This window comes from Rhinolophus hipposideros, assembly GCF_964194185.1.
Source record: "Rhinolophus hipposideros genome assembly, chromosome: 9".
NCBI lineage: Eukaryota > Metazoa > Chordata > Mammalia > Chiroptera > Rhinolophidae > Rhinolophus > Rhinolophus hipposideros.
The window spans coordinates 4873853-5006190 of NC_138055.1; the positions used below are offsets into that span (position 1 = coordinate 4873853).

General features: G+C 52.4%; 2 protein-coding genes across 5 annotated transcripts in view; one reads left to right on the forward strand and one right to left on the reverse strand.

Annotated features, from left to right (window-relative positions):
• The window catches only part of EFCAB6 (EF-hand calcium binding domain 6), a 225564-nt gene extending 185937 nt beyond the window's left edge, over nt 1-39627 (forward strand). The window contains exons 27-32 of one of the 2 annotated variants that reach the window (XM_081061342.1): nt 17866-18093; nt 26115-26345; nt 28678-28846; nt 30986-31170; nt 35469-35618; nt 38256-39627. In XM_081061342.1, the coding sequence (XP_080917468.1) occupies nt 17866-18093; nt 26115-26345; nt 28678-28846; nt 30986-31170; nt 35469-35618; nt 38256-38378 (1086 nt within the window). In that variant the 3' untranslated portion in view covers nt 38379-39627. Of the gene's footprint in view, nt 1-17865; nt 18094-26114; nt 26346-28677; nt 28847-30985; nt 31404-35468; nt 35619-38255 lie in introns of both variants that reach the window. The other variant, XM_081061341.1, reaches the window with a different exon arrangement.
• Nucleotides 39628-49407: 9780 nt separating this feature from the next.
• On the reverse strand, nt 49408-121450 carry MPPED1 (metallophosphoesterase domain containing 1). 3 transcript variants are annotated; one of them, XM_081060481.1, is made up of 7 exons: nt 121306-121450; nt 109694-110016; nt 102128-102309; nt 72582-72807; nt 54799-54914; nt 53461-53574; nt 49408-51752 (listed from the first exon to the last, which is right to left on the reverse strand). In XM_081060481.1, exons 2-7 carry the CDS (start codon nt 109915-109917, stop codon nt 51634-51636), a joined length of 981 nt encoding a protein of 326 aa, XP_080916607.1. In that variant the 5' UTR covers nt 109918-110016; nt 121306-121450; the 3' UTR covers nt 49408-51633. The 3 variants fall into 3 exon arrangements, with proteins under 3 accessions (XP_080916607.1, XP_080916608.1, XP_080916609.1); XM_081060482.1 differs by lacking the exon at nt 121306-121450 and adding an exon at nt 116577-116934; XM_081060483.1 differs by lacking the exons at nt 109694-110016; nt 121306-121450 and adding an exon at nt 103535-103632.
• Between the last annotated feature and the right edge of the window lie 10888 nt (nt 121451-132338).

Genomic DNA, 132338 nt, shown 5'->3' on the forward strand with positions numbered 1-132338 from the left:
CCTCAGCCGCCTGATGGAGAGTAGCAGAGCTGCTTTATGACCCCAGGCCCCTGAACACTGTGCCATGTCCCCTGGGGACTGTGGGCTTTCCATCTTTGTCATTTAGATGGAGATGCCTAAACAACATGTACTATTGTGTATTGCGTGTTTTAAAATTTTATAGGTACAGAGGGTGCCGAAAACATGTATACACATTTTAAGAAAGGAAAAAACTGTATTAAAATTACGCTCATGGGAACCACTTTGAGCACCTCTTGTAATTGCCGAAGTCAAACGTGACTTGTGTTCATCTTTTGTTATCGGTTATATTGAGTAGTACAATTTTAATACAGTTTCCCTTTTTAAAAATATGTATACATTTTTTGGCACCCTCTGTATATGGTAGTATATTGAATTTTGTCTTCTGTGCTTACTTTTCTCGCTTAGTGTCATGGGTTTAAGATTTATCCACGTTCTTACATTGGCTTTAGTTCATTCATTTAAGCTGCCATAAAAAGCTTCTATTACATGAATATCTTCTATTGAATGGACATAGCCCTGTTCAGACAGTTACCATCATCCTGTTAATGTACATTCTTTGCAGTCTCCTCCGTTATGACAAAGTACCGGTCACTCTCTGTGGCTGGCTCCTTGTGCACACATGGGGCTACTCTGAGTGGAACTGCTGGGCAGGAGGGCTGGCGTGCACCCCACTTCCCAGATGCTGCCACCGTGGGTGCCCCAGGCAGTGTGCACGCCCAGCAGCCTTGGGTGACACTTCCTGACTCTCCACACCCCTGCTGACACTTGGTATGTATTACCAGGCCTTTGCATTTCTGCCAGTTCGAAGTTCGTAAGGCCCAACACTTTCGAATGTTATCAGCCATTCAGGCTTCCTTGTCTGTGAATTACCTGAAAGGGTTGCAGTCCTTTGTCCATACGTGAGTTGCAAATACCTTTTCCTGGTCTGTGACTTGCCTTTTCCCTCTGTTTATGGTGACACTCACTGTTTTTAATGTGAATTATGCGTTATTCTGATTTTAAAAGAAGTACATATTCACTAAGGATGTTTTGCAAAATACAGGAAAGTATACAAAAGAAAACAGTAACCTAAACCCCATGATGATGACAGTAACAACCTCTCCACTGATGTGTAGTGACACCTCCCGAGCTCTGGGCCCGTCCCAGACATTTTCTCGCCTAGTTGTTGTCCCCGCCGAGCAAGGGGATGGTGTCCACTTCACAGGTGAAACAGACAGGCTCCGGAAGTCAGGTACCCACCTGGCCGCCTCAGCCGGGACTAGACACCAGGCAGGGCCGGCCTCGGAGCTGAAGTTCTTCCCATGTGCTACACTGCCTTAGGGATGGTTCTACTTTTAATGCATTTTCTCCAGCTTCTTACTGTGGTAAAATATACATAACAGAAACTTTACCATCTTAACCCTTTTTAAGTGCACAGTTCAGTGGTCGTAAGTGCATTCACTGTGCTGTATGACCACCACCATCATCCATCTCCAGCTCTTTTCATCTTGCAAAACTGAAACTCGACCCATTAAACACTGACTCCCCCACTTTTCTCCCTCAGCCTCTGGCAACCTCCTTTCTACTTTGTCTCTGTAAATGTGACTACTCCAGGGACCTCTTATCAGTGAAATTAAGCAGTATTTGGCCTTTTGTGACTGGCTCATTTCACTGAGCATGATGTCTTCAAGGTTCATCCCTGTTGGAGCAGGTGCCAAATGTCCTTCCTTTTTAAGTCTAATAGTGCATTGTATATATAGACCATATTTTGCTTATCTACTCATCCACTGGTGGGTAGATCCTTGGGTTGCTTCCAGGTTTTAGCTGTTGTGAATAATATTGCCCGAATGTGGGTGTGCAAACATCATGCTTTCTTTTTACATAGTGGAGGTAACACTGTATATACCGGGGGTGCCAAAAAATGGATACAAGTGGACACTGGTCAGCGTTGCTCAAGCAGCAGTTTGCTGTAATCAGAAGTGTTTAGATGCTGATGGTCACCACTTTGAGCACCTCTTGTAATTGCAGAAGTCAAACGTGACTTGTGTTCATCGTTTGTTATCGGTATATATTGAGTATGACAACTTTAATAGTTTTTTCTTTCTTAAAATGTGTATACATTTTTTTTGGCACCCTCGGTAGAATCATGCGTCTTTCTTTTTTTCCCCTTAACATTAAATCGCACCATGTCTTCCAAACATCATTTAAAATGTCTGTATGACATTCCTTCGAGTCCCTTATTTTTAAGTATTTACAGGTTTTTCCAGCTTTTGCCATTGTAATTTACTCTGCTGTGAACACTTCGTGTATAAATCTATATCCACATTTTGGATTATTTCCTAAAGAAGAAAGTCCAAGAAGTAAAAGAACTGGGGTCTAAGGATAGAAATACTTTTATTGACCTTGAAAGCAGCCCCATGTTTTTAAAGTATTTTTTCTACTGGGTTCCTCATACGAAATTGCCATTTTTAGAGTCATAAATGATTGAATATTGACAGTTTCATGTGGTTTAAGGTAATATTTGTAGAAGTCATTTATGTCCATTATACACAACTTAGAAGATACCAATAATTTTAAAGAGAATTAAAGTCACACCTAAGGACAGCCAGTGTTCACATTTTTGTACATTTACTGCCAATCCTCTTTACTGTACACACATCCTTTGGGGTGGGGTCAAGGGCAGACCGTATGGGCTGTTGAATTTGGGGGTTGTGGGGAGATTTCCCGACCCTTAAAAGATTCTTTTTTTTAACAAATATTTCTTGTTTGTCTCAAAGTGATATATGCCCACGTAGAAATACAATTGAATTGTGGCCAAGCCGAGACCACTTGACCAACTGCTCAGCGCATCCCCCACGCCCCCCCACCCCAGCCCTGCAGCCCTGCCCCCCACAGCACCCACAGCACCCACAGCACCCACCGCCATCTGTTGCTCTCCCCCTGGGAGCCTCCTGATGCTCAGCGTTCACCCCCCTTCCACCTCTTACATGATCGCTCTTAGGCACTGTCGCCTGACTGGCTGAGATGACAGGCGGATTGGCTTCCTTATTCCAGCTTCCCGGCCTCTCTTCCAGGCTCCCCTGGCACGGCCTCTGCTGTCGCCGCCTTCTCACTTACTCAGATGTCGGTGCCATTTTCCATGTTGTCTCCAACGTGGATTCCGTTGGATGAGTACCATCCATCCTCATGTGCGGGTTCATTCACTCTTTCCATCAACCAGCGTCTCCTGCGGGGCCACTGTGCACCCGGCACTGAACCAAACCGAAGGGTCCCTGCCTTCCAGGGCCTTGTCTTCCAGTGAGGGAGAGGGAGGAGGAATGAGAACATACATGTCAGATTCCAGCCTGTGCTACAGAGAAAAATAAAGCGGAGCAGAAGGACTCCCTGTCTAAGCAGGTAGCATTTGAGCCGGGACCCGGGACCCAGAGGAGGGGAGGGTGTGAACCCAGTGACGCCTGGGGGCCTGTCAGGGGACACAGCTGCAGACTTGGGGCAGGAGGAGTAGAGTCAGTGGTGTGGCTGCCGCAGGGCCAGTCAGGGAAGGGAGGGCTGGGCGGCCGTGTCGCCTGTGGTCTTGGCAATGACTTTGGGATGGCTTGGACTGCGTCACATGGAGAGGCAAGGAATGGTTTCGGGCTGAGGAGCGTGACCTGACTTACATTTTCAAAACATCATGGTGGCTGCTGGATGGAGAAGAGACTGTGGGGGCCGAGGACCCCAGCGGGGAGGCCGGCCACACACCAGGGGCGGGTGCTGCCAGCGTGGCACAGGTCCAGCTACATTTGGAAAGCGGGCAGACCGGCCTTGCTCATGCCCTACCTGTGCTGAGAGAGGATAGGCAGGCATGGCCCCAGGCTTCTTGGCTTTGAAGGAGGAGCAGAGTGAGGAGAAGTCTGCTGGGACAGGGCGGCTCGAGGGGTGTAGCCCATCCTGTCGCCGCACTTCAGGCGTCGTCCAGTTTTCTGCATTCTGATGATCGCAACGCATCTTCATTGGGCAAGTACACATCTGTGCCCAGACCCTTTTATATGTCCGACCGCAGCAGCTCTGTGCCAGAGATCACGAGGCAGGGCTCAAGCCTCCGCATGGCCGCCACCGTCCCCGATAGCGGGTCACCATGAGTGTCTCCGCCAACTTGGAAATGACCAGACCTCAGAGAACATTTCAAAAGCTTCGAACGCGGCCAGCTTGCTTCCCCATGCCCTCCGCAGTGCCAGGGGGAGCGCTTTGCCGAACACTGTTGCCAGGAGATTTTAGGGTGAACTGCAGTGTGAGTGAGGTGAGAAGTGTGCTCAGTTAGAGAGAGGAGCAGGTGCTGGGCTGGGTGGGACTAGGGCTGAGGACCAGGGACGCAGCAGTGACACCGCTGGGACCCACTGCAAGGCTCCCCCTGCTTCGCCGGGTCCGTGTGCAGCCGGTGGTGGAATTACCTGGTATCAGCCCCCGGCCTTGGCCTGGGGTGTGGCAAGACCTGGCTGAGAAGCCAGAACTTGGAGCCAAGGTGCATCTACTGGGCGGCCAGGGTGAGCAAGGGGCTTCCGGGCTGAAAGGACGGCAGGAAGCTGAGGGGTGTGAGGCCTCGGTGTGGGGCGACCACCAGCAGTTCAGGGTATGCGGGGGTTTCTGTTGTCCTGCTGACCTGCCGAGGGTTGGGGTGCTGGCAGGGGCAGAGCCGGGGCCCTGCGTCCCTTGCTTCAGACTTCAAGAGCCTCTCCCTGAGCCAAAGGAGAATCGCTGAGCCTCGTGAGCAGGGCCTGGGTGAGCTTCCTCCAGGGGGCTGCAGTAAGGATGCTGTGTCATCCTGACGCTTTCTGAAGTGTAATGCTGGGCTGCTGGTCGTCACAGAAGGCACACAAGTAACAGATAATAGGAAGAGTACATGCATCACCCTCAAGCTCATTACACATGACACCAGTCATCCTTTCCCTCTGGGAATGCCCGGGCGGCAAGTAATTAAAAGGAGATTATCACCGGGTGATTAAGGCGCCCGGTGCCTCTCCCATTAAAGATAGTTCCCGCAGATCGTTCCTAACCACGGGGAATCTGGTCTCAGAAAAGGAGCAGCTGGAATTGTACGCAGCTCACACGTTTCGTGAGGCCTCGGGTAGACTGCAGGTACCCCGAGAGGAAAGCTGCACCTGTGCATGACCCACTCTAGAGTGGGCACACTGCTAAATGTGTCCTCCCAACTTTAGTCCCCATGTGATGCCTGAGCTCTTTTCAGAATAGATGCTGTATTGTTTTCCGAGCCTGCTCTCTTGTCTCCTCCTCATTCCTCGGCTTCATTGGGCAGCACTGAAGACCAGCAGCGTTTCTCAAAGTGCCGGCCAGGGCTCAGTCTGCGGGCACCACGTTATTCTCTAGACGCTGCTCTTGGGTTTGAGAACCAGGCCCATCGTCCCAGAGGCCTGAGAGCTAATGGAAGACAAACATGACTTCAGTCTCTTCAGATGGGAGCAAGGAATTTGTCTCAGTAGCTTGGTTAAAAAGTAAAATAAGGGGGGGGGGAGAAAAAGGGGGCATGTCCTAGATGGCAGCACCAGCACCTTTTTCATAAGACTCCCACAAACTGGGTGAAAATAGTATCTGAATTTCTGTCCTCAGCACATACCTCTTTTTTGCTTCTGAGAAAAACATTTTATATTCAAATGCTACGTGCAAAATATAGAGTATCACCTTGTTTTTAGAAAATCATTCCTGTTTAACATTTGTTCGAAATCTTAAAGAGCAATTTCACTGTCTTCCACGAATATAAAAATAACACTCAGAGCAGAAATAGAATTTTTAAAAGACATAGTAAAAACCCATATAAAATCTTTCTACTTTATTACCATGGAAATAATGAAACTTTTTTTTTAACAAAACATCCTTGTTCAATGCAAAGGGATTATTTTGTCACATCCTAGCCAGTGGAGAGCCAATGAAAGCTTTCCTCCTTTGGTGTTTATAATATATGGTCTTTAAAGTCATCCGTGAGATGTTAAATAACTTGAAGATGGTTTTTTTTTCTAAGAAACAATTTAAGATTGTAGTTTTCAGCCAAAGAGGAGACCATAAAGCACGTCAAAATGTTTGTAATCTTTTATGAGCCTCTCATTTATATTAGCTGCCAACGGTGTTACATCGATTTATCGTTCTTTTTATTGTAAATATAATGATGTCCATGTATTTTTAATGACTGTGATAAAGCATGGGGAAGTCTCCTTTTCAGGAAAGGGCTCTAAGATTATTGGAAATAAATTAAGCAAATTATTAAGATATATCATTACTGTTATTTACTCTTGCTCCTGATGGCAAGAAGGCTAAGTCCACTTGATATAATTGCAGTGATTTTTAAAAATGTTTCCCTTAAATTTCACTCCCTTTCCACTTGCCAACGAAACGTTTATTGCCTGTTGTCCTGGAGACCACTGAGGTTGTGGCAGGTTGTGAAGGAGGACTCAGGCCGACTTGGCACTTGGGGTGGCCTTGGTGACAGGTCAGGGTGAGGGGACGTTGGGCCCTCCGTGCCTAAGCTGAGGCAAAGGAGTAAACTGAGCCACAGCCTGAATGTCGGCAGCAGCCCACCCGACAGGCCTGCAAGCATCACATGGCAGCCCCGCGGGGCCAGTCAGACTTCATGCGTCCACCCTCCCCTCCGGGCCTGTGAGTGTGGTGAGCTGGCTGCCCTGCAGGGAAGTAAAATTTGAAAGAGTAAATTTTTTCAAACCAAAACATTCCGTGGCCTTGGAGGGCAGGGACTAGGTCCCCTCCACCATTATGTCCCAGCCATGGCGGGCCCTCCGCCAGTCCCTAGGAAGCTGCTTTGGGAGCCCTATACAGTTCCTCTGAAAGGCCGCCTGAATTTGTCACTCCCTCCAGCATCCTCCAAATACTTTCCTAAGCACTCCCTCTGGACCCGGGGTTGGCATTACTTCTGTGGGACACTGTCTGTATGTTCCTAATCCACAGGCGGTGGCACAGACAGGCCAGGCTGGCCCCATTCATTTGGTCCCCCCAGAGCCATGACAGTCTCATGGACGGTCTAATTTAATTGGAATTTTGGGGTCAGTTAAGCACTGGAGGTGAGCTGTACCATTGATTGTACAAGGTCGTGACCATGTCAGGAAGCCAAGCGTCAACCCAAGAAGTCATTGTCCCAGATGAGTCTTGCAGAGAAAATCCAAAATACAGCCGGCGCTAGTATCTTGATTGTACCATGTACCTATGAGTCTGACGTGTAGGTGAGCGCTTTGTGTTCTGGCTTTAGGTGCCCCATTTGACTGGGAGAACCTTAACTGTCACCATGCAGCCAGTGTGATGTGTGCCAGCCCAGGGCCAGCCTGGGGTCCAGGCCGTGGGAGGACAGACAGGTAAGCACACACGGTCCCCCTTGGGGTGATGGCTGCTCCCGCAGAAATGGCTATGACCCCTCCTGAACAAGCCAGGAAGTGCCATCTCTTGGCTTTTACCGGGGCCTGAATCTGAATGGTCCCCGCTGAGACATTAGAGGAAGGAGCAAGTCAGCTACCTAGTGATTGCGCCTGACCAGTTACTGTCATCTTGTTGTCACCGCTGTCAGACCCCAGCATCCAGAGGATGGTGGTTACGCTTTGCATAAATTAACGGGTAATCTTACTAACAGCCCTGCAGGGTGTGGGTGCTGTCACTCTCCATACTTTGCGGATGAGGAAACTGAGGAGCAGATGGGCTACAGCACCTGTTTCCGGTCCCCCAGGAAGTGCCAGAGCTGGGATTTGAATCCCGACCAGCGCCAGGCCCATGCTCTCAGCTTCCTTCCTGTCAGATGGGAACCGGCCTCCTGGCCTTCCTGTAGGATTGTGGCTTAGACGAAGTTACTATGGAAAGAGCTTTGCAAGGTCTCAAACACAGCAAACCCCGCATGGAGGCAGTCATTACTCCATCCTGCATCCGTGAGTGTGTCTGCTGTTAAATGTGTAGTCATGATGTGATTACATGGTGGAATTTATTTGGGTGGAAGAATGTATTTTAATAGTTTCATAAATGGCTTCAGCCATGAGTTTATTGAGTCATTAAAAGGTCGGAGGGTGGCTTAAGTGTTTCCCTTTTATTTCCGAGCATTTTATGGCAGTGTTATGCCACCGCAGGATTTGGGAATTGGGTGTCTCCGAGAATGTCCTGCTACAACCCGTATGCCTGTGGAGCTGTGTGGTGGAAGTGAGCTCGGGGAAGCAGAGAAGGAGGCCCTAACTCGGCATGGTCAGGCAAAGATGGGCCCCTACGGCTCCCTGGTGACCTAGCACCGAGTCTGGATATGGGGAGATGGGCTTCGTGAGCGTAAGGATCAGCGTGTGCGCAGGCCCAGGTTATGGAAAGCCCCACGCTTTGGGCATGGCTGGAGCCTGGGTGGAGGCGAGGGAGAGAGGGAGCGGATTTGGGGGGGTGCCGGATGGAAAAGGGCTCTGGGAGGCACACTGAGGGCTGGGGCTGGGGTGGGGGTGTCCTCTCTGCTTGTCTGGTTGGGCATCTCAAAGTGTCAGCTTCTCCCGGGCAGGGGTTGGTCTCTGCTGTCCACTGCTCTATGCCCAGTGCCTGGGGCAGCGCCTAGCACATAGTAGGCTCACAGTCAATATTTGTGAGTTACCTACCACATTCCTAGTTTTAGCAGGCTCTTGTGTTCTTGTGTGTGTGGTAGGCGGCTGGAATCCGATAGGATGGGAAGAGCGTAGCTTTGAAGTCAGAACACCTGGAGCTCCATCATCAGCTTGCAGGGGAATAGCCTGGGGGCCACGGATGAGACCTGACCTCTCCAGCCAAGTCCCACTTACTTTATCTAAAAAATAGGGAGAACCACAGCTACCTTGAAAGGTAATGGGAAGATTAGAGAAATTTCTGTAACACTCCACCCAGCAGCTGGGTGAAAGAGGTACAGTGTAGGCTGGCTGCCAGCACCGGGCCTCAGTGTCGCCAGCACCGGGCCTCAGTGTCGCCAGCACCGGGCCTCAGCGCCGCCAGCACCGGGCCTCAGTGTCGCCAGCACCGGGCCTCAGCGTCGCCAACACCGGGTCTCAATAAGCCCCTGTTTCAGTTGACTGGAAGCTTGACTTGATTCTAGCCTATCCAAAGGAAGCTCTGGAATCTTCAGATTCACTTCATTCATTGGCACAGAAAGGATCCTTGCCTGGTAAGCGATCCCAAGTCTGGCCAGTGGTCATGACTCCAGGAACTCTGGAATTGTGCCTGGAATTCTGGTGTCACTCCCTCACTTCTGCAAACAGCATACTAGACTATTGATGCTACTTCATCTGTCCCTGAGATCCTGAGCCCTCCTGACAGACAAATGTCTACCGTTGGTGCGTGTGCGGGGCTCTCGGAGTTGCAGAAGTCAGTGTCTTGGTCTGGGGTAGGGTCTGTCCCCGTACGCGTGCACAGAGAGCTTCCATTTCATTTTCATCTGGATTCTTAACGTTTTATCTTCTTTTTTTTTTTTTGACAGGCAGTTTTGCTGCTGTTGTTATTTTTAGCATTCATTTATCCACTGTAAATACAAATGATACAATACAATTAATTTCTTTGCTAATCAAAATATTTGATCAAATGGAGCAATTTTTCAATTCTTAGAAGTAATTACACTGTTCTTTCAAAGGAAATGCAGGAATTCTTTACTGAGTATTTCTAATTAGGAGTTTTTGCTACCTGCTGTGTTCTTATTCTGTATGAAGTTTCAGGATTCTTTTTTCCTCCTATAAAGGAATCATGGGAACTACATAATTATTTCCCTAAATATTCAGAACAAAACTTAGTAGAAGAATCATGCAATCTGATTAGCTAATTATAACCTTCATAATAGTTACAAGAATACACTGATATATTTCCCGTCTGTCAGCTGGAATGGACCTTGCTAAACCAGCCACGGTGTCTAACCTGTTGCTCTCAGGCAGGTGACACCCGCAGGGCGAAGGTCCCAAAGTCCCCTTGCAAAGTGCCCGTCATCAAGGAAAGCTGATGGCCAAAAAAGCCATCCATGCTGACTAGCCTGCCTCTTTCCTCTGTACTCTGAGCTCATCCCCCTTCATTTCCTGCTATGTAACTAGAAATTCAGAACTGTCTCAGTCAGCTATTGCTATGTAACAAACAGCCACAAAAGCTGCAAACAATAAGCCTTTCTTCCACTTTCGCGTCTGTCAGGTGGCTGAGTGAGGCTGGCTCAGCTCTGGATGGCCTGACGGGAACGTCTCTGCCCCATGTGTCTCTTCCCCTCCCCCTGAACCAGTGCTATGGCCAAAGCACCGTTACCCTCATGGCAGAGGGCTTGCCCAGCCGTGCGAGTGCTGCTTAATTCTCTGGTCACATGTGCTTGCTGACCTTCCCTCGGCCACAGCAAGTCCTGCGGCTGATGGGGAAATATTCTCCTTCCCCCCCGCCCCCCGCAGCAGGGGAGCCCCACAGTCACATGGCAACTGTGTGGCTGCAGGGACAGTGGAAGAAATGGAGCCCTGAAGGCGACACACAAGGAAACAAATACTCGTGTGTGTGTCTCCACTTCTAACCCTGCCTGATTATTTGGCAATTCAACCCACGCCTCCTTATGATGTTCTCTCTTCTCCGTTATGTAGAGAAGTTGTTTAGGATACGATTGAGTGGAAAGTTGATTTTATAAGTCAGCCAAGACTGTGACTGGACGTAACCTGCTGTCAGGGCACTAGGAGTCTCTGCCCTGGAACCAGTCCCTTAATACAGCTGTTGAAATAAGAGTGCAGTGAAACTTCGCTGGACCAGTCCAGCCTCAGCCGAGTTCTGCTCTGCGTGGGTCAGGCGGAATTGGAGTGACTGGTGCCACTGCCCCCGGCTGAGCCCCAGCGCCGGGCTCTGTGCCTTCTTCACAGGCTGGTGTGAGGTGCTGAATGATGGCAGGTCTGGCCTGAGCTGATGGGGGCAGAACATGGGCTGGGGACCCAGCACTGTGCCTGCAGGGCTCTCCCCAGTTGTCAGCCGGCAGCCGTGGGCGCTGGGAGAAGCCGAGTTAGACTCAAAGACGGTATCAGAGGCACCAGGCTACAGGAGGGAGAGGAGCCTTGGAACCGGGGCAGAAAGTGAGCGCTTGAAATGAATTCTGCACAGGCCTCCACCCGTCTGCCTCCCTCTGACTCCCACCCGGGCTGCCTCCCTCTGACCCACAACTGGGCCACCTCCCTCTGACCCCCACACCCCGGCCGCCTCCCTCTGACCCCCACCCATTGGGGCAGCCACTGATGATTTACGCAATGGCAGGATTTGGAATCACAAGTGCCCACAGTAAAGCTGTGACTCGCTTTTTGGTAAATGAGATATGTGGATACATTTAAAACTGAGAAACACTCCATAAAAGTGAGGTGTGATTAGTCGGCTCTTTGATGGTTGTATACTTCATATATTGTGACATTGTTCCTTTTATATATTTTCCCAACCTGATGGTGGTGCAGTCACAAAGGGGACCGGGACTTTCCTTGTTGGCAGTGGTGCTCCATACTTCTCGGTGACCTTTAGAGGGACAATTGTTGGTAAAACAAGGTTCTATGACTACCCCTGAAAACAGAAGAGAAGATTCCTTCAAAACGTGTAAACAATTCTCTAATCGGGTCTGACCTATAGTACGTAAGATTCCTTTCTTTTCTTCTTTTTCTTTTTTTTTTTTTTTTAAGTAACCAGAACAGCCTTGCGTGCACACAGCTGTCAGAGGAGAGGATGCAGCCCCAGGGGAGTGGGCGAAGGGGCCTTGCCCCTGCCCCAAGTTCTTCTCTTCATGTTGGAGGGAGGGGTCACGCCTCTCCTGAGGGCACCTTTCCTGTAAAGTGTCATTAGCATTGGAAAGTGACATTTGCATCTGAAGACAGTGGTGTCTTTTCTGATTAGGAGAAACATTTCTTCTAGTTATAGAAAAAGCACTATTTTTCCCCATTCGGATATAATGATCACATGAGAAGTGCTGGGGACACAAAAGCGCCCGACCAAGAGCCATCTGTTCTTCCTGGCGTCTCCAGTCACTTGGAGCGAGGCTGGCGGTGGCTGAGTGGCTTTGCTAAAAAGCAGGATGGGACTCAGAATGTGGGCGCCTGGCAGACTCTGAGCCTGAATGCCCTTGATGGAAGCACCGCTGGGCCCTCTGGGCGGCGTGGGGTGGGAAGCAGTTGGGCCACGTCCTTTCTATGGGTCTGGGGACCTCAGGTCAGTGGCTCCTCCCTCGTGTACCTAGGTGATGGCAGTAGATGAGGCTGGGGTTATCGGTGGTCTTTGCTTTGTCTTTGTGCCCTTTTTGGAGCTTCTAAAAAGTGAACACGCCAAAATTTTGCAAGCAGCAAAGGAATGTCTCCAACTGGAGGCAAAACCACCTTCCTGAGAAGTCCTGCCACCCATGGTGCTGCCTCTGTTTCTCCTGGGAAAACACCTGCCTCAGTCTCCTGTCTCCCGCATTCCAGGCCAGGGGAGGGCGGGGAGGCCGGTGGCCTGGCCTCTGGCTGCCCTCTGGGTGTGGAGAGAAGCACTGAGTTTGCAGGCAGATGCCCTTCGTTGATTTCCTAACTCCCTGCATTTCTCAGACTCCGACCTGCAAGTCCATGGGCTGCTGAGTAAGGAGAGTCGCCTCTGGCCCTGGGTGCTGTGTCACTTTGCACATGCACGTCCTTTGCCTCCCAGGTCAGTCCGTTCCTCCTCCAGGAGGCCAGTGGTGCCCACAGCCCAGGTCCCTCTCCTCAGAGCACATGGCCCGTTGTAATCTCTGCTCACCTGTCAGGCTGGCCCTCGTCTCCCCCTTCCCTCGTGAGACTCCACCCGCCTGGGCAGAGACTTTGTTTAAGGATTACTTCTTCCCTCTGCCTTCCCAGTATCTAAAAAAGTGCCTGGCACATAGCGGGTGTTCCAGGGGGGTTTGTGAATGACACGGTAATAGGGGCGTGTATTGAGTGGTCATTCTCTGTGAGTGCACTATGTGTGTGTGTGTGTGTGTGTGTGTGTGTGTGTGTGTGTGTCACATGCCCACCACACGTGCTCCCCCACCCCCTCAGGGCTCTGGGATTCGGTGTGACCCAGGCGTCCCTCTGATCCCTACACAGATGGAAAGCGGGGCTAGAGTCACAGCCAGGACTGTCCAAGTCACATCTGTCAGGGTTCTGAGACCAGCCGCCCCTCAGCACCCCTCGCAGCCAGACTCTCCCTACCCTGAACCCCAGGACCTCTAACCCTCAGGGGAGCAAGGCTCCAGCTCAGGAGCCCCAGTCTTCTGCCTGCCTCTGCCCTCGCTTACCCCTCCATCCAGAGAACTAGTGTTGAGACTTGTGTGCATGTATAGAAGTGTGTGTGTGTACTTCAAAAAGATCATCCTCAGAGGAAAAGGATGGAGGGTGGAAGCAGAGAGACTGCTGCAGTAATCCGTACGCGACCGAGAGGTGACGATGGAGTGGTCATCTCCTGGATCCATACTGAAAGCATAGCCGTTAGGATTTGTGGGTAGTGTGCACGTGAGTGATAGAAGGCTATGGCACAGATGACCCCAGGCCCAAGCTACGGGAAGGAGTGTCCTTGCTGAGATGGAGACCTTGGGAGGCCTGTGTTTTGAAGTTGTTGAGTCAGGAGAGAAGGAAGCACCTTCCTTTGTGAAGTGTAAGTGTTCTGTCTTGCGTAGGAGGGACACCCTTACCCGGGGTGGTCTTTGAGTCAGCCCTACTGGTGTCTTCTCCTTCTGCAAAGCTGTCACCTGTAGGCCTCGGGATGTAACGGCCCAGCCACAGGACAGACCTGTTTAACTAACAGTTGGGTAGGCGTCCGCTGATTTGTTGGTGTGCTTCCAGACGTACGGTAGCTACACCATTCTGATTGTGTCACATTTGTGGCATTTTAATGTCTGGTGGGTCAGAAACTTCATTACTAGCCTTTTCCAAAAATTTTGTGGCAATTCTCCCATACTTATTTTTCTAATATCGACTTTAATATCAACATTATTCCCCCAAATATGCATTGAGATTTTTATCAGCATTTCATTAAATTGATAGTTTGAGAAAGATTTTGTCTTTTGAAAAGGAGTTGTCATATCCGGGAATATAGTACGTCTCTCCATTTATTCCAGTTTTGCTTTAATAACCTTCAATAGAATATGTAGATGTCTTTATCTTTACCTTTCCTATGAATTGTATCCCAAGGTACTCAATACCTTTGTATTTAATGTGAATGTGGATTTTTTTCACAATACAATATCTAACTAGTTATCATCACTATTTAAAAAATATTGCTTTGGTGTTGTGTTTTTTTTTTTTTGGCTTGAATACAGCCACTTTCTAATTGTATTGAGATTTTTCTAGTTGTAGACTCATATCCGCAAATAATGATAAATCTTGTTTTTCAACATTTATACTGTTTACTTCATCTTCTTATTTCAAAAGCTGGAGCCTCTAAAAACATAGAGCACGCCTATCTTGTTTCTGACTTTAATGGGAATGAGCTAATATTTTACCCACTTAATATGTTTGGAGACCACGTCTAACTCTCTCATTTAGGAAAAGAGTGTTATATCAGGTTGTTTACTTCTGTATTGTTTATGGATTTTAGTCTATTCTATGCCGTTTTATCAGGAATCGGTATTGAATTTTGGTAAATGCCTTTGTTGCCATCTGTTAACATGTGACTTTGGCTACTGTAAGGAATTGAGGGATTTGCTAATTCTTGAAGATTCTTCCCCTTAGAATTAACCTTAGTCGATCTTGGTGTGTCATTTTTTCAAGATGGTGCTAAATATTCCTAGTGGCTTTTCTTAAGTTTTTTCCTGCCTTTGCATTAATATCTATGAATTAGATTGGCTTATATTTTTATTTTCAGGTGTTTTCTTTATCATATTTTTATATTAGGTATTAGGGTAACCTACAATGAATTGGAGTACTACTGGATATCCCTTTCTGTGTTCTGTAATACCATATCTTGCCGTGTATGATGTGCTCTTTTTTGCCCAAATGTGTGAGGGAAAAATAAGGACGCGCCTTATACATGGGTAGTACTAATTCCATATCTATATAAATGTTTTTAATTCTTTTATTTATGCTTATAAGTTAAAAGGGTATCTAGAAATCAATAACGATACCCATATGCAAAATAATACCCTGGAATCTGATCATTGGTTTCGTTGAACTTACCACGAACTTGCACCGATGAAGACTTCTTGGCCTCCTATGAGGTGCAAAGATTGCAAATTTGTTACCGGTACATAAAATTTCTTGTACCTGGTATCTGTTCTTGTGTTTTGTAATTTGTTACATAAAATTTCTTGTACCATAATATGTTAAAAAATAAATGCTAAAATTCCTTTATAGTTCAAAAAAACAAGTAACTAAATATAAACAAATAAAAATTTGAATTAAAAAATTAAAATGAAAGATTTTTTTCCATGCAAGTTTGGGCCAAAAACCTGGGTGTGCATTATACATGGGAGTACATTATACACAGCAAAGTATAGTAACTTGGCTAATATAAAAATTATCTATTATTTAAAAGTTAGCTATAGCTTGCCCTTAAAATCATCTAGGCTTGACACCTTTTTAATGATCAATCTTTTAACAGCTTTTTCCATTTCTTTTATGTTACCTGTCTATTCAGACCTTTCTAGTACTTAAGTTAAATTTAGTAATCTATGTTTTACTAGAAAGCTATTAAATTTCCTCTAAATATATAGCATATTCGCCTAAGTTTGCATATACCACTTAGAATCCTCCCATTTCTGTTGCTAGAACAATAGTGTTTCCAGTTTGTTTTGTGTTTTAACACTTTCAAAGAACACTCACATGCGTCGCATCCTGCGTCTTATTCCTCCTGAATAGCTGAGGACACTGAGGGGAGGTGAGAAGTGGTTTCTGTGGGGCCACACAGCCAAGTAGCAGCAGAGTCTAGACTCAAACCCAGGACTCTCACTTCCCCGGCTGGATTCATCCACCCGTGTTCTTTCCAGTTTTGTTCACTTGGGGGCCGGCCCTCCTCAGACCTCAAGGGTGTGACAAGTGGAAGGACAGACTGAGCAGGACTTTACAACCGGCGGGTCCTCGGTAATCCGAAGCCTACATCCCTTAGAATGTTTATGAAAATGCCTGCGTAGTAGCTGTGGGAAGTGTATTCCAACTGTTTGGAAATGCATAAGATGCATCAGTAATGTCACTTTTAGTTTCTAGAATGAAAAAGAAAGCATTCGTTTACTTTGCAAATGGCCCCCAGTGGACATACTTAAAAGCTTCTGTTAGCCTCTGGGTGGCTGAGGGTGTGTTGGGCTGTGGTGTGAGTGTGTGTGTGTTCACATTTTTGTGGATATTCTCATCCTGTTTGACACACTTTCATAAAGCACTATTATGCTCTGTCCTGAAGGATGGTAGCATGTAATGCATATATTGCTGTGGAATTGCTGAAGATGAATCATGATCAAGTGTTAATACTAGTTGGGGGGATTAGAGTGGTAACCCTATAAAGTCTTAGCACGGTGCTGGCACAGCGTAAGCAAGCACTGTTAGAGCTGACAGTCACCAGGGGTTTGAGGTGAGGAAACCCAGCATATCTCGGAATACACCCAGGAACACCCAGGTCAGCTTTCACGCACTGTCCCCACTGGGTTCTCACGGCCCGGGCTCTCTTGCCCTCCCACAACCCCAGCCTTCCCTCACTTCAGGAGCTGACCTATTGACACAGTAAACATGGGTCTAGTTTGGAGGCTCCTTTTCTAATTGCGGCAAGTAGCTGGATGTCCGAGCTACTCCCCTGGCCTCTGTCTCCTTGCAGGAGGCTCAGGAATCAGCTGCCCCCCACTGGCTTCATCCTGTGAGCCCCAGTCTCCCCAACCTGACTTCATCACGTAGCCCATTCTTCCCAGTGCCCCCAGGACAGACACAGAGATGCTGTCACTTTCAGCTGATGATCGCTGAGTGACTTCCCCCTGCCCGTCTGTCCACCGCTGTGGTCACCAGGATGCTGAGTGTGGGCTGCTGTCCTCCTCGGGCCCCTCCTGGCTCACCTGGCCTCAGCCCTCCTGCCCGCGTATACACCTAAACCTACCGAAAAGATCCCTGTTGCCCCTCTTTCCTCACCCTCCCTCTTCTCCTCCCCCCCCACAAAGCCCAGCCGAGGCCGTCCCTCCTCCTGGCTGCCCAAAATCATGGACAGCGTCACGTCACGGAGGCCCTGACAGCCCCTCCCAGGGGTGTCCTGCCCCAGGAGAGGCCCAGCACTCGCCAGGATTAAGACCCCCTGGGTCTCAGAAAGTGTCAGACTTAAGGGATGAAACTTAAAAAGTGTCAGACTTAGCCAAGAGTGATGCCGCCGCATACTGCAGGAAGCCTTTCGGGGCCCCTGTGAGTCCCTGACGTCCCAAAATGAAAGCAGTCCCCATACGCATCCCTATTGATTCCTTACCACGCAGAGCGGGTGCTCACGGTGTGTTAAACGAACCGGCAGGCTGAATGAGCAAATGAAAGAGAGTAAAGAGGGCCCGGCTCGGGGGCACCTCCCGGGGCCCGGCTCGGGGACACCCCCCGGGGCCCGGCTCGGGGACACCTCCCGGGGCCCAGCTCGGGGACACCCCCCGGGGCCCAGCTCGGGGACACCTCCCGGGGCCCAGCTCGGGGACACCCCCCGGGGCCCAGCTCGGGGACACCTCCCGGGGCCCAGCTCAGCACGTCGCCCTGCCTGGCAGGCCTCTCGTCGTGGCTCCCTCTTTGTGGCCGGCACAGGCACATGGGAACCTGTGGCCACATCCTGTTCCGACCTGCATCTGGGCCAGGTTTGTCTCCCATCTCATCTTCCTTGCTCAGCTGGGCCTCGGGGGACCTGCCATAAGTGATGGGCCCAGAGCCAAGAGGTGAGCCATTACGTATTAAGTGGAACCATTTTCCACCCTCTTTTTCCCAGACTGCTGCTGAATGGGCCGAGAAAATGCCCCAAAAGCTGCCACCCAGGTCTCCCAAGGAGACGGCAGCCCGCGAGATGCTGGCCCAGCTGCACAAGGCAGTGCCTTCCCAGCACCACACCATCGCCCAGGAGCTGGAGAACTTCGACACCATGAAAACCAGCACAGTCTCCAGGGATGAGTTCAGGGCCACCTGTAATCGTCATGTGCAGGTCCTGACAGACGCGCAGGTAAGGACACATTTGGTTTGGCGTCCTAAGCAATGTGGTATGAGCAGGAGGCGGCCATGCCCAGCGAGTAGAGTTTACGACTGTTCTTTAGTTAAAAATACTTGAAGGTTTTGGGGGGAAGGGGTTTGTCGTTTTGTTTTGTTTTGTTTTAAAACTTACTGGAGACTCATGCAGCCTTCCGTTTACGTAGCAGGTGTGAATTGCACCATTTCAATGAGGGTGCAAATAATATCACTTTTATTTTTAAATCAAGTTAAACTTGGCTCCAGCTGCCACTATCCTTCACCCTCCTTCCCTGGAGCCTCCCTGGGCTTCTGTGATCCGAGGTGCCGGCCAACCCCTCTCCTCACCTGGGCGCAGACAGGAACCTTACATGGCTCTCTCCCTCCCCCCACCCCACCTCCAGACTCCCTGGTGCTGCGGCTGGTGCTTTCAGATGCCCTGGGGCTACTGCCCCAACCCTGCTGGTGACGCCCCGCCCCCAGTGGGCCCCTCCACTGTCCATGGGCTGGACCCAAGTTGCCCTTTCTGAGATCCTCCTGCCCATCACAGGACCCCCAGAAGACGTTCTCTGCAGCCTTCTCCCCAGTGATTGAGCTGGGCTCTTTTTAGCTCAAAGCTCTGGCTACCTGCTGCCCTGGGCCCCTTTGGCCCTTCATGGCCTTCCAGGGCCAACAGCACCTCCCAGCGGGATGGTGTCCCAGCCCGAGGGCCTGCCTTATTTACTGACCTCAGCTGATAACCACACTAAACAGCACAGGGGAGGGGTGCCCAGGTTGCTTGTTCCTCACTGTGCCCCAAACACCAAAACAGAACTGGCACAGAGCTGAGGCTCAACACATTCCGGTGAATGGAGTGTGTCCAGGGGCTACTCAGTGTGGGTACTGTCCACACCCCCACCCCCACCCCCCAAGAGCCCAACTACTGAAAAGCCCGGTAACACAGCACCAGACATCCAACCACGGAAGCGGACTTTCTTGCACCCTGGAAAATGTGCTGTTCCAGGCCCTCTTCAGTTCTCAAACGCTTCCCTGCCCCATTCCCAGAGGATAACTCAGGTGAAAAATGAAACCCAAAATACTTCGAGAAGCAACTCCGCCCCCTCCTTCCTCCTGGTTCTGTCCAGGCTTCCAGCAGATCCCAGGCGGGAACGTGGCTCTTTCCCACCAGTGCTGGGTCACTCCAACCTCAAGTCTTAGGGGAAGGAGGAAAGTATTCACGGGAAGGAGATGATCATGCGCCTGCTCCATCCCTGTTCAGGCCTCTGAACTCACTACACAAACGCACGACGTCGTTAAAGACACTAATGAGAGGCACATCAGACTTAACTTTCCTAAGGCGGCACCGTTTTCAGGCAGTAGGATCATTTTTGCCAAGTACAAAACTTCTGCTTCCAAATGATTCCGTCCCGTAGAGCATCAAAGTGGGCTCTCTCTTTGCAAATACCGCTGTTACTATAAATAGATAGAAGCCTTTGAAATTAATACAGTTTCATTTATTAGTCTATGGGGCCACCTAATAAAGGTTTTACTAATAAAGGTTTTACTAATAAAGGTTTTTCATTTTATCTAAATGAGTACAAATTCACTCTAATTATAGATATAAATTAATGGCATGCTGGCATAGCTAGCTGGCATTTAGAACAGACAATTTGATCTTAATTGTCCACTCAGAAAGCTCCGCCATCCCCAGCATACCAAGCTCCCCTCCCCCCCCACAACAAAATCAAACACTTATTTTTAAATGCTGCTTTCTAAAAATACGCGGACACTTCTCAGATACCGTCTGCAGCACCGAGAGCAGCAGAGTCTGGCGTCAGTACCCTGGTTTAAGTTGGGTGGTGATTAGCGAAAATTGTGCTATATTTGGGAGGGATGCTTTTGAACACAGGCTGGAAAACGAAAGCCCAAGCCGCAGAGGTCCTTCTGCTTCTCCTCGCATGAGTTCCTTGGCCAGCGCCCTTCCTGGGTGAGTGGCACAGTGTCTGCTGCGGGAAGGCACAGAAGTTGCTCTCTTCACATGCCTCGACCCGCCCATGTCATTATTCAAGAGATCACCAGAGCTGCTGGGACAGCCCCACCCATGTTAAATAGCATTCAGGTACAGTCATTTTCTGATTGTTTATTCACATTATAAAAACTTGTCTCATCCTAAAAAAAAAATCCAACAGTCATGCATCTGAGGGCAGCTTTCTTGGCTTTCAGCGCTCCATAAGTAAGTAAAGTGCCCCATCTTTAGAAACCTTTTGACACAATCAACCTTTCAGAAAAGGAGAGGGGCTCTCCGAGCAGGTGGAGGGGGAAGCTAACGGGTCTTCGGGGTCTGCACAAAGCGTGTTATGAAAGGTTGTCGGAACTGGGTCCGCTGCATATTGAATAAGAAGGTGGAGACCCATGGGTGAGCCTCTCCCTGCGGCGAGGAGGTTTAGTGACTGCTAAAGGACATAGTGACTGCTAGAAGACTTTGAATATGCAGCTATAATAGGGAGAGGAACCATTCAACATTCCTGGACACTTCAGATGTGGCATTTCTAAAACAGATACCTCTAGGAAGTGAGAAAAATGCTGGCAGAGAACAAAACAAACTTTCAGGCAGGAAGACTTGGGTTTCAACCCTGCTTCTGCGCTTGTCTAGCTGTGTGACCCGGGACAAGTTACTCAACCTCTCTGAGCTCCGGTGCCCTCCACTCTGAAATGTGGACCCCCAGCACTCCCCAGGCTTCTCTAGGTACCCTTTCCTCTGCAGTTCCTTCTCCATGTTTGCTTGCTGCTGCCTCTGCCTGCCTCTGCCCATGCTGACTCCTCTTTCCCGACTCACTTCCAGCCCAGGGAAGCCTTTTCTGGCCACACCTTTACCTGCAGGAGCTGGCCACACCCACTCTGCCCTCCCCCCTCCACCTTGAGCTCTCCGTCATCTAGCCAAGCCCTTGGGACACTCTGGTGTGTTCACTGGCACAGAGTTGTCTGTCTTGGCTGCACAGTGAGTGCCCGAAGGCAGGGTGCCTTTTTCACTTTATTGGGGGCCCTCTGTGCACAGAGCGTGAAGTTAGGTCTCAGGGAACCAAGGTGAGCCTGCTCCCTGCCTCCTTCCAACTTGCATCCAGGGAGGGTAGAGAGTTTCAACGCCAGGTGTATGTCATTTATGTAATTACGACTCCCAGCTATGAAGGGGTGTGCAGTGCAGTGGCCTGGGCCAAGGGGTCAGGACGGTGTCCCTGAGCACACGATGCTGGTTCCAAGAGGCGACAGGAGAGAGAGAAAGCAATGCAGGCAGAGGGAACATCCCGGCAGGAGCAGCAGGCCAGGTGCGTTAGACAGAGCTGCTGCCAGCCTGCCAGCAGGCACAACAGACGCGCCCTGCCCTCATGGGGTCTGCGGGACCCCTTTAGGGACAGCAAACACAGTAAGTAAGGTGTGTGTATGTAGGACGGTGGTAAATGCTATAGAGGCAAAACCTGGTGGGAAAGAGGGCGGTGACAGGGGACTGGAGTGGAGCCCCGTGAGCCAAGCCGGTCAGGACAGGCTCCCTGAGAAAGTGACAGCCCAGTGAAGACCTGGGTCAGGTGGGTGGCTGGGGGCAGAGGAGGGTGGACCGTGGGTGTGTGTGAGAGTTGGGACCCACAGAATTTGCTAATGGTTGTGTGGGGGGGGAGAAGGGGGGAGTGTAGGATGAGGACCTGGGAGGGTAGAGGCTCCGTGGACAGAGGTGGGGTGCTGGGGGGGGTAAGGAAGGGGAGCCCAGGAGCTGGTGTTCACTGCTCTGTTTGCCCACTGTCACAGCTATTGCCCACTCCTCCCGTGCTTCCCCGAAAATGAGACCTAGCCAGACCATCAGCTCTAATGCGTTTGCTCTTTTTTGGAGCAAAAATTAATATAAGACCTGGTCTTACTTTACTATAAGACCAGGTCTTATAATATAACATAATGTAATATAATATAATATATGATATGATATGACATGATATGATATAATACCAGGTCTTATATTAATTTTTGCTCTAAAAGACGCGTTAGAGCTGATGGTCCAGATAGGTCTTCTTTTCAGAGAAACACAGTACTCGTGATTCACTTTTCTCTTTGCTGAAGTCCATGCTTCCTTGCTCTTCCAGGAAAGAGTAAACTGGAGAGCCGGTCTGTTTTGTCTTCATTCTTACAATATGGTTTGGATGGGGATACAATGGTAGGTCCAAAATTTTTCCCCCCGACGCTCTGAAGAGATTTCTCCATTGTCTTCTGGCATCTCTTGGTGCTGACCAGGCGTCTGCTACCTTCCGTGTGCTTTCTATAGGCGCCCTGGTCCCGGGAGGGCACCACCCCACTGTCTGTGTCATCGGCTGGCTCCTGCAGGTCACACTCCCACTGACCGCTCATGCCACGGGTTTCTTCACCATTTCAGTTCGACCTGATTTCCCTGCTGTTTTGAACAAGACAATACATTTTTGAAAAACAGTGTCCATCTCTGAGCTGAAATTCCTCATCTGTTCACTCATGTCACATACCTTTTCTACTAGATCCTTTAACATATTAGCCACAGTTGCTATGAAGTCCTTTAAGGAATTTCCACATTGGGGTCTTTTCTGAGTCCTTCTTCTTGATTGCTGTGTCTTTTGGAAATGGCTGTTTTTCTTTTGTTTGTATGTCTCAACTTTTTTTATTTTTTAATGGAATGCCAGACATGTGAAGAACAGTGGAGACCATGCTATAAAGAATATTTCTGCCTGAACATGGGCACACCTCTTCTTCTGTCTGGCTGTGAGTGTGAGCGGTGGTGGAGTCAGTCTGGTTGGTAATTGAGCGGAATTTGAGTTTTGTGGTTGCTCTCCTTACCCTGAGCGAGCCCAGGCATCTGATCCGTGAGCAGAAAATCTGTGCACTTGGTGAGGGTCTGCAGTTGCCAGCAGGTTTCTCAGCATCCTACTCCACCCTCACTTTTAAAGTCCCTACATATCTGTCACACAGGCCGCTGTCATGCCGTGGGTGCCAGGCTCATGCCAGGGTGGGGGCATGTCTTGGTGTTCCTGGTCCAGCCTCAGCTTTAGGCAGGGCCTGTGCCTCTGGGCTTCAGGTGACGCCTCAGTGTCCCCGCCCTCCATCCTGTCTGCCTTGTTCTGGGTGGGTCTTGAGCAGGAGGGTTTCCTGCTCCTCCTCGAAGGGCACACGGCTTTTGCTCATGCCCTTCCCCTGGGGCTGTGAATCTGAGCTGGGTTCTGGGGGCGGGGAAAGGGCCTTCCTACCCCGTCTAGAGGCAGAAGGGTTTGCTTTTCTCCCTCTGCCAGGGGCCCTGGCCTTGAGTGGGTTTGCTGTGCCTCTCCCAGTAGCTTAAGGCTTTTGCTTCCTTGAGAGGAGGGTCTGGAGAAGTGGTGTGTGGTGTCTACCCCCACCAGTCACCGTGGGTGCCTGCGGCGGGCCCATGGGGAAGTTTGTGAGTGTGGGCATTCCTTGTGTCTGGGCCTCCCGGTTACTCCAGCCTGGTACGCTGGCCCACACTGAGCCTCTAGGGATCTGTAAACATTTTAGCTGATTTCTTCATGCCCTCCCACCCTCTCCAGAGCTCTGCCAGGGGTGGGAGTGGGCACATCTGGCTGTCCCTGGAGACTTGGGGCTCTGCAACCTCAGCTCTCTGATGGGCTCAAGAAAAGTTCTGATTTTGTAGATATTTGGCTTTTTCTCCTTGTTAGGACAGGAGTGGTATTCTCTTGCAACTTGCCATGTCATAAGCAAAAGCAAACCCCAGGCTGTGTATTTTTAAATGTTCACAAGGCAGCTACTTCTCTGCACTTGAAGAGGATGTTTCAGCTTGTGATTCTGTCATGGTGATGTGGAAACACACTTCCTTTTGACTCACTCACAAAACACCAGAATTTTGCCTGGGTTTCATGTCCAGCTCACCAACCTGCAGCCTTTTGGAAACCCCTTTTGTGGTGCCCACAGCCCCCACCAGCTGCCATCCTGCGTCAGTATTTGGGGTGGAGCCTGTCAGTATTCGTGAGCCACGTGTGGGCTCCCCTTCCCCCCCCCCCCCCACACACACACACACGGTTCCTTGTCACCCTCGTGACGTTTGTTCTGCCTTCTTGGTTTGGCTCCATTAGTGAAAAGAGGATTGACTTCATTGGCATCACAAGATGTAACGAGGCAGGTGGTCCGGTCCCTGCCTCACCTGCCTGAAAAGAGGCCCTTTTGTTGCCCTGAGTTTTGTAAGCACCCTCATTTCTGTCCTTCAGTTTTTCACTGCATCCTAAGCATTCACGCCCATCCTGTGTATTTATCCTTAATTCATGACCTCCTCCCTACGTGTCCCCCCGGATCTCACTAAAAGGGATTTCAGGAGAGCCCCTGGGGCAGCCAACCTCACTCATACAGATTGCAGTTTGCTCTTCCTCCTTAATATGTTTAGCACCGTCTCTCCTTCTTCATTGTGAAGGGTCTTTCCTTTGTTCCATTGTCCGATGGGTCTTTGGGGAGTCTCCAGCAGTTGAACAAACATTTATTGAGCACCACCTATGTGCCATGCCAGCCCCTTTGCAAGGTGTTCAGCATTTAAGGATGACTCTCAGAGCTTCCAGGCCAGGTCGGAAGATGTCACCTGCAGAGGTGGCTTCAGTATGATGAGGGAAGGTAGAGAAGAACACCTGTCATCTTCCCAGTGGTACTGGGACTTTCCCAGAAGAGATAAGTGGCAGCACTGCCTCCTGTTGGGGGGGTGGGGGTTACTGCCCTTGGGGATTGTGAGGTCTGTGCGTGGTGTGGTCACTTTCTCAAGGTCCCTCACTTCCACTCCACTAAGCAGTTTTCCCTCGATGACCAGTATTAAAACAACATCAATCTACATACATGATAAATGAGATCAAACTATACACATCCTACACCAAAGTCAATTTCCTGGTTTAAGGTTGTTACATAAGGTGTGACCTTTGTAGGAAACTGGGTGGAGGGGACAAGGGACCCGGCTGTACTATCCTTGCAACTTCCTGCAAATCTATAATTATAAAAAGTTAAGAAAAGAAATCAAGAATATTGTCCCGAACGAAACCTCTTTCCCTTCTCAGGGCCTGGAGCTTTCTCCCTCCCTTCCTCACCCACCGCTAACTACTTCATTTCCAGAATTTCAAATTGAGCCAGATATAGTCCCTTTCCATTTGCTTCCGGGAAGGCCCAGTGGAGCCCAGAAGTGACTTCACTCCTGCCAAGGCCAGGTGTGTGGGGAAGGATGGGAACGGTCCCTGGCTTTGCTGTTCCAAGGCTGCTGCTCCCCAAGCAGGTGCTGGAGGCTGGGGCTCCACTGGGCTGTCGGGGCTATAAAATACCAAATTGGAAGTAAGCTGCCTTTCTTCCCGGCTCCCTGAGAGCCCTGAAGCCATGACAAGCAGCTCATTGAGGGAGTGTTGGTCATGTTGCTGTATCCATGCAGCGCGTGGTCCTGACACGCCCTGGGACATCAGACGGCACCAATACGAAGCCATAAACTTCTCTCCAGTTTTCCAAATGCCTGCCTTTTCATCTTGTGGGAAGGCATTGTTTGCCCTGGGGGTGAAATAAATCGTGGCTGCAAACACAGTGGCTGAGGGCTGCGTCACCTGGTGAGCTGTTTGCAGAACTCAGGTGTGCCCGGAGGATGAGAAATAAGTCTGGCTGCTGCCCTGGGACTCAGATGGGCCAGGGGTTTGATGTGCATTTTCTCCTAAAATGTCCGTCTCTGCTGCTGCTCAGTCACTGTGACTGATCACAAGATTTAATGGCCTTAAACTGCTCACTAAGGGCCCAATTCAATTAAAAAATGTCCTGCGGAAGCCATGAATAATCCTCTTGTCTTCTCTTTTTCGGGCTTCCAGAGGCTTCCACCGAGCGGAGGCCGAACGGTTTTTTTTTTTTTTTAATTTTTCTGGTTGGCGTGGGCCTTGGCCCCCCGCCCACGTGAGCGCTGCCTCCGCCAGCCTGCTCCCCCCTTCCCACCAGGGCTGGGGGAAATTCCGCTTGGGCTTGGCACTCACCCTAGGGAAATGCCTTCTGCTTCTTTGCCAGTTCGACAGGCTCTGGAAAGAGATGCCAGTGGACGCCGAGGGGAGGCTGAAGTACCTGGACTTCCTGAGCAGGTTCAGTTCGGAGAAAGTGGCAACGCCGCTGGCCACGGGCGATTGGGCCAAGGCCCACAGAGGGGGCCGTGTCCCCGAAGCCACGGAAGGAACCCGGGCTGCAGTACCGTCGCCCGCTCGAGACCTGAGAACAGGGACAAAAGTGCGGAGTCCCTCCTGTGTGAGTTCTCCATCCCGCAGAGTCACTCGTCACCTTGCACCTGGCCACACACCCCGTGTGTGGGGGCCCTTGTTTTCCCACAGGGTGCGGTGACTGAGAAGGTGGCACAGGGTGAGCGTGGGCGGGGGTCAGAGGAGAGGTGTCCCCTGTGGGTCCTTCGCCTTTGCCTGCCTGGATGGGGAGGTCAGTGTGAGGAAAAGGGGTGGGCGGGTGGAAGGGAAGAACGAGGAGGGTGCTGGCAGGAGACCATTGATGTCACCTGTGCTCCTGGCATCATCAGCAGGAAAGCAAACGCCCCATGTAGGTGCCACTGTGGGCAGAGCGCCCTGCTGCGTGTCACAGGTAGTCTTGTTACACCCACCCTGCAGGGGAAGATGCAGAGACTCTAAGAGGTGTCCTCACGTGCTCGGGATCCCTCAGTTAGACACGGAGAGGCCCGATTTCAAGCCAAGATCTGTGTGACTGCACAGCGCTGGCCCTGGGCTGAGCCACCGACCTGGGTCGGGGAGGGGCAGCCTGGCAGAGTCCTTGCCTCACCTACAAGGAGAACGCAGTGTCTCCAGGGAACGCTGGTTGAGAGGATCCCGGCCATTACATAACGTGCTTCCTGCGTGGTGAGCACTGAGGCTCGGCGTTGTTGCTCATTCAGCCAACACGTATTTATTGTGCACCTGCAATAGGCTGGGTCCTGTCTGTGATGTACTGAGACCTTGGTAGAGCTGAGCGTGAACACAGGTCCCTGCCCTTGTTGGGGGCGGAGGATGACGGGCAGGAAACGCAAGCGTAATGAGTAAAGGATTAGCAAGTTAAAGATGGTGAGTAGAGCAGAATGAAGGGGGCAGAAGAGGTCCACGTCCCACTCCAACTGTAACATGTCACCTTACGTGGCCGGGGGAGTCAAGGTCACAAATGGAATTAAAGTTTCTAATCAGCTGACCTAAAACAGGATAATCCTCGTGCATCTGGGGGGCCCAAGGCAATCATGGGGGGCCATAGAGTGGGAAACACGGAGACAGCAGGGTCATGTCATGTCAGAGAGATGCAGTGTGAGAAAGATTTGATCCGGCATTGCTGGCTTTGAAGGTGGAGGAAGGGGCCACAGCCAAGGAACATGGGAGCCTCTAGAAGCTGGAAGAGGGCGAGAAACGGGTTCTCCCCTGGAGTCTCCAGGAGGAAGCCGTCCTCCCACACCGTGACTTTATTCAGCTTAGTAGGACCCACTGCAGGCTTCTGACCTCCAGGACTGTAAGAGAATACATGGGTATCGTTTGAAGCCACCAGTTTGTAGGCCTGTTACAGCCATCGCAGAAATCTCAGGCCTGGGGGGCCACGATAAGGACCTTGGCTTTCACTCCGAGCGTAATGGAGCCTTGCAAGGTTTTAAGCAGAGAAGTGACACTGTCTTGGGACTCTGGAAAGAGTGCTGGGGATGGCATGTGTTGAGAAGAGGCCGTGGGTGGAGTGGATGCCGGCGAGGTTGGGCGAACTCAGGGAGCTGGGGAGGAGGCCGCGGCAGTGAGCCAGGGGGTGGCACAGGTGGCTCAGAGTGGATTGGGGTGGACCTGGTGACGGGCGCCCAGACACAGGGTGCATCTTCCGGGCAGAGCGCCCAGGACTTCCCTACAGATTAGACGTGGGGCTGGACAGAAGGAGGAGAGTCCAGGAAGCCGTGTTTTGGGCCTGAGCAGCGGGAAGAGGGCATTACCATCAACTGAGATGGTAGAGGCCCAGGAGATGCAGGGCTTGGCAGTGAGGCCAGGAATGCAATTGAGTTCAGCACCGTATGAGGTCACCACGTGTTGAGGAGGCGGTCAGGGGGATATCTGGGCTAGATTCAGTGCATTCCCCATTTTTAAATGGAAAATACAGTAAAAGAAAACAAGAACAGCCTCGTACTTGGTCTGCAGCATTTCAAAGGATCAGCTGTTCTGGGGTGAGCATGGTAATGGACGTCCCATGCAAATGACACGTGAATTCCTCTCTCTGATAAGACTCTTCCTCTGGTGAAAAGTATGTCATTGTCACCACACACACACACACACACCAGGCATATGTTTAGTTAACATCTCTCTATATTTGAATCTTGGCTACATATTTATTTCCAAGACCATTTTAGTCATTATGATGTGGCCGCAATATAGCCCATCGCTGGAAGTAAAAATTAAAGAGCAAAACTGTAATACCATCTATGTTTTGCTTTAGATGTTATTTCTGAGCTAATACTGCCTGTGAAATTGTGCATCTCGAAACCTCAGACACAGCTGTAAACTTTTCTCATGACTTCCAGTTTCAATCTCCGACTACAGGACAATTTTCTCTTCTGTCCTGCTAGACCCTCGCCAGTTCAACCCCAGTGCCAGGTACCCCACTCCTGCAGAACTGCGAACCCCTGGAGAGCAAGCTCCGGAAGAAACTTCAGGGCTGTTGGCGACAGTTCCTGAAGGAATGCAAAGAGAAGGACACACGCAAGCAGGCGGAGATCACCTCGTCCGAATTTCTGGGTTCGTTCTGGTTCTGTTCCCCTGGTAATACGGGGCGCGTCCTGTCATCTCCACCCTGGGGTGGAGACCAGGGAGTAACCCAATGGGGAGCCGGCAGGGAGCATGGCAGGCTGGTACCTCGATAAACAGCAGCAGGGGGACAAGGGCCCTAACACATCCTGCCCTGCGCTGAGCCGTGCCCACCCACGTGATTGGGTCAGCACGCCACGACTTTCAATGTTAGAAAGCACAGACTTGCTTGTGACCTCTGGACAGAATGTAAATGGTAACCGACTGACAGCTGAGGGAGGTGGGGCCCGTGGAGAGCTGGGAGGGCTGGGAACACGCAGGCTCCGCTCACCACACAGCTCACTCAACGTCCCCTCTCACTGTTGACTCATTTTTCACCACGTAGCACTTTGATCAACTTTTCAAATGAAATCAGTTTGATTTATACTTCCAGTAATTGTTGCATATCGTTTATGCAACATTTTAATTACAGGAAGTAAATCTGACCAGGTCACGCCTCTGCTTAGCGCCCCCTCCGCTCCCCCGCTTCTTGACTAATACGTAGACCTGGAAAATGTTTTTCTTGAGGACCTCCATTATTAATATAAGTTACTTTTATGATAACCATGGCTCAAACATGCAACAATGAAAGCAAGTAGAAACTACTTAAGTGGAGTTCCTACCAAGAAAACACATAAATTAAGTATAAAAATAAGAAATCAGAAATAATCAAGTGTCGTTACATTTATTTAACGTAACATGTTTTGCTGAAGCCAAATCACCAATGTTGCTTTTAATGTGTATTGGAATGCCACTTGTTTTTTAGTTAATGCTTTTGATTTTGAGCAGGATGAACCTTACCTTGTCATTATCATTATTGCTGTTTTTTTCTTTTTAACCATGAACTCAGGTAAGCCACCAATCCAGTATTCTGGTAGGCTTATCTGATTTTAGCGGCACCTCCGAAATTCAATACTGTAAAACAAAACTTAACTTTCAAAAGTCATTCTGTATTCTCTGTGCATTCCTGAGGTCAAGTCGGAGCAGCAAGACACTTTGACGGACAGTTGCCTTAGGTCCCACAGCACCCGCCCCCGCAGGGGCCGAGGAACCCTTGTACTCGCCACATCTGTCAGTCAGCCTGCGCTTGGGCCATTGTATACAGTCCACTCGCATTAGCCCCACTCGGTTTTCCGCATTAGCCCCAATAAGTAACATAATATTCCCCTGCTCGACATTTTGTTGCTCCCATCATGTCCACTAGAAGTCTATTTATCCAACCTTAAGGCTAAAATCTTATCCTACCTAAGTCTCTTTTGATCATGAGTTGTCACTCCAAAAGCAGCTCGGGCTTTATAATGGGTCAAGGACGTGAGCACGCATGCTAGTGCAGACTGGGGGTGATTGTTGACCCTGACGTGTGCCAACTTCAGGGCAGCTGGGAGGACACACCAACTTGGCATCCACATGGCCCCCGTCAGAGAGCCAAACTCCAGCCCTGACATTGCTTGGCAGCTATCTCTTAAGGGTGGTCCATGTATGTCAGAATAGGTTTTATACATTTTAGATCGTCACTGGCACGAAAATTCAAAATATGTAAATTTGTGCCACCTAACAGACTCTCAAGAGTACATCTCCAAAGGCCACTTGAAAACTGCTTGTTCAGAAGGCCAAGTCTGAATTCCTGCCCCACAGTCTGGCCCCTGCCAGCCCACCCCCAGCATGTGGAGCTCCCCTTCTCCCCTGTCCCGACCTCTGCCCTGACTCAGAGCCTGTGCTCTGGCAGCTCCTGTCCCCTGGGGATACCCTTCCCTGACTGCTCCCACTCCCCCCCCACCTGCTCTGTGGTGGCAGCTCCCGCAGCACCCAGCTGTGGTGCTGTGACCACAGAGCTGGTGTTCCTGCAAAACTGGGACAGCAGGCAAACCTCCAGATGGTGGGGCCCAGCCGGCTGCGGGGTCCCCCTCCCTCCTCACTGCACTGTTTGTCGTGTGCCTGTCTGTTTCCATATCTGTCCAGCCACCGACCATGAGCCCATGAAGCGAGGGCCCAAAGCAGAGAAAGCGTCTCAGCAAGTGAAGGGTGGATGGATAGAAGGACAGACAGATGGACGAATGAATGAATTGCTACCAATGGAATTTTTGTTTTTAGCTCTTGTGGAAAAATTCAACCTGGACATAAATGAAGAGGAGAGTCAGCAGCTCATCGTGAAGTATGACTTAAATGACAACGGGAAATTTGCTTATCGCAACTTCATTCAGAACTGTGTCCTCCTGTTAAAAGCAAAGGAGACCTCGCTGATGCAGAGAATGAAAATCCAGAACGCACATAAAATGGTAGGAAACTCCCTCCTAGAACATGTGTGGGTCTGGGCTTACAAGGATCTCTTAGGTTCTTCTCAGGTGATCGCAAATTTGGATCCCCTCGCTTCACACCAAAGGTGGACACAGTGGCTGTGGAGACCTCAGGAGGGGCCACCGGCCAGTGAGGACCCGCCTGTCAAATGTCTCCAGCCTCACCCCCGCCTCCTCATGGGCCCCCACTCAGATTTTCTCTATGCACGTATACGGTACGTGCATATCTCACTTGTATGATATATGCATGTACACACGGTACAAGCATGTCACACATCTGTGATACATATCCATGTATACTCTGTGTGCATATTTGTATATGTGTTATACATATAAAATATGTGTATATCACACTGGCATGATATGCATATATACACACACAAATTATGTGTATGCACACTAGTATGATATGTGTGTGTGCACATATATTACATGTGTATGTAACTTGTCAAGCAATCCTTTGCTGCCCGATGTCCTCCATTACATACAGGTCTGCCCACTGCCAGGCAGTTTTCAGGTGAGCATATGACGACTGGGGTCTGCCCAAAGGGCCCAGAGCCGGCCACCCAGTATGTCAGGGAGCTCGTGTCTGGGAGGCGAAAGCTGTGGGTAAAGGTGAAGTCACCATCAGGCTTTGGGAACATTGCAAACAGCTCAAAATTTACTTTCTTGGAAATGCTTCAGAGATTTCTTTCTGGAGCCCCATAAGGGTCTGGAGACCCCAGACTGGGGCCCAGTAGCCTGGGTCCCCTATTCTTAAACTCGTTCGGGTGGCAGACAGCTGACTATCCTGGCTCTTCCCAGAGCACCTGGACACATCTGTATGGCAAACAGGCTCATATGATGCACGGGGAGCAGTAATAGGTCAGTTAACTGAAAAGACACAGCTGGGGGAGAGTCATAGCAAAGTGAAACATAATGTGTATTCACTCATCAACCGTCTGAGATGGGCCAGGCCCTGTTCTCTGCGTGTGGGGGGGAGGTTGGAGACTCCTTATCTTTGGTGCGTAAACGACATTCACCATTTTCTCTGTTTCTTTGAAGAGGAAAGAAAACCTAGACATGGTTAATTAGCAACGGAAGGGCACTGTTCTGCATTTTTACCTTTTTTCTCAATCATTTGTGATTTTTTTTAATTTTTTTTATTTTATTGGGGAATATTGGGGGACAGTGTTTCTCTCCAGGGCCCATCAGCTCCAAGTAGTTGTCCTTCAATCTAGTTGTGGAGTGTATAGCTCGCTCCAAGTCCAGTTGCTGTTTACAACCTTAGTGCAGGTGGCGCAGCCCACCATCCCATGCAGGAATTACCTGCAACCTTATGGTTGAGAGCTCACGCTGTAACCAGCTGAGCCATCCAGCCGCCCCTCCAGCAGCTCAGCAGCAGGTTGTGGAGGGTGCAGATCAATGGCCCATGTGGGAATTGAAACGGCAGCACTGTTGTTCAGAGCTTGCGCTCTAACCAACTGAACCATCCGGCTGCCCCTCATTTGTGATTTTTTTGATTCTCACCCAGTTCAACTGCAGTGTTTTCACTGACTCTCCTTTCTCGAGTCTTTTTAAAACATGAAGCAAAAAAAGCTTTGTCATGCCCATACTCCATCATCTGTCACCCTGAATTAAGTTACATTGAATTAAATAACAAGCCAGTCCCCACCAGCAGCAGAGTGAGGGTGGGTTAACCAAGCAAACAGCTTATTCCATACAGGAAGATTCTACACAGTGAAACTGGTCATTTTGTGCATAGTTTCTAGTAAGCAAGAGCTAGCATCAAAGGCGCAGACCAAGTTACGGCAGAAAAACTTAAAATTAAGACAGTTCTTTGTGCTCAGCTTTCTGTGAGCAGAGAAAAGGTCCTCATGACATCTGCATGGGACCCAGGAACATAGTTGGAGAACCATGGAGACGGCCTCTAAGGCCCCTGCCAGCTCTGGCCTTCCTCCACCTCTCTGGGCCTCAGTTTCCCCTCCTGTAAACGATGTGAGAGCTGTTGGTGTCTAAGAGCCTTCGAGAGGCGGCTGGTTAGGAGGAGCGCCCCAGTAGTCCCCTCGGAGTCCTCCCTTCCACAGAGGCCATCCTGATTCCAGACCCACCGTCCGTCCTCATGGAGGCACAGAACGTCTGGCCCGCGCTGCCTGGGGAGGACCCACTGAGACTGTGTTTCCGGGAAATTGATAGGTGCTCTGGGCCAGCCCTGTGGGGAGCCCCGGCCTCTTGGCAGAGGTCCCGGCACACTTCCCGTGGGCTCCTGCCTCATCCCCCAGCTCTTTTCACCCAAACCCCACTATAGCCTCACGCTGTGGTTCAGATTCCTGCCTGGGTGTGATTGACAGGCCGTGACCGTCTCCTCCCCCGGGAGCCTGTCCTAGGAGAGAGCCCCTGCCCCTGCTCTGTCCTTCTCCTTGCAGCCCCAGCCACTCTGTACAAGTGTGGAGCTCAGGCCAGCCATCCCCCAGAAGAGAAGCTAAAAGGGCCCTATCTTTGTCCAGTTCTTTGGTGCCTCCTCTGCAACCCTCAGAGACACTTTCTGGGGAAGTGGTGGGGCGACTTGCTTGGGCCATGGTGGGGCAAGGACCGTCTGGGAGGGGTGGTTGCATGTCCTGTGAGTCTCCCTGTGGGGTGTCTGGCGGGGTCTCTACTCCCGCTCCCCATATAAGAAGGCAGGATGTGGCTAGGCCAAAAAGGAACACCCACGGAGCCATAAGTAGGGAAGTCATACCACTATGGTCTCACTGGAGGCTGGGTTTACACGACGTGCAACCTGTTGTCCGCTTTGCTGCCAACCGACCGACTCTCCTCGACTCTCCTTCACTCTCCTCTCGACGTCTGTAAGCTGAGGCCATGTAGCACGTCCACCCCTAGAATATACTCCGGAACGGGGGAGACATAAACCTTGTAGGTACGAGGGGGGAGCCTTCCTATACCCAGTGGCAAGGAAACGGCTTTCACAGTCACAGTCTTTCCCCCGTAGCCATCAATGCAGATTGCTGGTCCGGGGAACAGTTCTGGGTTCCCATAAATGAGACTGCAGTCTGCGCCAGTGTCCACTAGGGCCAAAACCCTCTGCACATTAGAAGGGGACCAATGTATGGACAGTTCCACGTGGGGCCTCCGGTCCCTGCTGGTCCCCTCTGACCGGGTACCTTGGCCCCGCCCCTAATCAAGCTGAAAGGAGTCGGCCTCAAGCGGCTGCATGAAGTCCTGGAGGGACACGGGTCGTGCTTTCCCAGACTTCTCCTTTAGGCTTCGCTGGAATTTCTGTTCCGGACGCAACTGTTTCCAAAGTTCCAGCAGGAGTGCATTGGGTTTTCGGTCTATTTTCTCCCGACTGACACCCTGCACGACACTGCACCACACTGGGATGGGAAAACCCTTTCTCAAGCCAGGCTGGGTGTGGGAAGAGCAAGTGGGCACAGAATCCTTTCTCTTCTGTGCACGCAGACCAGCTGATTGGCTAAGTGGCAGCTAACGAAGCTGTAGGGTTATCTGGTGAATTTCCGTCGTACGTTCTAAATGGTGTACAACTGAAAGCACTTTAACTTCGTGCTAATTTGTTTTAGGTAGTGCCGTGTGAAAATTAAACTTCCCCAAAACGTGTTGCACATGATTGCCTACAGTTCACCTCTGTGATATTCAGACATGCGCTGGGGCTAAATCACACTAAAACACCTTGTTTTCAATCTTTTAGCACCTAAATGAAATAATCACAGTGCATTGTACTGTCTAATTGCTAGATATGATTACAACCTTGCCATTTAAAAAAAACAAAACTGCTCATTATGATGACCTACTAGAAATCTCTTTTTTCCTCAAATTGTTTTGAAGTTGGCCCGCCGGGTATCTGCGTGGCCATCCCTGGAGTGCCCTGGGAGGACTTCCTGGAGGTGGCAGCTGTTGGAGGCAAACAGAGCCTGCATCCATCCTGATCCTGCCACTTGGCCTCCCTGAGCCTCCATTCCTCAACCCTGAAATGGGGATGAAGAGACCCTCCTTCCTCCCAGGTTGGGGGAGTAGGCGAGGGAGGTGGAAATAAAGGGTGTTTTTCAACAGCCCACACATGGGCTTGTGATGAGCAGCAGGGAGGGCAAGCGTGTCATCCGTATTATGAGTTCTGCTCCATTCTAGATGGGGAGGCCGCCCATGGAGCGCGGGCAGTAAGAAGGACAGAGGTGGGAATCAGGCCCAGGAGGGGAGCCCGCAGCCCGCCCTCCACTGCACGTAGGGCCAGCCGTCCCATTTGAAAGCTCCTATCTCACCAACTCTTGGTTTTTCCTTTTTTCCAGGAAGAAGCTGGTGCCGAGACTTCTTCCTTTTACTCTGCATTACTGCGCATTCAGCCCCAAATTGTGCTCTGCTGGAGGCCGATGCGGCGTGCTTTCAAAGCCTACGATGAGGGTGGAACGGGGCTGATAGGTGTGGCCGACTTCAGGAAGGTGAGCCAGCTCTCCTGCATCTGTCACCCCTGCACAGGGATCCAGTACCAAACAGCCAGCGGCCAAAAAACCTCAAAAGAGGGCCCCTGCCCCCTACCCAAGGCCGAGGTGTGCACTGCTGTCCCAGACCTCACTTCCTTGGGACCCCCAAGCTATCAAGGGCTAAGATCACTTGCCCCTCTTCTGCATACCCCAGGTTCTCCTCCTGAAGATTTCTAGGACCCTGTGGGGACACTTGCGATGCCGACACCTGTGCCCAGCTGCCATCTCTGGGCTTCCTCTGGGGGGATCCAGGACCTGCGTCTGCCTCCCAGGACTCACAGAACAGAACAGAAACATCGAGGGGCCAAAGCGAGGTCCCAGCCGTGGCCACTCAGGCCCGCAGACCCAGCCTTGCTTCATGGGGCCCCCAGGACCCCCAGCTGCCCCCCAAGTGGCAGGGCCAGCTCTGCTCCCACAGCACAGGGTGACTAAGCCCCTCTGGTTTACAGAGTCACAACTTGGGTGGCTTTAGTGCACCCACAAGAAGGTACAGTGTTGTCAGCGGGAACGCGGTGACCTGGCCACCCCGCCGCCGCCCCTGGGGGGTACAGGGTCTTTTCTTTACCTTGAAGCTTTACCTTGCAGGACCTTTGGTGTGTTTCTCCAGAGGAAAGAAATGGCCACCTTGAGGGGTAACTTAAAACTCCTGCTTGTAGAATAATGTACAATACCTTGATTTCTACTCCGCTCTCCATCCCCACACAGCCAGTGAAGCTGAGAAAATAACTGAGGTCCGGACACTAGATTAAAAGTCACATGTGATGGCCAGAATGAAACAAAAACTCAGTCAAGATATCAGAGAGACATAAACGGGGAGGGGGGCTGGTAGATGAGGGTAAAAGGGATCCAATATATGGTGGTGGAAGGAGAACTGACTCTGGGTGGTGAACACACAATGGGATTTATAGATGATGTCATACAGAATTGTACACCTGAAACCTATGTAACTTTACTAACAATTGTCACCCCAATAAACTTTGATTGAAAAAGAGATTTTCAAAATCAGGTTCAATGGTATATCCACTTTACTTCATGAACAGGAAAAATAATCAAAGCATTTAACATAAATTAAAAGTCCAATAAAGCAAAAGGCACAAAAGTGATATTTCTAGTAGATTTTTACAGTAAAGATACCAAATGAATCATTAAAAAAAGATATCAGAGAGATAAAAGGTTATGACCTCAACATGCACTAACAAAAAATGCATTCCTTGGGTCTGTCTCTGCTTCAACTAAACACTTTTTTTTAAAAAAGGAAAACAAATCTTTTCTTTACTAATCAGGAAGATTAAGATCAGCTGCTTGCTATGGGCCCCTTGCTGAGGCTGAGGGTGAGGGGGCTGGACCCCGGAGCTGGAGCACACAGAGGGTGGGGGGTAGGCGGGGCTGGGCCCAGGCCTGACCCCCAGGGCAGTAAGCACCTGCAGCCCTCTGCCCTCTGCGGCCCACAGTGGTTTCCAATTCACATTGTTTGTCTTTACTTTGGAGTCAAGTAGAATTCTCAGCCAGCCATTCTCCAGAAAAAGAAGGGAAGGAAGTTGGGTGAAGTCTCTGTTAGGAATTTGGGATGAGTAACAGCGAGGAGGGAGCAGAGCCAGAGTCAGAGACCAGATGGGTGTTGAGAGCCCTTCTTGGTTACCATACATGTAATCCTCATGTTTATACAGTAGGGTACGTCTATTAGGATTTGTTTCAGCTGCATACAACAGCCTGGAAGTTAACAGCAGCTTAGACATGGTGGGAGTTTATTTCTCTCTCATGTCAAAGAAGCCCAGATCTGGCTGGGCAGTCAATGGGGACGTCACTGTTTTTGCTCTACCGTCCTCAACACCTGGCTTGTTTCCTCAAAGTTGCCTTATGGTCCAAGATGGCCACGGGAGCCCTGCCATCATTTCCATATTCCAGGCAGCAGAGGGAAAAAAATGAGAAAAAGGGCACGTCCCTTTCTTTAGAAGAGGCTTCCCGGAAGCCCCACATAACATTCTCACGTAGGGTTACCTGGCCAGAACATACCACACTTAGCTCCAAGAGAGGCTGGGAACGGTTGCCCTTTAGCTGGACGCACAGCAGCCTAGAAGAAAATCAGCGTTCTATTAACTGAAGAGGAAAGGGTGGTCCATATCAGATGGGCAACTCCCAGGCTCCACCGCAGGTGCTTGTCATTACTGCCACACCCTGACAACACCTGCGCCTGCACCTGCTGGCCACACCCTCCTCCCTGATGCCAAACCCTGAGGGCTCCCCTTCAACCGTCTCCTCTCTGTTCATCCCCCCTTGGGAACAAGACGGCCTTATTGCCTTCAGGGAAGTGATGGTTATTAACCTCCTGGGGGCCTCTTCCAGTTTCACACCCACAGTGTGGGTAGGGGAAGGGGCTGCCCTCCAGGGTGATGAGGGCAGAGAGGGGTGGGAAGGAAAATGTGTTTGGGGGGAGAAGCGATGGGGGAGAGAGAAGGGGAGGATATGGGGGAGAGAGGGCTGCTGGGGGCAGCACTGGCGGAGGCTGGGGGAGAGGTGGGTGTGTCCCCAGCCCCTTCCTGGCAGCCGGCCTCCTTGAATGGCGCCAAGACAAGCTGGTCTTCTCCTGTCTCGCAGGTCCTGAAACAGTACAGCATCAACCTATCAGAGGAGGAGTTCTTCCATATTCTGGAGTATTATGACAAGAGGCTGACTTCAAAACTCTCCTACAACGACTTCCTCCGGGCCTTCCTCCAGTAAGCACCCCTGGGTGTGCCCAGTGCGGACAGAAGGGCACCACGGGGCCTGTCCCCCAAACAAACAAAATCGTATGACTGGGGAGGTCTCATGAACTGTCCAGAGAGGCTCCAGAAACAAAACCCACACCCTTGCCAGGTGTGCGTCTTTCCCGGGCTGAGCCCGGGCTGGTGCAGCCCCGCAGCTGGGTCAGGCATCACGGGCGGCCTCTCAGGACCTGAGCCTCAGGACCCCTCCCTCATTAGTCTGAGCAAATAAAAACGTTAGTCTTTGCAAAAATGATTCTTGAGACTCTAAGAGAACCACCAATGCTCAAATACTTTACAACTCAGAGTTTCTGGAGGTTTTATTCATGAGAGCCTGCTGGGTGCCTCGGGGATACCCAAGGCCGCCTCCTCCAGTCTGGCCCCAGGGGCTTCCTCCTGCTGGATCAGGCCCGAGCCCCTGGGTCGCGACAGCAGCCTGGCCTCACAGGGCGGCCCCCCACTTCTACATCAGGCCCCGCTCGGGCTTCGGGGATCAGCCTTCCTGGGGGCCAGCCAAGCTGCCCGCTGATCAGAAGGCCATCGGCGACCATCTCAGGAGAGACCCTTCGTGGGGCATGACGGGGTCAGATAAGCTAAGAGCACTTTTCATCTGCTGCAGTTCTTTCCACCTATTGAGAAGCAGAGGGAAGTCAGATAGAGTGTGCTGCCTTCTGGAAGACTCTGGCAGGAATCGGGGAGAGGCAGGCGGGAGAGCTGTTCCTGGGGTGTCAGGGAGAGGTGGGGCGAGGAGCCCACACTGTCATCCGACCCCGGGCAGCCCCAGGCCCTTCCACACCGAGAGAGGAAACACCTCTGCTGCCATCTCAGCCCCAGGCCACCACTGCCACACTGCTCCCCCACCATCCCACCCCTTCCGCACCCCTGCGCAGGCCACGAGGCCCCAGCCTGAAGGCCCGTGAGCATGTGAAAGTGTTCTGCTGGGTCACCTTTGTCTCTGTGTGTCCTGTATTCCCGCCTCAGTTCAGACTGGACCCCAAACGGACATGGGTGGGTTCACAGGAGGCTGCCACCGGCTTCAAACCAAGGGGAGGCCACCTCCATGGGGATACTCGCTGCACAGACAGGCCCAGGCTGGGCAGTGACAGCTGTGCCGGGCTGAGCCGTCAGGGAGATTCTGTTCCTGCCGCTGGGGGCTGAGGTGGGGGGGGGGGTCTTCCCTCAGCTCCATCACATTTGATTTTTCTCTATAATCCATGTAAACTGGGATGTCTGCACTCATTGCAATTGTGGAGATTTGCTGTCAGCCAGATCGTACAGGGCCAAGGACCTCACCGAGGGGGAGCCAAATAAATACGTGAGCCCCACATGCTCGGCGTGTACTTTGCTTTTTTTCTGAGGGAGGTGGCAACGGGCAGCACCAGTGCCCCAGCCACCAGGACGGCAGGCTCATGGGGCCAGGGCAGTGGCCGTGGCTGCTTCTCCCCTTCTCCAGGCTTTCAATGAGTTCTTAGGAAGCAGGACCAGAGCTGACTGTCCTGTGGGTGCCAGGCCCTGCTGGCCACGCTAGCCCACTTTGTCCCACCAGCCACACCATCTGGCAAGGTGGAGTGTCCACCCCCATTGTAGAAATGGAGACACTGAGGCCCATGCAAAGGGAGGGGAGGAGGCCCCATGGGACCGTGTGGCAGCCGCGGGTGCCTGGGGCGGGGGGTGCGGAAACGGCTTCTTTCTGCCCTTCAGCCAGACTCCCCCAACTTGGCAAGGGGGGCATCGGGATGAGGATGAGGGGGCTCTGGCAGAGCTATGCAGCAGGGATACCCTCAACCCCAGCAGCTCTTCTTTCTGAGGGATGAAATCCCTCGGCCCCCATGTAATTTACCTCTCTGGACTGAGCCTCTGTTTCTGCATCTACAAAATGAAGATAATAACCTGTCCTGCCCTCCTATGGGGCCTATCCATTCCTGGGGCCAGCCAGTGAGCTCATTCTGTGCCTGGCGCAGGAGCCGGACACAGACCTGCTCCCTGACAGTAGGTCACAGGCAGGCAAATGAGAGGAGGGTCAGGGCTCAGGGTAGGGGATGGGGGTGGGAGCCCTTAGTCTGTGGGAGCCCAGAGAGCCTCGGCCTTAAGCTCAAAGTCTGGAACCAGGCCTCAGAACAGGATTTCAGCCAAAGGCGCAGGAGGGGTGGGCTCCAGTGCCCTCGGCATCAAAGCCAGGAGGCTGAGAAGTCTAAGCCATTGCCTGAAGGCCTCACCATGCTCCCCGATTGGGCCGTTATCCCCTCCTTCTCCTTTTTCCTGGGTCCTGTATCCCAATCAGGTACTCAAACTGAAAAACTCACTAATAAAGATTGCCTTTGACAGATGCCTTCATAGATTCAACACGGTCCAGGAAAGAAGGAGTGCGTTTGAAGATAACATGTATGCAACTTGAAATGCAAAGGGCAAAAGGTGAAAAAGAGTTCTATAATTGGCAAAATATCTTTCAAAAATAAGGATAATTTTATAGACTCAGAAAGCTTGAAATAGGTGAATTGAGATTATCTAGTGTTAAGAACAGAAAGGAAAAAAAGAAAAATGAGCAGAGCCTGAGAGATCTGTGCGGTACCGTCACGCATCCTAACACACATGCAAGTGGAATCCCAGAAGGAAAGGAGACAGAAAGGGGCAGAAAGAGTATTTGGAGAACCAATAGCCAAAAGCTTCCCAAGTTGGAAGAAAAATAGGAATCTACATGTCCAAGAAGGTCAAGGGGCTCCCAGGGGGATAAACTCTCAGAGATCCAGGCCTTGGCCCTATAATATCAAATGTGTGGCAGCTCAATAGATGCAGAAACGGCATGTGACAAAGCTCAGCGTTCATTCATAAGAAAAACTTGCAGCAAGCTGGGAACAGAACGGAACTTCCTTAACTGAATAACAAACAATTTACACAAAACTACAGCTGACATTATAGTGAAGGGCGAGAGTGTGAATTCTTCCCGCTAAGATCAGGAACAAGGCAAGGTTGTCCTCTCTCCTCCCTTTTATTCAGCGTCATGCTGAAAGTCCTAGCCAGTACAATCAGTCAAGAAAACTGAAAAGGAACAATAAAAATGGAGAGAAAGAAGTAAAATTGTTCCTTTTTACAGATGCCATGGTTGTCTACATAAGAAATTCCAAAGAACCCACCAAAAAAGCTAACTGAATTATTACAAGGTCAACATACGAATGTTAATCGTATGCCTGTGTACCCACAGGGAACAACTGTAGTGTGAAGTTTAAAAAATATACCATTTTAATATCCCCCCAATGAAGTACTTAGGTATAAATCTAACAAAGTGGGGACAGGCTCTATAGGATAAAACATGCAAGCATGGGTGAAAGAAAGATCTAAATAAGTGGAGAGGGAAATGGTTTTCACGAATTGTTGAGACTCAATGTTTCTGAAATATCACTTCTTTCCAGTTTGGTCTGTAGATTCTTTGCAGTCACAACCAAAATCTCAGCAAGATTTATATATGTCAAGTTCACATTTAAAAATGTACACAGAAAGGTAAAGGAACCAGAATAGTCAAAGCAACTCTGAGAAAGGAGAACAAAATTGAAGGGCTCACACTACTCAATTTCAAGATTTACCCATACAGTTATAATGACCAATAGAGTATGATATTGGGGGGCAAAGACATATAGATCAACAGAACAAAACAGAGAGCCCAGTAACGTACCCACACAAATGTAATCAACTGATTTTTGACAAATGTGCAAGGGCGTTACAATAGAATTGGCAAACTTTCATATGCAGAAACATGAAACTTGACACATACCTTACACCTTATACAAAAATGCATTATAGACCTAAATATAAGACAAAACTATACTACTTCTACATGGAAACATCAGAGAAAAGTCTGCATGCCCTAGGGTTTGGCAGTGAGTTTTTCTATACTACACCAAAAGCACAATCCATAAAGGGGGGAAAAATTGATAAATTGAACTTTATCAAAATAAAAAACTTTGCTCTGAGAAACTGTTAAGAAAATGAAAAGACAACCGGTAGACTGGAAGAAAAGATTTGCCAATCACAAGTGCTCAATGAAGGATTTGTATTCAGAGCATAAAGAATTCTTAAAACTCAAAAACAAGAAAACAACCAACCTAGTTTTTAAGGAAGAGGACAAAAGGTCTGCACAGACACCTCACAAAAGAATTTATGTGAATGGCAAATACACATATCAAAAGCTGTTCACATCATTAGTCCTTAGGGAAATGGAAATTAAAACCACCGTGAGATACAACACACACCTACTCAAATGGCTAAAAGTTTTTAAATTGACACCACCAAATTCCTATGTGGACCACAGGAAAACTCAAGTGCAGGTGGGATTGCAAAGACAGCCATTTGGGAAGATAGTGTGATTTAAAAAGGGGCCAAACAAGGGAATTTTTCTGGTGATGGAACAATTCTTCTCATGATACATAACAGACTAATCATGATAAAATATCAGACATATCCAACTTGAAGGACATTCTACAAAATACTCCACCGGTGTTCTTCAAAACTGCCAAGGTCATCAAAATAAAGACTGAGAGACTGTCACAGACTGCAGGAGACAAAGGACATGTGATGGCTAAATGCAAGGTGAAATCGGGGACTGGATTCTGGAACAAAGAAAGGATATTAATCAAAAACTGTTGAAACCCAAATAAAGAATATAGTTTAACAAATAGTGTCACACCGGCGGTAGTAACTTCGTAGTTTTGATGACTATACTGTGTTTTTGTAAGATATTAACATTAGGGGAAACGTGGTAGAAGGTGTAGAGGAACTCAGTACTCTCTTTACAACTCTTCTATAAATCTAAAATTATTTCCAAATAAAAAGGTTTTTTAAATGGGGAAATCATTTCCTGTTGTTCAGGGCCCAGCCAGGCTCCTTCTTCCAAGAAGTTTTCCCTCATCTTGTCCCTTGGACAAGGACAAGTTTTCCCTGTCCACTGGGTTTGGTCTTCCTCAAGGCCCCCAAGCCTGACCCTGTCTGTCGCTCTGTGGGCCCCAAGCATGCGAGGCCAGAAGGGCTCAGCTCCTTTCTGGGCTCAGACGAGCCTTCCAGAGGACACCGTGAGCTTCCAGACAGCAGGGCCCGATTCCCACACCTTGGAGATCTTCCCAGTCTGTGCGTCCAATGAGGGCGAGACCTAACGGCCCTTGGAGGGTCTAGGCCTTCCGTGAAAAGACCCCCCAGCTGGTCAGGCAGGTGTGGACCCCTGTGGGAACAGAGTCCCAGACAGCAGTTTCCAGACTCTCAGCCTCACATGGAAAGGTTCTGGCTTGGGTAGTAGATGGCCGTCAGCTGTGGCTAGTTGGCCATCATCTGTAAGCAGTTAGCCATTGGCCACTGATGTAACTGCCGTGGCTGAGCTAATAAGCGCGTCCAGCATAGAAAGAGCCCAGCAGCTGCTGGAGAGCTAGACCCCCTTGGAGGGGCTGTGGGTTGGTTGGCAAAGAAGAGGATGGTGGATTGTGGCTCCTGCTTCCTGTGTCTCCAACCCAACCGCCAGCAAGAGTATGGCGGTGTGACTCCCCTATCCATGGCTCCGTGGGTGTTCCTTTTTGGCCTCACCTTACCCTGTGTTCTGGTGCGGGGTGGGACCAGAGACCCCACATGGCACCCTGCATGAGAGCCCTGCTGGGAGCTGTGGGTGTCCTGAAGGGAGAGCACTAGGTGAAGCCCTTGTCTACAGACAGGTCACCTCCACTCATTTGTTCAGGAGGCTAAGTGTGGGGACAAAGCCCAAAAAAGCAGTTTCCAGGCTCTCAGCCTCACATACAAAGCTGCTGGCTTGGGTAGTAAATGGCCATCAACTGTGATCAGATGGCCGTCAGCTGTGGCTAGTTGGCCGTCAGCTGTAACCCGTAAGCCATTGGCCACTAATATAACAGCTGTGGCTACGCTAGCAGGAAGAATGGGGGCTAGCAAGAAGATGGTGGCTGGCAAGCGCGGGCTGCTGTTAGGCAGATTATGTAGATCCTGCTTCCTGTGTCTCCAGCCCAGCCGCCAGCGAGAATATATTGGTTTGACTCCCCTACTTATGGCTCCGTGGATGTCCCTTTTTGGCCTTACCGTGTCCTGCGTTCTTGGGCGGGGAGCGGGAGCGGAGACCCCGCAGGCCGCCCCGCCGGACACCCCGCACAACACATGGTGTAGTCGGCAGGATACGGTGCCAGCCAAAGCTCTCCGAAGGGCAGTGGAGCAGTTTGTGCGTATGAAAGCTCAGTCTCAGGAAGACCAGGAGGAGCAGCTGCCGGAGAGCTCGATCCCCGTGGAGGGGTGGGAAGACGTGGATGGTTCCACAACCAGCAGAGGCCGGAGAAAGCGAAGAAAGCGAAGGTTGTTGCTGCCCTGTGGGCTGGGAACTGCTTGCTGAGGCAGCCCGGATGCAGGACTTTTAGTCCCAGGAGGAAACGCTTGCTGAGTCCTCCGTGGGAGATGAGGGTGAGGTCAAGGTCATCCCTCACCCCCAGGACAGCCCTGGCGAATGACTATGGACCTTGGGGAATTGCCTTCTATCCCTGATTTAATGGACGCTTGACTGTTTGGGAACAGACCATCATGTAGTGGGACTGGCGGATGTTTGCTTTTGTGTCTTGACCGGCTGCCATTGATAATATGTAAGCACCTTGATGTGAGCCGCTGTTGTTCCAGCACGGTACCCCGAGAGGCCCAGAGAGAGTGGCAGTGCCCTGAGGCCCTGGCTGTGTCCAGAGAGAGTGGCAGTGCCCTGAGAGCCCTGGCTGTGTCCAGGAAGTCTGGCTGTGTCCAGAGAGAGTGGCAGTGCCCTGAGAGCCCTGGCTGTGTCCAGGAAGTCTGGCTGTGCCCAGAGAGAGTGGCAGTGCCCTGAGAGCCCTGGCTGAGACCGGGAAGTCTGGCTGTGTCCAGAGAGAGTGGCAGTGCCCTGAGAGCCCTGGCTGTGCCCGGGGAGACAGGTGGTACCCTAAGAAGCCCAGGAAGTCTGGCTGTGCCCAGAAGTACTGGGGTGGTGCCCTGAGAAACCCTGGCTGTGCCCGGGGAGACTGGTGGTACCCTAAGAAGCCCAGGAAGTCTGGCTGTGCCCAGAAGTACTGGTGGTGCCCTGAGAAACCCTGGCTGTGCTCAGAGAGCCTGGCTGTGTCCAGGATATTGCATTCACCTCCAGGCTCCTCGCACAGGGACCCTCGCGGAAGACACTTGTCGCGTAGATTGTGAGGCGAGACCCTGTAGGGGTGGAGTGTGAGGACAAAGCCCCAAAAAGCAGTTTCCAGGCTCTCGGCCTCACATAGAAAGGTGCTGGCTCGGGTAGTAAATGGCCATTAACTGTGATCAGATGGCCGTCAGCTGTAACCCGTAAGCCATTGGCCACTAATATAACGGCTGTGGGCTACGCTAGCAGGAATAGAATGGGGGCTAGCAAGAAGATGGTGGCTGGCAAGCGCGGACTGCTGTTAGGCAGATTATGTAGATCCTGCTTCCTGTGTCTCCAGCCCAGCCGCCAGCGAGAATATAGTGGTGTGACTCCCCTATCTATGGCTCCGTGGGTGTCCCTTTTTGGCCTCACCGTGTCCTGCGTTCCTATGTGGGGAGCGGGAGCGGAGACCCCACAGGCCGCCCCGCCGGACACCCTGCATGACACACGGCATAGTCGGCAGGATACGGTGCCGGCCACAGTTCCCCGAAGGGCAGTGGAGCAGTTTGTGCGTATGAAAGCTCAGTCTGAGGAAGACCAGGAGGAGCAGCTGCCGGAGAGCTTGATCCCCGTGGAGGGGTGGGAAGACGTGGATCGTTCCACAACCAGCAGAGGCCGGAGAAAGCGAAGGTTGTTGCCGCCCTGTGGGCTGGGAACTGCTTGCTGAGGCAGCCCGGATGCAGGACTTTTAGTCCCAGGAGGAAACGCTTGCTGAGTCCTCTGTAGGAGATGAGGGTGAAGTCAAGGTCGTCCCTCACCCCCAGGACAGCCCTGGCGAATGACTATGGACCTTGGGGAATTGCCTTCTATCCCTGATTTAATGGACGCTTGACTGTTTGGGAACAGACCATCATGTAGTGGGACTGGCGGATGTTTGCTTTTGTGTCTTGACCAGCCGCCATTGATAATATGTAAGCACCTTGATGTGAGCAGCCATTGTTCCAGCACAGTACCCCGAGAGGCCCAGAGAGAGTGGCAGTGCCCTGAGAGCCCTGGCTGTGTCCGGGAAGTCTGGCTGTGTCCAGAGAGAGTGGCAGTGCCCTGAGAGGCCCTGGCTGTGTCCGGGAAGTCTGGCTGTGCCAGAGCGAGTGGCAGTGCCCTGAGAGGCCCTGGCTGTGCCCGGGGAGACAGGTGGTACTCTAAGAAGCCCAAGATGTCTGGCTGTGCCCAGAAGTACTGGTGGTGCCCTGAGAAATCCTGGCTGTGCCCGGGGAGACTGGTGGTACCCTAAGAAGCCCAGGATGTCTGGCTGTGCCCAAAGGTACTGGGGTGTTGCCCTGAGAAATCCTGGCTGTGCCCGGGGAGACTGGTGGTACCCTAAGAAGCCCAGGATGTCTGGCTGTGCCCAAAGGTACTGGGGTGTTGCCCTGAGAAATCCTGGCTGTGCCCGGGGAGACTGGTGGTACCCTAAGAAGCCCAGGATGTCTGGCTGTGCCCAAAGGTACTGGGGTGTTGCCCTGAGAAATCCTGGCTGTGCCCGGGGAGACTGGTGGTACCCTAAGAAGCCCAGGATGTCTGGCTGTGCCCAAAGGTACTGGGGTGTTGCCCTGAGAAATCCTGGCTGTGCCCGGGGAGACTGGTGGTACCCTAAGAAGCCCAGGATGTCTGGCTGTGCCCAAAGGTACTGGGGTGTTGCCCTGAGAAATTCTGGCTGTGCCCGGGGAGACTGGTGGTACCCTAAGAAGCCCAGGAAGTCTGGCTGTGCCCAGAAGTACTGGTGGTGCCCTGAGAAACCCTGGCTGTGCTCAGAGAGCCTGGCTGTGTCCAGGATATTGCATTCACCTCCAGGCTCCTCGCACAGGGACCCTCGCGGAAGACACTTGTCGCGTAGATTATGAGGCAAGACCCTGTACGGGTGGAGTGTGGGGACAAAACCCCAAAAAACAGTTTCCAGGCTCTCGGCCTCACTCAGAAAGGTGCTGGCTCGGGTAGTAAATGGCCATCAACTGTGATCAGATGGCCAGCAGCTGTGGCTAGTTGGCCGTCAGCTGTAACCCGTAAGCCATTGGCCACTAATATAACGGCTGTGGCTACGCTAGCAGAAAGAATGGGGGCTAGCGAGAAGATGGTGGCTGGCAAGCACGGACTGCTGTTAGGCAGATTATGTAGATCCTGCTTCCTGTGTCTCCAGCCCAGCCGCCAGCGAGAATATAGTGGTATGACTCCCCTATCTAAGGCTCCGTGGGTGTCCCTTTTTGGCCTCACCGTGTCCTGCGTTCCTATGTGGGGAGCGGGAGCGGAGACCCCACAGGCCGCCCCGCCGGACACCCTGCACGACACTAAGGCAGGGATCTCCTGGAAGAAAAAGGCCTGGGAATTTGGGCCCCGTGGAGGTTCAAGCATCAGCTCCTTGTAAGCTGAATTGCACAAAAGAGCAGCTGGGGAGAGTCTCCCTGAGAGTGAACTTCCTGTTGGGCAGAGGGAGAGGGATGGGAGACAGCTCGCTGGATTGTCCGCTGGTTTACTGCAGGCAATAGGACGGTTTTCTGGGACCCCCATCCTGGATCTTCCCCCATATCATGGGGACGCCTGGGGAAAGATGGCTGTAGTGTGAGAGAGCGCAGAGTGCTGAACCACTGGGCGCCCCAGCACCCCCTTCACTACTGGTGTGAACTCCAGACACGTGAGAGCTCATCTACGCTGGAGGCAGCTGGGCTGCAGGCTTTGCAGCCGCTGTGTCTCCGCAGAGTGGCCGCACCAGGTGCAATGCCACAGCGCCTGCAATGCGGCAGCACCACCAGAGGTGGCAGCACCACCAGAGGTGGCAGCAAGGTGGCGGCAGCTACAGAGGGCTCCTGCTCGGCTCCCCCTGGCCAGGAGCAGCCACAGGACTGCCTCAAGTCCAGGCACCACCGCGGCCCACAGGTGGGGAGCGAAGGCCCAGGCAGGTTACTGTAGGCACATGGGACATCCTGGTGCAGGCAGGGGAACTGTTTGGGGTGGGGGCAGGTGACAGGTGGGGCAGCCTGAGGACAGGAGAGGCTCATGAAGAGGCTGGCCCCATCGTGGCATGCCCCAGGCTGCTCCTTCTGCCCTCTGCACAACCCTTGGGGAGGTCTCCCCCAGCCCCATTGCGTTGGTTATGACCCTTACGTGCAGGTCTCCATAGAAGCCCCCCCTCAACTGGACACCTCCCCTGCATATCCCAAGGACACCTCCAGCTCCCGAGTCCCAAACGGAACACAACGTCCCTCCTCAAACCTGTTCTTGCCACTCCCGTGCTCTGCTTCCATGACTGGCAGCCAACGTCCATTGTCACCCTTGGCTGTCCCTGACCCTCGTCCCCATATCCGCTCTCCATCAATCCTACTTCCTAAACCTGTCACTCCCACCATTGTCACCTCCCTAGTCCAAGCCAGGCCCACGGGAGGTGTGTTTTTGGCGTGGGTGGATGGATGGGTGGGTGGTGGATGGTGGACAGGTAGGTGAGTGGATGGGTGGATTAATGGATCAATGGATGGATGAAAAACGGCAGAGCTTTTGCAGTTTAGGGAGCTTTGAACCTTATACCTGCCAGTGCTTTTCTTGGGCAACACCTGGACCCCTAGTTTGACCAGAGTTAGGTTGAACATACTGCTCCAGGAAGAGCCCAGAGCTAAGGCCATCTGGAGGCACTTGGTTCAGGAGAATCAGGCAGTCAAGGTATTTGAACACGATAGACAGGGCACAGAACGACCCAGGCCAGCCACCTCTGAGGTCCCCACCGCCAGTCGCTGACACATGGAAGGTCTTTGGCCCCAGAGCTCTGTGCAGGACTCAGGACTCCACCGGGAGGGCGCTGCTACTCCCCCACACGACACCCAGAGACATACCCAGGAAGAAGCGCCATGCAGACTTCTTTCTTTTTACAAAGACTTTATTGTCTGACATGCTTGACAAAAAAAATTACAGCCACAATCAAGTTATGCCAAAATGATTGAGGAGCACGCCATCATCTTTCATACCTCAAGGACTTTTAACGAATTTTTTCTTAAAGTAACAGCTGCCTTCATAACTTTTCTTTTCCACATAAAAATACACCATATTCTGGATACCTTTAGGAAAAAAATTTTTTTTTAAGTTTCTAGATGTTGGTCCCCATAGAAATTCAGTAGAGGTGACAGAAAGGGCCTTGTGTGTTCTCCACCCCACGTGTGCACACACGTCATGTGTCTGGGGCATCTCCAGAGACCTTGTAAACATCCCCGGCTACCAGGAACCACATGGGCCAAAGGAGATTCCTGAAACCCTGCGCCCCACAGAGCCCAGCTGGCCTCAGCCGGGCTCCCTGTATGGTGCCCCTCACCCCACAGGGAGCCCTGCTCGAGTAGGGAAGAATCGGAGTCTTCGGGACGCTGGGAGAACAGGATCCCTCAGGTCTCCAGGGACTCTCTGTGGGAAATGAACCAGGCAGGTTCTGAACAGGACCCTTAAATAAAAGAGCCTTGGACCATGCATTGTCTTATAAGGGGCAGAGCTTTGGGTGGTGGTTAAAGCAGGGGCTGTGAAGCCAGAGGCCAAGGTTCATATCCTGCCTCTGCCCCTTTTAAGCTGTGCACCCTCGGGCAAGTTACCTCGCCTCTCTGGTTTTAATCTCTTCACCTCTACAATGGAGCCAACAGTACCCAGACCTTGCAGGACTGGCTGAGAATGAAACAAGACTGCATCTGCCAAGGACCCACTAAATGCTGGTTCCCAGGGCTGGGATGAAGGTGAGGCAAGTCGGGCCCTCCTCTCAGGAGCACCATCTAAGCGAGGCATCCCAAAACTCAGTGCTGATGGTAAACAATACTATTTCAATGTAATGTTTTTAAAAATCAAAACTGATACAGAAAATCCATGATGAACAAAGTACCAAACGTTTAAATAAAGACAGAATCTGGCCACGCACGTGCCCAGTCTGCCTCACTTGCTTCACCCTAATCAGGCCCCCCTGGTTCCCTCTCCCTCAGAGATTCAGCCCAACCCCCAACCCCCACCAAGTCCTGATTTAAAAAAGAAAACAAAGTCCCCCAATGTGAAGCTGCCAGAGCCCAGGGCGCACTGTCACGGTGCCACGTCCCGTTAACGGGCCTACTGAGGCAATGAGGCGCTGAGGCCTTCCTCGGCTGTGGGCACGCCACGTAGCATCCGAATGGCATGAGAGAAATCGCACAGAGGGATGGAACCCCCCATTCAAGGACAGTAATGAGAAACACGGATCCACTTCATTAAATTAAGAGGGGTGTGTGTGTGTGTGTTGCACGTCCGCATGGACGTGGCCTTGACCTTTGGACCCTCCAGGCTGTTGAGTTCTGCAGAGCCGCTCAGGCCCCACGGGACCAGGGGTCATGCATGACTCGGGAACCTCCAGCCAGTCCCGGGCACTCAAATGGCTCATTCTGTAGAACCAGCCCTCCAAATCATCCAGACTCCGAGTGAGTGCCTGGGACGCTCGGGCCATCATTCAGGTCAGCAAAGGTGCTCACAGGAAGAAAACAAGGGACAACACGAAGCAGCATCGTGCTGGCCTGGCCAGGTGCAGTCCGAATTCCTGAGATGTCCCCGAACGCTGCCTCGGAGGGCCTCAGCCGCGAAGCAGGCCTGCCCCCTCTCCAGCCTGGGGGAGAGGAAGGGCTCGTGCTCAACTGTAAAGCCTCCCCCCTCCCCCAACCCTGGGGCTGGCAGCCACACGGACCCTCGCTTAGAGGGAGATTTTGTGCAAGAACTTCCAAACATCTGTCCCAGAGCAGTGGCTTTCCAAACCCACGAGGGTGTTCAACTGAGAAGGATGAAGAGTCAGTCATTTCCCAAGCAGGGTGGGGCCACGGGCTCATTAGGTCCTTTAACGAGGTACACATGGAATGTACACGCAGAAAAGAGTAATGAGCACAAAGCCCCTGACAGGGACCCGCAGGGTCCCAATGCCAGGTGACAGAAGGCTGAAAAGTCAGGGGTGATTTTGTTCATTCCAAGACCTCAACTCATCTGCTGGGCTGGTCCCCACAGCCACACATTGTCTGCATGGAAGGAAAGGTAGGTGGGGGGTCCGTGCTCTCGGCCAGGCATAGGTAGCTGCTGTGGGAGGGCAGGGCTGGGACAGCAGGGACAGTCAGGAGTTCCGGGGTGTGGGAAGGTCAATGACTATGGGCGGATTCACGGGCTGGTAGTTCACGGTACACACAGATGCATTCACATAGGTGGTCGTCCCATCCGCCATGACACCGTACCCTGGAAAGGAAGCACACACCTTAGGGCCGAAGGGGGAGGGCCGGGACCCAGAGCAGTGAGCGTGGTCTGCGGGGTGGGGGGAGTCAGAGGCCACTCAGCCACGCTGGACTGAGTATGTCTGGGGCGAGCTACCGAAACTCTCAACTCAGGCTCTTCCTCTATCAATAGAGAGCACAATGATAGGTGCTCCTCCCAAGCTGTGAGGATCAAATGACATACTAATCCACACAAAATGTTCAGGCCAGTGCCGGGAAAGCACAGTGAGATGTCATCATTCACACAATCACAGGCACCGGCACCATCATCACCATCATTGTCATGTACCTTCTTCTCCGCCCCTGCCCCCATCATACCCTCCTCCCACCACATCTACTTGTTAGAATCCTCCCCATCCTTCAGCTCAGATCACCTCCCAAGCCCAAGGGAGACTTCCCTGTGCAGGTTACTAGTTCTTTGGAGCCCCCGTTTTGCCTGTACAATCACGCAGGGGTGTGGTTTGGCTCATGCGCAACCTGGATCTGATGGCACTACATGCCCACAGTAGGTCTGCAGTAAATGACAGGGGCAGATGAGTTGTGCGTCTGTCCCATGACCTCTCAGATTCTGCCTTTGATTGTCCAGCTGCTGCCCAGAAGTCTGGGAGCTCCGTGGGCCAGGAGAGGTCTGACCACGCCTGCCGATACCCGGCAGAGGCCCTCGCGGGAAGCTCCGAGGCTTGTTTGTGTCTGGGCTGGAACTAGATCTGATCAGGACAAGGCACATGTGAGCCCAGGGGCCCCGGCCCAAAGCAGATGGAGGTTGAGGAAGGTGGGGAAAGCCATCGGTTCCCAGGCCCCCTGGGAGCCCGTGTGCTTCCTGGCAGGTGGGACGAGACAGGGAGGTCTTTGCCACACGGGATCAAGATTCCAAAGGAGCAAAAGGAAGGGTCTTTCTAACTGTGAAATCAGGCTCTGGTGAGGAAGCCTGACATCTGCTGTGGAAAGGCCCACATGCAGACACAGGCCCGGGCGTGGGGTGTGGGCAGTCGGGACTGGAGCTGACGCCACCTGTCACCATCACAGCCACCCTGCCGACCGTCCCTCGAGGCAAAGTGGACACCTCCCTACTGCTTACCCCAATGATGCGGACACAGCAAGACGTCCCAGCCCCCCAGGACGGGAGCCAGGTGCCGTGTCTGTATGTGTATGTGGTCCAGGTGGGGGGGAGGTGCCACTAGAGCCTCGCAGGCAGGCAGCCCTCGCATTTATTAAGCACCTACTGTACGAGGATGTATGCGGGGCCACGGGGTGCGAGCTACAAGACAGGGCCACCAGCCTGAGCAACGGGCTTGTGCCTACCCGATCTCACGCATCCTCCAAACCACGTGCAAATGTCCCCCCCTCCAAAAAGCCCCCTGCCTATCTCCTGAAGACCTCCCAGCTGGAGGCGCGGCAGCGTTGCAGGCTCCAAGGAAGTAAGACTGCCGCCTCAGTCTTACCTGATTTTGCATTCATCTTCCTATAATTGTACATTTCAGCAGTAGCTACTGAGGGCCAATGGATGAAGGAGGCGTCTACAAAGCACACATTAGGGGCGGGCTTATCCCCCTGGCTGAGACATCAGGGAGGAGCGACTGGGTGAAGGGAGGCAAGAGGGCCCCTCGGCAGGGCCAGTGTGGGCGGAGCCTCCGGCATGCACGGCCCCTCCCTCAACCCTCCCCCCCCCTGACCTTCGTGGATGTGGCCAAAGACGTGCAGCCGCGGCTGGACGCGCCTCTGCACCGTGTTGAGCAGCTCCACACAGCCGACCCGCTGCATCTTCTTGGGGACCCAGTCCAGGAAGCCTGTAGAGGTGACAACGGGAGGGCAATGACACCAGCCCCAGCCCCACAGACCCCAGACAGCAGCTTTTGCAGCCTCCGAGGCACAGGGGTCCAAGACTCACAGGCCTGCGCATAGCATCCCCTAACCTCCAGTACGCTCTCCCCAACCCTGCCCTGGCTCAGCCATTAGGGAGCGAAGACTGGCTCTGCTGTGTGCCACCTGGGCCGTGCAGCCTTACCCTCCTTGCCTCAGGCCACACAGACAGCCACGCTTACAGAATGGGCCAGGCACGTGGGGTGGGGGGTGCTCCATAACTGTGAGCCCCCAGACAACATGCTCGGAGTGGCCTCAAGAATGGCCTCCACCCATTGCAGAGATAAGCAAACCGAGGCCTGACAGGGACAGGTGAGGCCCAAGGACACCCCAGGGGCCGGCAGCAGAGCAGAACCCAGGAGCAAGACTTCCATGTCGGAAACTTTCTAAACAGAACAAACACAAAATCATGACAGTGAACTTCATCCAGGGCAGTGTCGCTCGCATGGCCGTGCCTGGGTCTGCTCCCACGGCCAGCTGCCCATAGGCAGCTGCTTGCTATGCTCACGTGGCTACACAAATGAAGAATGACTGATCGATCACCCCAGGCGGGCGGCAAGGTTCCTCTCGGGCCCTCTCTGTTTGGGTGGGTGCCAAAGGGGTGCTGCAGTTGCTAGAAGGGGAAGGAGGTCCCTCGACTTGAAGAATTAGGCGGGCTGCAAACACACGCTGACCTCGACATGAGAGAAAGACAGATAGGGAGAGGTCTGATAAGGAAAGCCCTGTGTGCAGTTACAGGCCAGGATGTGGGGTATGGGCAGTCGGGACGGGAGCTGCCATCACCTGTCACCAGAGACAGAAAGAGAGACCAAGGCAAAGAGAAGCAGGAGGAGGAAAGAGAAGAGAGGCAGAAGTGGGTGGAGAGTAGGCTTGCGACAGACACCTGGGTTCACGTCCCAGGATCTGCTACCTACTGGCTGTGTGACCTTGGACAAGTCATTTAACTTCTCTGTGCTTCTGTTTCAGAAGCTAGGCTGGGCACACAGACATCCCCAAAACAGGAGCTGCATTTGTGTGTGAAGTAGGTGTGTGGGGCGGGGATCCTTCCAGAGAGCAAGACCCCCAAACACACTGTTTGGAGGGATGGATTGAGGGATAGAAAGGAGTCCTCCCTCAGAGAGGGCAGGCAGGGCTGGGACGCTGACCCTTACCCAGCGGGGGTCCATGGGTTATCAGGACGTCTACGCCTTCGGGAATGAGGTTCCATTTCTCGAGCAGCGCTTGGCCTCGTGGGAGGTTAAAGCCCCAGCCATAGAACCAGGGCTGCCTGTGGGAGAAGAGCAGGCAGTTCAGAGAGGGCTGGTGAGCATATGGGGCAAGCACAGGAAGGAGAAGCAAGCAGAACACCAAACAGCCATCAGGACGGGCTGGAAGCCTAGAAAGTCTGCTCAAGGTAGTGGTGGGGTCCGCCTGGACGTGGCCGGAATGCTGGGCTGTGTGGTATTCTCTTCTCCTTTTCCTGTTGCTTAACTGCAGTCTGTTTCCCTGTGACAAACAAGTATTACTTATGTAATAAAAAAACTTTTTAAAAGTTTAAAAAGTCAGCTTTTGCCAATGATCTTTCTTGCTCCAAGCCTTTCTGAGGAAATCCGGAGAACATTCTGACCCGTCCACACCGTGGGAGAACGCTCCTGCGTCCTCCGTCCCACAGCTGAGTAGTTTCCAGGGAAAGGATACTCATTCCTGCTTCCACCTAACGCCCCCAGCCAAGGTTCCACGTAGGGCCGAGCCCGTCCCCAGCTCTAAGGGGAGGGCAGGATGGACCCAGGCCAATTAACGGAATCCCACCTATTGCCCAACAGGACCTAGACCGATAGATGCAAGTCATTCCCCTCAGTTAATTCAATGGTGAACATGTGGCCTAGATCATTCCAATTGGAGGGCATCCCAGACATTTCATTCACTGATGAGAGAAGAGGACGCTGTCATTCCTGTGCATAAACCAGTGAGCTGCTTGCCCTGGGAACTGTCAGCAGCGTGTCAGCTGTCCCAAAGAGAGATGGCTGGAGCACATGTCCCAAGGGAGCCAGCTGGATCAGACGGCACCGGACCCACACCGCACTGCTGAATTTCTCGGTTCTATGGGCCAATAAAAAGCCATCTGAACTGGGTTTTCATTTGCAACGAAAGTATCCGAAGAATCATCCCTTAGGCTTAAGTCCTTATAAGATTCCAAACTGCCACCTCCAGAGGAAGGCTCATTAGTGATGGGTAAGGGGAAGGTGGGAGCAGTGTGATACCTCAAAACTCCACCCGAGTGAACACAGCCCTTTGGCATCACCACCACCACCATCATCCCCATCACCATCACCACCACCCTCACCATCATCACCATCATTATTATGGACCCCTCTTGAACCCATCCATGGAGCCTGGATGAAAAAACGTTGGCCTAAGGCAAAGTTTTTTTCAAACTGTATCTTGATGGGTCACAGCAGCATTTTAAAAAAGAAGAGAAAAGGAAAGACTAGAAAACAGAGTACATCGTAAGGGCTACTTCAGTTAAATATATTTAAATAGACACCCAAATCCATGTGTACTGAGTCACAATGTCAAATGCTTCTCCTGTCATGGTTCCTGGTCAGAAACAGTTGACAGTCCTGCTCGAGAGGGGCCCAGGTTGCTCCCGCTGTGCTACCCTGAGAACAGGACTCTGACATTTATTTCCGAAGCCTGTGGTCCTGGGGCACATTCCAGCCTCCTCTAGCTGAGCCAGGCCGTCACTGCAGGGCCTGGAGCTGCTCATAAAGCCAGGCCCGGAGGTCCGCCCTCCAGCCTCCAGCCCCAAGCGCCTGCAGGAAAGAAGCAATGCATTTCTGGTACTGCCTTCCGAACATAGGATCCATTTTTCAAAATCTAATCAAATATTTACAAGACAAGACAAGGCTTCATCAGTATGGAGAGAAGGGATCGGTTAGTCCCGGGAGCCACAGCAAGGAGTGGCTTTTTGAAAGAGACACTCAGAAATATATCAGAGGCCCAGAATCCACCCACAGTTAAGCCCTTGCCTATTCCACCTTCCCCTTGCCCTGCACCGATGAACCTTCCTCTGGGGGTGACAGTTCCCCCGTCGATGCACCTGCCTGGTTCTTGGAAATACACACCTCGAACCCCACAAAGCTGGAATCAATCCTGTCCCCAGAGATGCCACGAGAGGTTGCCCCACTTCCCAATATCACACAGCCGGTCATAGGCAGAGTGAGGTGGAGAAGCAGGATTCAGGACTGCGGCTATTGTACCTCCTGCGCCCCTCCCCTCCCCCCTCGCCCCCATCATCTTTGAGGCTGTCAGAGCTATGAGCCTGGTCCACAACATGTGGGGTGGGGGGAGTGGGGCAGCTCGGGGAATGTTAGGTCTGGGCAAGGCGGTTGCCTGCTTCCCTCTAATGGGTGGAAAGGGCAGTGAAGTTGACATCCGCAGTCCTGGTTCTGCCCCCAGCCGGTCACTTCACCTCTCCCAGCCTGGGTCCAATGGGATAATGACGCCTATGCCCCCAGACCTTTCCCCATGAGGGCAGGGAGGGTCCTTCTTGCTGGGTGCTATACCCCACTGCTTGACACAAGGGAAGAAGGGGCGCAGGGAGGGAAGGAGAGAGGGAGGAGGTTTAGGGGGATTAAATTGTACTACCACTGTGAAAACACCTTCCTAATGCCCAGGAGCTCTGTCAACGGGAAAAGGAGATGTTCTGGCTTTCATTAGACTTGCGGGGAGCAGGAAGGGTCAAATCATGCATGGGAATGGCCAGAGGAGACGTTTCCCAGGATGGCTGCTGGCTGGGGAGCACCCTCCTTAAGCTGGGAGCCTTTTCAAGGGCGGCCACAAGCAAACGGTCAGCCAGAGGGTGGGGACCAGGGCAGCAGAGGAACGGACTCTTCAGGGTGACCTCATGAGGCCAGGAAAGGACACTGCTGTAAGAAGGGGACACACAGGGGTGGCACCCATCCTTCCTCCAGGCGACATGGGCTGTAGGCTCTCCCAGAATTCTGCATTGATCATTCAACCCTCTTCCTTCCAGCAAGGTCCTTTGGGGCCAGAGGTGAAGTGCAAGGCTGACTGGGGTTGGAGGCAGGGCCTCACAGGGCTGTCATCCAAGCAGCAGGACCCAGCCAGCCCACCTTGGGGCAGCCGTGCTCTGAGATCCCCAAATACCCGCCGAAGATGCAGTGTGGGGGCTGCAGCAGCCACGGTCCGCGTCTCCAACACAACCTGGCTCCCGGACCCAACCTCACCGCTGAGGGTCCAGAGCCCGATGTCAACCCCACGACCCGGCCACATCACAGACCCCAGGGGCACCCGATGAATCAGAATTCCGGCTGAGCGATGGAGGCAGCTTTATGTCCTGAATTTCTGTCTTTCTGTTCTAAAGTAACCATTGGAATAATTTTCTTACAGAATGATAGTTGCCATGACAACCAGAGCAAATTTTCCTTTTCTGAAACAGATGTCTCATTTAGTTGAAAATTAGAATGTGAACAAACCCATGGGAAAAATTAATTCAAACTTTAACAGAGCGCTGAATACAATGTAATCTCTCAGAGGTTAACCCCTTAACAGCTTTTTTGTGTGCTCATGGTAACCTTGGAATCCAGTCTAATTAAGCCCGCTTAGCCAATATAAATGACCTCCGCGTGGCCAATCATTAAACGGTTTCCCCCTGAAGCGTGAATTCCGGGTTCCCTAACGGCAGACGGGAGGGGGCGGTACTTGTCTATAGAAAATGGCTGAGGCAGAGCGCAGCCAGCTCTGGTTTTGTCTCCCCAGGTGGGGAGCACAGCCCCTGGCAGGGGCGTGTACCAAGCGTCTTTCAATTAGCCTGGGATACAGCCACCGCATTTCCTAGGGACACTGGGGTGTGGGGACAGAGCAAGCCCGGGATGCCTCTGGGCCAGGGAGGGCCATGGTACACCCTGGCCCAGGTCCAATGCCCAGAGCAACGTGTGGGGGGCTCTCTTGACAGGACACCGAGGGACACTTGCACAGGCATAGTCCAAAGGCTCTTCACAAGCCACCAACCCTCACACTCCCCCCGCCCCACCCCCGGGGAGGCAGTCGCCATCACGGCCCCATTTTACATATGCAGAAACTGAGGTACAGAGACTCACTTGTCCCGGGCTACCTGGTGACCAAGCGACATAGCCAGGGCTCAAACCCAGACAACACATCCCAGAGCCTGTGCTCTCGCTTCCATCCCACAACCATGAAAATAAGTGCATGGGTACTGACTCCTCCTCAGGAAACTCCACTGTACCAGCTACTGTCACGTCTGGGCTCGGTTAATCCTCAGGACAGAGCTGTAGGGAGGCCCCCATTTAAGAGACAAGGAAATGGTGACACAGAGAAGTCAAGCAGTACGTCTGAGAACACACAAGAAGCAACAGGGGAGCTGCACCAGAGTTCCTGGCTCCTGTGTCCTGTGCCCAATGGGCGGCTGACACAAAGAGGACCCTCTGGGGTTGCCAAGCCACAGGCTCCCCCTCCTCAGTGGCAACTGCCTGCCTCTGAGTGTCCCCTGCCAGCCTCCTCAAGCCAGCCCCTAGGACTGCCAGGTCTCCTCTGAGCCTGGCTGGGCAGGGAGGAAGCAGCCTAGGGCTCTGGCTCCTCCCTGCCTCTCCTCTGTTGCCCATGTGACGTCTTTACTCCAAAGCCTTCCATGGCTCCCTGTTGCCGTGCCCCAGCCCACCTTTCAGACCATCCAGCTCAGATTTCACACTCCTCCCCCATCTGATATGATAATGCACCTTCTGTTTCCTGAATACAGCCAGCCTTTCCCCACCTCCAGGGTCTTGCTTGTGGTGTTCCAGACACCTGAAATGCCCTTCCTGGCCTCCCCTCAGAGTCCATGACTGGTATTTGTTAACGCCTGGTTCAAGGGTCACCTCTTCCAGGAAGCCTCCCCTGATCACTTCCATCTCCCAAGCACAGGTGACCCTCCCCATTCTGGGTGCCCTGATGCTCGCTCCTTCGGGGCAGACCCAGGTCAAATCCCTCCTGCCCAACAGACAGCCTAGGCGGGCTTCAGGGAGGGTTTGTTCAAGGTGTGAATGGATGGATGGATGGATGGATAGATGGATGGATGGATGGATGGATGGATGGATGGATGGATGGATGATAGAATGAACTGACAAGTGCTCTGCTTGCCTGGCAGGCAAGCAGGTGGGAACTAAGCATTAATCCTCGCCTCTCTGTACCCTTCCCAGAGTCCCTGGCAGTCACGAAGCCCAAAGACCTACAGCAAGAACAAGAATAATATGAGAACTCTTGCCATCTGCTGAGCAGCTGTTCTCAGCCTCCCATCACCTGTCCAGGTGGAATCATGTGCCCACACCATAGGTGAGGCCTCAGAGGCGAAGGCAGACCCAGGACGCTCACACCCTCTGATGCGTCCCAACTCATCTCCTCAGGAGAACCTTCCCTGCGTCCCCAGGGTGGGAGCAAGGGGGACGCTGAGTGAGTGTGGGGAGCCTGCTGCCTGCCTGGCAGCTGCCCTCAGCCCCGTGAAAGTCCTTTGGGGGAAGAAGGGAATGGCCTGTTACAATGGGCTTGCTGTGGGCCAGGCGTTCTCTCACTTCTGGGTGAAAGCTGCAGTTTCAGTGGGTGGGACCTGTCCTCCGCCAGCCTCCCTGAGCTCTCAGGCCAGGTCCGATCCCCCTCCCCATCCCGGCCAAACACTCATCCTGATCCCTAACCTGTTTGTTCTTCCAGCCCTGGCACCTCCGCTCCCCGAAGGCCAGGTTTCCTGAATCACTTCCAGGGAACCAGCCACAGCCTCTGCCAATACTGAGAGCCTCCCAGGTAAAGATGACTCCTGTCACTGACCCTCAATGCCTCCTGGGACACTCCCGCATCCCAGGGAGGCTATGCTCCCATTCTGTAGCAGGAGAAACTGAGTCTCCCAGGAGCATTCAGGCTGACTCCTCACCCTACAGGTGGTCTCCTGACCCCTGGGGACATCCCACAGTTGCAGCCTCCACCCCACTTGCCCAAGTCAGATGGAGAAAGGTTTGCATTGCCCCTTCTCTCTGCATTTCTCAGACTGGGGGGCTGAGAGGGAGGTTGGGGGAGCTGCCTCCACAGCAGGGGCGCCAGCTCCACCCACCTGTGGGGGCTCATGGCTGCCAGAGAGGGGGCAGGGCCACACAGAGCCGGCAACACGTCCCGCAGGACTGTCAATCACACACCTTCCAGGGCACACAGCACTTAAGGCAAGTCAGCAGCAAGATAAGTGGAACCGAAGAATGGGCCCCTTTGTCATTCCTAATTAATTTCCCCCCACCTTTCCCACTGCAGAATCATTCATCTTTTGTTTCACTGGGACTGCGGAGGAGAAGGCAGAAGATCCGTCTCAAACATTAATCTCATGCAGGATAACGTGCATGTGTGCAGAGGGGCCCTCTGTAAAGAAAACAACAACAATGTGAAATCAAGGCAGATAAGGATAGGAAAGGGGCAAAAGAGAAATGTGCACGTGCACATGTGCGTATGTGTGTGAGAGAGAGAGGTTCTGTGTGAGAGGAGGGTGTGTGTGTGCAGGAGAGGGTGTATGAGAAAGTGTGTACAACTGTATGTGACAGAAAAAACATGTGTGTGAGTATGTGAGTACGTGTGGTGTCTGTGTGGTGTGTGTGGTGTGGGAGTGTGTTGTGTATGTGTGTATGTATGTGTGCACTTGTGTGCACGTGTGTATGTGTGTAGTGAGTGTGTGTGTATGTGTGTGCATGCACGTGTGTTGTGACGTGTGCACATGTGTGTGTGCCTGTGTGTACACATGTGAGTGTGTCTCTATGATGTGTGCATGCATGTGTGTGTATGTGCGTGTGTGGTTGTGTGGTGTGTGTAGCTGTGTGTTGTGTGTGTTGAAGCAGCAGAGGAGGGGGTTAGAGACTGAGGAGTTTCTTCCCTCCATTAGAATTCACCGCCTGCCTGTTACGTGAGACTGACAAGTGTGAGGTTCCAGTGGAAGGGACGTGGGCAGCAGCGGGACATGGGCAGTGGACACTATTGGGTCCCTCGGGGTCCCTCCTAACCCGTCTCATGCCAGCTAGACCGGCCGGTTTTCCCAGGGGGAGTTTACGGTCGGTCCTACCAGCTGGCTTCACGGCTTCCCTTGAACAGACAGCCTTCCTGACTTGATCTGGCTTCCCGACAGGGCACCTGTGGTGCCAGACCAATGGCTCTGTGTGGCCCACTCATCTCTCCCTGGAACGGTCCTGAGAGGCAAGAAGCTGAATTCTGTTTTCCAGATGCAAGACCCGGGGTCACGGAAACCATGTCACTAACAGCGGCCAGGAATCTAGGGCCCCGAAGCCCATCCCCGCTTGGGTTCCTCAGCCCAGCAGGGGCTGCCAGCGGGACAGTGCCAGGGGCAAGCCGGGAAGAAGCAGCCAATGATGATGCCCGCTGGACTGGTGGAGGCTGGCTGCTCCCAGACCTGACCGAGTGCACCCACCAGGCTAGAACCCAGTGCTGTCTCTGCCCTGGGCAGGGATCTTGGGCCAGTCGCTTGACCCACGCAAGCCTCACTTTCTCCTTCTGTAAATGGGAATTAAAAGAACCCTGCTTGCCCCATCGCTAGGCAAATTAAATGGGAAAATTCCGTGGCAGCTCACGGGAAGTTTGCTGACTGCAGGGTCTCCGTACTGAACGGGAGGGAGGGGCTGCCCCCGTTCCGAGAGGGAATGCGTGCAAAGGCCACAGCCTCCTGCTAACCCTCCAAGAAACGGGAGAGAGCATGTAATAAACACAGCTCCCAATGCACAGGGACTGCCAGCCTCGAGACCCAAGGAATGTGCATCTTAATAGCCATGAGGCAACAAGAGAAGAGGCTTTGGTGGTTAAAGGGAGAAGTTGGACCCACCCTGGTAGAGCTGGGCCCTCAGCGGGCTTCAGGGAAAGAGTGGTCCAGGAAAGGTGCCTGCTGACCACAGCCACCTCCGCCAGAGAAAGGAAGATGCCGGGGACCTCTGACGAGTGTGTCCTCCAGCCGGTGGGCTTACGTGGCCAAGGAAGCCCTAAGCCAAGAAACAAATATAAAGGGATCCCTGGCTTGTGCACCCATAGACCAAAGCATACACAATTCTCTCTGTGTGGCACCCCCAAACCAACTACACCCCCAAACTGGGCTGTACCCCCAAACTGGGTTGCCCAGGACACCTACAGATAGACCCTTGCTGAACATGAGCATGCAATCCAAAATTACAACACCCCAAATACGTCCGAGAATTATCAGAGAGAAATGAAAAAATAAATATTTTTTGAAAGATTAAAAGGATTTTCTTACTATAAAGAGCAAAGGATTCTGGGTCAGGTGCTTGGAGCTGAGTCCCAGACTCGCCCATTCCTCACACTGAGGAAGGACCGAGGGCCCAGAGCATAGCTCAAGGGGTGTCAGTCCAAACCGGGCTCACCAGGTGGGCTTCCTGGAAAGGGTGGCAGCCTTGAAGCCACGGTAGCACATGGGCTAGGGGCAGGCGTTCATGGGCAGGGCCCTCCTCACCGCTGTCACCACCAGCATCTGGCCTTAGCTGGGGACAGCCGAGCAGGGGGGCTGTCTCGGGTCTCAGGACTGGCCAGGATCCCGTCCCACCTGGCACTGAGTTCCCAGGACTTCAAACATATTCTGGTGAGAGGCATTTGTGAGGCAAGGAAAAAACTAGGGGGTCATTACGTCACGCTCTACTCCCTGTTCTCTAAAGGATATATTTCATCAAGTTAGAAGAGAAGCATTTTAGTACCTCTCTGTGCACAGCTCCAGGCAGGCCTCCCTCCCCCCATCCGGGCCCAGCTCAGCTCTCGGTTACTGTGGGACCTGAAGCAAGTGCCTTCATTCCATGGGTCTCAGTCTCCTCAGCTGTACAATGGAGACAAGACCTGACTGTTTCGCAGATTTGAGCAGCGATAATGCGGAGCCTCCAGGAAGAGGCGAACAGTTACTGGGACGACTGTCTGTGGTACAGACAAGCAGACCCTGAGCTCCTGCAGGGGAAGGTTTATAGTTCCAGGCTGCTGGCTTCCTGCCCCCACCCCACCCAACCAGCCACTATGTGCATGTGGGGAAGAGAGGACATCAAAGGCTCATGCTAGAGCCCCGCCCCCCCAGCCGGGCCCAGGGGCCACACAGCCCCACCCCACACCCCCACCGGCCTTGGTCTCCCTAAGCCCCCACTCTGGGCAGCGGGGGGCAGTATGCTGTAGAGATTTGGGGGTGAGTGGGAGCTGCGTGTACTGAATGCCTACTGTGTGCCAAGCAATTTACACACATGACCCCCTCGAATCCTAAGAACAACCCTAATGACAAGGAGACTATCCTACTGTCCTGTCACAGAAAGCCAAGATTCTGACCCAAGGTCACACAGATTGTGTCAGAGTCTGGCCTTGCACAGTCCTGGCTGTTGCAAAGAGCTGGTCCCTGAGGCTCCTGGCTCCCTGAGAGAGGCAGAGCAGCCGACACCCCTGCCTGGCCCCACGGCCTGGCCCTTGCCAGGAGGCAGCCAAGCTGAGAAGCAGAATCCAGCCCAGACGCCCAGCAACGGCCCGGCAGCCACTTCTCAAAGTTTAATGTCTCAGCAGGTTTAGATTCCTCCTTTCAAAATACCAGAAGTAATTAGACCAGATGGACTAGCTGCGTGCCAATTTTGCTCTCTCCCTCACTCTTTTTTTTTTTAAATCAAGGCCGTTTTCAGCTAAATGAGAACAAAAAATGCATCCAAAACCCATAAATGAATACGGTATGTATACAGAATTTTTTTTTAACACTTAGGATTTTGTAACAGCTGAGTTCTTCCTCTTCCTCTGCGGTTGGTTCCCGCCCCCTTCCTCTAAGCTGCTCTCGGGAAGGCTCCATGCTGAGTCTGCACCTGAGGGGACCAGAAATGGCTTCTCTGAGCCCTGGAAAGTCATGGTGCCCTGGGAGGGTGGTAGCATAAACACGTGGGCCCAGTGAGACTTTCGTCCCTTCCTTGCTGGACTGGACAGGTAGATGTGGTCATGGAGTTTCTGCTGGGGAAGGGAGGGAATGGGAGGGGTCCAGGGACCAGGGGTGTCTGCCTCCAGCCCGAGGGTGACAGGCAGCGGGGGTAAAAGAGACCAGCACTGAGGAGAGGAGGGAGCCAGTGGGCAGGAGGCTGGGGACAGGCCTGGGTGGAGGTCACAGAGACTCAGGAAGACCAGGCCTGATTTCCACCGAGTCCCCGTCTCCTGACTTGGGTGTGTCTGTGCGTTCATCCATCCATCCACTCACATACTATGCATTGGAGTGAGGTCCACAGAGGAGAGATTCGGGTCCCTACTCTCGTGGAGACTCAAACGTTCTAGTAGGAAAAGAGACCGGGAAGAATTCAATTGTCAGAGCAATTAAGACCGTGCGGCCCTGGAGCTGAGTGGATTGCAGGAGCCGGAGACAGGCAGACACGGACGCGGTGTGTAAGGTGAGCGCTGGGCAGAGCAGACAGGAAGAGCAGACTTTCTGTACCTTCTGTCGGGCAAAGTGTGTGTCGACCTGCAAACCCCAGACGGGACTCGCACCTCACCCCAGCCACACCATCACGCTGAGCGTCCCACACCCAACCATGAAACACGAGGTCCTAGAAGATGACATGGAAACATCTTCTTGATTTCAGGGAAGGGAAGATTTCTTACATAGGACCCCAAAAGCACTCGCCACAAAGAAACACACATATATATTCGACTACAGCAAAAGTAAGAACTACTGCCATCTGAAAGCACCGCTAAGAGAGGGAAAGGCAGGTCACAGGGGAGGAAAAGCGACTTGTCACATCACGCCTGACAAAGGGCTCGTATTCAGAATACATAAAGAATCTCTATGAACCAATAAGGAAAAGACAGACAGCCCAGTTCCTTTTTTTAAATGGGCAAAAGACAAAAGAAGAAATCCGAGTGGCCAACACAAGATGTCCTCAGCACCCCTCGAGGGAATGCAGCTGCAAGCCCCCGAGACCCCAGCACAGCCCACCAGTGGGTCACAACTTAAAAGCCTGACAGCACTAAGTGTTGGCAAGAATGTAAGGACGCTGTGGGCAGGGGGACGCTGGCATAACCAGGTCAGCAGCTCCACCAAAGAGCTGCATGGTAGTCTATACCCTGGCACTCCACTCCTCGGTATGTGTGTGCGTGTGTGCGGTGGACATACACTCAGGAGTACATATCTATGTGCACTCCTCTTAGTAGTGCAAGAATGTTCCTAGCAATATTATTGAAATAGCGCCAATGGGTGGTTGGATCTGGGTAGAATGGACAAATGAATCATAGTATATTCATACAATGAAATCCTACATAGCAGTGAGCCAAGAACCGATTACAACTGCCCACGATGACATGGAAAATTCTTAAAAAAATAAATATTAAGCATAAGAAGCAGTATATGATACAACACATACCGAATGAGTCTGGTTGTATAAAGTTCGGGAAACCAAACTATCCCCGGCTTAGGGTGGCCAGATGACACCGAGCATGCCCCATTAAACTTGAACTTCAGATAAACAACAAATAATTCTTTTAGTATAAGTATGTTCCTAATATCGCATGAGACAGATGCATATTAAAAGTTATTCTCTCTCTGCGTCACCCACTCCTTCAGGACGGGTTGGTAATGGCGCTGGGTCCCAGGGGGCAGTGGGGGGGGCACTGCAAGGACTGAATGAGAACAGGCCAGCCAGCCGAGGATCTGGCCTGGGCAAAGGCTTTGTAAGCACAGGGTGTCAGTAGTGACGGCCCCACCACCACCACCTGTATCCTGAGCTCCCAGATGCCAGAGACAGGTCTGACTTCTGGGTCTCCAGAGCCTTGCAGGGCGCGGGGCACACGACAGCCACTGTGGGCCTCAGAGCACGTGGCCTAACAAGAAGGAGAAGCCATTCACATCTGACCCGGTCTCCCCAGAAGAGCATCTCTTGGTGGCAACACTTAGAAGAAAGGCCAGTTAGGGTAATCCTGAGTTTGCTTGTGGTTTCCCCTTCCTAGCTAGCTTGCTTTGGTGAATTCTCAGTATGAAGGCCAGCCTGGTCACCCTGCTGCCCTCCCAGGTCTGGCACCAAAAGGACTTCCCCCAGGGGCATGCCACTGCATTCCTCTGCTTACAGAGGACTCATCAGCCACAGGCAGAGAAACTGTGGCCTCTAATGGGGGGAGGGGCTGGAAGGACACCGAGCCCAACCACAGTGGATTTCTGCTTGCATGCCCCTTTTAATGGGCAGCTCACCACTCAGAAGGCCAGGCCACCTCTCCCCGGGGCTCCTGCCTGGGGGATGTCCATTCCCCCCGATGAGAACCTGCCTCTTGTCCCTGCTCTGCCTTCTAGGGCCACAAACATCAGGTCTGCCCCTTGACCCGGTCAGTCTTGCCCACATGCCCCAGAGGCCACTGAGATTAGATCACTCCTGGCTAGTGCTTTGTTTAACCCCCGATCCCCACCTGCTGGTACAATTATGTGAATGCCTCCTGTATTCTACATGGTAGTCAACATGTTAAGAACAGGAAAAAACAAAGGAAAACCTGAAACATCTGAATTTCATAATAATCACAAGGAGCCTTGCTATCCATACCCTCCTAATGAGCTGTCTGTCATATGCCCAGGTGATGGGGGGCTGAGCACACCCAGCCTGGACCTTGATAGACAGTTGGGGGGATGGGGGGTACACAACCCCCACGCACCAGGGAGAACTGTCAGCTGGGCCAGGAAGTTCTTTGGCCGTGAATACCTTTTTAGGGACTGGCTAATGCCATTTCCACTTGTGGGGCTACACCTGAGGACACCACAGAGAGGACCCCAGCTGCATAGGGCCACCTTGCACAGATGGGAGACCGAGGCACAGAGAGACATGCAGGGGCAGAGCAGTGGGGATGTCCAAGGTGTGTCTGCACCTGAGCACTTGACTGAGAGCCAACTCTGCACGTACAAGCACTGTGTCCCTTCCAGGCCTCAGTTGTCATGTGCTGGGTCCCCACGGGTTGATGACACAGAGCTACAGGCAGAGGGATCTGCCTTCATTGAGAGCTGGGAGCCCACGGTGACGGCCACCACCATGGCAACTGTCATGCAGGGTGTCATGCGGGGGTCTCTGGTCCCGCTCCCCACATAAGAACACAGGACACGGTGAGGCCAAAAAGGAACACCCACGGAGCCATAGGTAGGGGAGTCATACCACTATAGTCTCACTGGCGGCTGGGTTCACACGACGGGTGACCTGCTGTCCGCTTTTCTGCCAACCGACCACCTCCCCGTTTGCTAGCTGCAATCCGCCTCTCCGCAATCCACACTCCGCCCTTCCCGGCTCCCTGTGTCTCCTCAGCCTCCAGCTCTCCCAGGAGCCTTCCCTGACCCCAGCTCCCACGGCTTCTCCTCCGTGGCTCTCACTGAATCAAGGAATTGGTGATGGGCGCCATCTGCCACGAGGCGGCAAATTCCATTTGGCACCTGATGCATGGCAAGTGGTCACCAAAGGACACTGAATGGCCTGCCTGCACCCTGGAACAGACCAAGAGTCTAGAGAACCACTCACTGTGTGGCTCTGCGCAAGCCACATCCCCACCTGGGCCTCTACTTAATGAGGCAATTGTAGGCCTTGCCCTGCCTGGGGGGGCTGTCAAGATATCCGCCGGAATAGAGCTGCCCCCCTCCTGGCCTCCACCCCAAGCGCTCCCCACTAATAACCACAACCAACGTCCACGGCCTCACTCTGGGCCTGGCCTTCATATGGTGGGCTCATGCAGACCTCACAACCCCCTTAATGAGGTAGGTCATATCACTTCCCCACTCCACAGAAGGACCAGAGAGGCTAAGGCACTTGCCTAAGGTCACACAGCTAAGAAGTGGTGGCACCCCATCCCTCACTGCCCAACTGCCCAGCGTCTGCCGTTGCTGTGACTTCCGGGGCCTGGTGGCAGGGCCCCACCTTCCCAGACGTGCAGGTCCCAGAGGGGAGAGCAGCAGGAACTCAGGATTAATTTCATGGTGTTACAGAAGCAGGTGCAAGCAACTAGCTCTCAAAGCGGCAAATTTAGTACAACTCGCCCAGCAAATGAGCCCAAGTCTTGCCTCCCACCACCTGCTCCCAGCCCCAGATGGGGCCTAAGGGAACTCAGGGTTGGGTTGCTACATGGAATGCCAGTTCATGGCCTGCATCGTGCACTGCAGATGAGGTGCCTTGGCATTAGGGCCATAAAGGACATCGGGTCCAAGAAGAGTCTGGCAGAACAGGTGCTCAGAGATGTGGCTCCTCTCTTGCCTCATCCACTATGGAAACCCCGTGCCTCCTCTGGCCCCACTTCTAACACCCCCTGTAGTAGGGGGCCCTCCTGGGTCTCGCCAAGCCCTTCTCAGGTCCCTTCTCTGTCCAGCAGCGTCTTCCCCTCCTGCAGCCTGGTGCTGAGCCTGACGTGGCCTGGGCCGTGGGTATGCACCCCGCTGGGATGACAGGTAGGGGGGCTGAGGAGAAAGCGCTCCTCGAACTCAGGTCCTGGGAACTTGGAACTAAAGGGCTCAGAACTGCCCTATGCTGGAAGCCACAAAAGCAGGGACCTCTGGTGGCTCAATCACAGAGCAGCTGGACAACAGCAAGGCCGACAGCAGCCTCACTCAGGCCTCAGCCGCACCATCACTTGGCCTCCAGCTGGCAGAGGGGACCCGAGGGCTGGCCTGACACCCCCGCCCTTCATTCACACATGAGCCCGGAGAGCTGACTATCAAAGGGGTTCTTCAGAGCCCAGCTGTGGGGGTGCACAGAGCTGCTCTGGGGAGGAAGTGGCTGGGACACTGAGTGACTCCTGTCAGCTCCCATCCCCCACTATCCTCCATCCCACATCCAGGGCTCTCGCCAAGGCCATGTTAAAAGGACGGAGTCTGCTGCAAAGAATAAGAATGATGCCTCTGCTCATGGAGAGCTTGGCACAGGCTCCGGGCTCAGCTGAACCCTCCTGACACCTTTGCAAACACTCTTTGCAGGAGGGGTACTGTCACTCCCATTTTGCAGGGGGAGAAAACTGAAGCACAGAGAAGTTAAGTGACTTGCCCAAGGTCACACAGCCCATACGAGATGAGGCCAAGATTTGAACTCAGGCGGTTTGGTTCTAAAACCATGTTGTTAACCTCTATAGAATATAACTTTTTAAAAAACAAAAGGGTTCTGTATGTGTGTGAGGTATATGTGGGTGTGTAGGGGAGAGAGGGTGTTGAGAACCACTGAGCAAAGAGATCCAGTCTGGACTTCCTGGCCTGGTACCTGAGAGCCTTCACATCAGACCCTCTGGACCCTCTTCCCCATCTCATCCACTGCCCCACCTGACCTTACACTCCAGTCCTTCCCTCATGCTTGGCTCACCTCCAGGCCTTTGCTCATGCAGGCCCCCCTCCTAGAATGCCCTGGTTTTTTTGCCTAACCAGACTCCTTCTCCAGGTCTGGGTTCTAATGGTCTGCCAGGCAGACTCAGCCGCCTCCTCTCCTCTCCTGTCCTTGGCACTGAGCTCATCACATCCTTGAATGCCCCATTGGTCCTCACCTGGGACCTCACAGGCTACAGGGAGGGTTCATGGAGACCCTGTATATGGGAAGGACAGGGAGGTGACATTAGGCATTAGGTGCTCAGGGAATGTGGGACAGCCCAGCATCTCCCCTTTGCTCCGTGAGGAGACCTTGGCAGGATGGGACCAGGTCCTAAACCCACCCACAACCTCTAGCCTCCAGATGGTCAGTAAGTGCCATCAACCAGGACAGCCCAGGGGTTTGTCAGACACACTACTGCTGGTAGCAGCTCTTCCTGAAGTCCCTGCACCCATACAGGCCCCATGTCCCCCTAAATCACCCCTCAACCTCCCTGCATGTGCTGCTCTGGGTGATGGTGCAGCCTCAGGCCCTGTCACCCACCCTCCATGCCTGTGAATGCCATGCTCTTCCTTCATGGCTCAGGTTATGCCACCTTCTCCAGGGAGCCTTCTGGGATCAAGCCGTACTTCCAAGCACACGTGGTCTCTCCCTCCTATGTATGGCACCCTCCTCACCCTGCCGGCACTTGGCACACTGTGGCTATTGCCAGCTGGACCTCTCAGGGCCAGTCTTTCCACTTATAGAATGGGGACTATAAATCAGTCCTCACAGGCCTGAATAAGGATTACAGACAATGCTTATTGAGACTTCAGCCCAGAGCCTGGCTTATTGCAATTGCTCAGGAATGATTTGCTGCGACCACCATCATCACCATGCTCTTAATCATTATCATCACCATCATCACCATCACCATCATCATCACCATCACCACCATCACCATCATCATCACCATCACCATCACCATCATCATCACCATCACCACCATCACCATCATCATCATCACCATCACCATCATCACCATCACCATCATCATCATCACCACCATCACCATCACCATCATCACCATCACCATCACCATCACCACCATCACCATCACCATCACCACCATCACCATCACCATCATCACCATCACCATCATCACCATCACCACCACCATCACCATCATCACCATCACCATCACCATCACCATCACCATCACCACCATCACCACCATCATCACCATCACCATCATCACCACCATCACCACCATCATCACCATCACTATCACGTCACCACCATCACCATCATCACCATCACCACCATCATCATCACCATCACCATCATCACCACCATCACCACCATCATCACCATCACTATCACGTCACCATCATCACCATCATCACCATCATCATCACCATCACTATCACGTCACCACCATCACCATCATCACCATCACCATCACCATCATCACCATCACCATCATCATCATCACCACCATCACCATCACCATCATCACCATCACCATCACCATCACCACCATCACCATCACCATCACCACCATCACCATCACCATCATCACCATCACCATCATCACCATCACCACCACCATCACCATCATCACCATCACCATCACCATCACCACCACCACCATCACCATCATCACCATCACCATCACCACCATCACCACCATCATCATCACCATCACCATCATCACCACCATCACCACCATCATCACCATCACTATCACGTCACCACCATCACCATCATCACCATCATCACCATCACCACCACCACCACCATCATCACCATAATCACCATCATCACCACCATCACCACCATCATCACCATCACTATCACGTCACCACCATCACCATCATCACCATCACCACCATCACCACCACCACCACCACCATCATCACCATAATCACCATCATCATCACCACCACCACCATCATCACCATCACCATCATCACCACCATCACCACCATCATCACCATCACTATCACGTCACCACCATCACCATCATCACCATCACCACCATCACCACCACCACCACCATCATCACCATAATCACCATCACCATCACCACCACCACCATCACCATCACCACCATCACCACCACCATCACCATCATCATCACCATCACCACCACCACCACCACCATCATCACCATAATCACCATCATCACCATCACCACCATCATCATCACCATCACCATCATCACCACCATCACCACCATCATCACCATCACTATCACGTCACCACCATCACCATCACCATCACCATCACCACCATCACCACCACCACCACCACCACCATCATCACCATAATCACCATCATCACCACCACCACCACCATCATCACCATCACCATCACCGGGGCCCCCATGGTCACGCTGACCATCACACAGAACAGTCATGACCCATTCCCACCTTGATCCCCACACAGCCAGGTGAACTCATCACGAAGCCTAATCATTCCATGTCCCCAACAGAGAATACTCTGTACTTGTGATTTAAGTGATTGCCCGGCTCCCAGCCCCACTTCCTTCTGCACACTCAGCCTCAGCTCCTCCACCCCCCAGCACAGCCACGTGCTCACCGTGACTCCGGGGCACTCACCACGGGGAGCCGTAGATCCGGAAGCCCCGAACGGTGACCTCCGAGTCCTGCAGGTAAATGCAGTTGGTCAGCAGCGACTGCACGTTCTCATAGTTCTCGGGCTTCAGCTTTGACACGGACGGGAAGTAGTAAAAGTCCTGCTTGATGAGGTCAGCCATGAACTCCTGGTCGAAGGTCAGCTCATGGTTGCCGGCGATCACGATCTTGTACTCGTACGGCAGGCTGCCTGCAGGGCAAACACAGTGCACCGCTGGTGGCCTTCTGGAAGCCACAGCGTGGCTGAGGGAAGGGGTAGGTGAGAGCCTGGCATCCCTGGTGCAGCTGCCCCTGCTGCCTGCCCCCCGACCTGTGTCCCTGCATCAGAGGCGGCGGCAGCCCAACCACTGCCCCTGCAGCCTTCCTGCCCGGGTGTCTGGTGGGTGACAGGCCGCCAGCCCGCAGACCACAGGAGGGGCTCCTCCAGCCTCTGAGCTGCAGTGCTCCTGGCCTTGTCCGCAGGACTTCCCTGCCTCCATGTCTTCTGTCTGGGCCAGTTTTCCACTGGAAGGAGACCCTGCCCTGGACCCCCGGCCTCCCAGGCTCACTGACCCAGGCCCCTTTCTCCCTGGGGGTCTGACTCATTAGCCTCCACGTCCCAACAGGAATGGCAAGTTCTGTGCAAAGCCCAGGTCAAACCTTTGGAGATCCTACGCTCTAAGCTCAGGGAAAACTAAGGTGCCACCCCGTCGGCCGTGGACTTCTAAGTCAAAACAAAGTCCAAGTGCGATCAAAACAGAACCATCTGTGCAGACCATGCATTGAACTAGTGACAGTGTCACTCTGGCTTTGCTGTCTGTAATCCCAGGCCGTCCTTCCACACAGGAATTCTTCCCCATTCTTTCTCTGGGGCCCACCTTGCAGATGCCCTAAGCAGGTGTGTGCGCCACCTCCCACGTGGGCTGGGTTCCAGGGTGGCCACACAAGGCTACCAAACCCTCTCCGCCTCAGTAAACCACCACCCACCCCTGCCCTCCACTGTACCCCTGGGAGCCAGCCTGGCACATCCCAGACTCCCCAGCTCCCACCAGCCTCGGCTGCTGGGCTCCCAGGCCTAGAGAAAGAGTTGTGATGGTACCTGTTTCAAATAAAAAATAAAATACTGAAGGTGAACCTGGAAGCCTAAACCTTTCCCTTGACCCAATGGGTGTGTCCTGGGTCAAGCAAGTACTAAGGGGCGTGTGAAGGTGCCATCCCAGCGCAGGGGCCTTGGGGATATGGGCACCCAAGGCAGGAGAACCGGGACATTCCACAACCATGGCACAGAGAAGCACGCATGGCCAACGAGTGACACCTCCAAATGACTTGAACTATGGTTTTAAGGAGCCAACACAGGGACACCAAACCTGACTGTGCTCTGTTTCAGCAAGAAGGTCACTTCTCTTGTCCTGAATGATGACTAGCTAGAAGGATCCCAGGGGGTTCCTGGAGTGTACACATATGAGCCCTACTATGTGCCAGCGATCATCATCTCCATCTTGCAGACATGAAAACCAAGGCTCAGGAAGCGGGGGTGTGGAACGAAAGGGGACCTTCCTAGGGCACCAACTGCTGGGCACGCAGAGGGAAGAGCGAGAGGCTGCCTGAATAATGGAGATCCACACCTCAGCACATTTTCTTCGTTCCTGAGTGACCATGACCTTTACAAGGAACACACAGGGCCAAGTGCCCCAGGTTAGGAGCCAGCTGACCTGGGTTCAAATCCCACCACCATCCCCTCTCATCTGAGCAAGTCACTTAATCTGTCTGAGCCTCAGTTTCCCCTCTGATCAAGGTGGGTGTGCCTGGTGACTGCCCCTCCCTGGGGCCTAAGAACTTTCTCTGGCCCCCAGGCTCCGCTGAGCCCCTTCCTCGGGGTGAAAGGCTAGAAACCGTAGAGCCTTCCCACCTTGACTGTGACCTGAAACTATCCCCTCCACTGCGTGAGTATTGCATCAGGAGCTCTATTCCAGAAATAGAGCCTAACTGGTCTGCCTAACTGGGAATGGATGCCCATGACATTGGATCAGGTGCGACAGACGTGCAATAAGACTCGGCTCCCGATACGCATTCTAGAAAGAAGCATGTTTTCCCAACCCTGTGTAAGCTGCAGGATGGGGCACTGTGTTTTATGGCCGTGCCATACAATGAAGTTCCATGTACTGTCACTACAAATCTAATTATATTCTAATTGCAATGCAAAGGAAGAGTCCACCAGAAACCAGCTAGAACCTGCTTCTCCACTCGCCCCTCACCCCCACTGTTGGGACCTGCACATCTGTCCTGCCCGGGACAGCTGTGGCAAATGGCTGTGGCAAATGGCCGTTGGATGGCCACCTGATTCCCAACCCAGCCACACAGGAGAGGGGGAGCCCAGCAGCAAGAGAGACTTTTTCTACAAAATAAGCAGAAAACCATAATCGGCTCGTCACTGCTCCACCAGCCACCCCAGAGTTCTTCACAGGTTTGAAAAAACAGTGTCTTCTCTTCTTTAATGTTTGTCAACTCGGGGAGGCACGGGACAATGACAGGCATGGGCTCCAGGCGCTAACAGCCCTGGTACCAGACCCAGCTCTTCCACGAACGAGCGGTTTGACCACTTCCCTGTGCCTCAGTTTCCTCACCTGTACAATGGGAAGAAGGACACCTACCTTGCAAGACTGTTCTGAGATTACAGAAGATAAAGAACGGAAACGCACAGAGACTTGTGATGTTGAAGAAAAATGTCAGCTTCCTTGGACCAGAGTTTGCAAACTAGAAGCCCACAGGCCAGAGCTGCCCACACACATACTATTTTGTTTGGCAAAACTTTTTGGTTTTTTAAAATCCAAATTTATTGCCAACGTAAAATTTTGAGAGATTCCCAATAAAATGTCACTCTTTCTGTGTTCTAAAAAATCAATCCACTTTACAATCTCATGATCTCGGCCTAGTCAAGTGCTGGTATCGGAGTCTGCCTTAGCGTATGCCACATCACTCTGTCCCCATCCCCACCTGCCCGAGAACTCACATCCAGCCCACGTCACTCATTTGAAGGCACTGCCCTGCGGGCGCGCAATCCCTGGAGACATGAAGGGAACACATCTGGTCCCTGCCCCTCAGTGCTTCCAAACAAGTGGTCGGGACTGACTGCCCACGCCCATCTGCCTCCCCACCTCACCCACCTCCTATTTTCATCACACCCCACCCCACGGGGCCTGGCCCAGAGGTATTGAGCAGGCTGCTTGGCCCCCTAGCAGGACAGTTCCAGCAGCACAGGAGTAGATGTGTTTGCTTCACCCATCTCTGTCCCCAGCAGGTCCCAGCAGGTCTGGCCAATGAGGCACCACAATGTGGCATGGTGCAGAGGACAGAAAGAAGAGTGCCATTTCCTGGACCCCATCGTCGGGATGGCCGCCCTCAGGAAAAGGCTGGACCCTCCAATCCTCTCGGAACCTTCTGAGGTAGCCTCTGTTACCTTCACCCTGTAACTGGGGAACTAGGCTCTGAGGTCAGAAACCTGCGCAGGTCCCACAGCCAGTGACAGAACATTGGTCCAGGTGACCCCACACCTCTGGGTCAGCAGCTCAGACTCCAAGGCCACCAGATCAGAGCCAGCTGAGACCCTTACCCAGCCCCTCACCACTGCCGACTGCTTCCAGGCTCTGACTCTCCACGTTTGCACTTCACAGCACTCGTCCATCCCACTCCTAGCGCCTCCAGGGCTAGGAGAGCCAGAAACGCGCTAATGTATTTATGTCATGTCTCGGACTGGGGGTGTTCCTTAAGTAAATTAGCAAACTACTCCAACTGTACAGTTCCATTTCTTTCTGCAGCTCCTATCCGCCAGGGGTCAGGGAGCAAGCAGGAAGCTGTCAGCTCTCCCTCTGATCCCCCTCAGAGCAGAGGAGGATAACTGAGGAGCTCCCCTCCCAGGGCGGGGGGGGGGGTGTGGGGGGACAAGGCTCCTGTCCACAAACCTAGGCAGGGGCAGCAGCCACAACAAAGGAGCATGGTGCCCTCAAACATTGTCTGGTCTCTCGCAGAAAGGTGGGTGCCACATGGCTTAGAGGCAGGGGGCTTGTCTGTTTGTGGATGCAGAAGTCATCCAGCACCATGTGCTTCCGAGCTGCATGTCCAGCTGCAGACGTGTCTGTCCGGACGTCCACTTGGACTGGGCAACCGCTGGCTCTGTATATAACCTTCACAGACACCTAAGTATTACCATCCCCGGTTTCCATCTGAGAAAACTGAGGCTCAGAGAGGTTGCCCAAGGTTACACAAAACAACTCACAGAGGGCGATGGGCATTTGATAATCTTGGTGGCTTGGCCTCATCAAACTCCTCCTGAAGTGGCACTCCAAAGCATCATGCCACACTGCATCTCAGTGGGTAGCTGGCTGGGTGAGGAATGATGGGTGGATGCAGTATGCATGGATAGGTGGATGGGTGAATGGAGTGTGGATGATGGATGGATGGATGGATGGATGGATGGATGGATGGATGGATGGATGGATGGATGAGGGCATGGGTGGGTGGGTGGATGGATGAGTGGGTGGGTAGATGGATGATGGGTGGATAGATAGATGATGGGTAAATGGAGGATGGAGGATGGATGGATGGATGGATGGATGGATGGATGGATGGATGGATAAAGATAGATGCATTTATAAATCACTCAGTCCATCCTGAGATAGCTCTGACTGTCTCCTTTATATCAACTGACCTCTGTCTCCCTGGACCCCTCCATCACCTCCAAACTTTTCCTCCAATGGTCCTGATTGGGCATGTTTTTCAGACCCACCTCCCTTGCCCATAACTCTGACTGTCAAGCTCTGAATCTCCTCCAATTGGACCTGCTCTCTTGAAGGGGTACAGGAACCAGAACTAAGGCTCTGGTGTGGCTTGACTGTCACAACATGGAGGGGAGACGTCTCCTCCTCTGTTCTAGGTCTGCTACCTCTGTTGTTACAGAGGTAACAACCTCTGTAACAGGTGATCACACCTTCCTGCAGCTCTTACCAGCCTGACTCTGGATAAAATGCCCAACAACTAGTATTTTCGCTTAGCTTCATCTTCCCATCCTGTATCCGGGCAGTGAATGAGGGAAGTGTTTTGGGGACCTCAATGACAGACTGACTTGCAAGGGCTTCGTGGGTAAAATATTAGATGAATACAAGTTCTTCCACCCAACGCCTGCACACAGAGGAAATTAATGTCCCCTTGGCCCCTTCTTGCTGCTGTCCTTCCCGGCAGCAGAGACGAGGGCTGAATACAGGGCAGCCTCCCCAGCATCCAGATGGGAGAGCCTGCCATAACAAGGTGCTGGACGTGCCTGAATCCCAGGAGAGGGGGTATTCTCTAGGCAGGTGAGAAAAGAGAATAGGTAGTGCCAACCCATCCGTGGGAAAGACATCCTGTCTGAAGGGCGCCCCCAGGAGGGGCACAGTGGGCAGCGGCTCGGGTGTCTGGGCAGCTGTGCTGGCTTGGTGGGACTCAGAGAGGGGACAGATGGGTCCAAATGACTTTTCTGACCCTCCTCCCCTAATCAGCACAACAGAAGCGCAGAATCCAGTCAGCCTATCCCAAAATCCCATCAAGCCAGAAACTCGCTTTCTTCCCTGAAGCTGGACCCTGTTGTAAACGCTCCCCCTCTCCCCCCCCCACACACACACACACCAAGCCTCGGTCATGAGGTCAGTATTAAAAGTGACACACAGAGGTTGCAGTCCACACTACTCACTGGACAGAGGAGGAAACGAGCTCAGAGAGGGGAAGGGACTTGTCTGAGGTCACACAGCAAGACAGTGACAAGCATGGACTTGAATCCTGGCCTCCCGCCTAGAGAGCGCTAAACAACGGCCATATCAGCCTCCAGGAAGACGTGCCCTACAGGGAGGGGAATGGAAAGAGCTGAGGACACTAGGGAAGAGCGGTGGGCCTGGCTCGGTGGGCCGGGACACTCGCTGATCTTTCAACCTTGGATCTCTGAGAAGCACCAAGTCCTCATGGAAACCAGCCCTGCCTCCCCCTGCTTTTCAGAACTGGTGGGGACCGCTATGCATTTGTATTCTGAGTGATGATGCCCCAGCCAGCTTCGCAAAACGCTTCCTTTCTTGTCGGACCAGTTCTTTGACATCCTGGCATTTGCTAGCCATGGATTTCTTGATGTTAACAAGACCATTAAGCATTCATCAGCAGGGCACTAGAGGATGACCATATGGTTTTAACTTTTTATTGGCTACGTCTATCCAAAGAGACACGTATCCCACATAGATCCCATGTGGCAGCAATTATACACAGAGTTCGGGGCACAGAGAAGGAAGCAAATGGAAATCTCTGCTATTTGTGCTTCCAAGATTACTCTCCCTCCAAAAGGTTATGATTCTTTATCGCTAGCACTTACCCATCCCATTTAACAGAAAGTGCTGCCTCCAAACTGCATAATCTATTAAATTCAACAAGAAATGCGCAAGCGTCTCGGTAATCTATGCCACTCCAGGGCGGCACACTGAGCCCGGCGGAGTTACAGCATCCTCTAAGTGCCTGACAATCAGGAAAATGCCCACTTACGGCTTCCTCCGCCCATTCCCATCCCACAGAACACAGCAGAGGGGGATGGAATAAAGACATGGCATAACGATCTCTGATTGCATTTTTAGTACGTCTTTGACAGTTCTGTGTTTAAACACTTGCCAATGTCTGGAAGATTCCTATTAGCAGACTTCCGGGTGTGGCGTGCGGTCTGGGACGACACTGGAATGGAGAGAGCTCCATGAATCAGCTTCCATCCCCTTGACGCAGATCCCGTGCACGAATGCCGGTGATGCATTCAGCCGGGCACAAACAAGGACACAGCCAGAGATGCCAGCAGGAAGGGAATTCTATCTGTAGCCTGAACAGGCAGGAGACATCTGAAGACCGTGCCGGCACGGCTATGCCTGCAGAATCTGTGTTATGCTGCCCTGTGGTGAGCATGTCCCTGTGCCAGGCACTGTGATCAGCAATTTACATCCAATGCTTCTAGAGACCCTTGGGAAGCAAGGGCCATTCGCCCCACATCTTGGCCGAGAGGCCTGCGCACAGCGGTTAGGGGTGTGCGCCATGCCTGGAGCCTGAAGCCTGAATCCCATCTCTGCCTGCTACCTGCTGTGTGGCCTGGAGTGAAACCCTCACTGCTCTGAGCCTCAGTGTTCTCCTCTGTAAAGCAAGAAGGTCAGGGTTATTCGCAGGGTCTGGCAACGATCACACGATCACACGGGGCAGACGTAGGAAGCCCCTGTGCTGTGCTTACACCGCAGACAGGAAATGACTGGCATGAGGAGGGGTTTGTACTCACAGTTCCCCAGAAATAGGAGGCACGTGGGGCTACGTGAGGGAGCCACAGGCAGGTGGTTGGTCAGGAGGCAGAAGGAGAGAAGGGAAACCGTGGGCAAGAGCCTTTGGTGGAGTTTCCAAAGGAGGGTAGCAGGTGAGCAGGCTTAAGAAAGGCTAGTCCAAATAATGTTTGTGGGCTGGGAAAAGGGGATGTAGGAGCTGTCCCTACTTGTCTGCTACCTAGCCCTGGGGTGATTAGGGCGGGGAACGGTGGCCGATGTGTGAGGACCCACACGAGGTGACTGGGTGGGTGGGGTCTGCATGTGAAAGGGCCCTCAAAGGTGAGTCCTGTACTATCTCCAGAATTGGCTAACCCTTGGAAGGGAGGTCCCTTCAGAGCCAGCAAGGCCCTGAGATGTCAAAGCATCAGAAAACAGAAAATGAAAGTCATGATAATACAATTGGATATTAGCCATTATCATGGGTTGTCAGGAGGAATAAATGCTGTGTTCTACTCCAGTCGAAAAATGTTGGCTGGGAAGATGGAGGACAAAAGAGAAGTAGGAAGGTTGGGTCACCTGCCTGGGGTCACACAGCAGCTGCTGGAGGTCAAGTCACTTGTCCAGAGCTGGGTGTCAGGACCACCGCTTGGGACAGATGCGTCCTGGTGCAGGACACACTCCACCGAGCCGCAGGCCGGCCCTGCCACCACCTCGCCCACCCCTCGCTGTCCTGCAAAGGAGGGTTCTGGATTCACAGCTCAGCATTGGTGCCCATATTTAAAAGGCAAACACGATTTTTCTTCTGTTCCATCCTAATAGCCAAAATGTTTAACTTTCAAACATTTGTTTTTCCTGAAAAATGTTTTAAAAACAGGAACATTCTGTCCGTCCTAATCGTCTTTAAATGCTTGTTTCCACTGCTACTGTAGAGTGCATGTGACTTTAGGCTAAGAGGGACAGCTGAAAGGTTTCTGTGTTTTTCCTTCCAAAAGTAAGGCCGCCTGCAGCCAGAAACATTTCATGGGAACCTCCCCAGAAGTCACAGCCTGGCAGAACACACAAGCCCAAAGATGGCTATGAAAGGTCCCTGGTGGCCCTCCCAAAAGGGCCAAGCTAGTACGGTGACCGTAAATGGAACATACATTCAGAACGCGAGGCGAGGGCACCGCCTCCAGGCCACGCCCTTTTGGTGCTCTGACCTCATCTCTCGTCACTCCCAACTGACTGTGCACCCACCCTCCAGGCTGCGTAAGGCCTCCAGACATTTGCTAACACTGGTCCATCCACCTGGGACCCCCTTCCTGCCCTTTGGTCTGAATCGACTCCAATTCAACTCACTCTTCCTCAGTCGGCCCAGTGCCACTACCTCCGAGATGCCTTCCGTCAGCAGCCTGTCTTCACCCGACACCGCAGGGGGAAGGCTGCTCTCCAACACTGGCGGTTGCCTGAGTGACCAGAATAATGAATGAAAAAGACCTACACCTGAGGGACATTATCCAGGTCATATGCAAAGGACGAGTTATCCAAACATAGTGGAATTTTCAATAGCGACACCAAAAACTAAATATATATATATATATATATATATATATATGCCTCTCAAATTCTGAGGGAAAATGATTTGCAACCCAGAATTCTACACCTAGCCAAACTATCAATTAAGATAGAGGACAGAATGACATGCAACTTTTTCTGACATGCAGCTTTGCCAAACATTTATCCCTAGTGCATTCTTTCTCAAAAAACTACTGGAGGGTGTGCTCCACCAAAATGAGGGAATAAACCAGGAAAAAGGAAGCCACGGGGTCCCGGAACCAGGGGATCCCTGACAGAAGAGAGGCAAAGGGAGAACACAATGAAGGGAGGTCCCAGGATGACAACTGCATGCAGACGCGAAGGTCAACCAGTCCAGACTGTGGCAGGGGTTGGAGGCTCAGGAAGTACGAGAAAAATGAGGCAACAAGTGGCCTAACACAGCTCATGACACTGCTGAGGGGTACAAAGTAAAACAAGCATACAAAACAATTAACTACAAAACAGTTAAATGCTTAGGAAAAACAATGAGTTGCACAATAAATATTTAACCAAAAACTATGATAGAACTATATTAAAAGGATAGGAGAAAGAACATGTGTATACAGGTGGAGAGGCTAGATCTTTAAATCTGCATTTTTCACTGTAAGAAATTAATAAGTAATATCTAAAATTGAAAAACCAAACAACAGCAATATCAGGTTGTTACTTAGAGACACCGTGGTAATGAAAGCAGCAGCTGCCAGGGTTGCACTGGGAACGGGCCTTGGGCCTCGGGCAAGGAATGCTGGTTTCATCCTAAGCCTTGTAGCACTTTGTAACTTAATGCACACATGTATTACCACAATGCAAATACTTTTGATTCAATACAAAGAAGGCATCAAGAGGCCAGGGACTCCTCACCCACTTCCTATGTCTGCCCAGGGACAGACTGGCCTCTCACGTGCTCTGCCTGCTGCTGAAAATCTAGCACTCGATCAACTTGGGTCCAGTTAAGGCCAATGGAAAGACAGAGCAGGCAGAAAACCTGACCTGGTTGACTCCTCTGAGATTCTGAGGGCCTCAGTGCTGGGAGGAGTCTGACAACCGGGTTCAAAGGCAGCTGACCTGGCCAAGCAGCTCCTCACCTGGCTGGTCAAGGAGTCATTACTGACACCACAGGTGTTAGCTGTTGAGCGTCTGAGACATGCTCTCTCGTGCCCTCTTTCTACTCTTCACAACAGTCCCACAAAATGGGCACTATTGCAGCAGATGAAGAAATTGGGGTTCAGTGAGTTTAAATACCTACATAGTTGGTCTGCAGAGAAGTGGGAATCTGACCCCAGATCCATCTATAGCTGAAGCTCATGATTTCTCCCTCTGTGTCACAACCACCAAGACATATTACATATGCCATTTGCATTAAACATTCCTAAGAGAGAGAGAGAGAGAGAGAGAGAGAAAAGGAAGAAAGAAAGAAAGAAAGAAAGAAAGAAAGAAAGAAAGAAAGAAAGAAAGAAAGAAAGAAAGAAAGAAAGAAAGAGAAAGAAGAGAGAGAGAGAGGAAAGAAAGAGAGAGAGGGAGGGAGGGAGGGAGGGAGGGAGGGAGGGAGGGAGGGAGGGAGGGAGGGAAGAAGGAAGAAAGAAAGGAAGAAAGAAAAGAGAAAGAAAATATTGCCATATACTTGAGTCCTTACAATGCCTCCCCAATTATGAGGATCTCTCAATGACTTTATGTTAAACAACATAATATTTTGGAGAAGATCTTGTGGCTGCTGTAAACAAGCCTTTAAAGACCACTTTTAAAAGCAATACAGATGTGAGAACAAATTAAATGAATTCAGCAAAAGTGCAGGATGCAAAAACAAGGCACATAACAATTCACTGCATTTCTATACACATACAATAAACAACCCAAAAAGGATGCTAAGAAAACAATCCCATCTGCAAGTGAATCAAAAAGACTAAAATACTTAGGAGTAAACTTAACCAAGAAGATGAAAGATTCGTACATTGAAAACTACAAATCATTTGCTGAAAGAGATTAAGGAAGACACCAATAATGGAAAGACATCCCATGTTCATGGATTGGATGACTTCATATTGTTAAGGCTACAATACTACCCAAAGCAATCTACAAATGCAATGCAATCCCTACCAAAATCCCAATCACGTTTCTTTCAGAAATAGAAAATCCACCCGAAAATTCATATGGAATCTCAAGGGACCCCAAATAGCCAAAATAATCTTGAAAAAGAAAAACAGAGTTGAAGATCTCAGACTTCCTAATTTCAAAACTGACTACAAAGCTACCGTAATTAAAACACTACGGTGCTGGCATAAAGACAGACATATAGATCAATGGAATAGAATAGAAAGCCCAAAAATAAACTTTCACATATGTGGTCAAATGATTTTCGACAAAAGTGCCAAGACCATTCGATGGGGAAAGGATAGTCTTTCAACAGATGGTGCTGGAAAAACTGGATATCAACATGAAAAGAATCAAGTTGTATCTTTATCTTATACCATAAAGAAAAGTTAACTTAAAATGGAATAAAGACCTAACGTAACTTGAGCTGAAACTCTTAAAAGGAAACATAGGGAACAAGCGTCATGACATTAACTATGGCAGTGATTTCTTGGGTATGACACCAAAAGCACAGGCAACAAAAGAAAAAATATATCAAAATTTAAAACTTCTGTACACCACCAACAGAGTGAAAAGACAACCCACAGAATAGGAAAACTACTTGCAAATCATAGTTCTGAGAAGGGGTTAATACCCAGAATACATAAAGAACTCGCAATTCCACAACAACAACAAAAAATAATATAAAAATGGGCAAAGGACTTGAATAGACATTTCTCCAAAAAAGATATACAAATGGTCAATAACATATGAAAAGACTTTCGACATCACTAATTATTAGGAAAAAGCAAATCAAAACACAATGAGATACCACTTCAAATCCATTAAGATGGCTACTATCAAAAACAAACAAACAAAAAAGCCAGTGTTGGTGAAGATGTGGGGAAATGGAAACCCTGTGCACTGTTGGTGGGAATCTAAAATAGAACAGCCCTGGGGGAAAACAGCATAATTTAATTTTTTTTAATTTCTCAAAAAAATAAAAATAGAACTAGAATAGGATCCAATAATTCTACTTCTGGGTATATATCCCAAAGAACTGAGAGCAGGGACTCAGACAACTCATGTTCATAGCATCATTATTTGAAATAGCCAAAAGGTGGAAGCAACTCAAGGGTCTGTCTGCAGATGAATGCAAAAACACAATGTGATATATCCAAACAATGCAATACAGTTCAGCCTTAAAAAAGAAGGAATTTCTGACACATGAAACAACATGGATAAAACTTGAAGACATATGCTCAGCGAAAGAAGAATCACAAGAGGACAAATCGTGTACGGTTCCACTTATGTGAGATCCCTAGAGCAGTCAAATTCATACAGAGAGAATGGTCGTCTCTGGTGACTGAGGGGTCAGGAAAGTGGGGCGTCAGTGTCTAATAGGTACAGAGCTTCAGTTTGGGGAGATGAAAAAGTTCTGGAGATGGTGGTGGGGATGGTTGTACAACAGTGAGAATGTACCTACTGCGCCTGAACTGTGCACTTGAAAAAGGTTAAAATGATAAGTGTTATGTATATTTAACCACAATTTAAATTTAAAAAGAATAGCAGAAGAAGAGAGCTGAGGATCCTAAGTTTTAGACAGCTAGAATTGGAACTGTGGGTTCGTGGGACTCTTAGAGTGCTAGAAATGCCATTTTTAGAATCTTAAAACCCTGAAGGCCAATCATTCTAATACGGGAAGCAAACAAGCCTAGAATTTTAGAAGCCACCAAGGTGTAGAGATGGGAAAGGACTAAGTGACCATTTGAGTCTTGGCCCCTTCTCCCCCGCTTTCATCAAAAAGTCCTAATTGAGACTTCCTTCAGGCCAGGCAGGCTGTACCTGCTTCTACCTCACCAGAAACGCCCCAGGCTGGATTTCACCTGGGGTCTGACAGCCCTGATGGCTACAGGGCCAGGTATTTGGCCCTCCTATCACTGAACATTTTTTCCAAAAGGTTCCATGGGTGCCTTCTGGTGACAGACAAACCATTTAAAGGGGGGAAATTGGCTCAAAGCAATGTTCTTTGCAGCAGCAACTGAAATAAGTATTTCAAACAATGAAGACTAAAGGTTCCTATTTTTAAGGTGTTTCCTAATAAAATGAAGTGTTTTCGAGCTAAATAAACACTTTGTATATCAAGATACACTAATGTAGGGCCAGCCCGGTGGCTCAGGTGGTTAGAGCTCCATGATTCTAACTCCGAAAGCTGCCGGTTCGATCCCCACATGGGCCAGTGGGCTCTCAACCACAAGGTTGCCAGTTCAACTCCTCGAGTCCGCAAGGGATGGTGGGCTGCGCCCCCTGCAACTAAGATTGAACATGGTATTTTGAGCTGAGCTGCCGCTGAGCTCCCGGATGGCTCAGTTGGTTGGAGCGCGTCCTCTCAACCACAAGGTTGCCGGTTCGACTCCCGCAAGGGATGGTGGGCTGCGCCCCCTGCAACTAGAAAACGGCAACTGGACCTGGAGCTGAGCTGCACCCTCCACAACTAAGATTGAAAGGACAACAACTTCACTTGGAGAAAGTCCTGGAAGTACACACTGTTCCCCAATAAAGTTCTGTTCCCCTTTCCCAATAGAATATATATATATATATAAAAAAAGAAGATACACTGCTGGGCCCTGTGCTGGGAGCTGGAAACAGAGAGGTCACGACATAGCCCCTTCTCTGGCATCTACTGTGGGAAAGACACACACAAGAACTTTGAGATGTGATCAAACAATATGGTGAATGTTTACATTTAAAAAAAATTATTACAGTACAAGACACATTACCTCTGCAGTAAAAAACACAAACTGCCTCAAAATATTCCCTGTTGCTTCAAACACACTTATCCCATCCTTGGCACTTTCGGAAGCAGTTCTGGAAGTCCTCTTTTGTGAGGGTCTTTAGTTGCAGTGTTGTGGCTGCCTCGATGTCCTGAATCATTTTGACTTTGGGGAAGACCCTGAAGTCACATGGTGCCAGATCCGGTGAATAAGGTGGATGAGGACACACCATAATGTTTTTATTTGACAGAAATCGCCTTATACCAGAAGCGATGTGTGACATGGGGCCTTTCCATTGTTATCACAAAATATGGTGAATGCTGCTGCCGAGTGCCATCCAACAGAAAGGCAGGGATCTTCAATATGGGAAGCAGCGCGTCGAACCTTAGTAATAGTGTGTGACAAGCTTCAACTTGTTCAGTGCAGTCGGTTGGGTGTGAGCTACGGTTGAGAGAAAGTGTGTTTTAAAGGGTGGTAAATCATCCTCCATCATGACAACGCTCCGTGTCACACATCGCTTCTGATACAGAAACTTCTGTCAAATAAAAACACTACAGTGTGTCCTCATCCACCTTATTCACTGGATCTGGCCCTGTGTGACTTCTGGCTCTTCCCCAAAATCAAAATGATTCAGGACATCGAGGCAGCCATGACAGTGCAACTGAAGACACTGAGGAAAGAGGACTTCCAGAACTGCTTCAGAGAGTGGCAAGAATGAGGGGATAAGTGTGTTCGAAGCGAGGGGGAGTATTTTGAGGGGAATTAATGGCAATGTGTCTTTTACTGTAATAATTTTTAAAATTTAAACATTCACCGTATGTTTTGATCACACCTTGTAAGTGGGGATGGTTCCAACTTCTACGGAACCTTAAACAACAATGAGTTTTCCTTTCTCTGACCACGATAAGAAAGGGTCGTCATAAAAATAGGTGACATGGATGAACAGCAGCTCCCCAGGCAGACAAGACAGGGCAGGGCATCCTAGGAAGAGGATGAGGACTCCACACAAGCAGAGACATGGAGATGAGAAAAGCCAACGTATTTGGCAGAGGACGGGGTGAGTGGAGGCAGGCCTGGAAGGGACGGTTGGAAGCACACTCGAGGAGCCTGGACTGCCGTGCAAAGATCTGGACTTCACTCAGGACACAGGAGGGAACCAGCGAGAGTGTTAAGATGGGGAGGGGCAGAGTTGGATCAATGAACAAAAAACTTTTTTTGAACACCGACGTGACAAATGTTAGTCTGGAAAGTGACTATTTTGAGAGTTTGGGACGCGACCAAAGCAAGCCCCACTTTGTCAGCTCAATGCTTCCCCTTCACTGTCATGGCTGTCAAACCAGCCCCGAATTAGCTCCAAACTGCCACCTTCCGCAGCTCTTAGAACTTCATTTGCATCGTGCATACTCAAAAAGGTGTGAAATTCTTCTTCTCCTTAGGAGAAATCAAAGAGACAAATCTTTACTTTTAAAAAATCTGCCTTTCTTTAAAACAAATTTCAAAGAACTAGATCCTGACTTTTAAATATCTGATTAAAAAAAGAGGGTGGCATCCTTGGAGGACATGAATAATAATAATTAAAGCTACCATCAACAGAGCAGTACTTTGTGCTGGGCACTTAGACGCATTCATAAAATAACCACAACAAAAACAGTAGCCTCATTTACCATGTGTTTATCCCATGCCAGGTCCTACACTGAGCCCAGACCATTCTCTGCCTCACTGCACCCTCCCAATCCCAGCTCCCTGTTACAGATGAGGAAACTGAGGCTCCGAGAGAGGATAAAACATGCTCAAGGCCAGGAGACTGGGAAGAATGGAGCCAGGATCCCAACTGCAGTGTCTTATTCAGTCCTCAGAACAGCCCTGCAACGAGGGGGAGTGTTACCCCCACTCTGTAGATGTATACACAGAGGCACAAGACGGTTACGATTTTCTCAAGCCTGTCCAGCAGGCATGTGGCCGGGCAGGGCTGGAGACGGGTCTGCCTGCTCCAAAGGCTGCATCCTTTCCACTGGCCCCTCTCTCACTTGAAGAGGTTATAAATAGTAAATCCCCACGGAAGGCCTGCTGGCGCTCTCCAGGGTGCTGAAGATGCGAAGGTGTGCAAGACAGACAAGATCCTGCCTTAGAGAAGTGGACCTTTGTGGGATACTGGCAATAAAGGAATAAAAGAATAAGTACCAGGTCAGGTGGGGGAACAGGTGTGGAAAAATAAAGCCAGGTGAGGGGGAGAGAGAGCATCGGGGTGGGGGAAGTGACCGATGCAGGGCAGTCAAAGACTGCTCTGGGAAAGTATCTGAAAGCCAAGACAGGGGTGACCTCTGGGAAACCACATCCTTGCACTGGGTCTCAGTCTCCTCATCTGTAAAGTGGGGACAACATTATTCAGCACCCGGGCTGCTTGTTGCGAGGAAGAAGTGAGCAAACCACATGAAGGCACCTTTAAACTGCAAAGAGCTGTCCAGAGGAAGTCATTATTGTGAAGCCTCTGTGGGACTTGCATACGAGGCTTTGTAGCACAATGTGGTTTTCCCACATGACATGTAGGATGTTGGAAGTCCTCATGTCCCATCAGCAACTTGAACGTGACTTTGTTTAGTTGGCCATGCTGCTCTAAAGCCTGGCTCCTGAATATCAAAACCATCTTGGAAAGCAGGAATTTGCTGATGAGGAAGAGCTTGGGTTCTCTGGATACACAAGGGAAGTTCCCAAATAAAATGATCACCTTGGGTGTTAAAAATAATCATAGAGTTTTAAAAGGTCGTAGACCTTGGGCTAGAATCCTGATTCCACCTATATTGTGCTGAATGATTTGGGCAAGCTCTTCACCTCTCTGAGCTCAGTTTCTTCATCTTGCAGAGACGGTAATAGCAAAGGGGTGTCTAGCTGTGTTGTCCCATCGATAGTCCCCTGTGGCTATTTAATTTCAAATTAATTACAATGAAATAAAAGACAAAAGTCAGTGTCTCGGTCACATGAGCCACATTTCAAGTGCTCAATACCCACAAGACGCAAGTGGCTACCATACTGCACATCGCAGGTCTAAAGCCTTCCTACTTGTCACCTAGGAGTCACCTCCCCCCAGACCTATCAAATTGGGATCGCACTGTAACAAGACACGCCCCCCCCAAGGGATTCTCATGCACCTGAAGTCTGAGGCTATGAGGGTGAAGGGAGAGACCAGGTGGGGAGACATGAGAAGGGGCAGCTCTGTAATCCCAAGTACTGGCAGCTTCTGTGCCCTCTCTAAGTGGTGACCACAATCTCCAAAGCAAACGACAAGGAGCTGACACAAAATCTATACTGAATCCAGGTGCAGGAGGCAGGCGGAAAAGGAGGTGGGGATAGGGACGTCGTGGAATCTTCCAGACATTTCAGAAGTTTGTGGGCACACGAGGACAGAATATTTCAATTCTGTGCTGGCCAGGATTTTCTGGCTTGCTGACTATTCCTGTTTTGGAATGAAGTCCAGCATGAAAATGACATTTTAAAAAACTCACAGGCTTATTTCATATCCAAACGCATCTCTCCATGTTTGTAGAAAAAAAAGAAAGGAAAGAAGCATACAAGAAAGAAAATCTTGCTTCCCCAGTTCTTGAATGACCAACCGGCTAATTTCTACCAACCAATGATTTCTTCCGATGGTTCCCTTGCCCAGCAGGACAGTTCACAAGTGAATATGAACTTCCAGGTAAAGAGGAAGAAAAGGTCCATGGTAGGAAACCCAGCAAAGCCTCAGAGCACTTGTGCTTTCTAACACATCATCTCTCATCCGTACACCCACCACCCAGGTCAGGTGAGTCACCTGCCTTCCATCTCACACCTGGGAGGCAGGTGAGGGTCTGACTTGGCCACAGGCTACCACTTCACCCTGTTTCCATCGTGTCATGGCATTTCCTTGTTTCTATGTCTCTGGAGTAGGAGTCTTGCTTGTTTTGCTGCCTACCGCGTGCTCAGCACCTTGCACAGAGTCTGGAACAAGCTAAGCACTCAGTAAACGTTTGTTGAATGAATGAATGATTGCAAACCAATCAAGTTGGCATGTCAAAGCTCCAGCCTTGGATCCTTAGTTAACCTGCCCCTTCAAGCTGGACGGCCTGCACCCACCACTCACTTGTCCAACCACAGACCAAATGCCAAGATCCCCCTCAAGTGTCACCTCCTACATGAAGCCACCTGACCTCTCCTACTTGGTCACCATCCCCCCTCCGGCCTCTGCTTCTCCCACTCAGCTCCTCAGGCCCTCGCTGGCCCTCCAGCCACATACCTCTCTGTTGGTTCTCAAATGTGCCACCAACACTCCTGACGCAGCTGCTGCCTCTGCCCAGGACGGCCTCCCAGACGTGTGCATGCCAGCTCCCTCCACGGGGCGCTGCTCAAACGTCACCGTGACAGAGGATCCCACCCGGTCCCCTTATCCTGACCCCCCCACACATTACAGCTCTGTTTTCCATGGCCTGTCTTCTGTTTGCTCCCTGCTGCCTCCCCAGTGCCCAGACTTATGCGCAGCACATAAAACGCGCTCAGCAAACATCCGTTGAGTAAATAATCAAGTGTAAACTAGAAAACAAATAATAATGATGACGGTGACTAGTCCATGGCAGGTTAAACACAAGTTAGCAGTGGGACACCTGACAGCAAAGATATGTAAGATGACGCCAAGAGGGAACAGGGCAGGTGCATGCCGGGGACCTTGGGGGAAGAACGGAGATGTGGATTAATCTTCGACTGAGTTAAGTCGGATATGCTTATTAAAAAGTTCTGAGTAACCACTACACAAAGCACAACGGAATGTACAATTTCCAAACCAGCAGAGGGGGAAAAAAAGAAACTTCAATCAATCCAAAAGAAGGTAGAGAGGGAGAGATAGAAAGCACAAAAAGAATGACAGAAATGGATGTGTTTTATATACTGGGAAATACTAAACAAATTTTCATTGTTATTGTTCAAATACAAAAATCTTTACCAAGGTCGTTCTACACAGAAATGACCAGGACACACATCTGGTCCTCAAGGTCCTCACAGCAGAATGAAATGGGCATCAAACATGCTACCGGGGATGGACCAATCAGAGGGGCTGGCACATTTCCTCCTACCAATAAGCAGAGGCATTCACCAACGCATCTCCCTTTTCACCTTGGCCCCCAGGAAACTCAGGCTCCAGTTTCCAACTCAAGCAGCCCAGTGAACTCTGAGTGTTGATATTCTAGGCCCTCCCTCTGAGCTGCTCTAATTTTCTTATTTTTTTCATTCTTGGCTTTTAATTTATCATCAATACTCCACCATTTTACTATTCTTATTGTTTTTATAAACCGTCTCAAATCCTTTGGCACAAAATGGGATATAAATAAGGAACCAAAAGAGCCAAATGAATCAGAAAATACACACACACACACACACACACACACAAAACAATAAGAAAATACACAAAATAAAACCAAACAAGAACTTTCAGGGAGCCCAGACCTTTCAGAGAAATGCATCTCTACCTTGTTTAAATACCAAAACAAACAAACAAATAATTAAATAAATGAATTTTTTTAAATTTAAGGCAGCGATTTTTAGGATGATAGTCTTTAAAAAACCCACTGCAAAACATGTCGCACACACACACACACACACACATACAAACACACCAGTGGTTTCATTTCCAAAGCCATTCTGTTGTAAATAGATAATTAGCACTTAAGCACACCTTTCAGGAGGTTTATACATTAACATGAAAATACTATAATTATGGCTGCCCAAAATCGCTGGACTACAACTTAGCTTTCTAGAATTTTCATCTTTATTAGAAGTTAATTTTCTCCCTTTTAGTCCCTAAAACCTACTTTGGCTTTATCAGTATTTTTTTATGAAGAACACAGAAAATTAATTTTTCAGTGAATACCATTCGTCCATTTTTTATCTGAGCATCGAGCCTGCTCTCTCGGCGACCAGTTGTTCATCGGTCACATTTGCCACTGCGACTACACATGACCAACACCCCGGGACAGCAGCGGCCTCTGAGCAGAGTGACGGGGGCGTGACATGAGGCTTGGAGCCCAAACACACTTTTGTTTTCAATATTCAGTCTCGAGTCTTTGCGAGAATAATGACGTGTCTGAATCAGGCCATGGGACCCACGTAATGAGCAAAGGAACCAGAATCCACTCTGGGTTCACTGTATACATTCAGTGATGGTCAGGGTAAGCTCTTAAAAAAAGAAAAAAACGTTTGTATATTTTGATTAAGTGACCACATCACAAAATTTGTTTTCTTTTTTCATTCGTTTAACACACACTTGTTGAGGACCCACCTTATGCCAGGCCCGCTGGGCTCTGTGGATACCCCCCCCCCCATATCTCCCACCAGCAAACCCTGTTGATTCCACCTCCAAAGCCCCACACTGCCCTCGGGCCCCCTGGCCACCTCAGGGGCCAGTCCCAGCTCCCCTTGCCTCTGGGCGATACTGGCACCGGCCTCTCCAGGAGGCAGGCATCCTCCCGGGCCTGCTGCAGCCATGCTCCCCCTGCAGACATAGGGGTCCCTCACATCACAGAGTGCCTCCATGGCCCTCCCCTGCCTAGCCCTCCACCACCCCCAGAATAACATCCACCTTCTCACCCTGCTGGTCAGCAGACCTGGTCTCACTCCCTGGCCTCTGGAGGGCCTCCGGCTGCACACCAGGCAATTCAGGGCTGGGTCCCTCTCAACTCAGGACCCTCTCGGAGGGGCCTTCCCAGGCCGCCTTCCATCAAGAAACCCCCACCTCACCTCGCCCTGTTTGTGGATCTGATTCATTAGTCCAATCACCTAAAATGATCTTGTCGGTTTATTTTGTTGAATGCTTATCTGTGGGTCATCACCGAGTCTCTCAAACCGAGCCAGTGAACACAGTAGCCCCCCAAGACGTGTGTTGACTGGGATGAATGTAGACCCCTCCCTTGTCTCCCACAATCACAGCCAGAGGGAGAGAGGAACCCCCACACCGGGTCCTGAAGCCAGAAGGAGTCCACAGGGGTGGACTGCTAGGAGGGGGCTTGTTATCACAGGGCACAAACATCATTTTATGGGTACAAACACTCCGTGGGGACAAGTGAGGTCACCTGGCTGGTGAGGGGCAGAGCCAGGAATGGGCCCCAGGCGCCCCTAACTCAGTGCTCTGTCTGTCCCCCGCTGTGCAGTCATGACCCCAGGTCAGCACAAGGCCTGTCAGACAGGACCCGCTGGCCAAGCTGAGGGGTTCACACCCCTGGTTATTGTGGCCATTCCCAGGAAATCTCCATCCCACCTTCACCACCCACCCACCCGCATGGGGCAGGAGAGAGGAACGGCTGTGCCTCAGGATACCCTGAAGTGTCCCGCCCCAGGCCTGGGGTCTACCCCAGAGCAGCCCCGCATGGGTGGGCTACGTAAGGAGAGGGCCTGGCCAGCCGGGGGTGAGGCCACCCAGGGCCTGATACATAAACTATGGGACGCCCACCACGGAACACTCCAGGCTTTGTGACAAGTACCAAGTGTAAAGAGATGAAAGTGAGTAAGGTGTGGCCCGAGCCCAAGCATACCCACAGAAGAAGCAGTCTGTGGGAGGAGGGGACCACGCGTGTCCCATTGGGTGGGGAGGTAAAAGAAAAAAGCTAAAGGAATAAGACAAAAGTAGGGACTTACCCAACCTGCCATGGGAAGGGGCAGAGCTATGGGGAGCAGAGAGTGGGGGTAACTCAGGCTCCCTCATCCAAGTTGGCCTTCCCCGAGAGGAAAGGGAGAAGGGATTGAAAGCAACCTCCGAACTTGGGACACGGTTGCCTGAGGGGAGAGAAGTGGCTGAGCGGGTGAGATGAACCTCTGGCTACATCGAAAAAAATCATTTCCCACAAACAATTTCTGCACCTGGGAGTGGCCTCCTGCTCCTGCATGGCCCGCCCTGCTCCTTTCCAAAGCCCCTCACCTGCAGCCCATCCCATCGGCTCCTGGTATAAACGGCAAAGAGGCAGAAGGACTGTCAGTCCATTTCCTCAGCCCACCCCTGCGCCCGACCCCCCTCTGTTCCCCTGTGCCTTCCACACTGGCAAATGAGGCAAGCAGCAAAGAAACCGCCTGGAGTGAGTTCTCCATTTCCCTTCCTCCCTCACAGATTTTAATTAAGGGTTTACTTGCAAAAGACCCAGCTCTATTTAACTAAATCCTTGGACCCCTTTTATATTGTCTTATATATCGTTCTATGCTAGGGCACCAGTAAAAAGTTAATTATAACTTCTAAATACTCCATTATCAGGCCCTCATCTTCCTCCCCTGCCTGGTTCTGCTGAGGGTACGCCACTTAATTAACTGGTTCAGGGTGTGCTCTAACATACCGCTCCATGCTTATTCGACAAGCACCTGCCAAGCACCCATCCGAGCCAGGCCCGCCTGGGCTCTGAGGACCTGTGCTGACCAGGGTGCTGTCTCCACCCACAAAGGACTCACAGGATCCCGCAAGAGGAAGGGGAGAGTGGCAGGCTGACCCACCGGGTGCCCAAGGCAGCTTGGCAGGTGATATAAGTGAGTGGGCAGGGTAGATAACAACAGGGTTGGAATAACAAGAGATGATAGCTGACATCAACCTCAAAGGGAAGGGAGAAGAAACCCAGAGCTGTGGTTGGGAGGGGCTCAAACACCATGCTCAAGGGCTGCACCCTCCTACGTACGTACGTAGCCTCTAGGGATGGGTCTGAGGTTTGAGAGTTCAGTTTGGGATAGAACAAGTCTGAAATCCTGGTGGACAGTCAGGAGGAAGTGTCTTCTGAGAAGACTGAATATACACCAGCTGGATCTCAAAGAAAGGTCTGGGCTGAGGACAGCGAGGGAGGCATCCTAGAGATCTGGATAGGAGCAAGAGCTGGGGCTCTGAGTGATTATCGTCCGGAAAGAAGGTGGTCGAGAAGCTCAAGCCTTCAGTGAGCAGAAGGAAATAGGAACAAAAGGAGATGGAGAAGGGGAACGCAGTGAAGGAGGTAGAAGCCAGGACAGGAGAAGCCAAGTTGGAGAGGGCACCATCCTGTCATGTGGAGAGGCGAGGAAAGAAGGGCCGAGAACAAACCTGCCTATGGCCTCCAGGTGGTCACTCTCGAGGCCAGGGCAGGGCTAAGGCTTCGGGAGCTGAGGGGATGGGAGTGAGAGCTGAGGCTTCAGGCTTCTCCTGGTGGGGTGCGGAGGAGGGGCAGCCTGGCACCTGCCAGTCACAGAGAGCTTTCTAGTATCTTGCAAATCCCAGCTCAGGGACTGATGGTTCTTGAGGGCATGGCTGTCACTCAAAGCCACTGGCAGCATTCTCTTGCCTTGGGGAAGATGTGGGTGGTGTGGAGGCCTTGGGGTCACCTGCTGCTTCTGCAGCCGGCATCCTGGAAGTGGGTGAAGCTGGCACTCAGCCTCTCATTCTTCCCGCAGCATCCCTGGCTTCCGGGGGAAGCCCACGTGCCCACCTGGCCCTTTTGGTCCGCTCCAGGGCACCTGCTGGCCTCAGCTCCTAGCCTCATCCTGGAGACCCCAACTCAGCCTCTGCCCCTGAGTCTTCTCAGACCCTTCTCAAGCCTGTGTTACAACAGCCATGTCTCACACTGGTCCGCTCATAGCTATCAGTCGTGCCCCACCCTGCTGGGGACACAGTGGCCAGCTCACAGTGTATCAGATGCCACTCTGGTCCATCCTGGGTCCACAACCTCTGTCCAGGGCCGACCCTGGCCGAGCATTGGCTGGAGTTGGGGATGAGGCTTTGACTCTGCCCTCTAGGGGCTGACAGTGGGGGTGGGGCACAAGGACACAAATAATTCCCTGCCACTACGAGGTGAGGGCCACCACCAAGACCTGATCAGGGAGCTCTGGGTGTCCCGTGGGAGGAGAGACACAGCAGGTTGGAGAGGCTTCATGGGAGGTGACAATGGAGGGCGGGAAGTACTCTGTCCTCTGCCCGGTGGAGAAGGTGGAGAAGAAAGAGCGGTCCCAACTGGTGGACAAGCATGAGCCAAGGCCCCGATGGAAAACTGGTTCTAGGAATGGCAAGTGGAGCCAGCCCGTGTGGCTGCAACACAATGGCTCTGCTGACATTGAGGCTGGATGATCGGTTTGTTTTGTGGGAGGCTCAGATCAGGGAGAGGCAGGTTGTTCCACAATAATGACCCCCACTTCCTGAGGGCTTCTCCTTGTGCCCAGAGTGTGCTAAGCACTGTACGAGAACCTTACTCTTCAATCCTCTGCAACCCTATGGGGTAGGTAAACGATTCTCCCTATTTTATAGATGAGGCACAGAGAGGTTGAGTGACTATGCAAAGGTCACACAGCAAATAAGGGGTGAAGACAGGTCTGCTTGACTTCCAGGCAGGAGCTCTTCAGCCTCATGCTGTCCCACCTCCCTGCGCAGGCACGACTTACTGATCCACGCAGTCTGTGGGCTCCATGCTGCCTGTCCATCATCACATCATTAGCTGTGTTGGAGGAGGAGCTTCCAGCACATGCTTTTCCATTTCAGCAGGTTTTGCTTTTCCTTTCACTCTTTATAGCTGGGAAGCCTGTCCTTAGCATTTTTTAGCTGCTCACTGGGACATTGACAAATCAAGCTGACATTTCTATTGAATGAATATATTTGGGATATTAATGTCCAACAAAGGGATCTGCTCAGAGGGGCCCTGTCACCCACAACCCAGCCCCCTCCAAGGAGCACAGACCCAGACAGAAGCCTGCAGATGGGTAAAACGTGGACACCGCTCCCAGCCACTCTGAGAGCAACGCACCGAAAGCAAATTAGAGTCAGCGTGAATTCAGCCACACAGATCCCCAGTTAGGTGCCTAATCTTATCTTATAAACAGGGCCTTTTTTCATTTTTTAAATCTCCTCTTGTCTGTCTGGAGGTAGCCCCTGGAATCGGATTTTAAGTGCTCTCTGAGATCAATGAATGGGGAGGAAGTAGGTTGTGAATTTCAAAGCTGAAACTTTCTCCTTGAGGACTTCTCCTCCCCCAGGAGAGCTGGGCCAGTGGGCCTGGGAAAGGAGCTCATGGAGAATTTCTGATGGGCTGGGTGACATCAGGACCGAAGCCTGTATTGCCCCCATCTTGGGACACTTTGCACCAGACACCAGAGAAGCCAATATTTCATTAAAAACAATGAAGCTTTAGTGTGGCATTTAGCTGATGCTACTAAAATAATACATGCTCTCTGTAAAAAGAAAATCAGTTGGGGAGAAAAAGAGAGAGAATCATGAAGAAAATAAAATGGTTCCACCAGCAGACATGAATTCTGGAACACGGCAGAGCCCTTGCCCTCATGGCCGTGCTGCTTCCACTCCTTGCTCTGTAGTCCAGGCTTCTGAGCGCCGTTTGAAAGGTCCCGACCCTCCAGAAACCTCACAGAACTTCATCACACCTAGAATCAACCCCAAACCCCTGGCCCTGGCCCGCGGGGCCTACGCAAACTGGCACCACCTCCCCAAACCCTCCTCACTCGTCCTTGCTCTCTGTTCCCACCTCTGGCCTTTGCAGGCGCTGTGCCCACAGCCCGGAACGTTCCTTCAGCATCCGCCTCATTCTCACCCTCCATGCCTCTCGCGAGGCCACCTCCTCAAGAAGGCCTTTCATGTCCACCCAGCTCCATAGTCAGTCACCATCACGTCCCCAGGGCACTGCTCCACAGACAGCTGTCTTACTGCTTGTGTGTCTAGAAAGCCACTGTCTGCCCATCACCGAAATGTGAGTGGGGCCTGTCCCTCACCGCCACTGTCACCCAGTGCCTAGGACGTGCTTGTCACATAGTGAGTTCCCAGTGAGGTAGACTGAATGGACGAGTGACTATTTCCTCGTAGTCTTTTCTGTGTGCGTCTGTCTGTCTGTACCACTGACATAGCTAAGGTCATACGTCAACATTTCTCAGCAACTCCACGCACGCACTTTTACGTACAACTTCTTCTATCATTCTCTCTGCCGACACAACCTCAAGGCCCGAGTCAAATGTCCCCGATTCCGTGGGACCAACCCATGACCCCTACCTCTACACTGAGCTGCCAAACGCCAGTCCATGGGGGAATAGTAACATCTACACGGTACTTTACAGTTTACAAACTTCATCGTCATCCCAGCGGAGCCTCAAAACAACCTTCGGAGGTAGGCAGGGCAAGGGGAGCCTGCCATCCTTATTTAAAACAAGGCCCCTGAAGTCAGAGAGGTCATGTGGCTGCCATAATCCCTTGGGCAGGAAGCGGACACAGGGTGTCCAGCCCCTAATGGCACAGTCCCCACCTTTAGTTTGAATCAGAGAACATTCAACCTAAGAAGAACCAGAGAGGCCGATGGAGAAGCCAAGAGCTCAGCTCCGGAGTCCGACTGCCTGGGTTTGAATCCCAGCTCTGCTACTTACAAGCTTTTTGACCCTGGGCACGTCATTTCCCTTCTCTGGACCTCAGTTTTCTGCTCTGTAAAATGGGGGTGACAGTAGTCCTGCCTCATTCTGTTGTCAGGAGGATTAAATGATTTAATCATACACACAAAGGGCACAGAAGAGCATACAAAAACAAGAGAACACATACAAGGTGTGATCAAAAACTATGGTGAATGTTTAAATTTTTTTAAATTTATTACAGTAAAAGACATTGCCATTAATCCCCCTCAAAATACTCCCCCTCGCTTCGAACACACTTATCCCACCGTTCTTGCCATTTTCTAAAGCAGTTCTGGAAGTCCTCTTTCCTGAGTGTCTTTAGTCATGCTGTGGTAGCTGCCTCGATGTCCTGAATCATTTTGAGGAAGGGACTGAATCTTTGGGGAAGAGCCAGAAGTCGCTCGGTGCCAGATCTGGTGAATAAGGTGGATGAGGACACACTGTAATGTTTTTATTTGACAGAAGCCATGTGTGACATGGAGCATTGTCATGATGGAGGATGAAGTAAAGACACTCACGAAAGAGGCCTTCCAGCACTGCTTCAGAAAGTGGCAAGAACATGGGCTAAGTGTGCTCGAAGCGAGGGGGAGCATTTTGAGGGGGATTAATGACAGTGTGTCTTTTGATGTAATACATTTTTTTATTTAAACATTCACCGTGTCTTTTCATCACACCTCGTATTAACAGTAAACACTAGCTCTCTATAAAAACAGGCCTGTCCAGACACACCTCCATGTAGCTGATGGCTGCACAACCCACCTCTCAGCCACGAACACCACAGCCCTGGGGACAGGACGCCTGGCCCAGAGGTGAGTCTCGCTTTGCATAGTGGACAATTCCCCCAAAAGCCACCCGCAGACAGACTTCTCTAAGTCGGCTCCTGCTGACGCTCGCACTCATACACCAATTCCCTGCGCCCCAGACCAGGACAGAGAACGCTCCTGGGTCTTCAGTCTGAGGCCCCCCACGCACCCCACGTGAGCGACAATCACCAACACCGGCAACCCTTCAAGGCCGCAAAGGGGAGCAGCCCGGTGGAAAGGAACCTTGTATAAAAGGAGGACGCCCCCTTTGCAAGTTCATGCTTCCCACTCTCCATAAGTCAGGCAAATAAATCAATCCAAGTCATGGCAAATTATGAAGAAGACCCCTAAGTTCCTACGAACATACTGTATTTTGCTGTGTATAATGCACACTTTTCTGCCCAAATTTGAGAGGGAAAAATAAGGATGCACATTATACATGAGTAGTGTCTATATAAGTATTTTAATTCTTGTATCTACGCTTACGAGGTAAAAGTGTAACTCTAGAAATCAATAATGATATCTGCATGCAAAATAATACCCTGGAATACGATCATCTTGCAACGATGAAGAGTTCTTGGCCTCCTAGGATGTGTAAATATCGTAAATTTGTTACCCGTACATAGAATTTCTTGTACCTTGTATCTGTTCTTGTGCTTTGTCACTATTTGTTACATAAAATTTCTTGTACCATAATATGTTAATAAATAAATGTTAAAATTCCTTTATAAAAGCAAGTACCTAAACGTAAACAAATAAAAATTTGAATTAAAAAATTAAAACGAAAGTTGTTTTTTTTTTCCCTGAAAGTTTGGGCCAAACACATGGGTGCGTATAATACACGGGAGCGCATTACATGGCAAAATACAGCAGTTCTGACTTCTACTAAGAGGCAGCTGGAGAGAGAGCTTCCTCAAATGCCGTCTCACCCCGCTGGCCCTCCCAAGCCCCGGGGTAGACCCCACCCTTCTTTCCAGGCCTGTCACCTCTTCTCCAAACCCTTTATCCAGCTACGATACATCAGGCCTCCTCTCAAGTGTCCACTGGTAACTCTGGCCTCAGCTCTCCCCTCGGCCTGGTGGCTCCCCTTCCTACACAAACTCCTAGCCCCTCGGTTGAGGCCCGGCCCAAAGTCAGCTTCTCCCAGAGGCCTCCCCCACCAGGAGAAAGCCGTGGTCAGAACCTGCACCGAGACCCCACAGCACTTGGCACCCACCCCCATTGCACACGCAGGTGTTCGTTTGTTCATTCATTCATTCATTCCACACTAAGGGGAGCATGTGGAGAGCTGGGGGGTATATCAGAAACAATCCCCACCCTTGCAAACCTCAGTGCAGGGGGTCCAACGAGGATCCGAACAGCACCTACCCCAAACAGCTGCTCCCAAAATTCAACCAGGGAGTGGCAGTGAAGAGCGTGCCACACTGTGCCTGGCACACTGAGCCTGGATGACAGCAACTCCTGTTACTGGCCTTGCACACTGGCTCTTGGCTCAGTCAAGTGAGGCCTCACCTCTTTTGAGACCCACAGCAGGGGAGATAAGAAGCCAGGCTCAGAAAGGGTCCCTCCCAGACCCAGAGGTAGCACAGGGCAAGGTGAGAAGCCGGGGGGCAGGCCTGTCCTGCAAGAGCCCTTCCCCACCCCAGCCTTCACAAGGTTCATCTCAAACCGGATTGGAATTTCCCATTTCAAAAATCAATATTGAAAGCTGGGAGTCTGCCACGTTGAGGGGAAGGACTTGCTTGTAAATATTTGCCTCCACTGGCAAAGCCAGGGCTTTCGCTTGCTGCAGCTCCCAGCCCACAGCTCAGCGGGACACCCCTGGGGAGGCAGACTGTCTAGCGGCCAAGCCGGGCTGCGCAGGGGGTTGGGCTAGCCCCCAGCCACACCTCCGAGACAGCGGCCAGTGCGCACAGGGGCCGTCCATCTGTCCCCCCAGGCTGTTGCTGGGAGGTTTCTCTGATTCCAAGCAAGTAGCTTTTCCCAGGGGGCACCCCAGGTTTATGTCTTTCTTATTTTAGAGGAAATCAAAAAGCCAAAGACAAAACCCTGGGGGTGTGCTTGCAAATCATGGCCCACCACCATGGGACAGCGCTCGCTCACTGTGCCAGCAGCTGCCCATGGGAGGAGCGCACAGCTGGTCCCGTGGGCCCCTCACTGGGGAAGCTGTCTCGATGGTGGAGGGTGGCTGAGCCCGTTACATACCAGCTGAATACCTACCCTGGCATCACCATTCCCAGAGAGTCATTCATGCATTCACTGTTCAGCCACTCATTCATTCATTCATTCATTCATTCGTTCGTTTCATCCATTACTTATTGAGCACTGACTGGGGGCTAAACACATAAGTGGACAAAAACAAACCTGGACAAAATCCCTTTGGGAAGAGGTCTCCCCGGCCCCAAATCCCCACAAGCAAATGGAAAGTCACAGCTGAGACAAGGGCTGGGGTAGGAGACTGCCGAGGTTTGAGGGGAGAATGAAAGGGGTGTGACCTGGTCCGGAAATCAGGGAAGGCTTTCCAGGGAGGGGGACAGGCAGACAAAGGCTGGCGGGGAGGGAGAGGGCAGAGCAGGGAGAAAGGGCAGCTGGGCACAGGGGCGGCCCAAGGGCTGCCCAGCACCTACCAAGCCACTCGTTGAACTTCTTCACCTCGCTCGGGAGCCCCAGCTCTGTGAAGTCCCCAGCGTGGATCAGCACGTCACCATAGGGCATCTGGATGGGGTCCGTCCTCGAGTGCGTGTCAGACACACAGACAAAGCGGGTGTAGCCGGGTGGCTTGGGAGCATCATGAGGCACCGGGTCCACCCTGCAGTGGGGAGAAGACACTGCAATACAGACCACGGAAGTGACAACTCACCGTCCCCGCAGCTCAGATCACACCGACCCAGCCTCGGACCGAGCGCCCAGCCTTCCCGAGGGCCCACCTGGGTCCGAATCCTGGTTCTCCCACTCACTAGCTGGGCAAAACTCTTCTTCCCCTGAGCCTCAGTCTCGCGACTGTAACATGGGAACCTCAGAGGGGTGCTGTGAGAGTAAAAGGGGGCAGCGGGTGGGAGGGGCCAGTAGGTACAGTGCCCACGACTGCTGTTTGACTAAAGCAGCCTCCACCCTTCCTCCATTATGACCCCCACCCCGGGGCCTTTTTACATGCTTTCTTTCCCTACTCAGCCCCCTCCTGTGAAATTTCAACACCACAGATAGGCTATCTATCTGCTCTTGGACTGTGTGCATATCTGTGCTTTGTAAAAAGACCAGCGTGATTTTTTTCACCCCCCCAAAAAAACAGTTTTAACCCCCTTGGGGGAGCTATCTGCCCCATTGAGAATGCAAGGACTGAAGGCCACGGTCCAGTCGAAAGAACTGAGTCCCACTGCGGTGCAAGCAGCATCCAAGGACAGCCATGGATGAAAGGCACGAAAGACAAGCGGCAATTTTTCAAAACTGTGAGGTGGTCTGGTCATATTGAAAACAACAGCTTTCCAGGGGTGTGTAAGAAAATGGTCTTGGAATCAAAAGACCAGCGTTCAAATCCCAGCTCTGCCACTTGTCACTAATGTGTGACCTGAAGCAAAACCTTTGGCCTTGGTTTGCTCGTCTGTAAAATAGAGTGACCCCACTGAGCAAAAGTACCCAGCAAATTCCAACATGCTGACAGATGTAAGTTCCTGTTCCCGGGGGACCCATCGCAGCCCTCTGAATTCCCAATGAGGACATTGAGCAAGTGGCCGGGTGTCCCAGGGAATAAATACAGACCCAGCCCCCCGCCCCGGCCCAGCCCTCTCCCCACCACCCTCTGCCTCTCAGTTGAATGATTTTGCCAGGCTCAGATCTCTTAAAAACAATGCCGTGACATTTCAACAAGCAGCTCTCTCCAAATGAGTACGCTGCTGGAGGAGTTGTGTTTAAATCTAATTATGCGGCAAACCAAACGCGGTACCATATCAGTTACATAAGTACTTTTAAAGACATCTTTCTAATTATCCTTTTTTTTTCAGACAATATACTCCGAAGAAATTTAATTAACACCTTACGAGAGACATGGGTCCAGCATGCTAATGTTCAGGGAGCATTTGCACACTCAGTCCGCTGCAGTCAGAGGCCCCAAGCCAGCCTCTCCACAGTCACGGTGCCGCGACAGGAGGGGGCACGCCAGGTCCTCTTCTGGGGCTGCTGAGCCCATTTTGAAAACCAGCAGGTCGCAGCTGGGCCCAACCGGGGAGGAAAGGAAAATTCCCTGAGTTCAATGATGACCCACAGGAGTGAGCTGGAAACTCCTCCTCTCCCCTCTTCATTCATTCATTCTTTGATTCATTCATTCATTCACTGGTTCATTCAACACAGCACATTCTGACCACCTACTGTGTGCCAGCCCTGAGCTCAATGCTGGGGCCACAGGGATGAATCAGGCCTGATCCCAGGTCAGGAGACTGATAGTGGAGACAGACATGGCCAGGCCGTGACAATAAAGCCACCAGCTTTGATGGGGCAGCACAGGCGCTGGGGCCCAGAGAAGGCCCTGACCCAGCCTGGGGCTCCCTGGAAGCTTCCAGGAGGAGGCGGAGCCTGAGCTGGTCTGGAACCTAAAATCTCCCTCCCAGTTCTCCCCACAACTCGTCAGTTCTCTGGGTCTCTCCCTCTCTCCCCTGCTCCCATATGACAGGCCTGGAAACCCACCTGTGCACCCTGCCCGCCCCCCCGACACAGCTGACTACACCAAGGGCAGCCAATCACTAGTGGCCTGTCACAGGAACATGAGTGAGCCAATCAAATTCACTCCATTCATTCATTCACCCACCCACACAAGGAGGTGAGCATACCACAAGGTGACAGAAACTAAGTCAAAGTGACAAAGAGGGACCAAGAAGGGAAAGGCAGGGAGTGAGATGCCACCCGCAGGGCTGCCGCCAGTCCCCACGATCTCTGCCTCTGAGAGCCCCTTATGGAGAAGCCCCGGGCCTCCCATCTGCCGTCAGCCAGCCAGGAGCAGCATGAGCTACTCGGGCTGGGCCTGCTGCTGGAGCCCAAGCTCTTTAATTCTGCTCTTATTCCCTCCACCCCGAGGCTTCTGAGCGCAGTGAGGATACAAACCTAATCATCCCCAGAGAAAAAATAAAGACTCTCATTTCCTGGCACTGCCCTCCGGCTATGTGGATTGTAACAAGTGCTCAACCCTGAACCGGTAGCAACAGTAATGGTTTCCCTGATTCAGACGGAGAGCTCATTAAGTGCTCACCATGCTCCATGATTGGCTCTCTTCACCCGCACAGTAAATGACGGGCAGGGTCCTAGGGGTGTGCCCATTATACAGATGAGGGAACTAAGGCTCAGAAAAGACTGCCTTGCCCAGGATCTCAGCTACGGAAGATGGTAGAGCTGAGACTGGAAGCCGGTTTTTGGTTTCAGACTCACACCAAGCTGGAGTACTGCCATTTCCTTCAGTCAACCTATGGACAAGTGCTTACTGAGGGCCTCTAAAATGGCAGGCACCTGCGAGGGCCAAGGGCTACACCTGTGGCCAGGACAGCCACGGAAGCCACCTTATGGAGCTCTCAGAAACCCAGCCTGGACTTGGGAGCGAGAAAAAGAACAAGATGAGTCCAAGTCTGGAGAAAGGAGAGAGAGAGTACACAAGAAGGTGGGAGGGCAGGGGTCGCCACCCTTCAAGTGAGGTTCCAACTGCATGTCCAGCCACGTGACTGGGCATCAGCCGTGGCATTTTGGAATGAGACAGACCTCTAGTCCCCTCCTTTCATCCTACAAGTGGGGAAACTGAGGCCCAGAGGAAAGGCAGCGACTGACTGGCTCAGGGTCTCACAACTGCTTGGTGACCTTTTCCACGAAGCACAGGCTGCAACGTGACCCTCAGCACAGTGCCCTCCTGCGTCCCCGTGCCTACCCTTCCTTCCCACCTCTGGCCTTTGCTTGTGCTGATTCTCCAAGTTCAGGGGTTGTGCCCGCCACCTCCCCCAGGTAGCCCTCCTTGATCTCGCTGTTCTTCCTGGGCCATGTTCCCTGCCTCATCCTGCCTCCCTTTTCTTTCTTCTTCCTGTCTACTGTGCTAAGCTTGAGGGCCCAGCCCGTGCTGGTGGATGGGAGAGACACTTAGGAAATTGTCCCACAAATGAATGTATAATCACATGCTATAGCATGAGTCATGGAAAGGGAGTCTGTGAGTGCCTAGAGCTGAGGTGGGGGGCCGAGGAAGGGGACGAGACCTGGTCTGAGGAAGCCTCCACCAAGGAAGTGACACCTGGGTGAGAACTGAAGAATGAATGGTGTTAGCAGGGCAAAGAGTTGGGGAGGCAGAGGGAACAGCATGTACAAAGGCCTGAGGCAAGAATGGAAACAGCTACTGCACCTTCAGGAGAGGGATGCAGGATGAGAGCTGAAAACAAGTGGAGCCCGAGTTTAGTCCTCTCCTCCTGCTTTGCCCCTTCACCCCGTTCCTGGGCTCAAGGCTGACACTCACTGTCTCCTGGAGACCTGTCAGCACATAGGAGGGATAGGGGCCACAGGGCCCCTTCTGAAGCCTCAGCCTCATTAAGAAAGGGGATTAGTGCACCATCCTTACATGGCTGGGAGGGCTGAGAACAGGTACAAAGGGCTCCTCCAGGCCTGGCGCACAGCGGAGCTCCCTGGGCTGCTACATTCTTCAAGGACTCCCACAGCCCGACGTGCTTCGGGGGTCTGTAATCAGGATGACCCATCCCCCCCAACATGCTCCTTCGAAAGGCCAGACAGAAGAGGTGCTGTGCCTGCCCCAGCCCCCGCCCCCCACAGGCACCTACAAGGAGGATGCCCAGGACAACCCTGTCCCTCGAGCACTACTCTCGCCTTCTCACTGACCGCCAGGCCACGTCCACCTGCCCACCCAGGACGGAAGGGCTGGGACGGGCAGGGGCTCTCCCAGGCCCCGCAGGGTTTCTCGGCCCCCAGCATGAGGGTCTTCATTCTCAGGTCCTGAAACCCAGAGATTCATCAGTCAAGCAAAGGCAGCCTCATTACCGCCAGGGTCTCTGGGGGCAAATGCATAAATCACACAGCTCAATTGGAGGCTACTTTGGGACTGTCACTGTTATTATTAAATATAAATTGTGGATTTATTAAATAAGACCCCCTCACTCCCTCGCCCCGGTGACAAAGCCCAGGACAGTGATAAATCACGTTGCCGGGCAGTGACATCTATCCTCCTGTCTGCTGTCTTTTCCTCCGTGAAGACGTGCCATGGAAACTCGCACGGCCACCTCCTCAGCCTACACACTTCCCTGTGCTCCGGGCCTGGGGTCTGAAAGAGGGAAGTGGAAGGCAGCAGCCCCCCAAGTTCCTGCATGGCGCTGGCTTTACCCAGCTTTATGCAAAGTTGTGTTTCAAAGCCGGGCTGGCCCGAGTAGGCAGTGAGGGAGCACCGGATGAGGAGTCCAGAGCCAGGCTTGGTGCCTGCTCGTTCCGGGCCTTCCCACACCTCCGGCCGTCTCTGAGCCTCACTGCCAACGGAAGCCCAGAACGCGGGCCAGTGTCGGGAGGTGGTAACACAGAGCAGGCCAGGAGGGATGGGAGTGGGGCAGCTGGTGTGAGCCTGCTCTGACCACTCCAGCTGAGTGCCCGCAGAAAGCCAGCCAACGTTTTCTCCATCGCACTTCACACTACCAGTGGCATGTACCATTACACGCTTTTATGACGTGTGTGCTGGCTGCCAACCCACTGAGGGGCTCAGCTCAGTGCGGGCAGGGGTTTGTAAATAAGTGGCAGAGCCAGGATTCAAACCCAGGCAGGCCAGCTCAGAGCGCCTTTCTACCCAGCGTGCTATGCAGCTGCTCACAAACATCCTGGAGGGACAGACGGACGGATGGACGGACAGACAGACAAAAGGATGACCGACCTGCAGCTGCTCATGGTTTAAGTGGGGGAAATCACCCTCTTTCATTTTCTCACTCACTGCCCTTGCTCGGGACACGGCCTGTCCTGCTCCTGCTCAAGGCATCTTCCACCCAGCGGGGCATTTCTGTAGTTCTCAGATGCCCCCCTTTCCTGACTGTCTCCCGACTTGCCATCCCCCACTCATCCTCGTCTGGGTCTCAACCTAGAAGTCACCTTCTCCAGAGGGTCCTCCCGCAGCCCCGTGGCTCCTCTCCTATGACTTCTGGTTACCCTATGCCTGCGGGCTCTCTGGGTATGTGCCGAGCCCGGGCAGAGGCATTGTGAGTGACAGCTTTGCGTGGGACTACATGGCATCATGCCACTATGCAGTGCCCGGGGACCCTCTATGTGGACATGCACACGGGCACAGACACACACATAGCCCACCACTCTGCCTCAGGGCCCGGGGCTCTCACCCATTCCCGCGGGGGCAGGAGTCCAGCCTGACATCTGAGGACCACAGGCATGGGCACTGCCAGCCCTGAGGACTAACCCCAACGACAAAAGAGAAAATCTGGCCCCGGGAAGGCCTCCCTCCCTGCAGTAGCCCTTCCAGGCCTCCAGGTCCCAGAGACTAAAGAATAAGCGTGCCAGAGACCCAGGGCCTTGAATCCTGCCCAAATCCACCAATCTGGCCCCAAATTGGAAATGAGAGGCAGTGTGCCAAGTAGAAATCTATCAGAGAATTAAGTAGGCAACTACTGACCACACCAGCCAGCCCCACAGCCCCCACGGAAACGAGCATTTTCCGGAGTGAGTGCCATAGGGAAGAGCGTGTCCCAGTGCTGAAACCCACCCCCAGGGCTGGTGCCCACCTCCTCCAGAGCCCTTTCTCCCACGAACAGTGTCTCTGTGCCCACCCTTTACAGGAGAGAACGGGTCCTGAGGGAGCCACACAGTAACAAGCGGCAACAACCTGCTGGCCCCACCTCGAGGCTGGCACTTAGAAACCCCTATGGCTGCTTCTCTAAGGGGTCCATCCACCAGACTCTCTAGGCTCCCCAGAGGGACAGCCGCTAGGACCCCACCTACCGCTGCTCCCTGGAGGTGGTGCTCTATCCTGTGCCCTCACAGGGGCCTCTGACCCAGCCTGGTGGTCAGGAGGGCCTGCCCTGGGCCCCTCAGCCTTGGAGCGCCCCCATCACAGCGCTGACCTCTCTGTGCTGTCATGGAGAGCTGTGGGTCTGCCCCTCCTCAGGGCCTCATCAGTGACCCAGACCCAGCACGGAGATACCCCAAAGGAGCCGAAACAGGATCCCACGACACAGCAGACAGACGTCTGAACTCTCCGGTGGAGGCATGTTCGTCCACAGCAAAAGTATACTGAGTGTGGAGAGAAGCAGGCTGTGTTGGGCCGGCTCAGGTGCTAACCCGCTGTGTGCACCTGCATGGGTCACCCATCTGTCTGGGCCTGTTTCCCTGCGGCGTGGGGATGAAGGAGGAAGAGGGTCTTCTAGAAACGCAGGGAGCCACTGGGACAGGGCCAGGAACTTAGCCCCTTCACCCTGGGCTGCCTGCACCTCTCCAGACCTCAGAGAAAATCCAGGTTGGAGACAGGGGCCACACAGGGTCCCAAGCCTGTGCTCTTGCGATGGCCTCACCTCTGGGGCTCCCTTAATATTTTCCACCAGCCTCAAGGAGCAGGTGGCAGAGCTCCCCATTCCTTTTGGAAAGTATCTCTGCTTTTTCAATGGAAGCATGGGGTGGGAGGGGCTGGACAGAAGGGAAGGGAGGGCGGAAAGCAAGACAGCCAGCCCAAGACCAGGGTCCCCACCTGCTATGGGGTCTGTGGCAAGTCCCTTCCCCTCTCTGGGGCTCAATCTCTCCATCCGTACAATGAGGAGCATGAATTAGATCCAGGGTCTCCAACCCAAACACCAACAGGGAGCAGCTGGAACTCAGCCCCCCAGAGGTCATCATGAGGACGTGCGGGCCTGGGGTTGCTAGACCTTTTGGGTTTCTCCAGCAAAGCCAGAAGTCCAGATTTGTATGTGCAATTGCCTCCTTTTAAAATATTTGTAAAACATTCTCCAGGCCAAATGAAATAGGACTCCGGGCCAGAGTTGGCCCACAGGCCATCACTCTGCAACTTCTCACACATCCCTTCCAACTCGGAGCCTTGGTGATCCCGGGTTTCCAGAATTGTTTCAATCAACAAGCACGAACCAGTTGGGCCCAGAAGCCAGGAGGCACCCTGCTCCATGAGCCCACCTGGCGTCTGTCACCACCCACCCCTCGTGTCCCCGCGGTCCCGCAGCGAGCCGCCCACTTACATCTGCACATGCGGTGGCTGGAAGCGGCCCTGGTTGATGTTGTAGAAGGTGAAGGCCTGGGTGGGGTTGGAGCTGTACTCGTCCACCTCGATGAGAAGTCGGCTATGCTGGTGCCTTCGTGCGGCCAGCACATGGGACTGGGAGAATGCCATGCCCAGGCCGCAGGGCAGGAGGGCCAGGGCCTCTGCTTTCAGGATGCCGGGATCCCACCTAGTGCGCCACATGGACCTCCGCTGGCCACCCGGGCATCTCCTGCCACCACTGCCACCACTGCCACCACTGCCACCACGGCCGCCCGGCCCCGCGCCAGACCTGGGAACAGACTGAGGAGATGGAGCAGAAGCGGGCGACAGTTATCTGTTTGGGATTTGCTTTATTTAATGTCAGATGAAGATTTACAAAGAGGGAGAGGGAGGGGGAGGAGAAAAAAACACAGTCGTACAGCTCAAAAACTCATTACAAATCTTTCCAACTCAGCAGTTTGATGAATATACTTTGGTAAAAAAAAAAAAAAAAAATGGAAAAGGAGGGAGGGGACAAAAAAAAACCCCACAACGCTATGGACAGATACATTCCTGGGCCAACATGTTTAAATACTTAAGACTTTTTATTTTTTTGGCCTTCGACAAAATCCTCTAGAGCCCATGGAGTGACCATGAGATGGGGCAGGACAATGGCTGATATTCTGCAAACAGGTAAAGTGAGTTTCACTTTTTGGAACCAGGGAATAGGAAGGATTTGCCTCCACCCCCTCCCCTCCCCTCAGACCCCCAAACACACCCACTCCCACACGGCCCCACACCCACACATCCCTGCAAGCCTGAGCAGGTGGAGACGGTAGAGGCACAAATTCCTTCCTCAACATCAATTTTGCCTAAAGATACCCATTAGCAACTCCCACCCAGAGAAGGGATTTTCCCAGACAGACTGCCATCCACCAGCTCAGCTCAGAGGGTGGCCCGGGTGGGGAAGGCAGGGGGAGGAGGCAGGAATCTACCTTTAAAAAAACCTGCCCTAATGCCTTATAAGGATCTCAGGAATTCTGTCAAAGCTTGAATCCACTTAGAATCACAGCTTATGATGCTATCTTTTCTTTTCTTTTTTTAATTTCTTTCATTGCAGAGCGGGGTTTGTGTTTGTAGATAGTGGACTGAAATGTCCCTGTAACTGATTCCAACTGGGCAACACAGCCCACCCTGCTCGACCTACTCACACACTGGACACGCCGGCCAACGCCTCCTTCCTAAGACCATCTATTTTTGTCACTCTGTTCCATAATTATTTCTTTAAACCGCATAAATAAGAAAGGCCTTGAAGATTTTTGTTTTGTTTTGTTTTGTTCCCATTTTGTGTCATTAAGACCCTCCAATGATTCCATTTGCACTGCACTTAACCAAGGAGAAAATAGCATAATTTAAACCATCCTGGACGGTCGTATCCCAGTCACGTCAAACGAAGAAAAATTCCTTTTGCTTTGTGCATGGAAGAAGAATCGACACAGTCAGAAAACAAATTAGATCAAGAAAATGACAAAAATTAGAGACTGGAGAACATTTTAATTACGCGCAAAGGAGAAATGGATTATTAATTTTTTTTAAAATCTCGACAATCATGCCCATACAAGGTGCAATAAATAGCAATCTCCTTCTCCTCACCCACCGACCCACCCCCAAAACTCATCCTGATTCACAACACAGTTCCCTCACTCTCCACTTGGGAAGACAACAGCAAAACAAATCTGCTTTGACCCCCAGGACACACTTGTTTCTAAGAGTATGGGCTCCCCCAGCGGACACTGTGACAGGCTTCTGAGGTGGAGGAATCAGGTGTCCTGTCTGTAACCTCGGGAGAGGCCTGGGCAGCAGACACCGAGGTCCAGGGCTCCAACAGCCCAAATCTGGACAAGGGTTTGAAGCTCCAGCATTGCACTGACTTGCTGTGTGACCTTGGGCCAACTTCCTACCCTCTCTGAGCCTCAGCTTCCTCTTCTGGAAAATGGGTTTAAAAATCAGAATGCCACCTCCCAGGGCAGCTGTGAGAGTTAAATGAACAGAAATTCTGAGCACAGGGCTTGGCAAGTACCAAGTGCCCAGCTAGTATTCACTGTTACTGTTAAAATCACTATTCAGTTCGGTTAGATACCTGTGGATCGAAGGCCTGCTGTGATCAGGTGCTGCCCAGGGATGGGGACATCTGTGGCTCCAGGAGCCCCGGAGAGTCCAAACTCCCTCAAATGTGAGCTGACCACATCACGTCCCTACTTGAAATCTTCTGATGAGGACCCATGGCTCGTGGACCCTGAGCAAGTGGCTTAGCCAGCCAGATGCTGTTTCCTCGTCCACAACATGGAGAGAAGACTAGTACCTACTGTACCTCATGCAGTCGTGAAGACTAAATGAGGAGGTGCTTGTAAACTGCTTATCACAGAGCCCAGCACACAGTAAGTGCCCAATAAATGTTAGCTATGATCGTTGTTATATTATCATCAGCAGCCAGGGCCTCTCCCAGATACTTCATAAATACTGAATTAGTGAACGGATAGAAGGAGGGAAAGAGGGATGGGGCATGGAGGGAGGGATGGAGGGATGAGGGGAGGGATGGACAGAGTACGTGTCTTGCCAGCTTCTTTCCCTGGTGCCAGGACAGGTGGGCAGAGGGTGGGTGGCAAGAGGGCTCTGCTGCAGATTGAAGAGTCATCACCCCTCTCCCCTTTTGCCACCCCATAAGCCTGCAAGGAGGCTGGCCAGGCTGGGCACAGACAGCCCTTGGCAGGAGTGGGGGGGTCCCAGGAGCCACCAGCCACCCCTGCCCCAGGAAGCAGGCGCCTACATGCCGGTCGGCCTGCAGCGGGGAGAAGCGCTCGGCACCAGGGGACTCCGCCAGAGAGGCAGGCGGCGAGCACCCGGGAGGCGCTCACAGTGAAATGCTGCGTTTTACATAAAGGGGGTTCGCAATGGGCCCTGCTCAGAGGAATCCGGGAAACCGGGAAGCAGAGCCTTCTTTTAATACCCATTTAATATTTATGGAGCTGTAGCAGCATCATCAGCTACCGTGCGGAGAACGCAGCAGATCCACGGAGCGGGAGCAGCGATTCCCCAACAAACAGCTTGTAGCCGGGAAGCATTTACACCTGGTCCACAAAATAGCAAAGCATGCGGACAACGGGAGGGGCCCTGGGGCCCACTGGGGAGGGCATCGGGGCTTCCATCGCCATCGCCGCTCTAGCGGAGTGACCTTGAGCGAGTCATAGATCCTGGCTGGGCCACGGGTGCCTCCTCTGCGCCAGTGGGTGGGAAGGAAATGAAACTAGAAGAGGAGGGTGGAATGAACTAATTAATGCATTTACTTATTCAACACATATTCACCACAGCATGTAGGGCCGTCACTGTTCCAGGGGCCAGAAAGAACAATGAAAAAACAAACAGATCGCTGCCCTCAAGGAACTTGGATGAGGCTGGGGGACGGCAATAAAGAAAACCTAAGTGAAGAGAAAAGATACTTTCAGTAAGAATATGCGCCTGGAAGAAGGTGGAGCAGGGTGATGGAGTGGCGAGCAACGGGGGGAGAGGAGGATTGTTACTTTAAGTTGGGTGATCAAGAAAGGCTTGTCTGAAGAAGTGACGTCACCTCAAAAGCAAAGACTGAGAGGGAGCCAGCCACGCCCAGACCTGGGGGAAGAGGACCAAGGCAGAAGGAATAACAAGTGCAAAGGCCCCAAGGCAGACAAAACATCAATAAACGGTCTTTCTTTTATTGTTATTGTTCGCGGCCAGTGGTACGTGTCTGCAGTGGAGAAGAGCCTGGACTTTGAGGTCAAGGGAAGTGGGGTTCGAACTCAGTCTCGTGCTGCTTAGCTGTGCGATGCTGGGCAAGTCACTTAACCTCTCTGTGCTCCCACGTCCTCACTGGGTAACAAGGGGACGAAGTGAACCTTGTGCCTGCCCCTCCATAAAGATCCCAATCAGCCCAGATGGAGAGGGCTGAGAAATTCTTTAATTTCCGTGTTGAAAAATGCTTGCTGAAAAATTCCCTCCACTTTTTAGGACTCGCTTTTCAAGTCTTATCGTTTCACTAGGTGGTTTCTCTTCCCGTTTTCCCCTCAAAGGCAGTCTCGCTGGTCCTCAGGTGCCAGGAGTCCCATCACACCAGGCTCAGGAAGAAGAACCACATCACGGAGCTCGGGAGCTATGAGGCGCCAACTGTCTGGACAGCGCACATCTAGGGAGAGGCCAGCTCCAGGCCCCGCTGCTCTCGGTAGCCCCAGAAACCTTGTCTGGCCTCCTGCTGCTGCATTGCCAAGGCCAGCACCACCCCAGCTTCCAGAACAAATGTCCTAAAACACACTTCTGATCAACCATTCCCTCTCACACACTGAATCTCCTCAGGGGTATCCTGCTGCCCTCAGGTAAAGCCCCAGCTCCTTAGATCAGCTCAGGAGACCCAGCCCCCAGCCTCCCTCTCAGCACTCAGACCAAACTCACCACTAGGGGTTTCCAAGGAGCCCTGCCTCTGAGCCTTCACACACACTGTTCCCTCCACCCAGCAGGCTCTGTGAACCACCTGTACCTCTGAGCACACACATCTCTTTCCCAGCTCGGGGACCTCAGGGACATCTCCCCCAACCCCCACCCCCCCCGGCTGGGTCAGACACTTCTGCCCACACCTCCCCAGGGCTTCTCTCACCAAAGTTCCCAGCACAGAGTCTCCTCCTATGTCTGAGCTGAGTGAGAAACCAATGGATAGAACAACACGTGAACGAATGAATGAGCAAGAGCGAGAAACTGCCCAGGCCCTCGAGTCTCACAGCCCAGATTCAAAAGCAACTCTCACATCCTCAATCCCGGTTTTTTAACAGTAAATACGTAGATACTAAAAATCTCCCTGCCAGAGCCATTGAGAGGATCACAGGACATGGTACCTACAAAAGCAGATGGCCGAGGGCCCAGCACACAGGAGGTACTCACTAAATGGCTATTCCGCTGTCATTAGAAAGTTCGGATGAAACCCAGGCGCTCTGTAGGGAACTTCCAAGAATTGAGCAGAGATTTTCAAAGCAGCAAGGACCCCCTCCTCCCTGCGGGAAGTCCGGGCTCCCAGCCCTCTCCCTCCCACCCCATTCCTGGGTGAGTCACCGTTGTTTTACTCCTGAGGGTGCTGTGGTTGGATACATACGGTACCATCAGCCCTTGACTAGTTTTCCTAGGCAAGCTCTTCGCCTCCCCTTACCCGGGGCACCTGAGGGCACCGGTCAGCCCTGAAACATCCACTCCGAGGCAAGCCCTGTTCTAGGACCTAAGTGACTCAGATGTGAAACTGACCCTCCAAGGGCTCGGGGCCCAGCGGGAGCAGCCAAATCAATCAACAGAGCAGCTCTGGAACGCTGTTATGTGGAGGGGGAGGGGGTCTCTGGGCCCTCAAGAAGGCCCCCACCAAACTATGAGGCCAGCCAGCAGGTGCCAAAGGCTCAGAAAGGAGAGACTGAGAAGGGCCATGGCTTACACAGAGCATCTTAACAGCAGGTGGGTTTTTGCAAAGGAGACTTTGGGTCATCCCAGCAGCCCACATCGGTCCAACAGATACGTGAACAAAATCAAGGGGCATGTGTGGTGCCAGGGGCTGCTGATCAGCAGATCAAAGTAGATTTCCTCCGCCCTGAGGCTCACGGCAGCCACTTCCACCCCACACGGGCTCCTCAGAGCCGGGTGGGCCCAGGCAGCTCACACCTGCTGTCCCCTGTCAGTCATTCTTCCCAGCATCCTCTCTAGCTCTCAAAAGTGTCCCCATTACGATACTTGGAAATGTCACAAAGGGTAAAAGTCACCAGAATCAAAGCCAGCTTGAGGCTGTGAAGGCCAGCCCCCAGAAAGAGAAGGCGTCCATGTTTCTCTTTCCGTCATTGGCACATCTGAAGCCATGACTGTCTTGTCTGACACTCAGATGGCAATCCATGACAACACGGGGACGACTGGCCTATTACACAAGAGAAGTCCCATAGAAACGCCTGCCCCACCATCCTTCCCCGCTGCAGGGTCCTGAGGGAGCCAAACACTCGAAAGCTTCCTCCAGAATTACAACCCATCTTTGCTCCTACTCCTCTCTTCCCTTAACCATCAACTGGCCAGCCCAGCCTGCAGGGGACTGTCTCCAGCGGGTGCAGAGAAAGCCGGCTCCGCAGAAAGCACTGCTCACTGAGGCTTTGGTTGATAACTTAGTTGCAAAGTGGCCGAATGTCACAAGAAAACCACCCTGACACCTCTTAGGTAGTCCTCCCCAGGCAAATGCAGGAGAAATAATATTTAACAGAAAAGTACCAAGGTGTGGGGGGTTGGCAACAATTCTTTCACAAACTATGCTTCCACAGGAGCTCAAAAATCACCTTTAAATTGTATTTTTTTTCCTTCTTTTGCTCATGCCTGAAAATATGCAGTCAATAGTTGGAAATGTCATAAAGGATAAAAAATAAACACAGGAATTCAAAGGAAAGGAAAAAGAACAAATAGCCCAGTGGGGGGGGGAAATCAGAGCCAATCCCGCTATGTCCCCAAAATGTCTGACCTCTTTTATCAACCGTGGGTGTCCAAGGAAGGAAAATCCTGGCCCGCGGATGGGATTACCAGCCCAGCCGAAGGAGTTGAGCTAAGTCGAGGAAGAAATCAACACATATTGAGAAAATTAGCCCATATTCCTTGAAAACGAATCAACCATGAGTGACTTTAAAGCATTTACCACTTAAAAACCTTTTAGCTGGGCCCCTTTTGAATTATGACTACATGAGTTTAAATTACACTTTCTAATTCCTGTCCCCCACCCGCCGAAGCAGCGGCGGCTGCTTCATTTTCCAATTATGTACTTTTATTTCAGATTGATGAAGAGTGCTACTTACTGGATCATGTCCTGTCTGCCACAAATAGCTGCTCACTTATTCCTTTAATTTGAGATAGGAAAGCAGTCAGTTCACCGGGGCTGGTCTTCAAATTCTGAATATGCTCCCTTCTCACAGCGCCCAGCGAGGCCCAAGACGCCAAGAAACCCAGAGAGCCCGGGCTGAGAAATGTGTTTGCAAACCAGTGCTCTGCTCCATAAATTATTATAATTCTCGGTGCTTTCTCTATCCATCTAGCAGATCAGCAATCCCATAAATAATAGTGAAGAGACTGATTTTTCTTCAGCAAAATGCTAGGTCCCAGTTTTTGACATAAATCACATGGAGACCCACGGATCTGTGGAGTCGAAATCGGAAGCTGCTCAGATCCGTTTCAAACACACACAGACGTGCCCACATACAAAAGGAAATAAGAAGGAAACGTGTACAAATCAGCATTCCACATACATGTCAGGGCACACTCGACATTTATGGGGCTTTGGGACATACATGGCTCTTGGTGGCTCAGCGTTCAAATACAATTTGCAAAGAAAGTGAATGTGGATTTACAGTTCTCATGGAAATCTATTAAACAGATGTCACCAAAGCATAATCAAATCGGCACTATGGTAATTCTACACTTAAGTCTGAGACTGGGGTGTTGCCATTTTTATGATCAGTTTAAGTGTGTTTTTTTTGTGATTGTGCGGGAATTCGCAATTAAAGATCAAACCTCCCAAGTATGATCAATTAACTAATGTGTCTGAATGACAAACTCACAAAAGCAAAACTCCATTCTCCACACCCCCCACACACACCCACCCGCTTTGTGTGAGGAGCCTCGGGTGGGGGAGGGAGGGTGTGCCTGTTCTGTGAACACGGCAACACACTTCGTTGTGAAGGGGAAGGCAGGATGCAGGCAAGGCTGACACTTCTCAGGGAGCCGATACAATAAATATATTTTGCAGCCTTGCAGGCTGCAGTACTGTGGGAAAATGCTAAGGAGTGAAATGAAGGAGAAATGACGGGTGTGTTGAAAATTGAAAGCAGGCATCATTTTCTCCTTAAAGTGATGAAATTAGCACGGGTGATGCCAAAAGTCTTTTCATATGCATTAACGCTGAGCCTCAATCCTTCTTGGAAGGGAGGGATGGAAACGTGAAGACGTGCAGTAGAAGCGTACTCCCAGGTGTGGAGCTGGTGGCGAAGAGAGGCTCCTACTCAATCCTTGGTTCTGAACTCCACATATCACCATCAACCCGTGGGGAGACTTTTTTTTATTGAAGCTGCTTCTATTTATGATGTATGACCAGGTTCTCACATCAAGCTGGCCAAGTTCCCATCCAAGAAAACCCCCAAAGAGTCATTCACAGAAAGGCATGGAGAGACCAAAGAACCCTCAAGTCACTCTCTGAGTTCAAAATTAAAACATATCATCTCAATTTAAGATTGTTTTTCATGAGATTGGGCTGCCCTCGTCGGCCAGAGTTATTTTGAATGGAAATAAAGCATAACTAAGTCTTGTCTCATTAGGGGGAAAAAAAGTCAATATAAGGTAAAACGTTTGTTTTGGCAGCAGAATGGCCAGGTCTCCCGGGACAGCCCCAGTGAATCAAATTAACCAAGGAACTATTTATACCTTCCCTTTAACACCACCCCCAAAAAGGAGGCCTGTCTTCTTTTCTTTCCCTTGGGGTTGCTTCTGCTTTTTCCTTTTTTTTTTTTTTTTTCACTTCTTCAGCCCCAAGTCAAACCATTCCAGTGGCAGTCTGGAGAAGGTGGCAGCGGGGGTGGTCTCTTTGCATGGGGACGTCCACGCCCCAGGAACCACGGCTACAGGGAAAGGAGCTCAGAGTGTCCCAACATAGTCTAAACATAGGGGATGGTGCTGCATGAAACACTCCCCTCACCCCATCTTCTCCCTGCCCTCCACCAGTGTTTGGCACGTCTGATCCTAGAGGGCGAGGGGTTTGGCCAGAAGGAAGACCCCACTAAAAGCCTGGCCCTTCATCTGAGATACCATGTGATGACAGAGCGAGCCCAAGGACCTATTCCCGGGCTCCTGCACCTGGGGGGGGCCCTTTCCCCGGCGGCCCTCACTCCAGAGGTGCAGGCAAAGGTACCAATTGCTGAACAGAGAGATCTCAGGGAGAAGAAGAATGGGAGGGGGGATGCTTGAAAAGACCCTTTTTCTGTTCCTAGCGAGGGAGGGGCGATGGGAGAGACATGTCACATTGTCACATTAAAGATTTTGACAGACAATTCAGGGATAACGCAGAAATTCCACCCTGAGCTACAGCTCGCCACAACTTGAAAGGCATTAACTAACCTCCACTAATTGCATGTTTTTCTGTGCATAATATTTACTTGTTAAAAGTCTTTGCCTGGTCGATTAATTTCCTCTGTCCCCGCTATTCATGATCGGTTCACAGGCCCAAAACTGGAAAAATGAAGTCATTTTGATAGATTAAAAGACGACTGTACTTTGGGGAGGGTTTTCTTTTTCCTGCTAGCCTGGAACCCGCACCCAGGATGCTGATTTTTCTCCTTGAGTGCTCCCCTTCAGTGAAATCCTGCTACCATTCTTAATTCCTCAGACAAGTGCAGAGAGATGTGTCCTGTGTGAGGTGAGCCCAGGGGCGGCCATCGCTGCCTGCAAGGCAATCTAGCAAGTTCAAGGGAAAACAAATGAACTTAAATTACTTTCATCGGATGAAGAGTTAATAGTCTTGTGGACGGACTGGGAAATTTGTTTTAAAGCAGGCTTTTCTTGAATGGTTATTCTATATGTCGTCTCTGCATTCCTGACATTTGGGCTCTAGTAGAAAGACCCCCAAACCCCTGTCTTTTACCTAAATTTAGATCTGGTCTATCTGTCCACAATCACAGCCCACAGGGCATTGGTTGGGGTGGAGGGGAGGCAAGTGATTCTAAGGGCTCACACAGCAGTTACATCCGAGATATACACCCACATGTGGGGGACACTCTGAGCCTGCCCACGTGGGCATGACAGGGCTCCAGTTCAATCCAGGTCTTCCGAAATTCCTGGGGCCTAGAAACAAATAGGAAGGCAGCCCCACGCTGAAGCACTTGCGAATACATGATCACACCTCTGTGACGGCATTATCGCCTTTTGACTAGCCATCAGCCAATTAATGTACCTCCATCGAGTGAGCACTCAAATAGATGTAACCATTTCACAGAAGCTCATCTTGAGAAAAAAGACTTTACAAGTGTTGTGGGGCTGCCACTCGGAAAGCCAATTTGCAGGGAGCGCCAGGCGTCGTGAAGCAGTTTATTATGCACGGCTGTCACACGGTGGTCCCCCCATATACCGTGCCTGGCTCCAGAATGCCTCTGATGGCCACCAGCTGGCTCTGAAGCCCAGGACCATTCTCCACCCCCAGAAGCCTGCCCGGCCAAACCCACCACCCCTCCCCAAATGGTCTCCCAGTTCGTTGGCTCCCATGGACCAAGACCTGCCTTCCAACTAGGATGTGGCAGTCAGCCAGTGGCCTCCCTGATGTCCCCCAAAGCATTTCAGCCCATGTGACAAATTATTCATGAAGTTGGTTTAATTTTTTAATTTTTTTTTTTTGCAAAGACTAGTCAGGGTCTTGACGATGGAAGTGTTTGCCTGAGCCCCCAGCATGGCTAACCCCTGCTAACTAGTCTCCCAGCACCATTCAAGTCCTGCAGAGCCAGCCCGCTCAACCACTCACTAGCCAGCCCACTTTTGTTCCTGGTTTAATTTCATAATTGTTTGCCACTTAACAAGCTCTCCTCTGGGCCATTCAACAGGGGCCTTGGTAACGGGGAGGGCGAGGCAACCAAGCTCCTGGAAGGGAACTGTGAGAGGGTCTGACCCAGCACTGGGGGACAGACATCCCAGAGAGGTCAGCTGGAGACACCGGGGTCCAGTTCCAGTATGGGACCTCCGGATGCCACCTCAGGCCACCCAGCACAGTGGAGAGGGGCTGGGAGGGGGGTGGGGGGAGGAGGTGAGTCTAGGACCCCAAGCCATGGTCTGCCACGGATGCCTGGACACATGGGTTCTCTGTCTCCACCACGGCAGAGGGAGACTGTGCATGAATTCACTCTCATATAACAAGTCCCAGAATAAACACACAAGAGACAGAGCTGCTCCTTAGCACCGGCATTCCATGAAATATTGCCTGTGAGGGCTGGGACCTCTCTGCTCAGCCACTGGATCCCTGGGCCGTGCACACAGCAGACAGCGATAATACCTGTGCAATGAGTGGACAGATGGATGGCGATGGAGTTCGCAGCAACGCCCGGCAAAAGTGACCACCACAGCGTATCAGCCCCCCTCCCTTGTCCCCAAGTGCCAGCGGGGGCCTCGCTACGCACAGTAGGCTCTCACCGACCACGGGCTGCTATTGTTACAACCGTCCCCAGCACTCGCACCGCACCGGTCGCTTCTCCCACCCGCGGCTCCGCCGCCAGGCAGCAGTGACTGGAGACACCGGGAAAAGTTTCGCTGACCCCTCGGCCCCCGTCGGAGTCCAGCGCCCCGGCCGCGGCCCCTCCCGGCGGCACCGCTCGGCCGGCCGGGCAGTGGGGGTGCCCACCCCGGGCGCCCGCCCCCGCCACAGGCAGCCAAAGTAACTTTGCGGGCGTCCCTGCGAAGCGCCGCGGGCGTCCCCGCGCTGCTGGAGAGGGTCCCGGCCGCGCCCCCGCCGCCCCGCGCCCGCCGCCCGGCCCGCGCCCGGCTCGCCCCCGGCCCTACCTGGCCCCGGGCTCCTCTTCGGCGGCCGCGGCGGCCGTGAGCAGCAGCGCGCGCGGAGGGAGGCAGGGGCCCGGCGCCCGCGAGGGAGGCGCGCAGGGGCGGGGGCTCCTCCGGCGGCGGCCGCCGCGCCGCGCGTCCGAGGCAGCAAGTGGGAGCCAGACTCCTCCTTCGGGGGGCGGGGGGCTCCCTGCCGCCCCGCCTTTGCCCGCCAGCCCGCCCGCCGCGCGGCTCCGAGCCGCCCGGACCCCCCCGCCCGCCTCCCTGCCCCCTCCCTCCCCGCCTCCCCTCTGCCGGGCGCCGGGAGGGGCGCGCTCTCGCCCTCGGTCCCCGGCCCCGCGCGGCCGCCCGCCGGGGGCCCCCGCCACGCAGGCCAGGCCTCGGCCCTCGGCCCCCGCGCGGGCCCGGTGCCCGCATCTCGCCGCCCGGGGAAGGAGCGCGGGAGCGGCCGGGCTGGGGGGAGGAGGAGCAGGGCCCGCGCTGCGGAAAACGGCCGGCGCCGCTCGCCGCTCCCGGCCCCTGTCCGCCCGCCCCCAGCCCGGGGCCCGGCCGCGCGTGGCCGCGCGTGGGGTGGGCGCGGTGGGCGGGGCGGGGGCGCTCTCACCTCCGATCCGCGCCTGCCGCGGTGGGCCCTGCGTGCTGGGGCTTGCGCGGCTCCTTCCGGGGCGCCGAAGCCCCCCGCCCGCGGCCCGGACCCCCTTCCAGGCCGCGAAGGCGCCCTGCTCGGGACCCCTCCCGCCGGGGGTCGAAGAACATCCCCTCCGCCGCCTTTCGGGGAGACCTGGACCCCCGCTCCCAGGATGTATGGGCCAGGACCCCTCCTGTGACGGCCCCATCTCCCCCCCACTCCCCAACCCCTGAGGTCCCAAGTGTCCACTTCCCATTACAGTGGGTGGCCGACTGGGGCCTAACCCAGGGGGGCAGGGAGTAGGTCCGAACCTGGGAACCGGACCCCTGGTCTGAAGAAGGCCCTGCCTTATTAGGGAGAGGGGAGAGCAACACCCCGCCGGGGTGGGCTTACCCTGGGGAGTTCCCGAGGCCCCATGACTTCTAACCCCTGCCACTGATTTAGACAGGTGTCCACAGGGTCCTACAGTGAGGGCACAGGGCACAGGTCAGGCCCAGGCCACCCAGCTGAGAGGTGCGAAGGGGGAGTGGCACCTCCACACGGTTTCAGATCCTCCTCCTCCCGCCTTCACCACAGGTCAGACACGTTCCTGGAGGATACCCTGTGTGGGTCCTCAGGCCTGGGTATCTCGGTTGGGCGAGAGCCTGGTCTGGTAGGAGGCAGACAGGGACACAGAAAAATCCCCCTCACAGGTGCAGAACAGACAGAGGGGACAGCTACCTGGGGTGGCTTTCTGCAGGTGGACCCACCCCAGCTGAATAAGTGTATGCCAAGGAGAGAAGGTATGGAAAAGGCATTCCAGGTAGAGGGAACAGTGCATGCAAAGGCCTTGGCATGTTAAGATGGCAGCTCCAGTGGGGCTGGAAACAGAGGAAATGTGGAGAGGGGGGACAAACGTGGGGGGAGCGGGAGGGGGGGAGCCGGGAGCCTGATCAGGAAGAGCCTTGGATGCCTGTCTAAGGGGGTAGACTTTTTCAGTGGGGAGTCAGTCACAGAAGGTTTCTGAACAGGGGCACGACTTGGTCAGGTTTATCTTTTTACAGTTTGCTCTGGTGGCCCTGACAGAGGGCCGGGGGTTGGGGTGGCTGCTGGGGGAGATGATGGAGGAGTGGGCTGACGCCCTGAGGCCGAGAAGCGGGCAGGGGCTGGCCGAGGGGGCCTCAGGAGGGCACCCCCTCCTCTTTCTTGCCTTTGGACCTCACTTATCTCACCCTATGCTGGCGTGATTCTGGGACACAGTGAAGAGGCCTGGCTGGAAATATAACCTCAGCCAGCTAGTGGGCAGGACAGGTGAAACCCCTGAGTGGTGGGCACAGCATTGGCAGGTCCCTATGTGTCTCCTCAGGAATAGAGAGCTGCCACACGGTCTCCCCCCCCGACTCCCCCCCCCCACCCCCGCCAGGCCAGTCCTGGGAAGCAGGTTCCCCTGTGCCCTCACCCAGCCAGCCCGGTCCCCACTCACTCTGCCACACAAGACCTTTCCAGATGCCCAGCTGGAGTCGGCCTGCCCTCTGAGGGTCAGAGCCCCAAGGCAGCCAATTCCCAGGCCAGGTAGAAAGGAGTGTGGGAGCAGTCACCTGGGAATTTAGGAGAGAAACCCCCAGTAAACACACAGGCCTATTGCCGAGGAGAAGTTTTGGTCAGTGGCCCAAATCTACCGTCAGCTCCACTGCTCAGGCGGCTGCAACATCCATGTGGCACGTCTGCCAACCTGGGAACCGTGTATGCCTGGCTTGAGCTGAGTGGCCAGGGGTGCAGGGGGCACCCAGATGCAGCCCGTGCCATCCAGCCATGGCCAGTGAAAGACCAAAGGGGAGACCTACCCATAGACCAGCCTGCATGAAGTGTGGAGTGGGAAAGGGAGAGCTGCCCGCCCCGGGGATGGAGCAAAGCCTCTGGGAGAGAGTAGAGGGCTGGGCCTGGAAGAAAGAGCAGAATGTGGGCAGAAGAGATGAGCCTGGGGGGCATTCCCGATGGTAGGAACACAGATGCCCAGGAAGAGAAATGCAGGGAGGACAGAGATCCCTGAGGGATTGGAGCATAAGGCAGGTCACACAGGTCCTTGAATGCCACGCTCAGCAGGCCACAGGAGCCCCTGAGGACATTTGAGCAAAACGCTCTGTAGTGTCCCAGTGCCTAGGACAAGGCCAGTGTCTACTGAGCGAGTAAATGAGTGAATGAGCAAATGAAGGATGAGCGCTGGTGACCTAACCCCCCTTAGCACACAGGACCCCGGACCAGGAGGGCCCTCAAACTCAGGGGAGAGCATCTTTCTCCCCCTGGGGCTGCAGCCTTCCCCAGCACAGTGTTGCCTGCCTGGGAGGCAGGGCTTGGGCTCAATAGTCCAACAGATTCCATCTGCTGCCTGCCAAGAATAAGGCCACAACTCGACTGTGGCCCAGGAGTCCCCAGAGGACATGTGGTTTGGTGTAGTGGAGAATTTGTGGTCCCTGGGGCGAGAGCAAAGTTCTTGTGACACTTGTCCTTCAAGATCAGTTTTCTCTCCACCTCCCATCCCACCAGCCCTTCCCTCAGCTCCCAGAACACCATCTCTTACTTTCCAGGGGCACGTGTTTGTTGAGCATCTACCATATGCCTCGCACTCAGCACTTCCTTCAGAACAAAGCACGAGCTCCCCACCAAAGGAGACTGCCGTTACCTGCACCATCGAGTCCCACGCACTGAGCCTGAGCTTGACCCACACCTGACCTGGTCCAGGCTGCTTCCTGGAGGTCGGGCTCCCTCGGGCTCCAGCACTCCATCCCACAGGGCCTGGCGCCCAGTCGGTGCCCAGCGAATGGGCTCTGAAAGAAAGGGAATGAGGAGTGCGGGGTGGGCAGGGTAGACCCACTCCTAAAAGAGCAACCAATCTGGCAAACACAGCAGACCTTCTGCTTTTGGAAAAATTTCATAACACAGTGGTACTTGTTCATGGAGACTAATAGAAGCAGCACATGGTCCCACACTGCTGAACCAGCCAGGGGAGAGCTCGCTAGCGGGGAAGCATTTCCCAGGTGCCTACTCTGTGTTGGAAGCTGGTGAGAGGCGGAGGAGAAGGCAGGCTGTCTGCCCTGGGACAGGCAGGAGGTCAGCAGGTGCTTGGGACACCAGGAAGAAGAGGGCAGTTGGGGGCAGGGAAAAGGGCATCGAGGACACTCAGAAGGAGGGGATGTGTGTGCTCCCGAGGAGTAAGACTTCACTCTGAGGATAAGTGGGAGAAGGATAGCCCAGCAGAGGGACCACCCTGTGCAAAGGCTCAGAGTCTCAGAAGAGCACAGTATGATATCCCCTGGCCAAGAAATTCGCCTCCCAGGACGGTGTCCCAAGGCAGTGACTGCAGGCTGTTTCTAATAGCCCCATGTCAGAAACAAATTCAGTGCCCAGCCAGAGGGGATCGGTTTACAAAATTCTGGTGTGTCCAGGGAATTTCTGGTTGCCAAATCATATTGCTGAAATGTGACATGGGGGGAAATGACGGCCATACTCCTCACACTTTGGATAATCGAGGAAGGAGTTTACTCAAGAGTGCATCTGATTCTGTGTTTTGAAAAATGAGAAATAGGAAGAAGGAGACAAAAGAAGGTGGGACATATGGAGAGCAAAATGTCAACCCTGGGGGTAAGAGCATGGGTGATTTTTTACTTGTGGAAACTTTTGTCACCCCCAAATTTTCTATGATCATCAGAATATCATGAAGGATGGGGAGGTGTGAGACGAGTGTGGGGTACAAGCAGGGCAGGGACTGGAGGCTTGGGCAAAGGCCCGGGGGGAGGGGGGAGGACCTATAGTGCCCCACTGAGAATGTTAGAATATCTTATCTCCTCGGGGCCTCCACGGGGCCTGGCTCATAGCCACCATGCAGGATATGGCTATTATTAGCAGATATTCACTGGGCTCCGGTAACGTGCCAGGTGCTGTGTCAGGTCCCAAGAATCATCCTGGCGCGGGAAGCCAGAGGATTTCAGGGAAAGTGGAAGTCCGCATGGGCTGGAGGTCTGGGGAGAGGCTCTCTGTAGGAGGGGACCTGGGCTGGGGCTGGAAAGACGAAGTCAGGCTTTGTATCCCCCCTGCCTCCAAGGTCTCTATACGCCACCACAGGTCTGTCTGGATTTGACACAGCCCAGAGGCAGGTCAGGTTCAATCCAGCTCTGACATGGGCCTCATCCTGTGCCTTTCTCTAGGCCCAGATTCCAGGGTAAAAAAAGCCACACCCTATCAAGGGACCCCAGGTCACACCTACCTCTGTTCCGGCTTTGGCACAGCTGGCAATGACTGCCCCAACTCCTGAACCATGCCTTGACCACTGGTTCAAATCCTACCTCTGCCACTTCCAGCTTGTGACTCTGAACCTCAGTCTCTTCTTCTTTTTTATTGTAAAGCCAATATGATAATCTCTACTTTGAGGGCAGTGCACATAGAGGCCTGGTACACAGTTGGCACTCAGCAAGTAGTGGCTGTTAACACTGTCACAATTCTAGATATCACGTCTTGGCATCTGGATTCTAACCCGGTTCTGCCACTACTTTGCTTGGGACCTTGGGACATTTTCGTGTTCCTCTGAGCCTCCGTTTTCTCACCTTGAAGAGAAAAATGATGTGACAGCTCTCTCCTGGGCTTGCTCAAAGATGAAATGACAGGATGTGGAAAGGCTCCAGGAGCTCACTCCTCCTGCCCCTCGTAGCTGAGGTTCTGGCCAGGTTGTGTTCAGATGAGCCCCCCACCTTGTTCTAGGGCATTCTCCACTTAAGACCCTCCGGCCAACACCCAGAAAGCCAGGCGCAGAGAAGGACCTTGCATAAAAGGAGCTTCAGGACACAGCTGATCACCCACAGGGGTGGCCTGTGGTGGGGTGACCTCCAGGGTGGCCTGGAGGGTGAGGCACTCGTCACTGGACAATTGGCCCAATGTAGGCCTCAGCAGTGGTGTCCTCTGCCCCAGACAATGCTGCTCCAGGGTTGGAGTCCCCACAGGAGCTGGACAGAGGCCACGCCACCCCCTGCAGGCTGCAGCCCAACTCTCCTGGCGGAGGGGTCAGCTTCTGGTGCCACTACCGGTCACCACTAACGGGGTGGCCTAGGCTTCCAGCATCCATAGCCCAGCCCCACACATGCTGCCTGTGAGCCCTTATGGTTTTCAGAGAACTTTTTAGGATTTTGTGTAGCTGGATTATTTCTCACAGCAGCCTGAGTGGGACCTCGGCAAGAGGCACCCTTCCCTGTGAAGAAGACCCATTTGACAGTGAAGAAACTGAGGCTCCAGGTTTCAAACCTGTCCCGCTATTCAGTGGTAAATATGCAAAGTTGGGACTGCAGGGCCAATCTTCACACTACAGGACATCTGTTCTCCCCTCCACCACCCTGCTCTCTTTACCAGGTGCCAGGCCAGCTCCTTCCAACCCCACTAAATGCCCTGACACATCCCAGCACTGCCAGGAACTGTGCAGCTCGGCTGAGCTGTCCAGGGTCCTGGCCACGCCCCGCCCTGCCCTGCAGCTTTCTCCCATCCTTCCACCTCTTCCAACCCCCTGGCTATCAACGGTGAAGGTGGGGGGGCCCAGGGCCCTGTCCCTGCACTGCCTGTATTCCCTGAGGATGCTTTGATACCACACTTCAACTCCCAGAGCCTTGGTGTCCCTTTCTGAAAAATGGGTAGAACGTCGGGCAGGCCAGGGCATACCATAGGGGGAAGCGTTTGAGCTGTTCTTGTGCCGCCCCTCTGGCCCAGGCAGCTGCAGAGAGCTAGAGGCCAGGGATGGAATGGTGCCAGAACTGGGTGTCATCCCAGCCCTGTGAGGGTAAAACGTCTGCCTCGTTGGGCTGTGCCAATCACATGGAAAAAGGACTGTGACCTGCCTAGTGCTGACGGTGACTCTCAGCAAATACAAATCAGTGATGGTCCCCAGGAGACCCAGCCAGCCCCTTCTTGACCACTGATGTCCCCATACTAGTCACTGCTGGACCCCACCTCCATTCCTACTGCCCGGCAGGCATTCAGCAGACATTGCAGCAGATGTACCAGACAGAGGAACCCCAGGAAGCACCCCCACTTTTGTTGATGCCTGAAATCCTCCCACTGGGGAACCCTTATCCTTAGTGAAAGGCAAAATCCCAGCAGGCATTACAGTGGGGGGCCTGTGCCAGCCTCCACATGCACAGGCCCCCTCCTTTGGAAAAGAAACCCCTCCCACATTCCTGCAAGGGCCCTCATGCCTCTACTTGCATGTCTCCCCTGCCCATCATGCCCCCCTTTCCCAGCGGCCTGTTCTATCTTTGGAGTCTTACCTGTCAGAAGGTTCTTCCTGCTGAGCTTATAGCTTCTTCCCCACCTTGCTCCCGACCCCACCTCCAGGGTTGCACAGCACCCTTGGCTGCCTCCAGGATGGCTCTGAGGAGCCCTGGGGCCATCAGCAGAATTCCAGGAGCCTACTTTTCCCAATTCACGGCACATCCTGCAACTGTCCCTCAGCTAACCTGGCCAAACACCCTCTGCCCATCGTGGTCCTCTACTCTAGATGAACCCCAGGTTCTTTCTCCCCTCCAGGTGTGGCACCCAGACCAGTGCTGAGACCAAATGAAATTGCAACTCTGAGGCAGGCAGGAGTGGGATGAGGGAAGAAGCCTAGTGTTGGGCTGCAGCTGTGGCAGTCATTCACACCCTAGTCTGGATGTTTCCAGCCCTTTCCTGACCGCAGATTTGAGTCAGAATCATCCACGTTAGGTAGGACGAGATCTCAGTGCCCTTCTATTCCAACCTCACCCTATTCCCCTACTGTAGAAACAGGAGCTGAGGCCCAGCTTGAGAAAGAAACTTAGGAGAGGGAATACTCTGTCCAGAATTTAGAGGGAAGGAGAAATGGGTCCTAGAGAGGAGAATGAAAGGGGAGAGGAAGGGGACTAAAAACAGGCTTTTATGATTCTCCATCCAGGATTGTGATGCCAGAAGCCCAGGGGCTGCTTATAAGCCTTACTGCTCAATTCATCAGGATTATCCCCCATTTTACAGATGAGAAAAGTGAGGTCAGAGACGTCGAGTGATTTGGCCAAAAGGTGCATTGCAACTGGCCACAGATCTTCATGACCCCAACCTCCCCATGCTTCCATCCCCGACAGTGCTCTGCAGGCACAAGGGGGAGAGAAAGATGTGCACGCACGTGCCATCCCCAGGCCACTGCCCAGTGAACATCACTCCCTCAGCCTCCCTCCTGACTGTCATGCTCCCCTGCACCGCCCAGCCTCTGCAGCCCACTCACGGAGGTGACAAAAGCTTCTGTGTTGGAGCACATCCATTATGTCTTTAATCCTCATAACCACCAGGAAAGATGGCATTATTAGTTCCAATGACAAGATGGGGCTGAGAGAATGGACCTGCCCAAGGTCACACCTTGAGTCCCTCATAGGACTGGAGTGACTCCCAGTTCTGGCACCATTCCATCCCTGGCTTCTAGCTCTGTGCTGCTGCCTGGGCCAAAGGGAAGGCACAAAAACAGTGCAAGCGCTTCATCCTATGGTGTGCCCAGAGCAGACATCACTAATCAATTGCAGTGTTCTTTCCTGCACCCAGGATGCAGCCTCAGAATCCTGCACAGGGTTCCAGGCAGCACTGCCAAGGGCTGGCCCAAGAAACATTGTCTACTTGCCCTCCCAAAGGAGCCTCTGGACTCGCTGAGCTCCTACCTGCCCATGAGGCATCAGCAGGTGTCTGTGCCCTGCCACGTGTAACAGAGGCCGTCACTTCCCTGCAGGGTAAGGTCTGGAGCTGACCCAGGACACACCATGGGTCCACAAAGCTGCCCACCCTCCACACTGCCCCCTGTCCACAGAGACCTTCTCACAGCTTTCCGAGGCCTCAACCTCCCCACCTTGAAGATAACCACTCTTTGTACCCTACTGAGCCCTGGAACACGCACCCCCTCCCCGCTGGCCTAAACGCAAAGCTACAGCCGTTTCTGAAGCTCCCTCTCAGAGGCGGCCCCTCCAGCCTCTGCCTTCCTCAGAGACCCCTCTAGCCAGTACCCCTATTCTCCACATCCTCAGGCACCCCCAATGGACCAGCTCCTCTCTACCTGCATTTATACCTACTCAAGTTTCCTGACCTAAGAAATAAGACCTCTGTCTCTCCCACATCCCCTTCCAGCTACTGCCCATCTCTTCCCCCTCTTCACCAAGTTTCCTGAAAAAGGCCTCTGCACATGTGATCTCCACCTCCCTGCCTCTCCGGCCCTCTCCTCAGGCCAGGGCACAGCCATCAACGGCCACCTGACACCCACAGTGCTCCCGCTCGTCCCCAGCCGTGTGAGCCTCTCCCAGGCAATCGGGACTGAGTCCAGCCTCCTGGCCATGGCCCCGGCATCTTCAAGTGCTGCTCCTGGGGACACCTCTGCTCTCATCCCATGCCCCGCCCCACCCCATTCTCCAGCCACACCTACCAGTTTCCTTCTCGCTGCTTCTGGGACTCCATGCTGGCTCAGTCCTCTGCCCCCACAGTGAATAACCACAAAAGCGACCACTTATTATTTAGAACTACTCTGTGCTGGACATTGAGCTAAGATGGATTAGCCAATCCCATCCTCCATCAACCCTATTTATTCATTGACTTCAAAAATACTTATTGAGCACCTACTATGTGCCACACCCATTTGTAAGCACCAGGGTACAGCAGTGAGTTGTGATGTAGATATTATTGTTCCAACTGTACAGGTGTAGAAACTGAGACTCAGAGAGGCTAAGTGACCCACCTGGATTCACACAGCCATGAAGTGGGCTCAGCGTCCTGCACCCACTCATCCCCTCACACCGTGGCGTCCCTGTGGGCCACCCACTCCAAATCAGCCCCAGAACCCTGCCCACCAGTGCCCCCCCCAGTACCCCCACCCCCAATTTGTTCTCCTCAGGAGTCCCCTCCTATGATCTCTACCACGTGTCACCCGCCTGGCTGCTCCCTCCCCAGGAGCCACTGCCAAGCCGTCAGCTCCTTTCATCGCCTGGAGGCAGCCAGAGGGAGCATCAGCAGCTTCTTTGGCAAACGCCCACCTCTGATCACTCCAGTGTATTGTCGGGCACAGACACCTGGCCAGCAGGGCAGGCGCCCAGCCCCAAGCCCACAGCTGGGAAGTGAGGGCAGGGTCAGCACTGGGGGAATCCTGCCCCTCTCATTACACATCAGGAAACTGAGGCTGGGAGCTGCCTCCTGTGAAATCATCTAAATTAATCAAATCAACCCATCAGGGTGACAATCAGATGTCTGTGGAAGGTAGTTTAGTTCCCTCTGCTGGATGGCTCTCCATTCAACCGCCCTCCAGCCACTCAGAGCGCAGCGAGGGTTGGCACTTTTACAGAGCGGGGTCCTGCCCTTCACCCAGGTCAAGGTCCCTCTCAGTGCTCATAGCACCCACTCCAGATGCCTGGCTGACAGTAGCCCAGAGGGGACTTGACGACTAAGGACACTTAGGGGTGGCAGGGTTCCACTCGGTCCACTAGGCAGTCCTGTTTCTCTCCATGCGTGGGCACTTGCCTGGCCCTTCAGGACAGCTGTGCGTGGCTCCTAGAGGCTGGACCTCTGTCCCATCCTGACTCTGAGCCCCCAGAGGCAGCTGAGGGCTAGGCAGGAGGACACCTGACTCCACAGGGGCCTCAGGAAACCGTCCCACACCTTTGGCAGTGAGGATAGAAGAGCCGAGCCTGGTTCCAGGATCACCTCAGTCGGCTCCCTCCTGGTTCCCGGAGTCTTTGCTTCCTCCTCTGCCAAACTGATTCTGATTCTTCCCGGTCAGGCTAGTGACAAGGGAAAGGGCATGACAGACACTGGCCCCTTCCCTTCCCTGTCCTCCTGCTGCCCCCCTTTCACAGTGAGAAAGCTGTGACCCTGGGGGGTGCCCTGGAGAGAAGCAAAGGCAGCTGGCCCACCCTGTCTGGGGTTTCCATCTGCCACTTTGGGGCACCATGGAGAAAGGCAGGTGGTGTCAGAACCAGCAGGCCGCAGGATACCAGCTCCAAGCAGGAGTCAAGAGGGACCCACTGGCCTGGCAGTGAGGGAGAAGAGCATTCTGGAACAGGAACCACGTCTGAGGAGTGTAAGGAAAAAGGCTATTCTCTGGGAGGGCAGTGAGTGGATGGAAAAGTCAAGAAACAAGCACATGGAAAGGAGAAACCCACGGAGCTCAAAGGACCCGGGACCTGCCACCATTAATACCCACCTGGCTAGCCCACTCCTCGGCTTACGTCTCCCTGTTCTGGATTCAGACTCATAGGAGAGAATCCCATTGGGCCGCTTGGGTCAGGTGTCCAATCTGGACCAATCAGCCATGGTGGGGACGGGGTCACATAAGACAGTGAGTCTGGCCAATCCCAGAGAGGGGAGAATCAGAGGGTGGGGCAGCCACTGACAGGTGGCTTTTCATTTTGCAGGTGGG

Coding starts and splice junctions, on each gene's coding strand:
- MPPED1 (XM_081060481.1), bottom strand. CDS start 109,917: ATGTGGCGCACTAGGTGGGATCCCGGCATCCTGAAAGCAGAGGCCCTG. Junction 54,915..72,581: donor CGGATCTACGGCTCCCCGTG/GTGAGTGCCCCG, acceptor CTTCTCCCACAG/GCAGCCCTGGTTCTATGGCT. Junction 53,575..54,798: donor AACCCATGGACCCCCGCTGG/GTAAGGGTCAGC, acceptor TCACCTCTACAG/GCTTCCTGGACTGGGTCCCC.